Genomic DNA, 144,179 nt, shown 5'->3' on the forward strand with positions numbered 1-144,179 from the left:
AATGGGAAAGTGTTAAAGGGAAACTGTCAGCAGGTTTTTACTATGCAAGAGATAGAGGCTGAAACACAGAATTCAGGGATGTGTCACTTGACAAAGTGCGTGCTGTTGTCTACTAACTGTGAAGGATTTATCACTAAGGGATTAACATTGGGACTACACTAGTCCGGCAATGCCCCCTCCTGTGATAAGCAGCTCTCTGTCTATGGACTTTGTACACAGAGAGCGCACGAGTACAACATTTATAACCAAACGTTTTGCATCTATATAAATCAAATCTTGTGTTTTACGCCTTAAGTAATTTTCCCAGCTTTTGCTTATCCAGGTATTTACAGGGTGGGTGGTGGGTAAAGACGGAGAGATGGTTCTCTGAAGCCGAGCACCGTCATCACGTTAGTCCTGAACAGCATGGACGCCTTGTTTTATTGTCTGACAAGATGAAATGAAATGTCGAGCTCTGGTCTTGCAGGGATTGGTTTTGAAAGGGTGGCTGGATCTGACCTGCGGGAGGGAAGCCAATGCTAAAAAGGCTCTGAAGTACTTTGAGGACGGACAGAGCGATGACGCGGACGTGTTCGCAATGATGGAAAGGGTAAGATCATCAAAAATGGTGGCGTGAATGCCGAGTTCATTGTTCTAGTAAATGTCTTGCTATCGATGCAGTTTTACTTAACCCCTTAATAACATCTGACGTACTAATACGCGTCTGTGCCCTGGGACTTAAGAGCCAGACCCGTATTAGTATGTCATCGCGATCGCGCGCGCACACAGGCTGTGCGGGCGCGATCGCCGTCGGGTGTCAGCTGATTGTCACAGCTGACACCCGGTACTATGTGCAGATACTCACCTCCTCTTCCGGCTTCCAGCGCTGTCTGCAAAGGCTTCCCGGGTGTTGCCATGACGACCCGATGTCGTCATGACAGCATCCGGGTCACCAGACAGCAGGAAGATTGTTTGGACATGCGCAGTGCATCTCCAAACAATCTTCTCACTGTGCAGCGCTGATAGCCTGTATGACACAGGGATGGTGCTGCATTCCTGTGCCATGCAGGCGATCAGAGAAAAAAAAGTGAAAGTCCCAGAGTGGGACAAAGTAATAAAGTATAAAAACTGTCAGTAAGTGAAAAAAAAAAAAAAATTGCAAAAATATATAAAAAAAAACTATAAAATAATCCACCAAAAATAAAAATATAATGTACCCATCAATAAATATTATTATAAAAAAACCCAAAAAAAACAATAAAAGTACATATATTTGGTATCGCCGCGTCCGTAACAACCTGACCTATAAAACTGTCCCACAAGTTAACCCCTTCAGTGAACACGGTAAAAAAAAAAAAAAAACGAAGCAAAAAACAATGCTTTATCACCATACCGCCAAATAAAAAATGGAATAACACGCGATCAAAAAGACAAATATAAATAAAAATGGTACCGCTGAAAACGTCATCTCGTCCCGCAAAAAACAAGCCGACATACAGCTCCATCAGCCGAAAAATAAAAAAGTTATAGCTCTCAGAATAAAGCTATGCTAAAAAATATTTTTTTCTATAAAATTGCTCTTATTATGTAAAATTGCAAAACATAGAAAAACGATATAAATGTGGTACCGCTGTAAACGTACTGACTCAAAGAATAAAGCTGCCTTATCACTTTTACCACACGCGGAACAGAATAAAAAAAAAAAAACAATTCCTGAATTGTTGGTTTTTGTTTATTCTGCCTCCCAAAAATCGGAATAGAAAGCGATCAAAAAATGTCACGTGCCTGAAAATGGCACCAATAACAACGTCAACTCATCCCGCAAAAAACGAGCCGTCACATGACTGTCTGCCAAAATCTGGAAAAATTATAGCTCTCAAAATATGGCGATGCAAAAACTAGATTTTACAAAAAATGCGTCTTTTTGTGTGTGACAGCTGTCGGTCATAAAAACCCGATATGATTCTGGTATCACTGTAATCGCACCGACCCGAAGAATAAAGTCATCTAATCACTTATACCGCACGAGGAAAGGCGCAAAAAATAAACTCTTGGGTTAGGATTGGGCTAGGGTTAGGGCTGGGTTTGGGGTTAGGGTTGTGCTAGGGTTAGGGTTGTGCTACGGTTAGGGTTGTGCTACGGTTAGGGTTGTGCTACGGTTAGGGTTGTGCTACGGTTAGGGCTGGGGTTGGGGTTAGGGTTGGGGTTAGGGTTGTGATGGGGTTGGGATTTTTTTCAAAAGTAAGAAAAAAGATGACGATATGGCGACTAGTGTTGAGCGCAAGTGCTCGCTACTTGAGTTTGCATCGGGTGCTCTGGTATGCATTGAGTATCGTGGGTATTTGAGTGACATGCTCGCGGCCAAAAAAACTTTACGGGGATTGCCTGCCATGCACGAGCGATCCCCGCATGTTTTTTTTTGGGTGTCTAATAACCGTGAAACATGCGGAGCAGGGACTCGAGCATGTCACTCGAGCACACGCTGTACATGGTGCATACCTGAGTACCCGATGCAAACTCAAGTAGCGAGCACTTGCGCTCAAGACTAATGACAACTTATTCAATATGATGACCTAATGTAAACAAATTCTGTGTCGTACCTCTGGGTTCAAAATGTTCACTATACACCTTAATAAAATCCTTGAGGGGTATAGTTTCCAAAATGGGGTCACTTGTGGGGGAGCTCCACTGTTTAGGCACATCACGGGCTCTCCAAACGCGACATGGTGTCCGCTAACAAATTGAATGGAAAATCGGCTCAAATTGTTAGCGGACGCCATGTTGCGTTTGGAGAGCTACTGCGTGTAACATGGTATCCGCTAACAAATTGTCGGCTCAAATTGTTAGCGGACATCATGTTGCGTTTGGAGAGACCCTGTGTGCCCAAACATTGGAGCTCCCCCACAAGTGACCCCATTTTGGAAACTAGACCCCCCAAGGCACCTATCTAGATGCATAGTGAGCACTTGGAACCCCCAGGTGTTTCACAAATTGATTCATAAATATGAAAAAGTGTTTTTTTTTTCACTTTTTCATTTTTACGAATCAATTTGTGAAGCACCTGGGGGTTCCAAGTGCTCACTATGCATCTAGATAGGTGCCTTTGGGGGTCTAGTTTCCAAAATGGGGTCACTTGTGGGGGAGCTCCAAAGTTTGGGCACACAGGGGCTCTCCAAATACAACCTGGCATCCGCTAATTATTCAAGCAAATTTTACAATCAAAAAGTCAAATGGCGCTCCGTCCCTTCCGAGCCCTGCCGTGCGCCCAAACAGTGTTTTTTCCCCACATATTGGGTATCTGCGTGCCCAGGGAAAATTGCACAACAAATTTTGGGGTCCATTTTTTCTTGTTACCTCTGTGAAAATAAAAAAAATTGGGTCTAAAGTAACATTTTTGTGAAAAAAGTTAAATGTTCATTTTTTTCTTCCACATTCCAAAAATTCCTGTGAAGCACCTGAAGGGTTAATAAAGTTCTTGAATGTGGTTTTGAGCACCTCGAGGGGTGCAGTTTTTAGAATGGTGTCACTTTTGGGTATTTTCTGTCATAAAGACCCCTCAAAATGACTTCAAATGTGATGTGGTCCCTAAAAAAATGGTTTTGTAAATTTTGTTGGAAAAATTAGAAATCGCTGGTCAACTTTTAACCCTTATAGCTCCCTAACAAAAAAAAAATTTGATTCGAAAATTGTGCTGATGTAAAGTAGACATGTGGGAAATGTTATTTATTAACTCTTTTGTGTGACATATCGCTCTGATTTAAGGGCATGAAAATTCAAATTTTGAAAATTGCAAAATTTTCTAAATTTTCGCCAAATTTCCGTTTTTTTCACAAATAAACGCAAGTGATATCGAAGAAATTTTACCACAATCATGAAGTACAATATGTCACGAAAAAACAGTCTCAGAATCAGGGGGATCCGTTGAAGTGTTCCAGAGTAATTACCTCATAAAGTGACAGTGGTCAGAATTGTAAAAATTGGCCTGGTCATTAACGTGCAAACCACCCTCGGGGTTTAAGGGGTTAAAGGGGTTTTTCCACAAACAAAGTTGTATACAGACATTACAGCAGGGGATCACAGCTGATTCTTTCTGTGAGATAAAACATTTTTTAAAAAGATGCAGAGAAATATTTTATCTCACAGAAAGAATCAGGTGTGATCCCGTGCTGTAATGTCTGTATACTCTTTTCCTTCCTCCCCTGCCCAGGAGCTGTGGTATGATCAGACCATGTTCCTGTATGGTCAGACACAGCCATTACACAGTACACAGCAGGGGCACATTTATAAGATTATCTCAGCACAGGAACATTTTATTTAAACACATCCAATTGTGGAAATTATTGTTATTCCAAGATTTATTGATTAAAATCAACTTTAAAATTAACTTTGTTAGTGGGAAAACCCCTTTAACTTACATCTGGATAATCTTGTAGATAATCTGGTCATAAAGGTAAAGTTTATTAGGAGCATCCAGAAAGGAGGGGAGTTAAGGGGGGCTTGTATATTGATGACCTATCGATCAATATTGGATGTGTGGGGGTCTGTTCCTCAGTGCACCCTTCGATCAGTTGTTGTCCTCTTCACTGACAGATGTGCACAGTGTAGTGACCATCTTTGGATGCTGCAGCTCCGCTTCTATTCACTTCTATAGGAGCTTCCGCACCCGAGAGTGGTCATAAAGCAGCGCATAGAGCTGTGCTCCTCTGCTCCTATACAGCTGGCTGCAGCTACAAACAGCTGACCGACGGATCCTCACCGATGTAGGTGCATTACTGAATATTGGGCAGCAGCATTCATATTGGGGATGCTGAAAGGCCCCATCAGTCCTTCTACATAAATGAGTACCAGTACTATAAATGTAGGCTTCTCTGACGCTTCACATAGGATCTACTTACAGCGTAGGTGGTTTCACACGTCCGACATTAACGGTCTGAGCACCAACCGCAGTACCCGGGCTGGACGCAGTCTCCATGTATGAACTTAAGAGCCTTATATATGTCTAGGAGTCTGTAAAGTGGCGTCAGGAGACCCACAGCAGGTCCAGACATAGCGGTCCATACTCAGACCGTGAATGCTGGACATGTGAAACCGTCTAAGTTATAAGTAGATCCTTATGAAACGTCATTAAATCCTACTTAAAGAGGCTTTCCCATGCTCATAGGACGGCCCATAAATGTCTCATAGATGTGGTCCCACTTATCCCTAGAACAATGATCCCTGGCCACGTCCTGCCGCAAGAGTGAACGGAGATGAGCTTTACTATTGTAGTTCCAGAACTCTCATAGAAGTAAACGGGAGTCAGGGAATGATATAGCCCAGTGACCCCCCTCCCCTGGTATAACCCAGTGACTCCCCCCCCCTCTTGGTATATCCCATTGACCCCCTCCCCCCTGTATAGCCCAGTGGCTTACCCCTCGGTTTAGCCCAGTGACCCCCCCCATCCCGGTGTAGTCCAGTGACCCCTGCACCTCCTGGTATAACCCGGTGACTTCCTCTCCGGTATATCCCGGTGACTCCCTCTCCGGTATAGCCCGGTGACTTCCTCCCCGGTATAGCCCGGTGACTTCCTCCCCGGCATAGCCCAGTGACCTTCCTCCCCGGTATAGCCCAGTGACTTCCTCCCCGGTATAGCCCGGTGACTTCCTCCCCGGTATAGCCCGGTGACTTCCTCCCCGGTATAGCCCAGTGATCTTCCTCCCCGGTATAGCCCAGTGATCTTCCTCCCCGGTATAGCCCAGTGACTTCCTCCCCAGAATAACCCATTGACTTCCTCCCCGGTATAGCCCAGTGACCTTCCTCCCCGGTATAGCCCAGTGACCTTCTCCCCCCTGGTATAGCCCAGTGACCTTCCTCCCCGGTATAGCCCAGTGACTTCCTCCCCCCTGGTATAGCCCAGTGACCTTCCTCCCCGGTATAGCCCAGTGACCTTCTCCCCCCCGGTATAGCCCAGTGACCTTCTCCCCCCCGGTATAGCCCAGTGACCTTCCTCCCCGGTATAGCCCAGTGACCTTCCTCCCCGGTATAGCCCAGTGACGTTCCTCCCCGGTATAGCCCAGTGACTTCCTCCCCGGTATAGCCCAATGACTTCCTCCCCAACCCCCAGTGACCCCCCGCCGGTACAGCCCAGTGACCCCCTCCCCCTCCTGGTATAGCCCAGTGACCCCCTCCCCCTCCTGGTATAGCCCAGTGACTACCTCCCCGGTATAGCCCAGTGACCCCCCCCGCCCTCCTGGTATAGCCCAGTGACACCCCCCCCCCCACCGGTATAGCCCAGTGACTGATTGTGAGCCCCAATGGGGACAGTGATGATGTCTGTGAAGCGCTGTGGAATTAATGGCGCCATATAAGTGAGTAAAATAAATAAAAAATAAATTCAGGAGCATTGCAGGATTGACACCAGGATAAAATATCACATATACATTTATTGCAGTTGACTGGTCGTCTCTGGGGAATATTCCCACAAACCTAATTCTTTGTGCAGTTAAACGTTTTGCCATTTTAGAATTGACTTTCTGTAGGAATTCTTCATGCTTCTTGAGATCTCTGCTTGCTGTCACGGTGTATTTCAAGGGAATGTGATCTGTTCTGTTCATGACGTGATCACACCGGTCCAGTTATCAGATCTAGATCTTGTTGTCAGCTGGAAAACCTCCCTTGAAAAATATACACAGATAGCAATGTAAAAAGACTCATTATTGTCCATGAGAAGAATCGTTCATAACATGGAAAATGCCGCTATTAGCACTGACTGTTCAGTCTATCTAATACTTGAGAACCTTTATGACCAGGTAAATGGGAGCAGTTGTCCAGGACTTGTATATTGATGACGTATCATACCGGAGGTGGTCTGTCACCCGTGGATCCCACAGTGGCTCTGTGGAGTGGCTGTTCTTGGGTGAAGCAGCTCACTTCAATAGTGCCCGAGGTGCAGTACCAAGTACGGCCACTACACGTGTACGGCGCTGCACTGATCACACTGCAAATCTGACCTCCATGGGAGCCGCATGCAGCTGATCGGTGGGATGCCGGGTGTCAGACCCCACTGATTACATATTCACGGCCTTTCCTTAGGATAGGCGATCAATATCTAATTTCCTGCCCCTGTAAGAGACCATAAGTGCTCGTCCAATGTATGCTTTTCTCACAATTACTATTCAGAAGCAGTATACGGCTTTTGCTACATAGAGCATTTAATGCATGCACTTGGCTTTATTTTAGGCTCACTATTACGAGTTACGACAGAATTATTCCGGAGCCTTGGAAGTCGTGAACAAAATCCTGGCCAGCCATCCGGGCTTCACCCCGGCTCTCATTAACGAAATGAGTCTCCAGCTCGCTCTGCAGGACTGGGACCAGACAGTGGAGACGGCACTAAGGTTCAGTACGCAGCGCTCGCACCGCCAGCAGAGCGTTACAGATATTGGGAATTGTGTGGGCTGCCGGCATTTCAGCTGCTAGGAAAACAGAGAAGAAGCAATTATGGAAGTAAATGGCTGAATCTGACAGTCATCAGTAGTTTAAACATTTTTTTTCCCGGAAACCTTGTAGATTGTGTGCGAGTTGCATATAAAAACATCGCTATCTATTGTCACCGTCTCCTTAAGAGCACTTGCTCCTGTCAGTGTACTACATTTAAAGCAGATCTGTCACCAGAATTCACAATGCAAACTGCATACATTATTATTGGCCCTGAGACTGATGTGGCTGGTGTGCTTCTTTTGTATATCTATAGCTGAATAGCAGTATAATCTTTCATGAAATTTTATCTCAATGTGCCTGATTGACAACTCCTCACTGTCCCTCTCCCCTGCTGAGATCTCACCCTGCTCAGAACAAGTTGCAGCTGTTAGTCAAGTTGGGTGGGTAGTGACTGAATTTACTTGGATCCATGAGGTTTCACATTATATCTGGAACAATAAACTTTTCATCTCAATATCAGAACCAGGACGTCCTATGTCAGGTGAGGTTGTATGGGTGTCCTATGTCAGGTGAGGTTGTATGGGTGTCCTATGTCAGGTGAGGTTGTATGGGCGTCCTATGTCAGGTGAGGTTGTATGGGCTTCCTATGTCAAGTGAGGTTGTATGGGCGTCCTATGTCAGGTGAGGTTGTATGGGCGTCCTATGGCAGGTGAGGTTGTATGGGCGTCCTATGTCAGGTGAGGTTGTATGGGCGTCCTATGGCAGGTGAGGTTGTATGCGCGTCCTATGGCGGGTGAGGTTGTATGGGCGTCCTATGGCAGGTGAGGTTGTATGGGCGTCCTTTGGCGGGTGAGGTTGTATGGGCGTCCTATGGCGGGTGAGGTTGTATGCGCGTCCTATGGCGGGTGAGGTTGTATGGGCGTCCTATGGCAGGTGAGGTTGTATGGGTGTCCTTTGGCGGGTGAGGTTGTATGGGCGTCCTATGGCGGGTGAGGTTGTATGGGTGGTCTCCGGAGCTGATCCTGCTCCATATACTGTTTTTTTCAGCCAATACTTGCTTTTAAAGCAACGACCAGAGAACGCTGCAGTCGCTGCTGTTTCACTATTTGGATGCAACTGTTCATCTCTAGTAGCTGAATGATCAGTTGGGTCGTCAGTGTAGCCACTGGGCTAACAAGGAACCTATCGCCTCCATCTTGTTGCGCCTATGATGTCGATTATTGTAGTAGTTCCTCACGGATTCAAGTTTTCTAGGGAAAATTAATTAAAAATGTATTTGAAAAACATAACATTTATACCATCCCGTCCCCAATTCAACACAAAGAATCGGCAGAGAGAAAAAATATCGAAAGCTGATCTACTTTGATAGCTGCATGGCAATGCTTGTCCACTGGGTGGCAGTGTTGTATGTTCTGTTGACTCCTTCCATCCCTATAAACAATGCAGACACTGCGATATATAGATCCAGCGTCATAGTATATACAGTGCACAGGATGAGATGGGCAGCACACTCTATACCTTCCTGGATGATAACATGCAAACATCACTATTTATCTCCCGCCTGCTAATATCTATAGAACAACCCCATATTAAATGATAGGATCTACCTGTCACTGTGACAGATGTGGCAGTATTGAGAGTCAATGTGAATCTAATTACCCTGTGCTATTTTTTATACCTCTGTGGGAGGAATCAGGTTCATTCTTTCCTTTATTTGGACAGTTATGCTGTGAAGAAGGTCACAGTTGCAGTGTTGGGGTGACCCAGACCATCTTATTCTTATGATGCTCATGCAATGTGTCATGGGAAGATGGAGTAACGTAAAGCATTTTCCACCCAACAGTAATATTATACATTTTCAGAATTTTTATTCTATTGAAAGTTTTTTTTTTAGTTACAGTGCATTGTGAAAGTATTTGCCCCCTTGAACTTTTCTACCTTTTGCCACATTTCTGGCTTCAAACATGAAGATATAAAATTCTATTTTTTTTTGGGAAGAATCAACAACAAGTGGGACACAATCGTGAAGTGGAGCGAAATTTATTGGATATTTTTAACTTTTTTAACAAATTAAAAGCTGAATAGTGGGGCGTGCAATATTATTCGGCCCCCTTGAGTTAATACTTTGTAGCGCCACTTTTTGTTGCGATTACAGCTGCAAGTCGCTTGGGGTATGTCTCTATCAGTTTTGCACATCGAGAGGCTGATATTCTTGCAAATTCTTCCTTGCAAAACAGATCGAGCTCATTGAGGTTGGATGGAGGGCGATTGTGAACAGCAGTTTTCAGCTCTTTCCACAGATTCTCGATTGGATTCAGGTCTGGACTTTGACTTGGCCATTCTAACACCTGGATGCGTTTATTTTTGAGCCAGTCCATTGTAGATTTTGCTTTATGTTTGGGATCATTGTCTTGTTGGAATATAAATCTCCGTCCCAGTCTCAGGTCTTTTGCAGACTCCAACAGTATTTCTTCCAGAATGGTCCTGTATTTGGCTCCGTCCATCTTCCCATCAATTTTAACCATCTTCCCTGTCCCTGCTGAAGAAAAGCAGGCCCAAACCATGATGCTGCCACCACCATGTTTGACTGTGGGGATGGTGTTTTGAGGGTGATGAGCTGTGTTGCTTTTACACCAAACATATAGTTTTGCATTGTGGCCAAAAAGTTCGATTTGGGTTTCATCTGACCAGAGCACCTTATTCCACATGTTTGGTGTCTCCCAGGTGGCTTGTGTCAAACTTCAAACGAGACTTTTTATGGATATCTTTGAGAAATGGCTTTCTTCTTGCCATTCTTCCATAAAGGCCAGATTTGTGCAGTGTATGACTGATTGTTGTCCTATGGACAGACTCTCCCACCTCAGCTGTAGATCTCTGCAGTTCATCCAGAGTGATCATGGGCCTTTTGGCTGCATCTCTGATCAGTCTTCTCCTTGTTTGAGATGAAAGTTTAGAGGGACGGCCGGGTCTTGGTAGATTTGCAGTGGTCTGATACTCCTTCCATTTCAATATGATCGCTTGCACACTGCTCCTTGAGATGTTTAAAACTTGGGAAATCTTTTTGTATCCAAATCCGGCTTTAAACTTCGGCACAACAGTATCTCGGCGCTGCCTGGTGTGTTCCTTGGTCTTCATGATGCTCTCTGCACTTGAAACAGACCCCTGAGACTATCACAGAGCAGGTGCATTTATACCGAGACCTGATTACACACAGGTGGATTCTACTTATCATTACCAGTCATTTAGGACGACATTGGATCCTTCAGAGATCCTCACTGAACTTCTGCACTGAAAGTAAAGGGGCGGAATAATATTGCACGCCCCACTTTTCAGTTTTTAATTTGTTAAAAAAGTTTAAAATATCTAATAAATTTCGTTCCACTTCACGATTGTGTCCCACTTGTTGTTGATTCTTCCCCCCCCAAAAAAATAGAATTTTATATCTTTATGCTTGAAGCCATAAATGTGGCAAAAGGTAGAAAAGTTCAAGGGGGCCAAATACTTTCACAATGCACTGTATATCTTAACTTATGTTCATCCAAGAAACCCCTGATCACCAATCCGTAGGTAAGGTGATAACTTATTGATCAATGGGGTCCTACCGCTGGGACCGTTAACTCCTCTCTGGGGCTGACAAGCGCTTTGCTCGGCTTTTTCCGCCAACCCCATAGAGAGTAAATTGATCGTCAGTTGGGTGTCCGACCTGCTGCTCCATTTTGTAAAGGGGGTAAAATGCCCCATTAGGGATAAAATTCCCTGTTTTGCTGATCAGTGACGGTATAAGTTGTCGGACCCTCACCGAACAGTAAGTTGGATGTAGCTGTCCTGTAGCTACATCACACGCTATCTGAGATATTTGTGAAGCATTGGCTGACAGGACATTGCTTATTTGTTTTTTTTTTACATAAAATGTAATCAGTCACCGGCTTTAACAGTACAAGTTGCACACATTTTTTCAATAGATCTTAAACCCGATGAGGCTGGTGTACTTACTTTGAGAATCATCGTCAGAATGGTATACAATACTTTTTGAAAGTCTAAACTCAATCTCTGCCCAACTGGTCTGATTGACAGCTCCTCAGTGTCCCTCCTGCATGCTGCTGCTGAATTCTTACACTGCTCAGTACAATCTGCAGTTCTCAGGCTGACTGAGTGGTTGGGCAGAGACAGAAAACACTTGGACTCATGAGTTCTTTTTGTGGCTGGACTCATAAACTACTGATTTTGTACTCAGGACTATACAGCCATTCTGATGTGGCTTTTCAAAGTAAGTACATCAGCCTCATCAGGACGAAGATTAAATAATGTGTGCAGTTTATATTGTGAAATCTGGTGACAGATCTGTTTACTGTTCTCCGCTGCTTTCATCTGATCACATGCACAGTTCTTCTAATATATCTGTCTCTGTACATGGATGGTAAAAAAATATAAACTATTCCCAGACAGATAATGTATAAAAATCTGACATTGTCTTTTTTCTCCCATAGGTTACTACACAAGGACAGCCATAACCTGGAAGCCATCAGGATGTTGGGGATTCATTACTTGTGCAGAGAAGGAAATATTCTCGAGGTAAGAGAAGAAACCGCTCTGCACTGTTTCTGGTGTCGGTGCTCAGACCGGCCGGCTGTATACTGGCTGCTCTTTCCTTTAAATTCAACTTATATATTTTTTTTATTTTTGCTAGAGTCATTTTCAAGAGCCACAATAAACTGAAAAACCTGATTTTGTGTTATTTCTGTGTTAAAAAAGCAATTTTTTTTCCCTCCATCAAATTTTCTATGTTGCTAATTTCTACGTTTAAAAAAACTTCTTTCAATTTTCACATTGGCCGCTAAACCTAAAAGCAGACTCATCCTTTCTGTTCTGTAATACTTCACAGCAGTCTCATTATCATCACAGACAGGGTTACATGACAAATGTCACCTTGATGCAAGATAAATAACTCAGAACCCACCATTTAAATAGGTGATATTACAGCTCACCTACTCCTCCTCCCTCCGCAATGACCTTTGCCTAGGTCAGAGCATGCATAGAAAGCTTTCCTATACAGGTCAATAGGGTCAGTCAGTCTATTCCTGCTGAAAAGAAAGGAAATATGAGTCTAATATTAAGCCTCGTTGCCAGTGTGAAAATTACAAGATTTCTATTTATTTTTTTTTCAAATGTAGAAAGTAATTTGCAAAAAAAAATTATAAAAAATTATTTATGTTCTGGGCTGTCGGGGGTCAGGGTCGCACTTTATTCATAGTCCAGGGTCTGTGGTCCTTAGCCGTTGGTTCTGCTCCGTATTTTTTTTCTTTGCCACCGTATGTGACTCCCATCTCTTATCTCTCATTACCCCCCTGTTATTCCCCATCGCCCCCTGTCACCTCTGGTTATTTCCTACAACCCCATCTTACCCTCTGATACCTTTTTCTCTTGCTCTCTCCTCCTGCCGGAGTTAGTGTAAGAGCTTTGTTATGTTGTGTTGAGAGCAGCGCAGGGAAGCAACAATAGAGATCAGAATCAGTAGGGATCGGCAGGATTATTAATTTCTGTGGAAAACCACTATCGGTGTATGGGGCCACACTGCACAAATTGTGTAATGCATCGTGGCACACGACATTAATAGCCTAACCTGTCAGCCGTCGTGTTAACAATGGGAACAAGTTTTAGGCAAGTAAAGGATCATCAATTCATCATCTCTTAGAACAGAGAATTTTTGTAGACGAATAAAGAACACAATCGACACCAGGGCTTTGGTATAAAAATATATATCTCTTATTTACAATATTTACACTATGTACAAAATATAAAAAAATATATCAATAGAGTAAAAATATAAAAGTAAATATAAAACTCAGTAAAAATAACAATAGGTGGTGAAAATGATGCATAGATGGTACTGGCAGGCGCAAGATAGGCTTAAATGGTACAGGCTGGTGGTAGTTAGACATTGATGGTACTTGCAGGTGGTAGTTAGGCATTGATGGTACTGGCAGGTGGTAGTTAGCCGATGGTACTGGCAGGTGGTAGTTAGGCATTGATGGTACTGGCAGGTGGTAGTTAGCCGATGGTACTGGCAGGTGGTAGTTAGACATTGATGGTACTGGCAGGTGGTAGTTAGACATTGATGGTACTGGCAGGTGGTAGTTAGGCGTTGATGGTACTGGCAGGTGGTAGTTAGCCGATGGTACTGGCAGGTGGTAGTTAGACATTGATGGTACTTGCAGGTGGTAGTTAGGCATTGATGGTACTGGCAGGTGGTAGTTAGCCGATGGTACTGGCAGGTGGTAGTTAGGCATTGATGGTACTGGCAGGTGGTAGTTAGCCGATGGTACTGGCAGGTGGTAGTTAGACATTGATGGTACTGGCAGGTGGTAGTTAGACATTGATGGTACTGGCAGGTGGTAGTTAGGCGTTGATGGTACTGGCAGGTGGTAGTTAGCCGATGGTACTGGCAGGTGATAGTTAGGCGTTGATGATACTGGCAGGTGGTAGTTAGGCGTTCATGGTTCTGGCAAGTGGTAATTAGGCATTGATGGTACTGACTGGTGGTAATTAGGCGTTGATGGTACTGGCTAGTGGTAGTTCGGCATAGATGGTACTGGCTGGTTGTTGGTGGCAGATGGATGTTAGCCACTTTGGTATAAAAAATATAGATCTCTTATTTATAATAAATATAATATACAAAAATAGAAATAGAATAAAAAATATAAAAATCATTAACTATTAAAATAAATGCTCAAACATTAATTAAATCTAAAAATATCAATGGATGAATAAGAAAAAACTAGTCCTATAAATAAAATAGATAATAGAAATATCCTAAATGATGGTGGCAGCTGGCGGTTGATCTTGGCATTTAGTGGCAGCTTTTCTTGTATGGTTGGAGTGGCTGGTGGTCATAGCTGGTGATGCAGTCACCACCTAGAACAAGAAACAAAAAGAAAACCAAAGTTTAGTGAAATCTTCATTCGCAGCAAACATATAATTATGGTTCTTTTCACCATTCCTGGCCACTGTGATGTGTCGGACTTTGTTACAATATGTTGCATGTCATTATGTTATGTGTTTCCCAATCGCTCGGTCCTCCTCTCCCTTCCCCCACAGAGAAATGAAGGCAGCGGCGCTCTGCCTTACCTCATCACTATTCTTTTTTGCTCTTTTCTTGGGGGGCGGCTTGCTGGTCTTATTAGCTCTTTTCCTTGAGTTTTGAGTTTTTTGCTCTTTTCCTTGAGTTTTCCTTGAGCTCTTTTCCTCTTTTGTATTTTTAGCTCTGAAAATGAATATAAGGTCCTGACGTTCTACATGTGTAACGGAGAAGAAATAAGCTCTTGAGATGAGGTTATAGAGTGAGGCCGGGGCCATCGCTGTAACTCACTGCTCAGTTGCTCTGCGCTCCTCCCAATTCCTTGATAAATCCATAAGAGCGACCGCTGCATCAATCTCTTCTCTGTTTAGATTAGACAATGAATACATTAGGGTTAGCCGTGCATTTGGCTCAGGTGCAGCCAGTCGCACTCAGTCATGGGTCTGATGGGAGAGAGTTGTTGCTTTGACGTACACCAGCTATGAGGCTTAAGAGACGTCGGGTATTTGTATGTATTTTGTATATTTATGTCTCAGTCATCTCCTGAGTGACATATTGGGGAATCGGGACTCTATTGGGGTTGTTTAATGCTATGATGATTATAAGTTACATTTTATCCCTTTCTCAGTGAGTCTGTGTAACGAACAAGAAATAAGAAGTTCAGATGAAGTTATAGAGTGAGGCCGGGGCCATCGCTGAGTGTAACTCACTGGTTAGGGATTCTCTTCTTCTCAAATTGTCTTGACATTTCCACAAGAGCGAGCGATGCGTCAATCTCCTCTCTATTTAGAGAAGACAATGAATGCATTTAGAACTGTGAGATTTTGCACTTAATGTATAAAGAAACAAGACCCCTTCTACCCCTGATACATGGACATAAAAGTTAATGACCCTCTGACACGGCAGGTACAGTACTATACAAATGGTGACTTACGTTGTGTACAGTCTGCCGTCTGCTTCTGTATCGGGATCTCCGATCTCAGGGAGTACGGCGGTCTGTTCCAAGATGTGTTTTAATGTTCTTCCCTTTCTTGGGTATACTGTTTCAAGACGACGAACATCTACTATTGGAGAAAATGGGGATTATTAGGAGAATTATCTCCTTAGGAAATGATAGCAGCCGATTTGGGGGTTAAATTTTACGTTGAACTTCCTTCCTGAAGGTTTTCTCCCCTTATCAATAATTTAGATCTATTTTACTATGGATATTGGTGATAATAAATATCAGCAAATATCTGTTAATCCAGCACTTGTCAGGCTGCTCTAATACCATATTAAAGGGGACCTGTGACTCAATTCATCCTGCCCAATCCACGGACAGCATAAATCAGAGCCTGGTTACACGATTTCAGCCAGGTATGTTTTTCTCTAAAAATGCTGTTGTGTTTCAGAGAAAACATAATTTAAGGAGTCGTCCGTCTCCCTGCCACCGTCCAGTGACCATCCTGGGTTATCCCTGCTGTTGATTGACCGATCGCTCCCTATATTCACACTTGAGAGACCTATCAATCAACTAGAGTGGTGCGGGGAAAAGCCACTGGAGCATTTCAGAAAAAAACATACCTGGCTGCAGTCGTGCACCAAGCTCAGACTCATGCTGCCCATAGTTCGGGAAGTATTTATCTAATGACCGGGGTTCCTGTTAAAGGAACTTTATTGTACAGCTATTTTAGGTCTTCATTTTACACTTACATGGTTTTTCCTTTTCCCAGAAAAAGTTGAGCAGGCCATCAGCTACAAATTCCTTGTATCTGGTCCCTTTATTTGCTCTGGTAGACCTTCTTTCAGTCATAATTGGGGATAACAATCTCGATTTTGGTTCTCACTTCACAGAAAGCGAATATGAAATGTCGCGTTTTCACTGTGTCAGTAAAGCGGTTACTGGCGGAATGTCCGGTTGCCATAGAGATGGAATGTTTGGATTGTTGCATCATGAGGCAGTTTGTGATGCCATCGCTCACTGGTCACCACTACTTGCTGCAGGGTCGTATTCACCTCTTATTTAAAGTGCCCCTGTCTTCTAAATACTGTTTTTGCATGCAGTCACATATAATAATGATATATTGTATAATTTGATGAAGAATGTATTGACTTTCACATGTTTCTTCATCAAAGTATTACATAATTAAATAAATAGAAGACATTCTCCTCCCCCTATGATGTAAAATATGGTATCTTCCACTAAATGCTGGTAGCTGATTGGCTGGTAATTTGATTATCTTGGCAACATGGAGCGCAATTATTTAAAGGCCTCCCCTGAAGTTATTTCCACCCCATAGACTCATCATAGAGAGACACTTTTATTCTAATTTATTTTATTCATTTTTTTTAAGTAAAACATAACTCCAATAAAAAGTGGTTTGAGAGTTATCTTTTTTTAGTCTGATGCAAATGTATTGCCATAAGCTGTGCCAGAAAACAAGCTGTTTTGTTAAAGTATAAGAATGTGTCCCTTGGTATTTTTACATAGGACTGCAGAGTTATATTAACTCATTGGTTATCATGGTACACAAAAGAAACAGTTAAAGAGGCTCCCATGAAAGAGTCAGCGGCACTCACCCAGTACAGGTTCAGGTCCCCCCTTTCATTATTGCCTCCTGATAGCGGCCTCCGCTCATTACACTGATACACCTAGAAATGTAGCGAGCGGCTTCAGAGCGGAGGAGAGGATCCTGTCTTCAGTGCATCACAGAATAGGTCAGGATCACCGCTGACATTGACCAATTGTGTGATGCACTGAAGACAGGAGGAGGAGCTCGTAACTGACCCTCTCCTCCTCTCTGAAGCCGCTGTCTACACTTCTGGGTGCATCAGTGTATGGAGTGGTGGCTGCTGTGTGCCCTCCGCTGACTCCTGCATAGTCTGTGTGCACACACAGCACTGATGTGGGGGTTCAGGCAGCGTTCTCTATGGGCAGGCGAGTGATGCCAATCAGAGTCAGGGGAGCTGCTCAAAATGGAAATTGAGGGGTGTAAAAGTGAGCTCTTGGCCACTGAAAGGGTCCAGTCAATCCCCCTCATTTGCTTATGGAGTAAAACGAGTTTTAAAAGTAATTACAGCAATGAAATATACACTCCTCATATGATTTTTATAAGGGCTAAGTCTTCTACTTAATTGTTTAATTTTCATTTTTGGGGTGACAGACTCCTTTTAACGGGTCAAGGGCCCCCAGTCTTTTGAAATGGTGGCCACAGTGTATGTCATTAGTACTTGCGTCTCCTTGCTTCTGCAGTGTGTTATTACTCTGCTCTTTGACATGAAAAATATATATGTTGGCAGCCATCAGTCACCGTGTTTGTATGCGATGCCGTGAAGAATGGAGGATGCCAATCCAGTAGTAAGTGGTTTATGGGTCCTAATTAATCCTTAGACTAATAAACCTCTTACTACTGGATTGGCATCCTCCACTCTTTCATTGTAGCGCAGAACAACCAATTTTCTCCTTTTTATGCATTCTTCTTAAATTAAGCCCACTGTTGGCATTGTCCGGCCTAAATCGATAAGTCTGCAGTCATTCTGTGTGACTGCAGACTTATGAATCCCCCCAGTGCAATCACTGTGCGTAGTGAGGATTCGCCAGTTTCTGTGCCGAGACAGGCGGGTACGTATGGTTATGTATACACTTGTATGGAGCGAGGCTGCTCCCTGTCTAGTGACGTGGTTGTCCACTAGTCGGGCTCTGGCTGGGAGTGTGCATAACGCATCCATACCCTCCTGTCCCAGCTCAGAAACCGGCGAATCCCCGCAGTGCACAGTGCATGCACTGGGGGGATTCATGATACTGCAGTCACACAGAGTGACTGTAGACTTATCGATTTAGACCAGACAACCCCTTTAAAGGGGTTATTCACTGATGTACATCTCCTTTTGAATGCCATCACTGGACTTAATTTAATGAGAATGCATAAAAAGAAGGAGCAAATGGGTTGTTCTGCTCTGCCATGAAAGAGTGGAGGATGCCAATCCAGTAGTAAGAGGTTTATTAGTCTAAGGACTAATTAGGACTAATAAACCACTTATACTGGATTGGCATCCTCCATTCTTTCACAGCAGTGCAGAAAAACCCATTTGCTCCTTCTTTTCTGCATTCATCTCCTCGTGGGTCTGCAGCAGCCTTAAGCGCTATAAGTGGTTGTGTGCACACAAGCAAATCAGCTGAGCACATTTTGTGCATTTCTATTTATTTTGTTACCCAGATAAGACCCTATTTGTGCTTTTGTTTTTTCCAGTGTTTTTCCTTTTCGTAATTTAAAGGAGAAAAAGCGCATACAAGTCTACTGGATAGGTGACTCTTTTCCGCTCCGAGGTCTGTGTCCCCCCGTGATCTTATGGTATTATTATGTCACACAAGTGCTGTAACCCTTCAAAGTTCACATTTTTGCAGATGGAGCAGTTACGTCTGACTAACTGTGAGCACTGCAGTCCATCAACGGCTGCTGATTGACTGCATCGCTCACGTGACATAAACAATGTCATGAGATCGGTGTAGCACACAGGGCTTGGAGCAGAGAAGCAGTGCTGGTTTGTGAGGTAAGTATACTTATGAATATAAAGTGGTCACCTGGCAGCTATAAAAATGGCTTCCTCGGATATGCCTACCACTCCATTTACCAGATACCAGTGGTTGTCCTTCACCCTTTAACCAATGCGTAGGAATCTGGATTTACACAGGGGCCACTGGGCTGGAGCAACGTGGTTATCTGCTGGCCGGTGGTGCAGGCTGGCAGAAGTGGTCAGATCCCCTAGCACCAAGCTGTGTAGATTCTGCAAGTGTGGTCCAGGGCTCCACTTCCACTGGGATTGAATCAAGCACTCAAATAAATTAAGCTCAAATAGGGTGATGTTAAAATGGCCTTTCATTGCGTCTCCACCTAAAAGTACATAAAGTGCGATAATGGCGACGTTTCAGCCGGCTACTGACCTTTTTCCTGCCATAACCACTATCGTCCACATGTCGGATTTGCGCATCATATCGTAAGAACCACAGTTCACAATTTGAACAGCCGCAGGTCAATCAATGGGGTAATTTGTGTCAGGTTTTTCAAGTTGCTTTTCCTGTGCAGATTCTGTAGAAATGCTGCTTTATCTAACTAATATTTTCCATCCCATATGAATTTCACTGCCAAAGACTCCTTCACATACATAGTTTGCAGATTGTCATCTGTGCTAACAAGGTTTTCAGTTTGGAATCTGTAGTAAAATTTGTGTCATAACCTTGAATTTGAGCATGAAACTATATAAACTCCTTGGCTGGCGGGGTCAGGGTCACACGTTCTTCACAGCACAGGGCCATGATCCTTAGCTGTCGGTTCTGCTCTGTCTTCCTCTCTCTGCTACAGACTGTCACTCCCCTTCATCCATCTGGAATATCTCATTACCCCCTGTTATTTCTTATCGCCCCATTATTATCCTTTCTATTTAACCTCTTCTCCGCCGTGTGATTTTTCCATTTTTTTAGTTTTTTTCCTCCCTTCTTCAAAGAGACATAACTTTTTTATTTTTCCGTCCACATAGCCGTATGAGGGCTTGTTTTTTGCTGGCGAGTTGTACTTTTCAATGACATCATTCATTTTACCACATAGTGTACTGGAAAATGGGAAAAATAATCCAAGTGCTTTGAAATTGAAAAAAAAGTGTAAATCCACAATTGTTTTTTTGTTTACCATATTCGCTATATGTTGAAACTGACCGGTCAGTATGATTCTGCAGGTCAGTGTGAGTACGAGTAAGTGCTGAAAAAAATTCGGAAACTTGTAAAGAAAAAAAAATTGCTTTTGTCCCCATTTTTCAAGACCTGCAACGTTTTCATTTTTAGGGATATAGTGCTGTGAAATGGCTACTGTATTTTTCGGACCATAAGGCACACCCCAAATATTGAGGTGGAAAATAGAAAAAAAATATTTTCTATAAGATGGGGACCCGTCTTATAGTCTGAATAGGTACGTTATCTAACCTGGGGGGCGGTGGAGCGAGGTTCACAGGAGGCAGAGTCCCTCAGAAAGCCGACGGCTTCAGCAGAAGAGGTGAGAAGCTTTGGAGCCTGTGCCGGGCCGGGGCCTGTGCCTGGCTGGGCCCTTAGCCTGGCCGGTTCTGTGCTGGGGCTTGTGGCTGGGGCCGGGGCCTCTGGCTGGGGCTGAGGCCGGGGCATCTGGCTGGGGCTGGGGCCGGGCCGAGGCCTCAGGATGGGGCTGAGGCCGGGGCATCTGGCTGGGGCCGGGCCGAGGCCTCTGGCTGCTGCTGAAAAGAAAGGAAGTATGAGTCTAATACTAAGCCTCTTTGTCAGCGTGAAAATTACAAGATTTCTATTTTTTTTTTTCAAATGTAGAAAGTAATTTGAAAAAAAATATATATATATTATAGGGATTTGTACTCACTGAGCAGCGTTGAAGGTAGGCTCAGGTTCCCACAGTGATGCAGTCCACGGGTTCAAACAAACTGGTGGTTTATTTAGTGTCCATACACCAGTGAAGAAACAAAAGTATCAGCCTTTTACTGGCACAAAAAGGAATAACAGAACAAAGCTCAAAATAACAAGTCCATGCAGCACGGCCTCAGCCGTTTAAACAGAGTGCCTTCCTCTGCCTCCTGCAGAGTCTGAGAAACACATGCAAGGTCTGCTCACCTTGCCCAACACACACAAACTGCCAGAGACAGGCGTATATGTCTTAAATCAGCCTTCCAAGACCTGGACTGGAGGTAAGTGAGCAGCTGTCCTCACCCCCCCCCCCCAGCTTTTTCAGGTGCTCGTAAAACCCGGCCCTATAATCCGAGGCCCTTAAATTCCTCTCAGCACTATGTGTGCTGGAGCCTGCTTCTCCGAGACCTACATCACCGAAGCTTGGCACTTTGGGGACATGTGTGGCGCCCTGCTGCGCTTGGTGCCACAGATCCTAGAGGGGTGCATGGACGGATTCCTCCACAAGAGGCCCTCATAGCACACACACACCTCCACCTTCCACCTCAGCCCACCAGAGGGAGCCCGTTAGGGATATAAATAGGGAAGGTGGAGCTAGGCAGTTGAGTCTGGTCTGGAGTCTGAGAAGAGTTCCGCAGTGGAGCACGAGGCTCCTGCCAGCTAGACTCATTGAGCTCAGGTTAGTGAGCCAAAGGCGTGCCCACGCCATAAGAGTGGTGAAGCGTGGCAACCTGCCGCTAGTGTGTATAGCCTAGTGAGGGCCTCGAGCGAGGCCGAAGGCTAGAGGAGTGAGTAGCGTTGGGGGCAGAGGAGCTGTACAAGCTCACCCCAGAAAGCATATACCGGACACCGGGTCCGTGTCTACAGAGTCGTATACCCCCTGTAGAGACAACCGGAGACCCCTGGAAGACTTCAGGTCCCAGGATCACCCAAGAGCTGATACGTTCCAGAGCCAGGAGTCACAGAGGCCCCGCAAGCTGGGAGCGTGTACTCCAAGAGAAGGCCCTACCACAAAGTCAGCCGGTGCAGGATAGCGACAAAGTTAGGCCTAGCTCCAGGCAGGTCAGAAACTTATAAACCTATAAAAGGCATCACTCAAGGTGACCACAACCCAAATCAATGAGTATACCAAGAAAAAATTGTCATTCCCAAATCTCTAATATAAACAGCAATATGTCTCAAAACACAGAGAATTAACTAAACTGTGGAGTCAGTTTATGCAAAGGTGATACATTTTATTTTTAATAATACATAATAACAAAAACAGAAAAACAGGTCAGAAACTTACTACACAAAGGCAAGAAACAGGAGGCCCTATACCCGCTCCTTGGGGAGGATCCTGATATGCACCCTTCACCCTACAGTGCTCCGGGATGTGCCTGAGCTTCCATCAATAAAAGGTACTGAAGTGAACTGTGCGTGTGCCTATCCTTCTGCAGACCCAGCTGGGTCTCCTCCGTCCTGCATCCCTTTTCCTATGCTGCCCTGAGGCCTAGCTCCGCCTGTGGGGTGCTATACCACCCAAGCTGCCTTAACACCGGCCTCAATGGTCTGCCGCAGCGCTGGTGGTCCTCACCAGACACCACAGGTGGCGTCACGAACTTCCACATCATTTCCATCCCTTTTAAAAGAGAGGCCCATGGTACGGGCCCGGGAGCCGACAACCGCGACATCCCCTACAAAACTAACAACAAGGCCTGGGCGCCGAGTCCTCCCCATCCCATGGGCGCGACACGTGCCTCCCGTCAACGAACTGTCCAGCAGCCACCTTACATATCCCCCCCCTCTGCCCAAAGCCTGGGGGCTTGGCACCTTATGTCACCATACAATAAACCCTTGACAAGGCATCAGCATTCCCATGTTGTTTCCCAGGCCTATGCTCTACCCGGAAATTAAAATCTTGTAGAGCCAGGAACCACCTAGTCACTCTGGCATTGTTCCCCTTCTTTTCTCGCATCCGCCTCAGTGGGGCATGGTCCGACACTAACCTGAACCTTCTACCTAACAGGTAATACCTCAGAGTGTCTAACGCCCCCTTAATGGCCAAACATTCTTTTTCTACAATGGAGTAGTTCTTCTTACAAGTGGAGAGCTTCCAACTGAGGTATATTACAGGGTGTTCTTCTCCGTTAATCTCCTGGAACAAGACTGCTCCCAGCCCGACATCCGATGCATCCGTCAGGACCACAAACTCCTTGGAGAAGTTGGGCGCCACCAAGACTGGCTGTTTACAGAGGACCAGTTTCAATTCCTGGAAGGATGCTTCTGCTTCCGGGGACCACTTGGCCATAGCCGACTTTGTCCCTTTCAGAAGATCCGTCAGTGGGGCTGCTATCAGGGCAAAGTTAAGGACAAATCTTCGATAGTAGCCAACAATGCCTAGAAACGCCCTGACCTGCTTCTTCGAGAGGGGCTGTGGCCAGTTCAAGATCGCCTCGACCTGTTTTATTTGTGGTTTTATTTCCCCCCTACCAACCACATACCCTAGGTACTTGACTTCCTCCATCCCCATGGCACATTTTTTCAGGTTGATAGTAAAGCCCGCCTTCCTGAGGGCATCAAGTATCGCTTGAACTTTGTCCAGATGACTTTCCCAGTCCTGGCTGAACATGACGATGTCCTCTAGGTAGGCCGCTGCATACTTTTTGTGGGGTGCTAAGATCCGGTCCATGGCTCTCTGGAAGGTGGCCGGAGCTCCCTGCAACCCAGACGACATCCTGACGTATTGATAACATCCGTCTGGCGTCGAGAAGGCTGTCTTCTCCTTGGCCTCTTTGGACAGGGGAATTTGCCAATATCCTTTGGTGAGGTCCAGAGTGGTGATGTACCGAGTGGGTCCTAGCCTTTCGATAAGCTCATCTACCCTAGGCATTGGGTAGGCATCGAACTTCGAGACCTCGTTCATCTTCCTATAGTCGTTGCAAAACCGCCATTCCCCATCTGGTTTCGGCACTAAGACTAAAGGACTGGACCATCCACTTTTGGACTCTTCAATGACTCCCAGGTTAAGCATCCGCCTCACTTCTTTTGAGATCACCTCTTTCCGGGCCTCGGGGATCCGTTATGGTTTTAGATTGACGCGAACATGAGGCTCTGTGAGAACCTCATGCTCTATGACCTGAGTGAGTCCTGGCAACTCCGAAAACAGGTCTTTATTTCGCTGTAGCAACTCTTTGCACTGTTGCTTTTGGGCACGTGACAGTGACTCTGCCACCTTGACCTCTTTCACATCAGCCTCAGCCACTAAACAGGGAGCTTCCTCAGTGTCTCGCTGTGACGGCATCCAGATGAGCCGAGTTCAGGTCCAATGAACTCAGCTCACCTCTTGCACGTCACTGACAGCGTGGGAGAATCCTCCTGCCCATGCCGTAAGCGCAGGAGAATTCTCCCACACTGGGATGGCATTGAGATGACAGGCTGGATCGCAGCTGAGCGCTGCCATCCAGCTTGTCATCCTTCAGACACACTGCAGAGCGCAAGCAGGCCTGCGCTCTGCAGTGTCTATGAAGGATGGCATGCTGGATGGCAGCGCTCAGCTGCCATCCAGCCTGTCATCTCAATGCCATCCCAGCGTGGGAGAATTCCCCTGCGCTCACCGCATGCGCAGGAGAATTCTCCCACGCTGTCAGTGACGTGCATGAGGTGAGCTGAGTTCATTGGACATGAACTCGGCTCATCTGGATGCCATCACAGCCAGACACTGAGGAGCGCAAGCATGCCTGCGCTTCTCAGTGTCTGCGGCATGGCAAACTGGATGGCAGCGTTCTGCTGCGATCCAGCCTGTCATGTGAATGTTGCAGAGCTGGAGCTGTCCTGGGAACCATGGAAAGGTAAGGATGATGTTGGTTTATTATTTTACTTGTATTGCAGAAGACATTGGCTTCAGCTGGAATGGGCGTGATGGTAAGTATGGTTTAATTTAGAACAATAAAGAATTGTGTGTTTATTTCAATTAAAGGACTTTATTCTGGGTGTTTGTGTTTTTTTGTTAATTTTGACTATGGGGTTAGTAATGGGGATGTCTTATAGAAGCCTCTCCATTATTAACCTGGGCTTGAAGTCAGCTGGCATTATAAGCTGACATCAACCCCAGCCCTATTACCCCACTGCCACCGCTACAGGGCAGTGGAAGAGCGAGGCTAAGTGCCAGAATTGGCGCATCCTATGGATGCGCTATTTGTGGGGTGGCTGGCGGCTGGTGTTTCTAGCCTGGGAGGGGGCTAATATTCATGGCACCCTTCCTGGGCTATTAATATCAGCCCCCAGCTGTTTGCCTAGCCTTTGCTAGCTATTAAAATAGCGGGGACCCCATGTCATTTTTTTTGGGTCCCCCATTTTAATATCTAGTAAAGGCTAGGTATTCAGCTGGGGGCTGATATTAGTAGCCTTGGAAGCTCCGTGGGTATTACCCCCTTCCCAGGCTTCAAACATCTGCCCCAGCCGTCTGCTTAACCTCCGCTAGAGACTAAAATTACTGGGAACCACACGCCAATTTTTTTTTTTAATAAATCCTTTATTTTAACACTAAATGACAAGTACAGTAGCCAACACTGTCACTGTACTTATTATACACTCCCTGACAGAAGTTATGTCGCTTATCCATGTTATGTAAATAAAAGCTTATAACCTTACATTAAATTCATCCATTGGTTTTATAAATTACTCTTTTGAAAGCTGAAACCCTCCCAAATTTGGTTTAGGTTAAGAAAATAAATTGCCATCAATGCTGAAATATTGATCATTTAATGAACACGGAATGGTCAGATTTTGGCAAGACAAAAGTTTTGTCGCCTGGTCATATAATGCACCCAATCCTAGTTTACATCCTCACCAGTGCTCAGTAAAGGATCGGTTAATTAGTGGGAGTGTATAAAAAGAAACCCAGCACCCCAGACCTTCACTTGAACTGCAACCTCTGTCCTGTGTCCTTGTGTGTACCACATTGAGCATGGAGAAAAGAAAGAAGACCAAAGAACTGTCTGAGGACTTGAGAAACCAAATTGTGAGGAAGCATGAGCAATCTCAAGGCTACAAGTCCATCTCCAAAGACCTGAATGTTCCTGTGTCTACCGTGCGCAGTGTCATCAAGAAGTTTAAAGCCCATGGCACTGTGGCTAACCTCCCTAGATGTGGACGGAAAAGAAAAATTGACGAGAGATTTCAACACAAGATTGTGCGGATGGTGGATAAAGAACCTCGACTAACATCCAAACAAGTTCAAGCTGCCCTGCAGTCCGAGGATACAACAGTGTCAACCCGTACTATCCGTCGGCGTCTGAATGAAAAGGGACTGTATGGTAGGATACCCAGGAAGACCCCACTTCTTACCCCGAGACATAAAAAAGCCAGGCTGGAGTTTGCCAAATCTTACCTGAGAAAGCCTAAAACGTTTTGGAAGAATGTTCTCTGGTCAGATGAGACAAAAATAGAGCTTTTTGGGAAAAAGCATCAACATAGAGTGTACAGGAAAAAAAAGAGGCATTCAAAGAAAAGAACACGGTCCCTTCAGTCAAACATGACAGAGGTTCCCTGATGTTTTGGGGTTGTTTTGCTGCCTCTGGCACTGGACTGCTTGACCGTGTGCATGGCATTATGAAGTCTGAAGACTACCAACAAATTTTGCAGCATAATGTAGGGCCCAGTGTAAGAAAGCTGGGTCTCCCTCAGAGGTCATGGGTCTTCCAGCAGGACAATGACCCAAAACACACTTCCAAAAGCACTGTAAAATGGTTTGAGAGAAAGCACTGGAGACTTCTAAGGTGGCCAGCAATGAGTCCAGACCTGAATCCCATAGAACACCTGTGGAGAGATCTCAAAATGGCAGTTTGGAGAAAGCAGTTCTTTGGGCTAAAGGTTGTGCAACCAAGTATTAGGCTGAGGGTGCCAATACTTTTGTCTGGCCCATTTTTGGAGTTTTGTGTGAAATGATCAATGATTTGATTTTTGCTTCATTCTCTTTTGTGTTTTTTTCTTGCAAGCAAATTAAATGAAGATAATAAGACCAAAGAATTTGTGATTGCAATCATTTTCAGGAAGAAACTGAGTATTATCTGACAGAATTGCAGGGGTGCCAATACTTTTGGCCACCACTGTATATGTGACTGACATGTTTCTATCTATCTAATCTATGTGTGATGCTCTATTCTTTCTGTTGTAAATTGTCTGGTACCGATGCTGAATTGCTTTTTTAAAGAGACGGTGCATGAAAACACTTATTTTTTGTAATAAATCCTTTAACACTAAATGACAAGTACAGTAACCAATACTGTCACTGTACTTCTTATATATGTGACTGACATATTTCTATCTATCTAATCTATGTGTGATGCTCTATTCTTTCTGTTCTAAATTGTTGGGTACCGGTGTATGCCGCTGATGAATTGCTGGCCGGCTTCTTTAAAGAGACGGGTGCATGAAAATCGGAGGGCACTAGTGTGTTCCAAGTGCCCTACTATGTTTTTCATGCACCCTCCTATATACCCTGCTTGCCTGTCTGCCTATATATTCTGCCTGCCTGATGTTTAATTGAGCACCGTTCCCATCGATTTGAGCAATTTTGGCCTTCTGCAGACCGCCGGGGGGGGGACCACCAGAAAAATGCTTGAGTTTCCCATAGACTTACAAATGTGCTCGACCCGAGCTTCGAGCACCCGAGCATTTTAGTGCTCGCTCATCACTACTTACTCCCCTTCTCTCTGCCATCAATAACATAACTACCTGATTGGTGTCACCATTACCTAAAAACGCATTAAATACCAATATTACTGTTATACACAAAGAAGGAAAAGGCCCTGCTCAATGCTCTAGTTATTGCAAAATCTCTCTACTTAATGTATATCTTAAACTTAATACCAGGATCCTGGCAACTAGATTGGCACCTCCGCTAGGAGGCATCATTCACCATGACCAGGCTGGCTTCATGGCTGACAAAGAGGCGAGAGATAACACTACCAAAGCCCTGAACCTTATTCCTAGAGCCAAATCAGATGATACCGCTTTGATGCTGCACTCCTCGGATGTTGAAAAAGTATTTGATAGAGTTAATTGGGTATCATGGAAGAATTACTAAAGATAATTGGATTACAGAGTTCCGTGTTAAAATGGATAAGGGTCCCTTTATAATTCACCTACAGCCTGTGTACGGGTAAATGGTTTCCTTTCCGATGGCTTTCCTATTATTATTATTATTATTTATTTATATAGCGCCATTGATTCCATGGCACAGTACATAAGGAGGGGTTACATACCAAATATAGATATCACTTACAGCAATCAAACTAACAATGATAGACTGGTACAGAGGGAAGGTGACCCTGCCCTTGCGGGCTTACATTCTGCAGTAACGGGGAAGGAGACAGAAGGTTGGGGGTTGCGATAGCTCCGGTGTTGTTGAGGTGGCAGAGGGCAAGGTCATGGCAGGCTGTAAGCTTGTTTGAAGAGATGGGTTTTCAGGTTCGGTCTGAAGGATCCAAGTGTGGCAGATAATCGGACTGGTTGAGGCACAGAATTCCAGAGGATGGGGGATATTCGGGAGAAATCTTGGAGGCAATTGGGCGAGGAACGAATAAGTGTGGAGGAGAAAAGTAGGTCTTGGAAGGACCGGGGATTACGGAAGGGAATGTATCGGGAGATTAGTTCAGAGATGTATGGAGTAGAGAGGTTATGGATGGCTTCGTAGGTCAGTGTTCGTAGTTTGAACTGGATACGCTGGGCAATTGGGAGTCAGTGAAGGGATTTGCAAAGGGGTTAGCAGAGGAGTAGTGAGGCGAGAGATAGACCAGTCGCGCAGCAGAGTTAAGGATGGACTGGAGGGGTGCGAGAGTGTTAGCAGGAAGGCCACAGAGGAGGATGTTGCATTAGTCGAGGCAGGAGATGATGAGGGAATGCACAAGCAGTTTACTAGATTCAGGGTTGAGGAAAGGATGGATTCTGGAAATATTTTTGAGCTGCAGGCGACAGGAGGTGGCGAGGGCTTGGATGTGGGGCTTGAAGGACAGGGCAGAGTCAAGAGCTACTCCAAAGCAGTGGATTTCCAGTACAGGGGAAAGTGTGATGCCATTTATTGTGATAGAAAGATCAGATGGAGAAGATATGTGAGATGGGGGAAAGATGATGAGTTCAGTTTTGTCCACATTGAGCTTGAGGAAGCGGGAGGAGAAGAAGGAGGATATAGCTGCTAGGCATGCTGGGATTCTGGACAGCAGAGAGGTGACATCTGGGCCAGAGAGGTAGATCTGGGTGTCATCAGCATACAGATGGTACTGGAAGCCATGGGATTTTATGAGCTGTCCCAGGCCAAGGGTATAGATTGAGAAGAGTAGGGGTCCTAGTACAGAGCTTTGAGGGACTCCAACAGAGAGGGGGCGGGGTGAGGAGGTCATGTGGTAGTGGGAAAATATAAATGTGTGGTTAGAAAGGTATGAGGAGATCCAAGATAGGGCAACGTCTTTGACGCCAAAGGAAGAGAGGATCTGTAGTAGGAGGCAGTGGTCAACTGTATCGAAAGCAGAGGACAGGTCAAGAAGAAGGAGTACAGAGAATTGTCTGTTAGCTTTGGCTGTAAGTCATTGGTGATTTTGGTAAGGGCAGTTTCGGTGGAATGGTGGGGGTGGAAACCGGATTGTCAGCTGTCGAAGAGATAGTTAGATGAGAAATGGGAGGAAAGTTCAGTGTGAACATGTTGCTCAAGTAGTTTGGAGGCAAATGGGAGCAGCGATATGGGGCAGTGGGAAATGGCACGCGCCAAGGTCGTGCCCTTTGCCCTCTTATCTTTATTCTTACCCTCGAACCCTTCATCTGTCCCATTAGAGCTAATCTTGACATTTCGAGTTTAAAGATCCAAGATTAATCATATAAAATCGCTGCTTATGCTGGCAATTTGCTATTTTATTTATATCACTAATCCGATCATCTGCCTTCCTAATCTAATGTTGGAATTCAAAAGATATGCATCTTTGAATATTTTAAGATTAATTTATCCAAATCCGAAGTTCTGAATATTAAGCTCCTAAATAAGACCGTTTCCTCATTACAACATACGTTTACATTTTGGTGGTCATCACAGTCTTTAAAATACCTGGGCATTTTCCTCCTTGCAGATCTACGCTCCACTTTTAGACTTAACTTTTTACCTCTACTCCAGGCTATTAGAGAAGATTGTGCAAAATAGTCTAAACATTTCTTTACTTGGTTTGGGAGATGTAAAATATTCAAAATAAATACCCTCCCTTGCGTTTTATATCTTCTCCAAACTCGCCCTTTTAAAATCCCTTAATTCTTTTTTAAAATACATTGATTCTCTGCAGATAGGATTTATTGGCTTTATGTAGGCAAACAAACCAGCCAGATTACAGATTATACATTTTTTTTGTAGACCTAAAAAAGGGGACGGGTTGGGTCTTCTGGAATTAAGGGGCTAAAATCTGTCTACCCATGCGTCAAGAGTATTAGATTGGTGTAGACATGCTTCCTTGAAGCTGTGGGTGCAAATAGAGCACAGTTTTTCAGAAGTCTCTTTATCAGCTTTGTCTTGGCCAGCCAACATTAACTTTCCCTCATTGAAGTCTCATCTTACTATTAGTACCACCTTCCATTGCTGCTCCAATTCAGAGATATGAAAACTTCTCTTACCCATCCATCACCTCTTTCTCCTATTGTTGGTTCTCTTGAGTTTCCTCCAAGCTTAACAGAGCCATTCTCTTCCAAATTAGGCTCAATATGTACGTAAAACAACTGCATTTGAAAACATCTTTGTGGGAGAAGGTATAATCCGCCATACATTATCTATTGTCTGTTCCTTGCTTGTTAATCCAATGGATCAGCCACCTCTTGGATTCTTGCCCCAGTGGGAGGATGATTTGGGCACTTCTTTTACCTGATCAAAGGGTTAAGGTACTGTCCTCCTTGGCTCAAAAATCTTCAGTAAGCACACATCTTCAAGAATTGAATGATAAAATTTTGTTCCGATGGTATAAGGTTCTAACTAAATAAAATTAAACGTTCCCCTCGATCGATCCTGTGTGTTGGAGATGTAGACTTCATGGGGCAATTTTTGCTATATCTTTTGGTCCTACCCAGTTCTACAACCCTTCTCGACTGATTTTAAAAGCATAATTAGGCTAGTCACTGGTTACACTTCAGAGATGGGTCCTAAACTGTTTCTCCTTCAGCTCTGCGAGACTCCTGCTTCCTCCTTTAAACGTCCATTCTTAAGATTCTTGGTGATGGCTGCCACAGCCTGCATTCTTCTACTTTCAAAGACTGCAAATCCACCTAATATGTCCCTCTGGATTTCCAAGGACAGTGGCTTAATGTATATGGAGGACCTGACGGCTTCTCTTTACAACAGATATGATGCCTTTTGCAAAACATGGTACAAGTGGATTTAGTTTCAACGCTCCACAGAATATGGAAACCTAGCGCTCTCAGGCACCTCTCCCTGACTTAACCTCTTAATTGTTATTGATTGGTTGCATATTACAGTCCCTTACCACTCCTTCCCTTCGCTTTGTTTTTTTCTCCTTCCTCTCTCATCTCTCTCTCTTGCTTCTAATTTTTATTTTAGATTTTTACTCTCCCTAAAAAAGAGAAAATAAGCGAGACTAATCAGTTTGTTAAAGAACCTCACTTATATTATAAATCCCTCATCATATTTTTGAGGGACAAATGTAGTTCCAATTGCTTGATGCCATATAATGTTACTGAACTCCCCAGAGTACTATTCAAAGGTGACACATGACTGTAGAAAGGGGGGAACCCTCAACTTCTGGATCTTCTATTATCTATATTTACATTGAGTCCGGTTGTGTGCCTGGTTTCTTATTACTGTTGGGGGGTAGGAGATTAGGAAAAATATAACTTCTTGTCTCACTGTCTCCTCCTCTTTTTCCTACCAGAAGAGATGGCAGAAGAATTTCCCACCCACCCCTTTGTTTGTTTGACACCCAAAAAAATAACGTGTTTTGTTTTCTATTAGGCCATGTAGTTTTGGTTCATGTGCTAATAATGAGGGTCCATGCCATATCCAGAAGTGATATAATATGATGTTTTATTTCATTGCTGTAAGTGATGGCTGCAATAGTTTTTTAATAATAAAAAATAAAAAAAGGATAGAAGGATGAGGGCCAGATACCAGGTGATAGTAAAAGTCACATCAGGCGAGCAGTATGAATACCGCGGAGCCTGGTGACAGAGGTGATACATGTCCGGGTAGAGATGTAACAGTCTGAAGGCCACAGTTAGTTGGTGAAGGTCCTTCTATACTGGTCCAGCAGTGATGGTGGATCTGCTGGACTTCAGGGCGCTGGATGCGGAGGTGTCCTGTCTTTTAGATGGTTTTAGGGCAACAGTGACAACATGCAAAAGCACGAGCAGCCCTGGATAATCCACGCCGGCAGGATGATAAGATCCGGTGGAAGATGGAACCTATGAGAAGAGAAGTAAATATAATGTAAGTGATGGGACTCCATATTACATGATGCTACTGTGCGGTCACTGTGGTCGGACGGCAGAGGAATCTTATCATACGGAGGTCAGGGATCATTGTCAGCCATCATACATGTGACAATCACATCACTGACAGATGACATCTGCTCCACATGAATTATTCTCACTGACATCACACAACATGGAGCTGATTCTCACACTTACCTCGTCTCTTTTTCCCCTTTTCTACATTTCCTGATTTTTTTTGCTCTTTACTCAGATTTATTGCAGATTTTCCTTCTTCCTGAGCTGGAAATTCTGATCAGAAAGTGAAAAAAAAACCTCATTAATGATATATTCTTATGGGATCTGCTTTGTATCTTTCCTGTATATAGTAAAATTGCTCTAGTCCTGTCTCCTATAGTCCTGGTATTCTGGTATTACATCATAATAGGGCATAATAAGTCCTATATACCACACAAGACCTCATCTGAGGGGCATTAGATGTGTCACTAATATAGAGCAGTGAGCTCTTTGTGTGCCGCCATGTGGTGCATCCCTAATGAGCGATATTCTACTATAGGAGATTATGTTACATTATGATAACGTAGGTAACTGGATACTACAAAGAAATTGACAGAATCTATGAACAAAAAACTGCTGTACAAAATTAGGGAAATAGGGACACAGTACGGGTTCATGGTCAACATAATTGGGATCCATGAAACATGGATGACATAGGAGACCTATTGCAGAAAACCATATGGAAATGTTGGAGCCTTGAAGTCAGCACTCACATTGTTGGTGCTGTAGACATGTACATACCTAATAATGGGGACGAGGGTGGCAAGATGGTAATATCATCGTCTGTATTAGATACAGGAACCGATTCTTCCTCCCTGTTCAGAAAAAGAAAAACGTGTAAATCACAAGTAATCACAGTAAAAAAAGGGGTTGTCTCACAATAAGAACAACGACTAAAAGGTCTAATAGGACATATGACTGTCGTGGTGGGGAAGGTCTTCTGCTCCAAACTACCTTTTATAGAGCGAAGTGGAAAATAACTATCAAGAATATCTGGCATGTAATACTACATCTCTACTATAGCGTGGGCAGCAGTAAAAAATTAATGACCAGTCACAATTGTGGGCTGTTATCACCAGCGGTTTCTAAAGCCAAAAGCACAATGGCCGCTAACCATGGGGCAGTGGATGCTGCATTTGATATTATGGTTTTTATGTCCTTTGTTTGGTGTTGTGCACATGTATCAGTCTGGAGCTCCCAGTAATGACCCCATAATCTACTCACATTTTTGAGGTGTTTGTGTTGGAGGCCGGGGTAAACTCTGGAGGGGACGTGGGATCCTCATCGCTCATCATCCCGGTAGTGTTGGTACAGAGCTAAATGAGGGCAATAATAAGGTTTGAATTATTTATTTTTCCTTTTAGAGGTCTTTTTTTTTACATATTTTAGATTTATTGATCACATACTTACTTTACAAACCTGTTCAGAAGATGGTGTAATTTTTAGGGAGAAAAAGCTCTCATTGTTCTCCCTTGTGCCCTCCTCATCCTCTGAGACCTGATGGTTGATTTTATCAGAGTGATCTACAAGACATAGGTAATGAAGTATTATTAGAGGTTGTCAGTATAATAAAATCACCATTTATCACTAGATTACTGGATGCTGCAACATAAATCACAGAATACTATAACAAAAACTCCTGTATAAAATTAGGGAAATAGGGATAGAGGATGGGCCCCTGGTCAACATAATTGGGATCCATGAATCATTGATAACATAGGAGACCTATTGCAGAAAAACCATGTGGAAATGTTTGAGCCTTGAATTCAACATTCACATTGTTGGTGCTGAAGACTTGTACATACCTGATAATGAGGACGAGGTTGGCAAGATGGTAATATCATCGTCTGTATTAGTTACAGGAATAGATTCTTCCTGCCTGTTTCAAAGAAGAAAAACTTGTAAATCACAAGTAAACGCAGTATAAAAGGGGCTATCTCACTATAATAACACTGACTATAAGGGCTAATAGGACATATGACTGTCGTGGTGGGGAAGGTCTTCTGCTCAAAACTACCTTTTATAGAGCGGAGCAGAAAACAACCACCAAGAATATCTGGCATTCAATACTACATCTCTCCTACACCGTGGGCAGAATTAAAAATGCATGACCGGCCATATTTATGGTCTGTAAGCAACAGTGATTTCTAAAGCCAAAAGCAAAATAGCCGATAATCATGGGGCAGTGAATGCTGCATTTAAAATTATGGTATTTATGTCCTATATTTGGTCTGGTGCACATCTATAAGCCTAGAGCGCCAAGTAATGACCCCTTAATCTACTCACATTTCTGAGATGTTTGTGCTTGACGCTGGGGTAGACTCTGGAGGGGACTTGGCATCCTCATTGTTCATCATCCCGGTTGTGATGGTACAGAGCTAAATGCAGACAACAACAAGTTATTATTTTTTTTTTACTTTTAGAGGGGTTATTTCTGAATATCTTGGGTTTATTGATCACATACATACTTTAGGAAGCCTTTCAGAAGATGATGTGAAATTTAGGAAGTCAAAGCTCTCACTGTCCTCACTTGTGCCCTCCTTATCCTCTGAGACCAGATGGTTATTTATATCAGAGTGATCTGCAAGACATACGTAATGAAGGATTATTAGAGGTTGTCAGTATAATACAGTCACCATTTATCACTAATATTAATGGGAACCAATGATCACATATTGGGGAAGACGAGACAAACAGTCGCTTAGTCTAGATGACGTCTCATTTTACTTACTGATAAGAAAGCTGGTGTCCACGTTTGACTCAAGCTGAGGAATGTACTCCGGCTTCTGACTTAGAATGTTGTCAAAGTCCAAGTCACTAAGGAATGGATGACCCTTGATCTGAAATGCTCCTCCTGGAAAAATAAAAATAAAAGTGAGGTGGATATTTTCAGAGATTTCTCCATATCTGACGAGTATATCTTAATCTGAACTCAAGATATAACTGAGCCGACATGAAGAAAATAGACTGAAAGTCTTAGTATGGAGAACTAGAAATGGACAAGCTGATCGAGAAGTGCTGGTCCTCATGGACATGAGTGATATGTCCTTGGTGTTATAAGGGAATATTAATACTACTAGATGGTGGTCCGATTCTAACGCATCGGGTATTCTAGAACATGTATGCGGCCGACCAGGCGCAATCAGCAAAGCGGTGTTTAAATTTGGCGCCAAGATCGCTGATTGGTCGCGGCCAATCAGCGTCGTATTAGTGAGGACCGGGGAGCGGCGCTCGATGGGATAAGACAATTATATATATTAGATTATATATGTTACCTGTCCCAAGTCTATGCACAGGATTTGTTCTTAGCAGCTCAGTGATGAGATTCTGAGCATCCTGGGGAGGAGCGGGATCACTATCCCAAATTATGTCTCCTGTTGTATAGAAAATAACATATTTTTAATGGACTGTACTATAAAGCAAAAGAAATAACTAAACCAATGTAACTAGTCAAAGTAAAGATCAAATAATTCTACTTACTAATGACAACATTTTTGTAAAGCCTATTAAGGGAATCCCCATCAAAAGGTACACATCCCACAAGAAATTCATATAGGATTATGCCCATTGACCACCAGTCAACAGGTCTTCCATAGCCTTGCTTCAGGAGGACCTCTGGGGCTGTGTAATACAAGGTGCCACAGACCTGGAAACCAATAGAAAAAGGATGAGATTGATGAAACTATAATTATGACAAGTTCTTCTTATAAAATCGCAATTTAAAGAAAATGAAATCAGAGGAAAAGTTCTCTAGAAATAAAGAACGTAGAGAGAAGACAATACAATGACATTTGTAAAGAACAAGCTGAGTTCTTGTAAGTGTTACCAACCTCTCGATCCTGGAACTCTCTGCTGATGTCCTGTGCTAATTCCTTATAGGTGTTGGTTTTTGGTATCATTAGACCAAGCTTTGAAAGCCCAAAATCGGTGACTTTAATGTGTCCCGAAGATGTTATCAGGAGACTGTGAAAGAGAAGATGGTTTTAGCCTCACACACAATGTGATATTAAGTGATAACTTTACTCCCTTTATTATAATACAGGGGGCACTTACTTCTCCGGCTTCAGGTCTCTGTGCACCACACCGTAACTATGCAGGTATTCCAAAGCAAGAACCGCTTCTGCAAAGTACAAACGGGCCAAGGGGACAGATAAATGATCCCTGGTGCTTAGAAGGGTCCCACAGTCTCCACCTAAAGAAGAAAGGAAATATGACCGGTGAGGGGTTAATACAGCAGATCACCATGATGTATAATGAGAAGTGAGCAGAGACATTGGGGCAGGAGAGAATATAGAAAGATATAATGTATAGTGTCATAATATTAGTCTGAAGTGATGGTGAAATGTCCTCCATGTAACTAATAACATAAAGTGATGTGACGTCTACAGCTGGAGATATGGACATACTCAGTGCGGACATACAGAGGAGATCACACAGATCAATGACTTTCCGGCCATCTTGGTATTAGATCACCTATAGTAAATGCTCTGTGGGGATGTAACCGTTCACATGGACAAGTCCTAATGATATGAGGTGATAAGAAGAAAGCAGACATGGGCTGAATATAATACAATGTAGGTGTCTTACCTCCTGCATACTCCATGACCATACACAGGTGAGATCTAGTAGGGAATGAGCAGAGCATGGAGACCACGAAGGGACAATCTGCGAATGTTAAGATGTCCCTCTCCTGAAAGGCCCATTCCACTTTCTGTGGAGTATCCAGATTTTGCTTAGCCAATTTCTTCATAGCAAAGATCTGTTGGGAGTCTTTATGGCGCACTAAGTAGACGGCACTGGAGAGAAGGAGAATCCATGGGTTATAATAAATCCTTATTAACAGTCCGTCTATAGAAGTCATTATATGATCTTCTGTCCTAATGTTTAATACTTTAATACTAGAAGTCCGGCCGTCACTAGAAATCCACATCTAGAAATCCATGAAATATCACTATACAGATCACCTATGGGTCGTGGGCACAATGCCACGTCTGCCGGGACCCTCACCCCAGCCAATCAGTCTTATCAGCTTCATAATGGAGCCCCGAAAAAAGTGCAGATCGGCCAGAGGAGTGGGAAGCTCTGATGGAGGGGGCAGCATAAGGACAGATGAGGGTCTCGGACAGCCGAGGGTAATATATTATTGTCATCTCTTTCCTTAACAGTTTGATTTGTTACAGATCAGTTTGGTCATCTCTATATAAAAGATCTGCATAGTGACATTTAGATGTGGACAGTGATGTGGACTCATATCGTTTCCCTATGATAACACTGAATGGCCGAGCACAGAGGCAGAAGCATTGTCATAGGGAACCCTGAGAAATGTGGATTATGGTAGCAGAAATCTCACCCAAAAGCTCCACTGCTGATCAGTTTAGATGTCTCATAGTCGCTCATGTGCGGCTCTCCTGCCGGGACCAATGATTTGATCAAGTCCTAAAAAAGAATAAGAAATAACACTAAGATATAGAAGCTGCAGGAAAACATCTCAGGACGTAAAATCTTCTCTCTCCTATATTATGTCCCGGCTGATTTACACTGATCCGATGTAGGTTACGATACAAGCAGGACGCTCCGCATGGATGTAATATAAAGGGGATCCTCTATACACCGGTATCATTGTATAGTGCTGGATAATACGCAAGATCACACAGGGGAGAACTTAAAAGGAATCTGTCAGCAGGTTTTTGCTATGTAATCTAAGAGCTGCATGATGTAGGGGCAGAGACCCTGAGTCCAGAGATGTGTCACTTACTAGGCTGTGAGCTGTTGTTTCAATAAAATCAGTGTTTTATCAGCAGAAGAATGTCACTAAAGGACTAGCTGTCTTGTGCCATATAGTCCTATTGTTCTGTGTAACCCCGCCCCCACCACTGATTAGCTGGTTTGTGTCTATGCACAGTTTACACAGAAAGCAGCCAATCAGTGGTGTAGGCGGAGTAATACAGAGGTCAGCATTCAGAGCACTGCTAGATCTGCAGCAGAGAAAACTGTGATTTTATCACAATTGTTGCAACCAGTAGTAAGTAAGTGACACATTGCTGGAAACAGGGTCTCTGCCCCTACTACATAATAATGCTCTCACATTGGGAAGCAAAATCCTGGTGACAGATTCCCTTTAATATAAAACCTAATTTGTAATTTGTAACACAGTAGTGTCATCTACCCTTAGGATAGAGATATCTCATGGTGATATGGGGGATAATGCTGGACGGGACATTTACACCCAGGGGCGTAATGATTGCGGTTGCAGAGGATGCCTATATAGTTGAAAACAATGATGGAAGAGGGAGCTATCAACTGACGATCTCTCCGCCATCATTCTCCCTCTGCGTCTGAGCTCTGACATCTCAGCGCAGAAGGTGCTATGTCGTCATTACATTTCGGGGGACACACACGCTGAGGAGACCGGAGCAGCGGCGGTACAAGGAGCGGTGAGTATTTTCGTTTTCTTTTATTTGTAAACCAATGGGGACATTATACTGTTTGGAGAGCAGTGTGGGGGCCCTAAAAGTGTTTGGAGGGCTATATGGAGCCATTATAATGTTTGAATGGATGGGAGTGGGCCATTATACTATTTGGAGGGCAATGTTGACGCCATTATGCAGTTTGCATGCAAGACTATGTGGGGGCCATTATAGTATTTGGAGGGCTATGTGGGGGCCATTAGACTGTTTGGAAGGCTTGGTGGGAGTTAATATACTGTTTGGAGCTATGTGGGGGCAATTATACTGTTTGCAGGGCTATGTGGGGTGACTATACAGTTTGGAGAGCCAGTGTGGTTCATTATACAGTGTGGGGGCCATTTTACATTGTGGAGGGTTGTGTTGGGCTACCATACTGTGTATAGGATTGTGTAGGGGCCACCATACTGTGTGGAGGAGAGTAAGGGTCATAAAACTGTATGGAGGATTTTATACTGTATCGTGGGCTGTGTCGGGGCCATCATACTGTGTTGGGGTCACTGTGGGGGTATCATACTTTGCGGGATTCGGGGTAATGTAGGGTCATCAAACTATGCGTCTAGAGGCTGCTGTGAAACATCTCACTGTGCGGGGTATAACACTGTGTTTGGAGGGCACTTTTGTTGGCATCATACTTTATGGGGGCCATGAAAGTGGTATCTTAATGCATAGGAACACTAAGGGGCTTCAACTGGAGGAAAATAATTATGTAAGGGCTACACCGTTGTGGGTTGTGCTCTTCTGTGACCCTTCTGATTATTCCGTTTTTTAAATTTTTGGGGGGCCAATTGGGATTTCTGCTATGGGGCCCCATGATTGCTATGCATGCCCCTGGATGGGTACTTACCGGGCATTCCAATGAGGGGGCCGTACATTCCAGTACAGACAGGACTTCTTGGGCCAGCTCTTTTATAAAAGCCAAATCACCATTTTGAGATTTTTCTTCAGCCTATAAAGAAAAAAAGAAAAAGTAAAATCCTGAGTTTATGAGAAAGGGCACAATGGAGGCGGCCATTGTATGTGACATCTGCTCCTGTGTCTGCAGATACAATGTCTACATATCTGGGGATTCATCATAATTTACACTGGAGGAAAGAAAAAGCTTCTATCCCACCATTATTATCTATTATTATCGAGAAGTTTTGTGCGGAGTGTCCGCCATTTACCTGGTGTAGTAATGTCCTGATGTTGTATTGTAAATCCGTCAGATAGTCTGAGGTCAGACGACGTTGTCGGTGTTTGGACAGGCAGTCCCTTACTAGCTCCACCATCAGCTGGTGAGTGAAGCTAAGGACGCCATCGGGTGGTAGAAGCTCAATGTCAGGGCGATTATTGATAACAATCCCCCATAGGGCTTGTACCTGAAGATTGTCCAGAAGTAATTCAGCCATAGCTATAAATTGCAAGTGCGATCAGTCACTATGGAATAGCGAGAAACTGCAAGTGCGCTCAATCACTATGGAATAGCTAGAAACTGCAAGTGCGATCAGTCACTATGAAATAGCGAGAAACTGCAAGTGCGCTCAATCACTATGAAGCCAACAAAGGCACCCGTGACCCAGCGTACATTGTATAAGTAGGGACTGTGAGCCGTGATGTCATAATGGGTGACCATCATCAGTGATGTCATCACGGAATTTTGTGATAGAATCTTAATGCTGAAAAAGCGACAATGTTGAACATACACTAATGATATACTCTGTCATATTATGGGGAATATTGTATATATTGAGTATCTCATGTATTTTTTTTTCACCATAGAACATTTAACTCACTGGTTGCAGAGTTTACTATTAAAAACTATAGAAGAATTAATGATATGTGACCTAAGTGATAAATCATTTACATCATTAATATTAATCGTTGTGTCTCTGGAAAGTTCCATCCTTTACCATGTGGGGTTTAGGTGGTGATCGTGCAGCTGCCGGAGCGGAGAGCCGCTGTCAGAGCCGGCCAGACTCCCTATAAAGATGGTTTATTACAGAGGACTGACAATCAAATCAGAAAAAGACGAAAAATGCATGACACAAAGTGATATATTTATTATAATATACTAAACCCACGGCACAGATCAGCTCTGCAGCGGAGGCAGAAGCCTGAAAATGCTAATATCCAGCCCTAGTTACTGGGGAAATCAGCAATAAGAAACGTGTATTATAGTAGTGAAATGTCCCACTCTTATGTCTTTATGGTGAAATAAATGAAAGAGAAAGAAAGAAAAAGCAAGTTTGAAAAATTAAAGTCCCTTCCAGTACAAATTGCTGGTTCATACCCCACCATATATCAACCTATATCAGTCCTATATATGTAATGCAATGATATCATAAGTAAGGCTGTGTGCCCACGTAGCGTTTTACAAGCGTTTTTGATGCGGAATTTCCGCAGCGGAAACGCTTGTAAAACGCTTGGTAACCCGCACCCCATGATCCCCAATGGGTTTACGCAACTTCTATGCACATGCTGCGGATTTTTCCGCAGCGTTTATGCTGCGTTCAAAAATCCGCAGCATGTCATTTAATTTTGCGTTTCCGCAAGCGGAATTGCCTTTGTCCAATGCAAAAAAAACGCAAGGCAATTCCGCATGTGGAAAACGCGTGATAAACGCGCGTAAAATGCGCGATAAACGCGTGCGGAATTCCGCATGCGTTTTTCCGGGAGAGGACTTGCATTTATGCAGCAGAAATTTTCTGCTTCATAAATGCAACGTGGGCACATAGCCTAAATGACAAATCTTCTGCACGTTCTCATTTATAGCCATTTAGCTGATCTGGCCTTGAATATGTATAACACATCCATATAAAGATAAAATGTAGCATAAATGATTTATCATACGGGGTCCCATGACCCTTGTAAAGATGAAAAGCAGGAAGGACGGATTGGGAGAAATTGCAATAAATAAAAGATCCCTCTCCCAAACCGCGGGCAGCATGAATCAGAGTCCAGCTTCAAAATTGCTGCCAGGTATATTTTTCTCTGAAATTCTCCAGTGTTTATAGATGCGGCCGGGGACCATAGCCAGAGACCAGACTAGTGCCACCTAGGTCCAGCTTTCTCCAGCGCTTCTGCAGGTGATTGACAGGTCTTTCCCTCGTGTGTACATAGGGAGAGACCTGTCCCTTATCTCTAGTAGTGCTGGGAAGAGTCTCATCTGTGGCTATGTTCCCCGGCCGAACCTCCAGACCATATTTGCCCTGAAATGCTGGAGAATTTCAGAGAATAGTAGACATGTTGAATTATGCAGCCAGGCTCTGATCCATGCTGCCTGCGGACTGGGCAGCATGAATCAGAAGACAGGTTCCCATTAAGAAAGGGTCTGGCACCAGCATCGGTGTATTATAAGGGATAGAAATCTTACTGCTTTATGTAACAGATAAGAATCTCACAATTTGAAATAGACATTTTGTGAGTCTACGTCAATGCATTTTAGCATCATGGGTCATATTTACAACAATTGTACAGATTGGGGAGACGTTAGGTGCAATTGGTGCCCGACAAACCTTCCAAAGACACTTGACAGTAAGCCCTAGTGGAGGTGTAATCAGTCACACTCTTACAATTAGTGGATATGGAACTTAAAATCTTTATAAAACTTTGCAGTATTCATTCTTATTGTTTATTTTCTTGCTAAATGCAATATAAAGCATTTTTTAAGACAGTTTTCATAATAAAACATTCTACTGTTTTGCTTCTGCAGACTGTTTGTAAATCTTTTACCTGGCTGAGTGATCTACAAAAATGATACAAATCCATCAGAGACTGCTCATTCCTGACGGCTGTCTCTGCTGTCGTCTTCCGTTCTCTCCGTGGTGGGGATAGCAGCTTAGAATGGTTCGTACACATATCTCCACACATTTTGGGGAAGTGGCAAAGCATCTAACGTCTTAAGGAGGGCAGAGAAACAGGCTGTGGACAAAGAGGAAAGCACTTGTATAAACAATAAGTTCAGGATAGAAGCTGGACACCTGGGACAAAATTGTAGACCTGCACAAAGCTGGGATGGGCAACAGGACAATAGGCAAGCAGCTTGATGTGAAGGCAACAACCAGAGGCGGACACACTGCCGGCGCAGTCGGTGCAGCTGCACCGGGGCCCAGAGGCAAGGGGGCCCATGGAGGTAGGGGCGTACTGCTCATGACAGTAGACCACGCAACCGCTATGGGGCCTCTCAGTCAAGGGGCCCTATTTTGATTGACCCAATGTCACGCATACTGTAGGAAAGACAAAGTGCAACACGAAGGGATGAGGGGAAGGGAGCCCAGACACTAAGGAAAGGGGAGATAACACCCTGTCTCCCCTACCATCCCTATATTGGTTCCTCACAAATCGCCGAACAGGAATCCTGAGTCCTGTATATCCCTAGAGCTTGGCCCTGGATAGGTAAGGGTGGGGATGAGCACTGGTCAGTCCCAACTAAACAACTAAAGACAACAAGGAAAACAAACACAGGTGGAAGCAACTTAGCTTGAGCCGACTACAGAGAGATTTAAGAAGTTGTCTGTAATGTCAAACAAAGTAACCTTCTGCAACCAGCTGCGGAACGACTGTCTGCTGCATCTGACACACCCGTGACACCCATCCACTCCCACCTGCCATACAGTGGTTTCAACATCCACTGTTAAAAAAAAATGTCAATCTTTTAAGTACGAGTTTTACAGGATACTATTGTATGGAATAATGCAGTGTACTACAATATTCCATACTTTAATTTGTAGAATTCGACCAGATACAAGATGGTATCGATACCAGACATATAATGTAATATAATATAATATATACTTGATTAGGCTCTGCCAGTTCCATCATTAATCACGTAACCACGAGGATGCACTTTGCACACTTGCTGTCATGTGCCAACTAGAGAGTCAGCCACGTCCTACAGTGTTCTAGTCACTGACACTAGCTGTCACTTGACTGCAAGTATGATTGTGCTGGAACCAGCAGAACCGAATCCTAACGGAGATATACACTGCTCAAAAAAATAAAGGGAACACTCAAATAACACATCCTAGATCTGAATGAATGAAATATTCTCATTGAATATTTTATTCTGTACAGAGTTGAATGTGCTGACAACAAAATCACACAAAAATCATCAATGGAAATCAAGTTAATTAACCAATGGAGGCCTGGATTTGGAGTCACCCCCAAAATTAAAGTGGAAAACACACTACAGGCTGATCCAACTTTGATGTAATGTCCTTAAAACAATTGAGGCTCAGTATTGTGTGTGGCCACCACGCGCCTGTATGACCTCCCTACAACGCCTGGGCATGCTCCTGATGAGGTTGCGGATGGTCTCCTGTGGGATCTCCTCCCAGACCTGGACTAAAGCGTCTGCCAACTCCTGGACAGTCTGTGATGCAACGTGACGTTGGTGGATGGAGCGAGATATGATGTCCCAGATGTGCTCAATCGGACTCAGGTCTGGGGAATGGGCGGGCCAGTGCATAGCTTCAATGCCTTCAGGAACTGCTGACTCACTCCAACCACATGAGGTCTGGCATTGTCCTGCATTAGGAGGAACCCAGGGCCAACCGCACCAGCATATGGTCTCACAAGGGGTCTGAGGATCTCATCTTGGTACCTAATGGCAGTCAGGCTACCTCTGGCGAGCACATGGAGGGCTGTGCGGCCCTCCAAAGAAATGCCACCCCACACCATTACTGACCCACTGCCAAACCGATCATGCTGAAGAATGTTGCAGGCAGCAGATCGCTCTCCATGGCGTCTCCAGACTCTGTCATGTCTGTCACATGTGCTCTGCTCAGTGTGAACCTGCTTTCATCTGTGAAGAGCACAGGGCGCTAGTGGCAACTTTGCCAATCCTGGTGTTCCATGGCAAATGCCAAGCGTCCTGCATGGTGTTGGGCTGTGAGCACAACCCCCATCTGTGAACGTCGGGCCCTCATACCACCCTCATGGAGTCGGTTTCTAACCGTTTGTGCAGACACATGCACATTTGTGGCCTGCTAGAGGTCATTTTGCAGGGCTCTGGCAGTGCTCCTCCTGTTCCTCCTTGCACAAAGGAGGAGGTAACGGTCCTGCTGCTGGGTTGTTGTCCTCCTATGGCTCCTTCCACATCTCCTGGTATCTGCTCCATGCTCTGGACACTGTGCTGACAGACACAGCTACCCTTCTTGCCACAGCTCGCACTGATGTGCCATCCTGGATGAACTGCACTACCTGAGCAACTTCTGTGGGTTGTACTGTAGACACCGCCTCATGCTACTGTACGTCTAGGGGTGAGAGCAATGGCAGAATGAAAAAGTGACCAAAACAGCAGCCAAAAAGGATGAGAACAGAGAAATGGTCTGTGGTCACCACCTGCAGAACCACTCCTTTATAGGTGGTATCTTGCTAATTGCCTATCATTTCTACCAGTTGTCTGTTCCATTTGCACAACAGCAGGAGTAATTGATTCACAATCAGTGTTGCTTCATAACTGGACAGGTAGATTTCACAGAAGTGTTATTGACTTGGAGTTACATTGTGTTACATAGTTACATAGTTTATAAGGCCGAAAAAAGACAAGCGTCCATCCAGTTCAGCCTATTTCTTGTGCACTGCAGCTATTCCGCAGCATTGATCCAGGGGAAGGCAAAAAAAAACCATACGGTATAGGCCAATTTACATCATTGAGGAAAAATTCACTTGCCGACTCCAATCTGGCAGTCAGATTAAATCCCTGGATTAATTAACTATCACTAAGCATAAGATGTAATCTTATTGCTCTCAAGAAAGGCGTCCAGGCCTCTCTTGAACTCATTAAGTGAGTTGGACATCACCACTTCCTCTCCCAGAGAGTTCCAGAGTCTCACAGCTCTGACCGTAAAGAATCCCCTTCTATGCTGGTGCAGGAACCTCCTTTCCTCCAGACGCATAGTGTGCCCCCTCGTCTTTGTCACCATCCTTGGTATAAACAGGTCATGGGCGAGATCTCTGTACTGCCCCCTGATGTATTTATACATGTTTATGAGGTCTCCCCTAAGCCTTCTCTTTTCCAACGTAAATAGGCCTAATTTTGACAACCTCTCTGGGTATTCTAGTCCCTCCATTCCCTTTATTACCTTAGTCGCCCTCCTTTGTACCCTCTCTAGCTCCAATATGTCTTTCCTGAGCCCCGGAGCCCAGAACTGTGCACAATATTCTAAGTGCGGCCTTACCAGCGCTTTATACAGAGGAAGAACAATGTTCTCATCATATGCCCCTATTCCTCTTCTGATGCATGCCATGACTCTATTTGCCTTCGCAGCTGCTGCCTGACACTGGGCACTCCAATTTAATTTGCTGTTAACCAAGACGCCCAGGTCCTTCTCCATGTCAGATTTCCCCAACGGTTTCCCATTTAATATGTATGGGTGACTGCTGTTTTTCTTTCCCATGTGCATGACCTTACATTTATCGGCATTGAACCTCATTTGCCATTTTTTGGCCCAACTCCCCAATTTATCTAAATCCTCCTGTAGCTGTGCCCTATCCTCATCTGTATTAACTACTTTACAAAGTTTAGTATCATCTGCAAATATTGCTATTTTACTATGCAACCCTTCCACTAGATCATTAATAAATATATTAAATAATATAGTGCCCAAGACAGACCCTTGAGGCACCCCGCTAGTAACGCTGACACCCCCTGAGCTTACTCCATTGATAACCACCCTCTGCTTTCTATCACTCAGCCAGCTATTTACCCACTTGCACACATTATCCCCCAGACCAAGCATTCTCATTTTATATACCAACCTTTTGTGTGGCACGGTATCAAACGCTTTGGAGAAGTCAAGGTATACAACATCCACTGACTCTCCCCGGTCCAGCAGTGAGCTCACCTCCTCGTAGAAGGCGATCAGGTTTGTTTGGCAGGAGCGATCCCTCATGAATCCATGTTGATATGGAGTTAGACAGTTATTATCATTAAGATATTCTACAATAGCATCTCTAAGAAATCCTTCAAACAATTTACCCACAACAGACGTTAAGCTGACTGGTCTATAGTTCCCAGGGTCACTTTTAGACCCCTTTTTGAATATTGGTACCACATTTGCTGGGCGCCAGTCTAGTGGGACAGTCCCTGTTCATAAAGAGTGCTTGAATATAAGATACAGCGGTCTGTCTATCACATTACTTAATTCTTTTAGTACCCGGGGGTGTATGCCATCTGGGCCTGGTGACTTGTCTATTTTGATATTATTTAGGCGTTTCTGAACTTCCTCCTGGGTTAGGTGGGTGATATTTAGCGGAGGGTTTACTTTATCACTCTGCATTTCCTCCGATAAATTGTTTTCTTTTGTGAAAACAGTGGAGAAGAAGCTATTGAGTAGGTTTGCTTTACCCTCATCGCCCTCTATGATTTTACCCAGGTTATTTTTCAATGGGCCAACTCCATCAGTTTTAGTCCTTTTACTGTTTATATAGTTAAAGAACAGTTTGGGATTCGTTTTACTTTCCTTGGCAATTAGTCTCTCTGTCTCCTCTTTTGCTATTCTTATTTGTTTCTTACAGATTTTGTTTTTTTCCCTATAAGATATTAGCGCTTCCTCGCTGCCTTCTTGTTTAAGTTTACCGAAAGCCCTTTTTTTGTTTTTCATTGCCCTCTTGACTTCCTTATTTAGCCACATTGGCTTCCTCCTATTCCTAGCCCTGTTATTCCCATAAGGTATGTACCTTCTACAGTGACTATGTAGGACTGTTTTGAAAATTTCCCATTTTCTATCCGTGCTCCTATTACTGAAGATACTATCCCAGCCTATAAGGTGAAGGGCATCTCTTAGCTGATCAAACTTTGCCCTCCTGAAGTTCAGTGTTTTTGTGACTCCCTTGCTGGGCACCCTACTGAAGCACATGTGGAATTGTATAATGTTGTGGTCACTATTTCCCAGGTGCCCCCCGACCTGCACCCCAGTTATTCTGTCTGGCCTGTTAGTTAATATTAAGTCTAAAAGGGACGTCCCTCTAGTTGGTTCCTGCACAAGTTGTGACAAATAATTGTCTTTGATAATTGACAGAAACCTGTTTCCTTTCTGAGATCTACTGCTTTCGGTTTCCCAGTCTATATCGGGGTAGTTGAAATCCCCCATAATAATCACCTCGTTATTTTTTGCTACTTCGTCTATTGATGTGTTAAGTGTTCCCTTTATTTTTTTGAGCAGTGTATATATATCTATCTCCATCTCATTAAAAAAAAAAAATACATATTTTTGTAGAGGTTTATGGAGCTCAAATAGAACTTTTGCTATGTGGCCCTATGATTTCGATGTATGCCCCTGCTTTTGGGCGGTAATTATGAGGGCAATCTGACGTTTTGCTCGGAGCCCGAGGCTCCAGGCGTCCCGTCACCAGATTGCCCTCATCATAAGCGGCATGCAGGACAAGAAGGGGGTCCCAGACACATTTCTTTCATAGGGGCCCCAAGCAGTCAGCGTCTGCCCCTGGCAACAACTGTTGGCACAATTATTAGAAAATGGAAGAAACACAAGATGACTGTCAATCTTCCTCATCCTGCGGCTCCAAGCAAGATCTCGTCTCGTGGGGTGAGGAAAATTCTGAGAAAGTTCAGGAATCAGCCCAGAACTACATGGGAGGACCTGGTCAATGACCTGAATAGAGCTGGGACCACTCTCTCAAACATTACCATCAATAACACACTACGCCGTCATGGATTATAATCCTGCAGGGCACGCAAGGACCCTTTGCTCATGTAGCAAAGGCGAGAGAGCTTGTAAGGGAATTCCTACATGATGTTTCAAAGATGGAGAGAGGCTGCCATCTGCTGGCCAGACACAGTCAAGCGAAACCAAGATATGCAAGGGAAGTTGAAGGGAGAGCAGATTTAGACGCTGGACCCGATCAGGTGACTTCCAGGAAGGAGTTCCGGGAGATAAGAGGCCAGCGTGCCAAACCTGAGGGGTCTTTGGCGCCAAGCAGCAGAAAGGAGCAGACGTGTTCCCTGCGTGCTGAGAAGCCCCGCGTGACAGGCCTATGCCAGAGGCCTGTGAGGTGCCACAGCCGGCCACCAGTAGAAGGGCTCCGGATCCCTCACAGATGTGACCCGAGTGCTGTGCCTGCTGAGGAGCCTCGGAACCTGCTTGCGGTGCTGAGTGAGTTCGTGGAACCCGACGTCGCCCGCCGACAGACGAGGTCTGAACCCCCCTACCCAAGGCTTGAGAGACTGCCTCCAACGGCCAAGCAGAGAGGACTTGAGAGATGGCTGCCCCAGGAAAGTCACGCCAGCGAAAGCAGAGGAGCTGCATATTTGAACAGGGCCGTCACTTCTACTGTTCACTCACGGTACCGGGGACAATTGGGTTTAGGTACTCAGGTTGGGAGGGGAACGGTTGGGGCTAAAGAAGCTCAACGTGATCTAATTGAATTTATCCGGAAAAAGACTCACAGCCTAGCGGGAATGACCGGTGACCCCCGCTAGAGCCATATGCACAGTTAAGGAACTCACGTGGTGTCTCCCATGATCTAGGGCACCATATTACCTTGAGAGACTTCGCATTTTGCTAATACTTCAAATTACTGTTTATTACCCTTGTTGCAATCCCTTGTTCAGCGTACCTGTTAAATATATATATATAAACTGTTTATATTCAACTCTTACTGTTCTCGCCTTGTGTCTCTGTGCGTTGCATCCCGGCACCTGCATTACATTTGGCGTAGTCGGCAGGATGCAACATTCAGACGCAGAGATGGCGGAGCAGCCTGTGACTGGGTCCGGCCGGAGCCATATACCTTTGGGGGCTATGCTCAGCCACCTACCCAAGTTTACGGGGGATGGCATGTCACTGTGGGACTGGGTAAAAAGACTGAGAAGTATGCTATGTATGTATCTCCTCGATCCCCTAGCCCAGGCGGAGCTGGCCCTCCTAACCCTTGATGTAGAGGCCCGGCAGACTGTGATGTACCGCCCACCTGGGGACCGTGACACCGTAGACAAAGTGATAAAAATTCTAGAGGACATGCACGGTGACACTACAGATTTGGGACACTTGCGCTTACGGTTGTTTCAGCGGGTCCAAGGGGAAAATGAGACAGTAAATCAGTATGTTAATGCATTACAGAAAGTGACGGCCCATATCACTAAGAAGGCTCGAGACGGGAACCGAGGACTTGGACCATTGGATGAGGTGTTGCGTGACCAACTGATTCCTGGCTTGAAAGACCCTTCCCTGAGGCAGATCCTGAAGGAGCGGCTGTGATTGAGCCCTGATCTGGGCTTCCTGGAGGTAGGGGCTGAAGCTAGAGTCCTGGAGAGAGAAGTTCCTGTTCTCAAAGCCACAGATAGAAGTCATGAGGCAATTGCCCCTGAATTCACCAACAAAGAGCCTGATTGGGTACGGGAAATATGTCAGGAAATTTGAGACATTCGGGGTGAGTTGAATGCTATTAGAAAGACCCCTACTGCCCCCTTGCCAAAGGACCGTACTGCCCAACGCGGACGGAGACCAGAGCGAGAAAGACGTTCCTACACGGCCCCAGCACGGCATGTACCCGACCTATCGGTAGAACGTGGACCAGAGTGCTGGAGGTAGGGGGCATATCTCCAAAGACTGTCCCAACCGAGAAAGGAGGAGGAGGGGACAGCCGTTAAACTAAAATGCCCCACGGTTGTGGAGCATACCGTGGGGTCTCGAGCTTCAGAGAGTGGAAGAGGGAGCTCTGAAGACATTGTCTCCGAGAGGCCCATTATCTGGGCTGAATTCAATGGGCAGCGGATCCGCTGTTTAATGGACACCGGGTCTCAAGTGACCACTATGCCTGAGACGTATTTCCAAAGTCACTTTCCTGAAGTCGCTCGTTCCTGCCGGGAACCCACTGTCAAACTGGTGGTGACTAATCAACTACCTATCCCAGTAGCGGGAGTAGTATGGATGTCCGTTCGGGCATGTGGAAAGGACCTCGGTCGGAAAGGGATCGTACTGACCACAGGGCCCGGAGGCGATGGGCCCATTGTAACCCGGGGCATGAATGTGCTGAAAGAGGTCGGACAATTCCTGGCTGAGGGCTGTAACAAAAGCAACTGGACCCATGCCACTCGAGATTCAGCTAACAAGAGAGTATTCCAGCATCTCGTGCGGGTCAGTCAGATTCAAAAATTGCCCGTTACCTCTCAGTACCTTGGTAAGGTATCGATACCACCCAAAGCCACAATGACACTGCCAGTGGGACAGCCTGTACTCACTCTACCGATGCTGGCACATGTGTCCTTAGAGGGCGTTGACATTCAAATTGAACCAATGGAGGGAGAGGAAGCGCCCTCTGGACTCCTGGTTGCTCGGACCCTGACCACCGTGCGGCACGGTCGAGTACCCGTGCGTTGCATCAATTTAAGTGGCACAAGTTTACAGCTGTTGCCCAGACAAGAGGTGGCGCGAGTGTGTATAATGCCAGAAGCCCTTACTAGAGCTGACGCTATAGGGCTGGCACCTGTGGAAGGAAAGCCATGGACCCTGGAGATGTCTCTCAATATCCAAGAGAATGGAAGAGAACCGTTGGCTGGGAGCCACCTCTTGGAGGAAATGGAGACTAATCTGACTGAGTTTTCTGCTGGACAAGTAAGGCAGATCGAACAACTTCTACAGCGATATCAGGGAGTGTTTGCACAGCATGAAGATGATTTCGGGTGCACTCGGGACATTCAGCACGAAATACCCACTGGAAATACTGCTCCCATCAGAGAGAGATATCGGCAGATCCCGCCTCAAATGTACCAGGAGGTGAAAGAGCTGTTGGCCCACATGTTGCGGAACGGTGTGATCCGTGAAAGTCAGAGTCCTTGGGTGGCTCCGATCGTGCTGGTCCGGAAGAAGGATGGTACCCTGAGATTCTGCGTAGAATATCGAAAGCTGAATGCCTGTACAGTAAGGGACTCCTATCCACTCCCCCGAATTGAAGAGTCTCTATCTGCACTAGGGAGTGCCAAATTCTTCTCTTCCCTCGACCTGGCCAGTGGCTATTGGCAGGTCCCAGTAGCTGAGAAGGATCGTCCGAAGACAGCTTTTGTCCTCCCTATGGGCCTGTTTGAGTTCAATCGGATGCCGTTCGGGCTAACAAATGCGCCAGGAACCTTCCAACGGCTGATGGAGAGATGCTTGGGGGACCTCAACTTTGAAGCCACTTTAATATATCTGGACGATATAATTATCTACTCCGCTGCGTTTGAAGATCATCTCCGCCGATTGGAACAAGTGTTAGAATGGCTTCAAAGGCACGGCCTGAAAATTAAGCCTCGTAAGTGTCGTCTCTTCAAACGAGAAATTTCATATCTGGGGCACACTGTGTCCAGTGCAGGAGTGCACCCCACTGCGGAGAAAGTAGCTGCCGCGCAGAAGTGGCCCACGCCCGCCAATCTAAGGGAACTGAGGGCGTTTCTGGGGCTTGCTGGATACTACCGCAGATTCATTAAAGACTTCGCTAAGATTGCGATCCCACTCAATGAATTGCTGAGAGGAACGGCTGGGGGAGCCAAACGGCAGCCCATTCAGTGGGGCCCATGCCAAGAAGAGGCATTCCGAGCATTGAAAATGGCGCTAACGGATGCCCCAATTCTGGCCTACGCTGACTTTTCGCAGCCTTTTATGTTATACACTGATGGAAGCTTGCATGGACTGGGAGCAGTGCTGGCTCAAGTACAAGGAGGAAAAGAGCGAGTGATCGCGTATGCCAGCAGGTCACTCCGAGACACGGAGAAGAATCCGGACAACTACAGTTCGTTTAAGCTGGAGCACTGGTGTGGGCCATGACCGAGAAATTTGCTGAGTACCTGTCAGGGTCAGAAGTGCAAGTGCGGACAGATAACTACCCTTTGGCCCACTTGGAGAACGCCAAACTGGGCGCGTTAGAACAGCGGTGGGTCGCAAGGATGTCCAAATACCAATATAAAATTGCCTATCGGTCAAAGGCCCTGAACACTCATGCAGATGCCCTGTCCCGGGTCACTCAGGCGGGGCCGAAGAGGGACAGAGATGAGGAGCTCGAAGGCGACGAGATCCCGGATTTCAGCCAGTTCGCCGCTGCTGTGGTCGACGCCCAGGAGACCAGAGAGGAGCCGAGGCCCACTCAAATTCTGGGCCGTTCAAGAGACGAATGGATACATCTGCAGCAATCCGACCCAGAGTTAGCAAAGCTGAGAGAATGGGTCACCCTTAGGCAAAGACCTGATCAGGAAGCCAGAGCCGCTTCACTTCCAACTACCCTACAAATCCTAGGCCAGTGGGAGAGACTCTTCCTGAAGGACGGCTTGCTATGCCGAAGAATCCAGCTGCCTCGAGAGTTTGATGTTACCTGGCAGGTGGTAGTTCCAGGAGCGCTAGTAACGCAGCTAGCCCAAGAAGCTCATAGAAGAGGTGCTCACTTCGGTGTAGAAAAGACCCTTCGGTGGTTGCAACGGCTGGTGTATTGGCCTCAACTGCGGCAAGAAGTCGAGGGGGTCTGCCAAACATGTCGTCAGTGTGAGTTGAACAAGCCCCCGGAGCAAAGAGCTCCCATTCAGACCATCCGAACTTCTGCCCCCTTGGAAGTCTTGATGATTGACTACCTGATGATAGGAACATCATACAATGGTTATGGACACTGTTTAGTCATGACTGATCACTTCACCAAGTTCGCAGTAGTGATGCCTACTAAAGACCAGACAGCAGAAGCCGCAGCTAAGGCCATCTGTCAGGATTTCATCCGGATTTATGGGTGCCCAAAGCGAATACATTCTGATCAGGGGGCCTGCTTCCAAGGAAGAGTGATGGATGAGCTATACCGCATCTATGGGATCGACCGATCCCGAACAACGCCCTACCACCCTCAAGGGAACGGCGCATACGAGCGCTTCAACCGAACCGTGTTGCAAATGTTGCGAATGCTGGAAGCGGACAAAAAGATGAAGTGGCCCGAATTTGTGTCCGAGCTGGTGTGGGTGTATAATAATCGAGTTCATGCGACTACCGGCTACACCCCTTACATGTTGCTGTTTGGAAGAAGTGGGCGAGAAATTACTGAACTGGAGCTAGATTCAGAAGACTCCGGCCCGGGCAGTAGCCCAAGTACCTGGAATCGAGAACACCAGCGTCGGTTCCATACAGTGAAAAGACTGGTTGCTCAGAAGTTTCAGGAAGTAGAGCATGCAGATCGTCCCCCGACCGCAAGCGGGTCACTTCAGCCAGGAGACCGAGTACTGGTAAGGGCCAAACGATTTGGGAGTAAACTGGACCATCTTTGGGAGGCGATACCATATCGGGTAGTGAAGAAGGTTCACCCAGACAACCCCATCTACGAGGTTAGGCCCGAAGGGGATGACGCCGCGACACCCAGGGTGTTGCACCGCAATATGCTGCGGCCTTGCTCCTCTGAAGCAGAAGTCTGTAACGAAGTTGGGGCTTCAAACGTATTGGCTGAAGTGCCACATGCAGAAGTGCCACATGCAGGAACCTTGGGGGATGAAGAAGGATGGGCCACAATGCAGTTGGGCCCGTCAGAACCGTTGAGGCCAACCCCGAGTGGAACCCAGAATGAGTTGAGAAATGACTTGCAATCCCCAGTAGTTGATTCATCGGATCTCCCGGAGTCACCTCCGCAAGAGGAGCCCCGCAGAACTGAGAGGGCTAATGCCGGAATTCCTCCTAACTGGTATACTCAAGAAGAGTTTATCTGGTCTCAAATCCAACAGAAAACGCAGGAGTGTGCCCAACTCCTGTCTGAACTTGCACTGCCTGAAAAGAAGCATCAATTCTGCGAGAAGTCCACTCGCCCGAGGACTGGCGTGCAAAAAGGAGGGAGGAATGTAGCAAAGGCGAGAGAGCTTGTAAGGGAATTCCTACATGATGTTTCAAAGATGGAGAAAGGCTGCCATCTGCTGGCCAGACACAGTCAAGCGGAACCAAGATATGCAAGGGAAGTTGAAGGGAGAGCAGATTTAGACGCTGGACCCGATCAGGTGACTTCCAGGAAGGAGTTCCGGGAGATAAGAGGCCAGCGTGCCAAACCTGAGGGGTCTTTGGTGCCAAGCAGCAGAAAGGAGCAGACGTGTTCCCTGCGTGCTGAGAAGCCCCGAATGACAGGCCTAAGCCAGAGGCCTGTGAGGTGCCACAGCCGGCCACCAGTAGAAGAGCTCCGGATCCCTCACAGATGTGACCCGAGTGCTGTGCCTGCTGAGGAGACTCGGAACCTGCTTGCGGTGCTGAGTGAGTTCGCAGAACCTGACGTCACCCGCCGACAGACGAGGTCTGGACCCCCCTACCCAAGGCTTGAGAGACTGCCTCCAACGGCCAAGCAGAGAGGACTTGAGAGACGGCTGCCCCAGGAAAGTCACGCCAGCGAAAGCAGAGGAGCTGCATACGTGAACAGGGCTGTCACTTCTACTGTTCACTCACGGTACCGGAGACAATTGGGTTTAGGTACTCAGATTGGGAGGGGAATGGTTGGGGCTAAAGAAGCTCAACGTGACCTACTTGAATTTATCCGGAAAAAGACTCATGGCCTAGCGGGAATAACCGGTGACCCCCGCTAGAGCCATATGCACAGTTAAGGAACTCACGTGGTGTCTCCCATGATCTAGGGCACCACATTACCTTGAGAGACTTCGCATTTTGCTAATACTACAAATTACTGTTTATTACCCTTGTTGCAATCCCTTGTTCAGCGTACCTGTTAAATATATATATATAAACTGTTTATATTCAACTCTTACTGTTCTCACCTTGTGTCTCTGTGCGTTGCATCCCGGCACCTGCATTACACTCACACCAGCACATGTCCAGGCCCGTTGGAAGTTCGCCAATGAACATCTGGATGATCAAGAGGAGGCATGGGATAAGGTCATGTGGTTAGATGAGTCCAAAATAGAACTTTTCAGTATCAACTGCACTCACCATGTTATGATGAGGAAGAAGAAGGATGAGTACAACCCCAAGAACACGTCCCAACCGTGAAGCATGGTGGGGGAAACATCACACTTTGGGGGTGCTTTTCTGCAAAGGGAATAGGATGACTGCACTGTATTTAAAGGAGGATGGATGGGGTCATGTATCGCAAGATTTTAACCAACAACCTCTGTCACGCCAGGTGTGAGTGCAACACAAAGAGTAACGCCGGGTGTGAGTGCAACACAGAGGGGAAAGCGAAAGGGAGCCCAGACACTAGGGAAAGGGGGTAGAGGTGACCTCCTAATCTGGACTAACATCACTCTGTCTCCCCCTAACGTTCCTATACAGCCTCCACAGCTGTCACCGATCATGTGACTCGTCCTACTATCCCTGGTGTAAGGCTATAGCTGGGGTTGGAAGGAGATGAGCACTGGTCAACCTCCACTAGCATTCAAAAGACAAAAGGGGAAGACAACACAGGGCAACAAAACTTAGCTTTAGAAGAACTCCAACAGGGCACACGGCCTCAAGACTCCAGAGAGGATGTGATGCTGCTTCAGCCAAGTTCCAAGTAGAAATGAGTATAACCGCCGACGCCCACCTAGACACACCAGGTATATATACACCCAGACTAAAGGGAGGTAGTCGCTGGGTCCTAAAAACAGCCTCCTATCTCGGCAGGTGTCTGCATTGACAAACGTGGAAATCTCATGCAAACCACTGCAGGACGACTGTCTTTCACCTCTGACACACCCGTGACAGTACTCCCTCCCCCCCTCTACGAGTGGCCTCTGGACACTCAGGACCGGGTTTCTCGGGAAAAGAAGTGTGAAAAGAGCGAAACAATCTGGTAGCATTCACCTCTGACGCTGAAATCCGCGTCCTCTCCTCTGGACCATAGCCTTTCCAGTGCACCAAGTATTGCAGAGAACGATGTTGGAGATGAGAATCTACTATCCTCGAAATCTCAAACTCCAAATTACCATCAACCATTAATTGGGGTGATGGTAGAGGTGAGGGCTCAATAGGTTCTACGTACCTTTTGAGTAAGGGCCTGTGGAACACATTGTGAACCTTAAAGGCTCGAGGAAGTTCAAGACGAAACGCTGCTGGGTTAATGACGGCAGTAATTTTGTAGGGACCAATAAACCTAGGTCCCAGCTTCCAAGAAGGAACTTTCAACTTTATATTCTTGGTAGACAACCACACAAAGTCATTCACATTCAGGTCCGGACCTGGCAAGCGTTTTCTGTCAGCCATACATTTATACCTGTCAACCATGGTCTTCAAATTACACAGAACATCCTGCCACACCGAGGAGAGCAATGAAGCAAACCGCTCCTCTTCAGGAACTCCTGAAGCTCCTCTCCCACTGAAAGTACCAAACTGTGGCTGTGTGGCACCCCAGGGGTCTGGTTGCCACAGTAATAGAAATATTACGTCTGAGAGCAAGTGGGAGGTTTCTCTGGTCAGGAGCCCTTAAGCATGCAACACTTCCTGCCCAGACCTGGGAGGGGAGGAATCTGCCCTTATAAACTGGGTCTGGGGTGGGATTAGTAGAGTCAGAGCCTGGAGACAGTTCCAGACACAGGGAGAGTTACAGCTAGGAGCTCTGTAGGAGCAGGAGCTGAAGACCAGGGGCTGGAGCTGAGCAGAGCTCGCCCTGGCAGAAGAATCCAAGTACCGGACACCGGAGTCCGAGGCTGTGGGGACGTATATTCACCCAGCAGCAGAAACCAGCCGGCAGGGGATTCCAGGTCCTCTGGCCATAGAAGCCCGGAGGCTCAGTCACAAAGAAGGAACCAGCACCGCCATCAAGGAGTGGAGGCTATCAGAAGGCCCCAAGTTACCAGCCATACGGGTGAGCACCACACGGTATACTCAGGGACGTGGGCTACTTCCACTCGCTTACAGCAAGGTAGCCAGGAAGAGTGCAGATAGACAGGGAGGCCTACAACTCCACCTGGCCAGGGGAACTCCTGTTTGCTCGCAGACTGACCAGGCCCCTTATGCTAGCCAGTACTCCCGGGAGGGTCTGCCTTAATATCATCAGTAAAGACCCTGCACTGCACTGCAAAGACTCTGAGTCGTTCCTGCTTTCTCACCGCATACTGCACTACTAGTACTGGGACGCCCGTGCACCATCACTCCCATCATCCACATTCCCTGCCCTGAGGCCATACTCTTCCCGTGGGGAGTTATCCCATCTTTTGCTGCGCACACCACACCAGCCTCAGCGGACTGCCTCGCAGCGGCGGTACATCCTGACCGCAATCCACGGGTGGCGTAGTCGGACAATTAACCTAAAACCCATAAAAGACTGCCACTGGTTTGACCACCCTGAGCCACGGGACCGGGTCGCCGCCACGGAGACTACAACCCCCAGAGACCCGGCTCCGGGTAATCCACACGCGTCCACACTAGGCCCAGGGGGTGCGTCAGATGATAACCGTATGCACCGAAAAACGGTGACCTGCCAGTGGATTCTTGACGATGATTATTGATGACAAATTCTGCCAGCGGTAAGTAGGATGCCCAATCCTCCTGATTTTCGGAGACGAAGCACCTGAGGTATGTCTCCAAGTTCTGATTGACCCACTCGGTCTAACCATTCGACTAAGGGTGGAAGGCAGAGGAAAAGAACAGTTGCACCCCCAGTCGAGAACAGAATGCCTTCCAGAACTTGGAAACAAACTGTGTCCCCCGATCAGACACCACATCGGAGGGAACCCCGTGAAGCTTCACAATCTCATTTATGAACACCTGAGCAAGTGTCTTAGCTTTGGGAAATGCAGGTAAAGCGACGAAGTGAACCATTTTACTGAACCTATCTAGTACTACCAAAACCACCGTTTTGCCTGCAGAAACCTGTAGGTCAGTAATAAAATCTATGGACAAGTGTGTCCATGGCCTGCTAGGGATAGGTAGCGGAAGAAGAGTACCAGACGGACGGGTGTGTGAAACATTAGAACGCGCGCAAATACTACAAGCAGCTATGTGTTCAATTACATCCCGATGCAACCCCGGCCACCAAAAACAAAGAGAGAAGAGGTCCGCGGTTGCCTTAACACCTGGATGCCCAGCAAGCACAGAGTTATGATGTTCCTTGATTACGGTGCCGATCAGGTGGTACAAATAACTTTCCTGAAGTTCAGGAGGCAGGGGCGTCCCGCTGAGCCTCCAGCACCTCACCCTCCAGTTCAAGAAAAAGAGCCAAAATAACTACCCCTTTCTGTAATATTGGGGCAGGGTTCTCATGGTCACCACCACCAGGGAAGCTCCGGGACAAAGCATCAGCCTTGACGTTTTTGACCCCTGGACGAAAAGTGACAGCAAAATTGAACCTAGTAAAAAACAGGGACCATCTGGCTTGCCTAGGGTTGAGATGTTTAGCTGACTGGAGATATAACAGGTTCTTATATTCAGTAATAGCAGTAATAGGCTGGATAGCTCCCTCCAACCAGTGTCGCCATTCCTCGAACGCCAATTTGATTGCCAAAAGTTCCTTACTACCCACGTTATAATTTCTCTCAGCCGAAGACAATTTTTTAGAAAAGAAGGCGCATGGGCGCCATTTACCAGGGGACGATCCCTGAGACAACACAGCCCAAACCCCAACATCCGAAGCATCGACCTCCACAATAAAGGGTTGAGAAACATCGAGTTGACTGAGAATAGGTGCAGTGGCAAAATGAATCTTTAAGGAAGAAACAGCCTGGAGGGAAGCCTCTGATCAGTTGGAAAAATCAGACCCCTCCTTAGTCATGTCAGTAAGGGGTTTCACTACCACCGAGTAATTTTGGATGAATTTCCTGTAAAAATTAGTAAAGCCCAGAAAACGTTGTAGGGCATTCAGGTTCTCGGGACGTTCCCAGTCAAGGACTGCAGGGATATTCTCCGGATCCATCCGAAAACCTGAAGATGACAACAAGTAACCCAAAAACTGCACCTCCTGAACAGCAAAAACACATTTTTCTAGTTTGTCATAAAGTTTGCTATCCTTTAATATCTGGAGCACCTGCTTAACATGCCCCCGATGGGTCTCAAAATCAGGTGAATAAACCAATATATCGTCCAGATAGACCACCACAAACCTCCCCACCAAATGATGAAAAATATCATTTATGAAATGCTGACATACCGCAGGAGCATTGGTCAAACCAAAAGGCATAACCAGACTCTCAAAATGACCTTCCAGGGTATTGAACGCTGTCTTCCATTCATCCCCTTATCTGATTCTTACCAGATTGTAGGCTCCCCTTAAATCCAACTTGGAGAATACCTTAGCTCCCACAACCTGGCTGAACAAATCAGGAATCAGAGGAAGAGGGTATGGATCACAGATGGTAATTTGATTTAATTCCCGGAAATTTAAACAGGGACATAGACCGCCATCTTTTTTCTTCACAAAGAAGAACCCTGCCGCCACGGGCGAAGATGAGGGTCTGATATTTCCCTTCTCCAGACTTTCCGCAATGAAATCCTTCATGACTTGTCTCTCAGGGCCAGAAAGATTATATAGTCTGGACTTGGGTAGTTTAGCTCCTGGGGTCAGGTTAATAGGACAGTCATAAGCAAGATGAGGATGTGACGCCTCGCAAGCCCTGCCCTGGGAAGATGGGGTACTCGGAGCCGGGTCAGATGTTGAGAACGGGGATGCAGTCGTGGACTTGACCCGTTCCGTGCTCAGGGCCGTCACATTGAAAATGATGTTAGGGCTTTCCAAGATGAGTGGTAATTGTCGACTACGCCACCTGTGGTGTCTGGTGATGCACCACCAGCGCCGCTAGCAGTCCGCTGAGGCCCGGTGTCATGGCGGCTAAAGTTCTCGCTGCTCCCCACAGGCGGAGCGCGGCCTCAGGACAGGCAAGGCAGGATGAAGGGGGTAGTAGTAGTAGCGCGGGGAGTGCGGGCACCGCGTAGCGTGGTATGGCGCGTCTGCAACCTACCTCTCGTCCCATAGCTCGGGGTACGAGGGCTGTGTCCCATGCCGGTGCAGGCCCACACAGGATCTGCGCTCCCGGAGGGAAGTCACTTTACACACAGTATTTTGACAGCACACAGCAGCCGAAAGGACTGGACAGGTCCACACAGGACCAGCTTTGAACCCACCAAGGGCTGAACGACCAAAACATCAAAGGACTGAAGGACCAAGATCAAAGATGGCATACTATTAAATATGAAATTAGAAGTGTCACAAACTAACTGTTCCTCCACCCACACCCACTAACTGGTTCCTACCACTTTGTGTTCCCCAGTCTCCCTGTAACCAGGGGAGCAGCACTAGTGCATACTAGCTCCCTCTGGTGGAAATGTGGTGTTGGATGTAAGAGGCTAGGTCACTACCATCGCACCGGACTTACCTCAGAGGAGGAACACCACACTCCATTAAAGAAGTGGAGCATTCCTGTGGCGGTCGAACCCTCAGGGGCTCCACATTCCCCCCTGGTAAAACACAGCACGTCCGTGGGCTGCGAAGGAATAGCACCCAGGAAAATTCTTTTTAATATAAACAAGTAGAACTATCATCCCTTTATGGGAGGCACATTTCTTGTAACGTTGCATAACAGTTATAAAAGTACAAAAAGTGCAAACGTATAAAATTATAAAAATACAGAGATATAAAAGTGCAAAATTATAAATTAGGACAAGAGACTTTTCGATTAAGGCAGCGGACTGGTTAAAAGTAGCGACAGTCAGTTCAGTAGCAAGAGGGACCTGCCCTAAACCCTCTACGTGGGCCCTGGGGTGGCTGCAGGGCATGAAGATCCGGAGTTGGACCCCCACACATGCCACTCCAGACAGGTTTTGCTTCTGAAGTCTGAGGTAGAAAGTAGGCACGGTTTTGTATAAAACCAATAGGGAGCACCTAAATAGGTGCATAACTATTTACATTACAGTCTGCCGCCTGCCATAGTCCGCAGGGACCAAAGTCTCTATAAAAAAAGGTAAACACAAGAATAGCAGCATAGAACTTAAACTTCAACAACAACAGCAGCAGCTGGGGGCTGCTTTAGACTTGGGGCACACGTGGAGGGAAGGGCTCATTCCTCCCGACAGAGGCCGGTCACCTGAGGCTGAGGAGGTGGTGGCGTCACTCCCGGACACTTTGTGGACGTCCAGGGCGTACCACCCACGCTCCCCCTGGTGGCGAGCGAAAGTCACAGTATCGCCCGGGAAGAGGTTCCGGCCGGGGTGTCCCTTCTTAAGGCGCAGCTCGACGTCCCGCCTGCTGACGAACACATCGTCTCGGAAGAGGGGACACCTGATAAACCCCCACCCCTCCTCGTGGTGAAACCGCACGACCTTGCCTTCGTATCGGGGACTGGGACGGGTGGCCTCCTCCTGACGCGCCCGAGTCTTCGCAGCCTTGGTCCTGACCTCGAGGCGCTCGCAGCTTTGCTCTCGCCGACGTTGCTCCCGTGCTAGCTGGAAGATTTGGTCGCTGCACCATTGACTCCTCCTTCGCGCTTCCGCTCGGGTCTCCCGCGGGAAGCCCATTAGGTCGCCCCCCTGGTTTTCCCAGGCCCACTCTTCGTCCTCGGGCCAGGTTACCGCCGGGGCAGGTAGCAGGGTCAGGACGGGTTGCTGAAAGTCCTCAAGTAGTGCGGACCAATCCGGGTTGGAGTCGGTAGTCTCCTCCGCAACTACAGGTACCTCCGTCACGGAGCTCCCATGGCAGTACAAATCCCCACCGATACCTGCCGCTTGCAGCTCGGGAGCTAACGTTTGCTCCCAGGTGACAGCTTGGGGATGTACATACTCCGCCATGAGGTCCAGGATCAGCCCCAATGGCTCCGCAGCCGGGGCAGGGGTTGCATCCTCACCTGCTGTCAGGTCGGTTTCCACTTCGACCTCCAGGCCGACTGCTTCCGGAGCCTCTACTCCTCAGCGGTGGTCTCGGATTCGCTGCAGCATCTCCGCTTTCCATGCAGCCGTCGCCGCCTCCTGGGCCTCTCTCTGCCTCCTAGAAGTTCTGGAGCCTCCTGGTTTAGAAACTCGAAGTCTCCCGGTGTCAACACACTGCCGCTAGACTCTCCGCCAGATGAAGGGCCTGGATTGGGTGCAGCAGTCGCATGGCCTCGTTCCCCAGAGGCATCCATGACCGCCTCTGTTCACTGCCAAGCTCCGACTGCAATGGCCGCACCTTGTTGCTTTGCTTCTTCTTCCTCCTCTTTTCGGGGCGGTTCCTGGGCGGAATGCTGACAGGCCCGCCTTCGTTCAGCCCATCCAGTTTGACGGGCATTACCCCGCGGACAGTCTCTGATGGAAGGGGCAGTCCACATTTTTGGCGCCAAGCGGGAGCCCAGCCCACGATGGGAGGTGTACAAAGTCAGTCTTTTCACTGAGTGATGGCACCTGTTCTTCTTGGGCGGGTGCCATTTTAAGTGTAAAACAACAGTCCAAGGTGTAAGGCACACAGTACCCGATAGCAATGGGCACTTTTCTCCGTTGCTGCGGGCACGATATCCTGCCGACTACGCCAGTGATGTGACGCCTCGCAAGCCCTGCCCTGGGAAGATGGGGTACTCGGAGCCGGGTCAGATGTTGAGAACGGGGATGCAGTCGTGGCCTTGACCCGTTCCGTGCCCAGGGCCGTCACATTGAAAATGATATTAGGGCTTTCCGGGTTGAGTGGTAATTGTCGACTACGCCACCTGTGGTGTCTGGTGATGCACCACCAGCGCCGATAGCAGTCCGCTGAGGCCCGGTGTCATGGCGGCTAAAGTTCTCGCTGCTCCCCACAGGCGGAGCGCGGCCTCAGGGCAGGCAAGGCAGGATGAAGGGGGTAGTAGTAGTAGCGCGGGGAGTGCGGGCACCGCGTCGCGTGGTATGGCGCGTAATGAACAGTCCGGAGGCCATAGGGATGAATTTCCGAGGATTTACTCACAGTTCTCTTAAGCAGCGCAAGGCTTCTCCCTGCTCCTCGCGGAGTCCTGCGATCACCAGGGACGGGGGTCAAACTACCTCCGAGGAAGTCCAGTGTTCGGTAGCGTCCCTACACCAGAGTGTTCCTGCACTACAGACTTTCCCCTTTCCCGTCTGTGCGTGTGTAGATAGGCCAGGTCTCCCTCTGAGCTCCTCTCAGGTATATGGCTCGGGTGGCAATTCCTCTCCATCCCAAGCCCGGCGGGATCCTCAGGGCCTAACCGGGCTTTCCCATCCTTTAAATAGAGTACGAGGTCGGGTGTCGGGGGCCGGTACCCCTCTTGCAGCCGGAATCCCTCTGAATAGATCAGGTAGGCGAGGACAGGTGGCGTACTGCGCTCCGTCTGCATCCTCCCCGGGACCCATTTGCTAGGGAGCCACACTCTAAAGCTCCCGGGCCTTCTTGATCCTGGTCCTTGGCCGGGTTGAGACATTCCTTGTCTGCAACCTAATTCTCGTCCCATAGCTCGGGGTATGAGGGCTGTGTCCCATACCCGTGCAGGCCCACACAGGATCTGCGCTCCCGGAGGGAAGTCACTTTACACACAGTATTTTGACAGCACACAGCAGCCGAAAGGACTGGACAGGTCCACACAGGACCAGCTTTGAACCCACCAAGGGCTGAATGACCAAAACATCAAAGGACTGAAGGACCAAGATCAAAGATGGCATACTATTAAATATGAAATTAGAAGTGTCACAAACTAACTGTTCCACCACCCACACCCACTAACTGGTTCCTACCACTTTGTGTTCCCCAGTCTCCCTGTAACCAGGGGAGCAGCACTAGTGCATACTAGCTCCCTCTGGTGGAAATGTGGTGTTGGATGTAAGAGGCTAGGTCACTACCATCGCACCGGACTTACCTCAGAGGAGGAACACCACACTCCATTAGAGAAGTGCAGCATTCCTGTGGCGGTCGAACCCTCAGGGGCGCCACAAGGAGGCAAATCCTGACACCCCTTTTCAGAAAAAACATCCTCAAAACCAGACAGAAAGCAAGGCAGAATATCCGTAGAGACAGCAGTAATAGAAACATTCAGACAGTTCTCATGACAGTAATCTCCCCATTCAGTAATCTCTCCGGTTTGCCAATCCACCAACGGATTATGTTTAACAAGCCAGGGGATACCTAAAACAATCGGAGTAGGGAGATTTTCCAAAGCATAGCAAGGGATGATTTCACAATGAACTGACCCCACCCTCAGTTTTACAATATGTACAATCTGAGTAAATGCTTTCTGTGCCAGTGGCGCCGAGTCAATGGCAAAGATGGGAATAGGTTCAGCTAAAGCACAGCAAGCAAGACCATGAGTTTTCACAAACTCAGCATCAACCATGCTGACCCTGGCTCCACTGTCAACAAACACAGAATTTTTTGGGGTTTTGCTCACTAGCACCACCTCTGCTGTCAGGACAAAGCGGGAACTGCAGTTTGCCCACAAATGCATCCCTTGTTTATCCAACTCCAGACTACCGAGAGTTAAACAAGTCTCCTTTTGTTTAGAAATTGAAGGACATGTCCCGACAAAGTGTCCCTTTTTCCCACAAAAAAAACGTACGCCTCTTTTCTTGTGAATCTCCGGAGAGATGCATACTGTAGAGACACCCCCTAACTGCATAGGTTCCTCCACCTCCCCCAGTACTGGTTCACCCCTAGACCACTCCCTTGGCAAAGGTACACAACCCCGACAAGAAGGCCCCGGACAAGAAGGTTGCACCCGTCTATCCCGAAGGCGCCTATCCAGACATATGGCCAAAGATATGGCAACCTCCAAGGACTGAGGGCATCATATACAGCCAAGGCATCTTTCAACCTTTCAGTAAGCCCCTCACAAAATTGACTTTTAAGGGCTGAGTGATTCCATTTGGAATCCGTTGCCCATCCACGGAATTCCAAACTGTTTGTTTCCACTGACCGAATCCCCTGCTGAAGGCGACGCAGCTTAGACTCAGCCAAGGCGACTCGGTCAGGGTCATCATAGATGAGGGCAAGAGCTCCAAAAAACCCTCCACAGACTGGAGACAAACTGAGTCCTGCGGTAACGAAAACGCCCATGACTGAGAATCGACCTGCAGTAGAGAGATCACAACACCAACCTGTTGCTCCTCATTACCGGAGGAGTAGGGAAGAGGTTTGAAGTACAATTTGCAAACCTTCTTAAGCACAAAAAACTTGTTCTACCTCTTGAAAACCTCTCCGGGAGGGCAACCTTGGGTTCAGACTGGACAGGTCTACCAGCAGAAACCCCTACATTGGCGGCCTGTAACCAGTGATACAGCTGCTGAACCTCACCGCGGAGGTCATCCACCTCCAGAAACAGACAGTGGAACTGCTCTGCAAGCTCTGCAACTGATCCCATACTAAAGGGAGTAAGGAAAAAAAAGGTGCACGCCCAAAAACACACAAGGAAAAAAAAACAAAATGTCAATCTTGTGTAGTTTTTTTTTTTTTTCCAAAACGGGCTCGGCCGGTTATAATGTCACGCCAGGTGTGAGTGCAACACAGAGAGTCATGCCAGGCGTGAAAGCAACACAGAAGGGAAAGGGAAAGTGAGCCCAGGCACTAGGGAAAGGGGGTAGGGGTGACCTTCTAATCTGGACTAGCGTCACTCTGTCTCCCCCTAACATCCCTATACAGCGTCCACAGCAGTCGCCGATCACATGCCTCGCCCTACTATCCCTGGCGTAGGTTATAGCTGGGGGTGGAAGGAGATGAGCACTAGTCAATCTCCGCTAGACCTCTAAAGACAAAAGGGGAAGACAACACAGGGGAACAAAACTTAGCATTAGAAGAACTCTAACAGGGCACATGGCCTCAAGACTCCAGAGAGGACGTGATGCTGCTTCAGCCAAGTTCCAAGTAGAAATGAGTATAATCGGCGATGCCCACCTAGCCCCTTTACGACATAGGGCGTATTAATACGTATCTGTGCCCTGGGCTTTATGGACCAGATATGTATTAATACGCCCTGGCGATTTCGCCCGCACACAAGCGGTGCGGGCGCGATCGCCGCCGGGTGTCAGCTGATTGTCACAGCTGACACCCGGGGCTATGTGCAGGGAGTGGTCCCGCACCACTCCCGGCACATTAACCCCCACAATGCTGCGATCGAAGTCAATCGCAGCATTGCGGTGGCTAAGGGGAGGTCATCGTATACTCACCTCCTCTTCCGGCCTCCAGCGCTGTCTGCCGCGGCTTCCAGGATGTTGCCATGACGACCCGATGTCGTCATGACAACATCCGGTTCACCAGACAGCAGGAAGATTTTTGGACATGCGCAGAGCATTTCCAAACTATCTTCTCCCTGTCCAGCGCTGACTGCCTGCATGGCACAGGGATGGTGCTCCATCCCTATGCTATGCAGGCGATCAGAGTAAAAAAAGTGAAAGTCCCATAGTGAGACAATGTAAAAAAGTAAAAACACTGTTAGAAAGTGAAAAAAAAAAATAAAAAATTTGTAAAAATATAAAAAAAATATAAAAAAAATAATCCACCAAAAATAAAAATATAATGTACCCATCAATAAATATTATTATGAAAAAAAAACAAAAAAAGCAATAAAATTACACATATTTGGTATCGCCGCGTCCGGAACGACCTGACCTATAAAAATGTTCCACTAGTTAACCCCTTCAGTGAACACGGTAAAAAATAAAAATAAAAAACTAAGCAAAAAACAATGCTTTATCACCATACCGCCAAACAAAAAATGGAATAACACGCGATCAAAAAGATGAATATAAATAAAAATGGTACAGCTGAAAAAGTCATCTCGTCCCGCAAAAAAAAAGCCACCATACTGCTCCATCATCTGAAAAATAAAAAAGTAATAGTTCTCAGAATAAAGCGATGCTAAAAAATAATTTTTTCTATAAAATTGCTTTTATTATGTAAAAGTGCAAAACATAGAAAAATGATATAAATGTGGTACCGCTGTAAACGTACTGACCCAAAGAATAAAGCTGCATCGGGTTCTCTGGTATGCGTTGAGTATCGTGGGTATTTGAGTGACATGCTCGAGTCTCCGCCCCATATGCTTCGCGGCCAAAAAATCTTTGCGGGGATTGCCTGCCATGCACGAGCGATCCCCGCATGTTTTTTTTGGGGTGTCTAATAACCGTGAAACATGCGGGGCAGGGACTCAAGCATGTCACTCGAGCACAAGCAGTACATGGTGCATACCTGAGTACCCGATGCAAACTTAAGTAGCGAGCACTTGAGCTCAAGAGTAATGACAACTTATTCAATATGACGACCTAATGTTATCAAATTCTGTGTCGTACCTCTGGGTTCAAAATGTTCACTATACCCCTTGATAAAATCCTTGAGGGGTCTAGTTTCCAAAATGGGGTCACTTGTGGGGGGTTTCGACTGTTTAGGCACACAGGGGCTCTCCAAACGCAACATGGTGTCCGCTAACAAATTGAATGGAAAATCGACTCAAGTGTGAGCCTAAACATTGGAACTCCCCCACAAGTGACCCCATTTTGGAAACTAGACCCCCCAAGGCACCTATCTAGATGCATAGTGAGCATTTGGAACCCCCAAGTGATATCGAAGAAATTTTACCACTAACATGAAGTACAATATGTCACGAAAAAACAATCTCAGAATCAGGGGGATCCGCTGAAGCGTTCCAGAGTAATAACCTCAGAAAAGTGACAGTGGTCAGAATTGTAAAAATTGGCCTGGTCATTAACGTGCAAACCACCCTCGGGGGTAAAGGGGCTAGACACATCAGGTATATATACACCCAGACTAAAGTGAGGTAGTCGCTGGGTCCTAAACACAGCCTCCTATCTAGGCAGCTGTCTGCATTGCCAAACGTGGAGATCTCCTGCAAACCACTGCAGGACGACTGTCTGTCACCTCTGACACACGCATGACAACCTCATTCCCTCAGTAACAGCTTAGAAGATGGGTCGTGGCTGGGTCTTTCAGCATGACAATGACCCGAAACACACAGCCAGGGCAACTAAGGAGTGACTTCGTAAGAAGCATTTCTAGGTCCTGGAGTGGCCTAGCCAGTCTCCAGACCTGAACCCAATAGAAAATCTTTGGAGGGAGCTGAAACTCAATGATGCACAGTGTCAGAAAAATATTAAGAAAATATTAACAATTTCTCCCAAACCCCTCTTCCATCCTCCCCTATAGTAATTGTCAAAAGAGAAGAGCTGACACTTGGCCAGTGTTGTCTATGCAAATTAACACACACATGAGAAGTGCCTTGTAAGCAAATGCTATCACCAAGGGTGCTACCAAACCCAATTAACACAGGCTTGCGATAAATTTACATCTAGGTGAGAGGGTTGTATTCCCATGACGTCAAAAGGAATTTAACAGAAGGGCTGCAGACAGGCCAGAGCCGACACGAAATATGGAATAACTAAAGTTCCATACGTCCAATAATAATGGGGTCCATATTTTTAGTGACAGGGTCAGCTAAGGAACAATATGCTTATTTTATCGTAGCCCGTAGCCGTAAGCCTCTCTGGTGATCTGTGGCACAAAAGGAACAACATAACAGACTGCAGCTATATCGTATGTGGTCTCTAAAGGAAGGTAAATTCATAACGGAAAATATGGTATCACTTTGGAGCTTCTGCAATCAACTAGCGATAAGTTATCGCAAAAGCCAGATATTTTAATAAAAATTTGAAGGCTGGAGACCAGCCCACGTGATATCATCCCAGGGGGTGTGTGGGCAGTTCCTCCCCTTCGGCATAAAATACCCCTCTGAGTATGGATCAGTATTCATTGCCGGGAGTATATATTTATTATAGCAAAGGATCATATTCGATAACGGTCAAATCTGGAGTGCCTCTCCTCCACCTATATTGAATCATCTCAGCGATCTTTATAGTAAGTCTTTTTTAATCCTTATTATTTTGTGTAACTGCATAAGTATTGTATTGTCCCCTTTTGTAAAATCCTTGTATATTTTTCATAACACTTTTTCCCTTTTGAATTAAATATAAAATGTAATTGTTCTGTTTCTTTTGCTCTGTAATTGTTCCCTCCCTGGAAGCCCTATACGCTACGAGAAATCAGGCGTCAGACCAGGCCTGTATAATAGTTCAAATCTGGCCGGTGGTGGCAGCGAATAATAATAATTTGGGCTATTGTGAAGCTGGCAGTAACCGTATGGGGAGTATACACATATTCCATGAGTTGAAATCCGGAGTTGTGACGCCATACGCTTTCTCGTCTCTTGCCGATAGCTATGCAGGGAGTAGTCGGGATCATGTACCTGACGAAATCCTGACAGAGTGATGGCAATGGTGAGATATTGTGCGATTTTCCCAGTGTCGTCCCTGACGGTCCTTATTAGTGTTGAGCGAGCACTAAAATGGTTTTCCTGTGAAATATGTTAAGGAATTTCCTTTCTAGGGTAAAGACTTGTGTATAAGGTAAAATAAATAACCAAAAACAAAAATACTCCTCCACACCTTGGGCTATGTTCACAAGTAGGATTTTTCATGCGTTTTTGCACTTTTGTATTGCTTTCAACCGTGACAAATGCATTCACCGGGAAATGTCATTTTAACATTTTACAACCTTATCTGGCCATGTGCTGTGTGATACATGCATACAGTGCTGAAAAGACATGGGAACAGCATGGGGAAGACCCCTGGAAGCATCTCTGACTCCCAGGTCACTGCCTAAAAGTGTGCACATCAGAAGTGATCCTTGCCGCATCAGAAGATGCAGACTTGCAACTATCCCCTTGCAAGTCCTTGTCCCAGGGCAGTGTTCAATTGTACCTCCCCCATTCCTGGCAATGCAAGCGCAAATGTGCAGCCAACCACCCACCCCCAGGCTGCAATGCCATACTGCTAGCTTGCACTTGAAATGGGGCCTTTTAGTTTGGAGAAGGCCGAAGCTGGCCACTACCTCATGGCTGCTTCGGCAGCCAGGTATCCATACTCGGTCCCCAGCCGCCCCTATTTGTCCGGTGCGCCTTATACATAAGATTAAGCGCGCATACCAAAACATTACCTGTGCCCTCCCCAGTGCATTTAGTGGGAAGGACAGCCTATTCCGCTGTAGTGTGTGCATGCCAACCCCCTGTTCATGGCACATGCGAAGATGCTTCCCACCCTGCACATGTCGTTGCAGACTTGCAACTATCCCCGTTCAAGTCCTTGTCCCAGGGCAGTGTTCTATTGTACCTCTCCCATTCCTTGCAATGCAAGCGCAAGTATGCAGCCTGCCACCCACCCACCCCCAGGCTGCAATACCATACTGCTTGCTTGCTTGCACTTTAAATTGGGCTTTTTAGGCATGTGGAGTCGGAATCTGGCCACCACGTCATGGCTGAGTTGGTGGCCTGGTATCCATACTCAGTCCCCAGCCGCCCGGCGGCCGGGTGTACATACTCGGTCCCCAGCCGCCCCGAGGCCGGGTGTCCATACACGTTCCTCAGCCGCCTGGGGGTGGCCAGGTGTCCATAAACGGTCCCCAGCCGCCTCTATTTCTCCTGTCACCTTCCCACACACTTTTCTTAGCCTGGCCTGCTTTAGGGCAGCATTGGACGAGCCCACCAGAGAAAGAAGACTCCTCCGGTGGGCCCTCGCTTCTCCATCAGGGGAGTTGAGAGTGCCAAGGTGAGGAGCATGATGATGATGATAGAAGTCCTCCTCCTCCTCCGAGGATTGCTGGATGTTTTCCTGCTACTATCCCAGTTCTATGACTCCCGTTAAAACAAAGCTTCAGGTGATAAATGATGGATGAGGTGGTGGCAAAGGAGAAAAAGCAGGAGGAACAGGGAGCATTCACATCAATATCAGGCCAGTCAACCACATATGTCTTGTAGGATATGTTTCTGTAACAAAAGGAGCGGTTCGGCTACACAGTTATAGGTCATACAGTGAGTGCAATGCCTACCAAAAATTTCGAGGCACTCCAATGCCCCTTAGAAATGACATGGAGGTCAGAGGGCCTTAACTAAACCGTTTTTTCCATTTATAGCAACTGGGTTTCCTCTACACTGTTGGCCTAAGCAGTGAATGGAAGGCTTTCCAAAAATTATGAGGAACTGCAATGCCCCTTGAAACAGACATGGATTACAGCGTACTAAAAACCTTCTACCCATTATTGGGGAGTGGGTCTCCCTTAGTTTTTGCCTTTGCATTGAAAAGCAAAAGCTGACTAAAATTAGGAGGAAATGCAATGACCGTTGGAAGAGTCGTGGAGGTTAGAGGTAATTAAAAACAACATTTCAATGTCCCTTGGAAGAGCTGTGGAGTTCAGAGTTGTTTAAGAAGATGCTTTTAATGCCCCTTTGAAGAGACATGGAGGTGACAGTAGCTTAACAAGACGGTTTTAATGCCCCTTGGAAAAGTGGTGGAGGTCACAGTAGCTTAGCAAGACGGTTTTAATGCCCCTTGGAAAAGTGGTGGAGGTCGCAGTAGCTTAACAAGACGGTTTTAATGCCCCTTGGAAAAGTGGTGGAGGTCACAGTAGCTTAACAAGACGGTTTTAATGCCCCTTGGAAACGTGGTGGAGGTCACAGTAGCTTAACAAGACGGTTTTAATGCCCCTTTGTAGAGACGTGGAGGTCGCAGTAGCTTAACAAGACGGTTTTAATGCCCCTTGGAAAAGTGGTGGAGGTCGCAGTAGCTTAACAAGACGGTTTTAATGCCCCATGGAAAAGTGGTGGAGGTCATAGTAGCTTAACAAGACGGTTTTAATGCCCCTTGGAAAAGTGGTGGAGGTCACAGTAGCTTAAGAAGACGGTTTGAATGCCCCTTGGAAAAGTGGTGGAGGTCGCAGTAGCTTAACAAGACGGTCTTAATGCCCCTTACAAGAGCCATACTGTACCGCATCTTAAAAACATTATTCCCATTATTGGGGAGTGGGTCTCCCATAGTCTTTGCTTATGACTTCCAAGCAAAAGCTGCCAAAAATTAGGACGGAGGAACTTGCAATGCCCCTTACAAGAGCCATGCAGTACAGCATATTACAAAAATTATTCCCATTATTGGGGAGTGGGTCTCCCATAGTTTTTGCTTATGCCTTCCAAGCAAAAGCTGCCAAAAATTAGGAGGAAATGCCATGCCCGTTTGAAGAGTCGTGGAAGTTAGAGTTAATTAAATACAACATTTCAATGCCCCTTGAAGTGCTGTGGAGTTCAGAGTCATTTAACAAGACTCTTTTAATGCCCCTCGGAAGAGACGTGGAGGTCGCAGTAGCTTAACAAGACCGTTTTAATGCCCCTTGGAAAAGTGGTGGAGGTCACAGTAGCTTCACAAGACGGTTTTAATGCCCCTCGGAAGAGACGTGGAGGTCCCAGTAGCTTAACAAGACAGTTTTAATGCCCCTCGGAAGAGATGTGGAGGTCGCTGTAGCTTAACAAAATGGTTTTAATGCCCCTTGGAGAAGTTTTGTAGGTCGCAGTAGCTTAACAAGACGGTTTTAATTCCCCTTGGAAGAGACGTGGAGGTCGTAGTAGCTTAACTAGATGGTTTTAATGCCCCTCGGAAGAGACGTGGAGGTCGCAGTAGTTTAACAAGACGGTTTTAATGCCCCTTGGAAAAGTGGTGGAGGTCGCAGTAGCTTAACAAGACGGTTTTAATGCCCCTTGGAAAAGTGGTGGAGGTCACAGTAGCTTAACAAGACAGTTTTAATGCCCCTCGGAAGAGACGTGGAGGTCGCAGTTTCTTAACAAGACGGTTTTAATGCCCCTCGGAAGAGACGTGGAGGTCGCCGTAGCTTAACAAGACGGTTTTAATGCCCCTTACAGGAGCCATACAGTACAGCATTTTAAAAATATTATTCCCATTATTGGGGAGTGGGTCTCCCACAGTCTTTGCTTATGCCTTCCAAGCAAAAGCTGACAAAAATAAGGACGGAGGAACTTTCAATAATGGCAACACGGACCACGGTCACCCTGGTGGTATAGTGGTGGTGGAGGCTGAGGATAAAGAGAAGAACATAAAACAGCCGAAATGAGGAAGTGTATATGACGCGCCCCCTGGGCCAGTGTTGTTGGGGATACCCGGAGCCGGATCAGATGGGGGTTGTAGTCTCCGAGTGGCTGTGACCCGGTCCGTGCCCAGGGTGTCAAGCTCAGTGTGTGGCAGTCCTTATGATGTTACTAGATGTTCTTTTGTGTCGACTACGCCACCCGTTGAATTGCGGTCAATATGGCCGCCGCTGCAGCAGGGTCCGCTGAGGCTGGTGATGTATGTGCAGCTCAGGTAGTATAACCCCCAACGGGAGGGGTATAGCCTCAGGGGGTCAGTTGCAGAGGATGGGGGTTGTGGTGGTGCAGCGAGGATGGAAATGAGACGCAGAGTCGGGCTGTGCAGTTCAGGGTTTGTTTACTTACTGCAGTTGTTCTGGTCACTCCGGCCTTAAGTGACCACCCGAGCCGCGCTGCGTCCACCAGGTCCTGGACTCGGCCAACCCCCAGGTGATTCTGGAGCGTGGTCCTGAGCTCCCTTTCTGTCCTGTCCTCTTCTCTGGCCTTCCCCACCAGGGATCCACCTATGTCCGGCTCCCTCGGGCCTCTTGGTGGTAAACCCTTGTCTCTGGGTTCCCTGACCCTATTCCTGGTCTGCCTTCCGGGTGGATTTAGTGGGTGATCGTGGCAGATCGATCCTGCCCACGACCTCCGGTTCCTGGCTAAGGTGTGCTGTAGCCTCTGCCAGCTTGGGATCCGGTACCCTGTTGCCAACTCTTCACCCTCTGGTCTAATTTGGGCTCTTGGAGTTCCTTCTTTCTCCCCCTCTGGGTCTTTCTTTCTCCTCTCTCTCTCTTGGCCTTGGAGCTGCTCTTCTCCTCTGCTCTCTTCCTCTGACTCTACTCTGACAAAAGACTGACAGACTGACCGACCTCACTCTGCAAAAGACCCTGTCCTAAGATGGTGCCCACCTTATATACTCCCTCTATGTGTGAGCTCAGGTGACCAGCACCCAATGAGCTCCTAGCATTACCCAGACTGCTCCCCCTATCTGCCCCTACACTACTGGGATGTTCCACCCCCCTCCCACTCCAGCCAGGAACAGACACTGTCGTACCTGCACATTTCTCTAGTGGGAGTACCATCGGTCTGTTCCTCGGAAATGGGATGTGTGTAGTGCATGCAGCTAACTGAGCTCAGTTCCACACTCCATCCTTACCCGGGAGTGGAATACCACACCTCTGGCTTGAGGTGTAATACCCCTGTAGCACCCGAATCCTCAGGGTGCTACATTCCCCCCTGGTAAATCACAGCACGTCCTCGGGCTGTAAGATATAAACATCCACAAACATACAAATTTTTTCATAACATAAACATATAAAACATATAAACATTATCAGCAGCATAAACTTTTCATATAAATAACATTCTTGTTTCTGGTTCCTCCGGCCACGGTGCAACTTGTGACCGGGTAAGGTGCGACAGTCTCTCTTGGAAACACGGTTTCCTATAAAACCGGTAAGGGGGCGCTTTAGGAAGCGCAACTATATACAAGGGGATATGGCCGCTCTCAGTCCTCGGCCAGGTATTAGGGAGGATTGACCGCTCTCAGTCCTCGGTCAGTGGGAATAGGGACACACGGGATTCACAGTTCACTCTTGGCTGGTCCCAACGGGGACTATATTTTAACTAGAACAGTTCTTGGTACCCCGACGGGCAACTTTATACAGTCTCTCTCTACCGTACTTCAACGACAGCGTCCTCCTGCTCTTTCTTGTTGGTTGGTTTCAGTTTCAGACCCGTCCGGGTCCTCTTGCTCCTCCTCACACCGCAGCTCCTCCTCCGTCAGGCGATGCACATGGAGGGCGTAGGGTCCTTTGGCACACTTGTGCCAGGTGAAGGTGACCTCGTCCCCTACGTACAGGTCACGACCTCTGTGTCCCTCCGGCAGATGGCTTTCTACGTCTCTGCGGGTTACAAAGACGTCGCCGGGGGTCTGATGGTCTCTGATAAAGCCCCATCCGTGCTGCATATTGAACTTTATCACAGTCCCGGTGGAAGGGGGACCATGTGCTGCACGGGGATTCCTCCTGGTCCGGCTCTTCTGCTCCGCGCTCCTTATCTGCGCTTGCTGTTCCCGGACCCGCCTCTCTCTCCGCTCCCTCTCGAAGACCTCGAGCTGCTGCCGGCAGCACTCTGCACGCTCTGCTGCGGCCGCCCGAGTCTCCTGAGTGAACCCCATGAGGTCTTCTCCGGTGGGGTCCCACTCGAACTGTGCCTCCTCTAGCGGGGGCGAGATCCTCTTTATGGGCTTTGGAGCCGGGATCAGGGGTTCGCACATGGCCCTTGCTTTTTGCAGCTCCAGCTGGATGTATTCCTGGGGCCATACGAAGGGCTGCCCATCCGGGCACGTATGTTGGGCGAACAGGTCTTCACCCAGGTGCGGCACTCTTGTTTTTATGGGCGCAGTGGTGGTAGCGGCGCCCGGGTTGCCCAGGCCTTGCGACCAGGCTTGGGGCACCTTGAAAGTAAAGGGCACCGTAAGAACGGCGGCGCCCTGTGTTACTTGGCCCTGCGACCAGGCCGGGGGCTCCGCGGAGGTAGGGGGCGCTGTTGGTATTGCGTCGCCCGGGGGTACTAGGCCTTGCGACCAGGCCGATGGTACTTCCTGCTTGGCCACGCTCGGGGTCGAGGCGTGTGACGTCACAGGGGTCGCGGCTTCCGTTTGAGGCCTAGTCTGCGGCGGTGACGTTGCAGCGACGGGCACGGCAGGGGGTACTTCGGGCTCTGCGACAGGGAGCTGGGGCAGGCACGCGGTTTCCCGGCTCGGGGTAGTGACGTCCCCTTTACCTGCCTCCATTCGTTCGGCTCCCTTCTCGGCGCCGTCTCCGGCCTTCAGTCCTCCTGCGCCATCCTCAGAGGCGGTCTGTCTCCTCGTCTCGGGTGGCGTGCTCCGCTGACGAGTCTCGGTCTGCTGGGCCATCTCTCGGCTCCACTCCGCCAACGTCTCTCGTTGCACCCGGGCCAACCTCTGTGCGAGGCCCTCCAGCGCAGTCTGTGCACACTCCCGATCTCGGGGGAGCTGTGCTAGGATCTCCAGCAGGCCTTCTGGAGTGGCGACCTGCAACAGGCTCCTGACCACTGGGTCGGTGCTGCCTGGAGTGGCGGCCCGCATCAGGCTCCTGACCACTGGGTCGGTGCTGACTGGCTCTCCCTCCATCTCCGGGTGTGCTTTCTCTGGACTCTCTTCCAGACGTCTTGTCTCCGGGTGCGCTCTCTCCAGACTGCTCCAGGCGACACCCATCTTTGTTCTCTTGTTCTGTCTCCGCCCACATCGAGGGTGGTCCCAGGGCAACTTCAGTTCCAGGGGCAGTTCTCTTACGCTGATGGACACTTCCTGCATCACAGTCTCTGTTGGTGGGCGCGGTTTCCGCTTTTGGCGCCATTCTTCGACCTGGCCCACGATGGGAGGTGGCCTCTTGCCACCCTCTGGCACGCCCATAATGGCGTCCGCTCTTCCAAGGCGGGAAATCTTTGGAAATGGCGGGAATCATCTCCCAGTGGCGGGAAACTCCATGGATGGCGGGAAAAAGCTGCAAATGGCGGACAACCGGCGGGAAACGACCTGTGATGGGGCCCGATGGCGGGGACCCTCCGGAACCGGCAGGAGACTTCTTTTTGAGGTAACGGTGTACTTTTCTTCAGGCACGCAGTACCCGGTTGTTGCGGGCACGTTATCCTGCCGACTACGCCAAAGTTGACGCGCCCCCTGGGCCAGTGTTGTTGGGGATACCCGGAGCCGGATCAGATGGGGGTTGTAGTCTCCGAGTGGCTGTGACCCGGTCCGTGCCCAGGGTGTCAAGCTCAGTGTGTGGCAGTCCTTATGATGTTACTAGATGTTCTTTTGTGTCGACTACGCCACCCGTTGAATTGCGGTCAATACGGCCGCCGCTGCAGCAGGGTCCGCTGAGGCTGGTGATGTATGTGCAGCTCAGGTAGTATAACCCCCAACGGGAAGGGTATAGCCTCAGGGGGTCAGTTGCAGAGGATGGGGGTTGTGGTGGTGCAGCGAGGATGGAAATGAGACGCAGAGTCGGGCTGTGCAGTTCAGGGTTTGTTTACTTACTGCAGTTGTTCTGGTCACTCCGGCCTTAAGTGACCACCCGAGCCACGCTGCGTCCACCAGGTCCTGGACTCGGCCAACCCCCAGGTGATTCTGGAGCGTGGTCCTGAGCTCCCTTTCTGTCCTGTCCTCTTCTCTGGCCTTCCCCACCAGGGATCCACCTATGTCCGGCTCCCTCGGGCCTCTTGGTGGTAAACCCTTGTCTCTGGGTTCCCTGACCCTATTCCTGGTCTGCCTTCCGGGTGGATTTAGTGGGTGATCGTGGCAGATCGATCCTGCCCACGACCTCCGGTTCCTGGCTAAGGTGTGCTGTAGCCTCTGCCAGCTTGGGATCCGGTACCCTGTTGCCAACTCTTCACCCTCTGGTCTAATTTGGGCTCTTGGAGTTCCTTCTTTCTCCCCCTCTGGGTCTTTCTTTCTCCTCTCTCTCTCTTGGCCTTGGAGCTGCTCTTCTCCTCTGCTCTCTTCCTCTGACTCTACTCTGACAAAAGACTGACAGACTGACCGACCTCACTCTGCAAAAGACCCTGTCCTAAGATGGTGCCCACCTTATATACTCCCTCTATGTGTGAGCTCAGGTGACCAGCACCCAATGAGCTCCTAGCATTACCCAGACTGCTCCCCCTATCTGCCCCTACACTACTGGGATGTTCCACCCCCCTCCCACTCCAGCCAGGAACAGACACTGTCGTACCTGCACATTTCTCTAGTGGGAGTACCATCGGTCTGTTCCTCGGAAATGGGATGTGTGTAGTGCATGCAGCTAACTGAGCTCAGTTCCACACTCCATCCTTACCCGGGAGTGGAATACCACACCTCTGGCTTGAGGTGTAATACCCCTGTAGCAGCCGAATCCTCAGGGTGCTACATATACCCATGTGTGGGTGTGAAGCGGTGCATGTGAATACACCTCCCGAAATAACACAGTGGATTTGTCTTTATCTTACTCTGCTGTCATTTGGTGGTGATGAGAAGTCTGGCCCAATCCAGCCCTTGTTCATTTTGATAAGGGTCAGCTTGTCAGCATTGTCAGTTGACAGGCGAGTGCACTTATCAGTTATAATTCCCCCCAGCGGCACTAAAAACACTCTCCGATAACACGCTAGCGGCAGGGCAGGCCAGGACCTCCAAGGTGTACAGAGCGAGTTCATTCCAAGTGTCCAGCTTGGATACCCAATAATTAAAAGGCACAGAGGAATCACGGAGGATGCTGGTACGGTCGGCAAGGTACTCCCTCCCATCTTTTGAAACTTTCCACTGTACTGACTGTCACCCAACATTTTGACAACGCGAGGGTCACGGTTAAGGCAGCGTAACATAAAGTCAGCCATGCGTACCAGACTGGTAACGGGCAAGACTTCCGTGTCCTCACCAAGATGACGACTTACCATGCTCTCCTCCTCCCACCTGTCCTCAGGCCACCCACGCTGAACCGACGGTATGACAGTTGTACAGGTACTACTGTCTACAGTGCATGCCACAAGCTCCTGTTATTCCTCCTCCTCCTTCTCCTCTCTCTCAGTATCCCGCAATGCACATTGGGATGAGATGAGGCTGGGCTGTGTGTTATCGCCCTCTACGGCTTCTTGATCCATCTCATCATACTCTGGCTGCAATGCCTCCTCTTTAATTGTCTGCAGAGAGCGTTGCAAAAGACAGACAAGTGGAATGCTGATGCTAATGATGGCGTCATCGCCACTCACCATCTTGGTGGACTCCTCAAAGTTTGTCAGGATGGTACATATGTCAGACATCCAGGTCCACTCCTGAGGTCTTATGTGTGGAGTTTGAACTGAATATCGACGGCATTGTCGATGCTGGTACTCCACAATGCTCTCTTCTGCTCACAAATCCTTTGTAACATGTGGAGGGTAGATTTCCAATGTGTGGGGACATCACATACAAGTCGGTGTGCCGGAAGCTGCAAACGCTGCTGCAACACAGCAAGGGCGGCGGAAGCTGTAGCCGACTTCCGAAAATGAGCTGACAGGCGGCGTACTTTGACGAGCAGATCTGGCAACTCGGGGTACGATTTAAGAAACCGCTGAACCACGAGGTTAAGCACATGAGCCAGGCATGGTACGTATGTGATCTCGCCTCGCCTCAGAGCCGTCACCAGGTTACTGCGATTGTCACACACGACCATGCCTGGATATAGTTTCAGCGGTCTCAGCCACAGATCTGCCTGCTCTTTCACAGCTGTCCACAACTCACAAGCAGTGTGAGGTTTATCACCTAAGCTTATGAGTTTCAGCACAGCCTGTTGCCGCTTGGCGGAGGCAGTACTGTAGTGCTTCCAGCTTGTAACTGATGTGGTGATATCTGAGATGGAGGCTGAACATGAGGAGGAGGATGATGCGCAGGAGCTGTACACTGTGGGGGCAACTCTGACTGACATAGGGCCCGCAATCCTCGGTGTGGGGAGGATGTGTTCCGTCCCAAGGTCCGACTGGGTCCCGGCTTCCACTATGTTTACCCAGTGTGCCGTCAGGGAGATGTACCGTCCCTGGCCACAAGCACTTGTCCACGTGTCCGTTGTCAGGTGGACTCTCCATGTAACTGCGTTGTTGAGGGCACGGCAGATGTTTTGGGACACGTGCTTGTGTAGTGCGGGGATGGCACACTGGGCAAAATAGTGTCGGCTAGGGACCGAGTACCGAGGGACGGCCACCGCCATAAGGTTGCGGAAGGATTCCGTCTCCACCAGCCTAAAAGGCAGCATTTCCAAAGCAAGCAGTCGTGAAATGTGCGAATTTAGGACTGTGGCCTGTGGGGCGTTGGCTGCGAATTTGCGCTTTCATTCAAAGGTCTGCAATATGGACAATTGAATGCTGCGTTGAAACGTGGACGTTGATGCTGCTTCTTGAGAAACTGCCATAACAAGTGAAGACTGAGAGGAGGGGGCATCTTTGCATGCAGTATGGACAAGGGATTGCCTTGCACGCACAACAGGGGTTTCTCTTACACGCACAACAGCGGAAGAAGCAGTGGTGACACACGCTGACACTGGTCGTGGACCCTGGGTTTTGCCCCACAAAGTCGGGTGCATTGCTGACATGTGCCTGATCATGCTGGTGGTGGTCAGGCTGGTAGTTTTGTAACTCCTGCTGATGCTGGCCTGGCAGGTGGTACAAATGGCCTTTTTGGGGTTATCAGCAGAGTCTTTAAAAAAATTCCAGACTCTGGAAGACCTACCGGTTGTACTGGCAACGTCCCTCATGTTGGTGTTACGGGGAACGGTTGCCCGCCTTCTGTCTGCGGCCACCACACTGCTTCTTCCTGCCTGTTGGGGTACTCTGCCTCCCTCCCCCTGTGTGCTGCTGGCCTCGCTCTGCGTGTCCTCCTGCCACGTTGGGTCAGTTACTAGATCATCCACCACCTCCTCCTTTTCCGCACCACGGTCCTCCTCCTTACTTCGTGGCAATTGTGTCTTGTCATCGTCCACTTCTTGTGACAAATTGCCAGTGTCGCCTTCCTGTGGCCGTGGCTGTTCAAATATTTGGCCATCGCTACATGGGATCTCCTCTTCCACCACTTCAAGCGGAGCAGGCGAGGGGCCCAAATATGGAAATGGACCACTGAATAGCTCTTCAGAGTGTCCAAGTGTGGGATCAGTTGCTGTCTGACGACACTCGGCATTGTGGGAGAAAGGAGGATCAGGGTGAGGAGGAGTAGGCGGTCGAGACTCACGGCTACTAAGAGTTGACCGTGTGGAAGACAGACCGGAGGTAGTGGTGCCCAGGTAACTGGAAGTATTATCTGCTATCCAATTAATAACCTGTTCACACTGATCAGTTCGCAATAGTGGTGTTGTTGTGTGCTTCCCTAGTAATTACGGTCAAAAACTGGGAGCGAGAAGATGTGGCTTTTGGTTGTGGCACATTTGCACCTTGGCCACGGCCTCGTCCTCTGCACGCACCATCACCAGAACGTCCAGTTCCACGTCCCTTGCCATGCGCCTTGCCCATTGTAAATGAAGTAAAATAGCATACACTAGCACTATCAATGGCAAAAGGGTAATAAAAAGGAGATTAGAACCGTAGAAGAGGAAAACCACAGTTCTAATTCTCTGGTCTACACCAGAATCTTTTAAACAGATATATTTGTGTCTGAACAGTCAGCGAGACACTCAAACTGTTTTTTTTTTATGTAAAAAAGGCAAAAAGGTGGATTACACCCTGATTTGAACAGTGGAAAAGGAAAACCACAGTTCTATTTCTCTGGCCTACACCAGAATCTTTTAAACAGATATATTTGTGTCTGAAAAGTCAGCGAGACACTCAAACTGTTTTTTTTTAGGAAAAAGGGCAAAAAGGTGGATAACACCCCGATTTGAACCGTGGAAAAGGAAAACCACAGTTCTATTTCTCTGGCCTACACCAGAATCTTTTAAACAGATATATTTGTGTCTGAACAGTCAGCAAGACACTCAAACTGTTTTTTTTATGTGAAAAAGGCAAAAAGATGGATTACACCCAGATTTGAATCGTGGAAGAGGAAAACCACAGTTCTATTTCTCTGGCCTACACCAGAATCTTTTAAACAGATAAATTTGTGTCTGAAGAGTGAGCGAGACACTCAAACTGTTTTTATTCATGGAAAAAAGGTGGATAACACCCAGATTTGAACCGTGGAAAAGGAAAACCACACTTCTAATTTCCTGGCATATACCAGACTTTTTTAAATAGATATATTTGTGTCTGAACAGTCACCAAGACACTCAAACTGTTTTTTTTTATGTAAAAAAGGCAAAAAGGTGGATTACACCCAGATTTGAACCGTGGAAGAGGAAAACCACAGTTCTATTTCTCTTGCCTACACCAGAATCTTTTAAACAGATATATTTGTGTCTGAACAGTCAGCGAGACACTCAAACTGTTTTTATTTATGGAAAAAAGGCAAAAAGGTGGATAACACCCACATTTGAACCGTGGAAGAGGAAAACCACACTTCTAATTTCCTGGCATATACCAGACTTTTTTAAATAGATATATTTGTGTCTGAACAGTCACCGAGACACTCAAACTGTTTGTTTTTTTATGTAAAAAAGGCAAAAAGGTGGATAACACCCAGATTTGAACCGTGGAAGAGAAAAACCACAGTTCTAGTTCTCTGGCCTACACTAGAATCGTTTAAACAGATATATTTGTGTCTGAACAGTCAGCGAGACACTCAAACTGTTTTTTCTATGTAAAAAAGGCAAATAGGTGGATTACACCCAGATTTGAACCGTGGAAGAGGAAAACCACAGTTCTATTTCTCTGGCCTACACCAGAATCTTTTAAACAGATATATTTGTGTCTGAACAGTCAGCAAGACACTCAAACTGTTTTTTTTATGTAAAAAAGGAAAAAAGGTGGATTACACCCAGGTTTGAACCGTGGAAGAGAAAAACCACAGTTCTAGTTCTCTGGCCTACACTAGAATCGTGTAAACAGATATATTTGTGTCTGAACAGTCAGCGAGACACTCAAACTGTTTTTTCTATGTAAAAATGGCAAAAAGGTGGATTACATCCAGATTTGAACCGTGAAAGAGGAAAACCACAGTTCTAGCTCTCTGGCCTACACCAGAATCTTTTAAACAGATATATTTTTTAAATAGATATATTTGTTTCTGAACAGTCACCGAGACACTCAAACAGTTTTTTTTTATGGAAAAAAGGCAAAAAGGTAGATAACACCCAGATTTGAACCGTGGAAGAAGAAAACCACAGTTCTAATTTCCTGACGTGTACCAGACTTTTTCAAATAGATATATTTGTGTCTGAACAGTCACCGAGACACTCAAACTGTTTTTTTTTTTATGGAAAAAAGGCAAAAAGGTAGATAACACCCAGATTTGAACCGTGGAAGAGGAAAACCACAGTTCTAATTTCCTGACGTATACCAGACTTTTTTAAATAGATATATTTGTGTCTGAACAGTCAGCGAGACACTCAAACTGTTTTTTTTTATGGAAAAAAGGCAAAAAAGTGGATAATACAGAGACTTGAACCGTGGAACTGCAAAACCACAGTTCTAGTGGTTTTTTTTTGGGGGGGGGGGAAATACCAAAAGGTTAATAGCACGGGTATTTGTACAGTGTGACTGAGGGAAAAAAAAAAAAAAAGAGGATTTAGATGAAAAAAAAAGGATTTTTCCTGGCCCCTGAGACCTGGGGCTAAGTCTAGCAATTTGAGCAGCAGCAGCACACAGGACTGTAATGCAGTGTTTGTTGGTATAACCACTGCGTCTCCTATACAGCCTGCATGCCTGCCTGCCTGATATCTGGGATGGATATCAGTCCTCAGAAGAACTGTTTGTTTGATTTTGCAGGTTTTAGAGACCCTACACTACCTATTTCGCAGAATAAATCTCTCCCTAGCTCAGCAGCACTCTCCCTACACTGTCTGATCCGGTGCGACTATGTCCAAGATTGCGGCGCCCGGTTTTAAATACTCGAGGTGACGCTGTGCGGCCAGCCAATCACTGTAATGCCCACAATCAACATGGCTGCGGCTTTACAGTGACTGGCTGGCAGTCCCTGCATGTTCATTGGCTCTGTAAAGAGCGCCAAACATGCAGGGCGGAGACCCGAGCTCCCGCCCGAGTAACCCGAAAATGCTCGGTGCTCGCCGAACATCCTGAGTAGTGAGATGCTCGGGCGAGTACCGAGCAGTGTCGAGCATGCTCGCTCAACACTAATGAACATCAATTGATACTTGGCGGCGTCTACATTTTGAAGACAGAGATTAGATGTACTGTTCATCTCTTCACAACACATATTCCCATTTGGGTTACTTCTTTATCAGGCACAGTGATCGACATTATCTAATAGATATCCTGTTCTCAGACCAAGCTCTGGTGATTTTGTCTCTCTTTCTCCATTCCCAGACAATGGCAATGAAAATTGAATTCAATACTATTAAATGACCTGATAGTTGTCCAAGAGGTTTAAAATACTCTGTTTGACTATTTTACTACTAACTCTACATAGGGTATGTCCCCCAATATAATCCGGAAGGGCCACAGATGTGTAATTATGAGGTTCTTTATTAATCATGGGTCACACATAAAACGAAAACGGGTCTCAACAAGCAATGCTCTGTTGTCAGATACGATGGTGCTTGAAACATAAGGGCCTCCATGATTACAGCACTAAGACATCTGACATTCAAAAGTCCTTCCGTCACACAAAGCTAAGGGTGCACTGGCCAAATTCAGAAGACATTTTTCTGAATTTGGAAATAAAATCAGCAGAACACTTGCTAGAGCACTTAGGATCCAAAGATCCATAGGTTTCATATCGTTGATCTGCACTTCTCGGGGAGTAAAGTTAATATGCCTGGAAGCATTGCTTCCTCCTCCAAGGAGTATTATACCTCATTGATTTTCCATTGATAAAACAAACTCTGAAACCTCGAGTGTTGATTTCTAAAACTGTATACAAGAATATATTAGGAACTCAGGCCTTCCATCTTTGAAGGGTGATAATTTTACAGACCTAAAAAGACATATATCTCAATTGGAGCTTAAGAATTCCCCAACAGGCAAAGCCCCCGGCCGTGATGGCTTACCTCTTATGTAGTATAAAAAATGTAGTGACTCATTGCTTATGTGGCGCCCAGCTATGCTTGGTACCACAGATCCTATAAGTGTGCATTGATGGAATCCTCCACAAGAGGCCCCCATAAACATTCACACATCTCCACCTTCCACCTCAGACCAGCAGAGGGAGCCCGTTAGGGATATAAATAGGGAAGGTGGAGCTAGGCAGTTCAGTTCCTCTGAAGAGTTCCTGCAGTAGAGAAACCTGTGAGCGGTCAGTCTGCAGTGGAGCTCAATCTAGTCTAGAGAACTCAGTTAATAGTTCAGCAGTGGAGCACGAGGCTCCACTGCTGAACTATTAACTGAGTTCTCTAGACTAGAGAACTCAGTTAATAGTTCAGCAGTGGAGCACGAGGCTCCAGCTAGCTAGATTCAGGGGAGCTCAGTTAGAGCTTAAGGTGTGCCGGCGCCATAATATCGGTGAAGCGCGGCAAGCTGCCGTTAGTGTGTATAGCATTGTGTGGGCCCGAGTAGGCCGAAGGCGAGTGGAGAGTTAGTAACATAGGGGGCAGAGGAGCTTAACTAGCTCACCCCGAAGAATTTACCGGACACGGGTTCCGAGCTTACCGGGATCTCCAAGACCCAGTAAGGCATAACCGGAATCCCTGGAAGACTACAGGTCCCAGGTTCATCAGAGAGCGGATACGTAACAGAGCCAGGAGACACATAGACCCCGTAAGCTGGGAGCATGCACTCCAAGAGAAGGCCCTACCACAACCTCAGCCGGTGCAGGACAGAGACAAAGTTAGGCCTAGCTCCAGGCAGGTCAGAAACTTACTACGCAGAGGCAAGAAGCAGGAGGCCCTAAACCCTCTCATTGGGGAGGATCCTGATATGCACCCTTCACCCTACAGTGCTCCGGGATGTGCCTGAGTTTCCACCAGTAAAAGGTACTGAAGTTACTACCGTGTCCGTCCCCGTTCTTGCTGTGACCCGACTGGGTCTCGTCTGCCCTGCATCCCCCAGTCCGTACGCTGCCCTGAAGCCTAGCTCCTCCTGTGGGGAGCTATACCATCGAGCTGCCTTGTCACCGGTCTCAGTGGACTGCCGCAGCGCTGGTGATTCTCACCAAAAACCACAGATGGCATCACGAACTTTCATAAAATTTACAAACAATCCCCTTTTAAAAGCTGATCCCAGGGTACAGGCCCAGGAGCCGACCACTGCGACATCCCCAAAGGCCAGGCAAAGGCCCGGGTACCGAGTCATCCCCATCCCCTGCGCTAGTCATCCTTTTCTGGCGTCACGAACAGTATCCCGTGCCCGCTGTAACGCCGCAGTGTTCTGCCAGTTGCCACCGGGTACTGTGCGCCTTTATTGAAGTGAACTGTATATTTGACTGTGGTGAAGACGGCCGCCATTGCTGGGCCGCCGAGCAAGAAGAAGGGCGTAACTGCTTGAAATTAAAGGGCGTAACTGCAAAAGAGCGCGAAGCCCCGGACATGCCCCACGCCTCGACGTCAGAACAGGAAGCGCCAGGTCCTGGAAGAAGCCGCGGTGAGCGCTCTGACGTAGGACGCAAGGTCCTGAATACGGCCGTCACCTGCGGAGCTGCGGCCTACTGGAAGAAAAGAAAAGAAGGTAGGCCACGGTTCGCTAGGGGGGTGCCAGAATGTCCGAGGAACAGCACAACGCCGGGATACCGGTTAACGGCCCTGATGTTCAACCCGCGCCCGACGCCGAGCAGGCCGAAGCGGCCGCTCCACCAGCAGCGCCTGTAACCCCTGTCATTCCCATAACTTTACCGTACATTCCTGGAGCAAAGTGGCTCCCCCAGTACAACGGCAAACCAGATACCCTGTTTGGATTCAAACTGAAGATATGCGGTATTTCGGACATGTACTCTATGACAGGCAAGCAAAGAGCCGCTGTAGTATTAGGACAATTGACTGGTGCTGCGGAGCGAGAAGTGGAAACATGGTCAGCCGCAGACCAGGAGTCAGTGTCCTCAATCTTTAAAAATCTACAGACTGTTTTTGAGGACCATATTGAGGCGGACCTCTGGATGAGGTTCTACAACTGTTCTCAACAGCCGGAGGACAATGTTTGGGACTATGCCTGGCGTCTACAAGGGGCCCTGCGGGCTCTGAAACAGGTTAGCCCAACCAGCATCGAAAATGAAAACAAAATGCTGAAGGAACAGTTTGTCCGGGGACTGAGGTCTCCAGAGGAGAGCAGGACTGTACGTTGGTGGTCCTTGAATCATCCAGATGCCACCTTTGACAATCTTAAGGACATGGCTATAAAAGGACTGCAGCCCCTGGAAACAAATGCCATCCAATGTTACCAGGGTGGGGCCACCCCAGTGCCTGCAACACCCACCTTTTCCCCAGTGGCTGCTGAAGCCAAGGTTCCAGCAACGTCCCCTAGAGAGCTGGACAGTCTGCGCTCTGAAGTGCGTCAGTTGAGCAAAACCCTGACCACTGTGCTGAGTGCCCTGCAGCTGCGGACGGAGCCCGAGGAAGGAGGGAAAATCCTGTTAGCCGATAGCCCTGAGGATGTCCCCTGGATGCGAAGGAGGAGGAGGACAACACCACCCTCTACGAGGATCACTGACCAGCGCCGTCCACAGAAGGACCCTACCTGCTACCGCTGCCGCAAGACCGGACACACCGCCCAGAATTGTCCTTTAAACGAGAAAACCCTGGGGCCGAGGGCCGACACCCAGGAGTAAATTCCCCAGGCCCTTCAGACTGGTACAACAGGTTCGTCGGAGGAAGACCTTTCCTGTCCATTGTGCTGGACGGCATCCCGACGCATGCCCTGCTGGACACAGAATCTCAGGTAACCATCATGCCTGACGTCCTCTACAAGAGGTTCTGGTCCATGGACGACCTAAGGCCGCCAGCTCCAAATCTTTCTGTTTATGCCTCAAATGGACTCCCCCTTAACCTAATCGGGGTTAAGAATGTGACTGTAAAGGTGGGGAGAGTGGAGCTGAAGGACCAGGGGCTAATTGTAGTAGAGACTAATCCTGATGACACCAATCCATATATGGTACTAGGCACTAACATTGTTGGTAACTGTTTGGGAGAAGTTGTGTTCTTGCTCCAACAGATAACTGACACTGCCAGACCAGGACAGAGGAGGGTGCTGCAGAAGGAAATCCGGGTAATGATGTACCAACAGCAAGTAAGGTTAACAGACGGTGAAATCGGTAATGTGCGGGTGACGGACCCCATACCCATTGTGATCCCCCCAATGAGTGAAATGCTTATCTGGTGTAGAGCTGCTATAGGTCTTAGAGGACAGAGCTACCAGGCGGTAGTAGAACCCCTTTGCTCCGAGCACAGACCCACGCTCTTAACCGCCAGAGGAGTGGTAGATGTACGCAATGGGAGGGTGCCCGTCCGTCTTCTCAACTGTGGGGAAGATGAGGTCAGATTGCCACATTATGCCACTGTTGCCAAATTACATGCTGTAAATAACAACTGCATTCACAAGGCGGAGTCCTTAACCTCACCAGATGAAGTGGAGGATAATGACCCTGCAACCCAGGTGGAGGATTGGTGTCAACTGCTCCATGTTGGGACAGACATCACTCTGGCCCATCAGAAACAGGGTGTATACCGGGTGGTTCAAGAATACACGCAGGTGTTCAGTAAACATCCACTTGACTTCGGGAGGATTAAGGGGGTTCAACACCATATCCCCACAGACGACCATCCCCCAATAAAAGAACGTTACAGGCCTATATCACCAGCTCACTACCAGAAGGCAAAGGAAATGCTGCAGGACATGAGAAAGGCGGGGGTAATAAGGGATAGTTATAGTCCCTGGGCAGCTCCCCTAGTGCTATTTAGGAAAAAGGACGGGAGCATGAGAATGTGTGTAGATTACCGACAAGTAAATCGCATTACACATAAAGATGCATACCCTTTACCACGCAGAGAGGAGTCCCTAGCTGCCTTAAAGTCTGCAAATTACTTTTCCACCCTTGACCTCACTAGTGGGTACTGGCAAGTAGCTGTGGCTGAGGAGGATCGGGAGAAGACGGCCTTCACTACCCCGATGGGACTCTGCGAGTTCAATAGTATGCCGTTTGGACTCTGCAATGCCCCCGGAACGTTCCAGAGATTGATGGAGTCCTGCCCGGGACACCGCAACTTCGAGACTGTGTTACTTTACCTGGACGATGTAATAGTGTACTCCAAAACGTACGAGGACCACTTGAAGCACCTGGCGGAGGTATTTGAGTCACTGTCCCGGTACGGGATGAAGTTGAAGCCCTCAAAGTGCCACCTGCTCAAGAGAAAGGTACAGTATCTGGGGCATATTGTCAGTCCGGAAGGAGTAGCACCAGACCCGGAGAAAATCACTGCGATCCAGAAGTGTCCGAAGCCGAAGAACCTCAAGGAGGTGCGTCAGTTCCTGGGACTAGTAGGATACTACAGCAGGTTTGTAAAAGACTACACTAAGAAAGCAGCCCCTCTGCAAGACCTCCTGGTAGGACAGTCCCCCAAAGGCAAGAATCCACCATTCCACTGGGGTAAGGAGCAAGCCGAGTCGTTTCAGGAGATGAAGGAGATCCTGACAGGTGATGAGATCCTAACTACAGCCAACCGTTCCTGCTGTATACAGATGCCAGCAACGAAGGACTGGAAGCTGTCTTAAGTCAGAAGCAGAATGGCCAAGAGAAAGTGATCGCATACACAAGCAGGAAGCGCCGCCCAACCGAGAGAAACCCAGAGAACTATAGCAGCTTTAAGTTGGAGTTCCTGGCCTTGGTCTGGGCCATCACTACCTAGCCTCCAGTAAGTTCACTGCCTTCACTGATAACAACCCCTTGACCCATCTTGAAACAGCTAAGCTAGGGGCACTGGAACAACGATGGATGGCTCGGCTGTCAAACTAGCAATTTACAATTAAATACTGTGCGGGCCGCAAGAACGCCAACGCCGATGCCCTGTCTAGGATGCCTCACCAGTCAGACACAGAAGAAGAAGTGGATGACCTGGAGGAGATTGAACTACCTGCCTTTCACCGGAATGGGATGATCCAGGAGCACCGATCCTCCAGGAGGCAGCATGGAAAGACGTTAAACCCCCTGCCTCACCACAGCTGGAAAGAGACACAGGACAGTGACCCGGTTGTCAGCCGCATCAAGGAGCTGATTACCCAAGAAGGTTCCTCCCTGGAGAAGGAAGCGTCTCTCCAAGCAAACCAGCTGTGGAACAAGAGAAGCCGGCTGTTTATCTACCGTGAGAAGCTGTGCCGGAGGTACGTCAGTCCAAAAACCCATGAGATGGTATGGCAGATAGTGGTCCCCAAGACAGACATCCAAATGGTGTTGGAGGCCTACCACGATCAGGCGGGGCACTTTGGCTGGAAAAAGCTAGAGACCCTGCTGAAGTGTCGATTCTACTGGGTAGGAATGCGCAGCTCCATCGAGCGGTGGTGCCGGGACTGTGGACCCTGTGGCCTCAGAAGAAAGGACTACAGCAGCCAGAAGGCACCCCTGCAACCCATCAAGACGACTCGACCCCTGGAGATCGTGGCCCTGGACCATGTCAAGTTGTCACCCAGCTGGTCAGGGTACTCCTTCTCACTGACCATGGTGGATCACTACTCCAGGTTCCTGGTGGTCGCCCCCCGTCAAAGACCTGACGGCAGAGACAGCAGCAAAGATGTTCCAGGCGTATTTCTGTAGACCCCATGGTTATCCTGAGCAGGTGTTGACGGACCAAGGTCCGGCCTTTCAGGCTGAGTTGTTCAAGGAGTTCTGCCATCTATACAGGTGTAAGAAGATAAGAACTACACCGTACCACCCACAAACCAATGGTCTCTGTGAAAAGATGAACAACATCATCATCGACCTGCTAAAGACCATACCACTTGAGGAGAGAAATCAGTGGCCAGACCTACTACCCGACTTAGTGGATCTGTACAACTATATACCAGTAAGTTCCACCAACTGCATTCCGGCATATCTCATGCGAGCAAGACCTGGGAAGCTGCCCATGGATCTGGAGCTTGGTGTTGTCGAGCCTGAAGCTGATATGACCACTGAGGATTGGGACACGACCACACATGAACAATACAGAAGGGTACAAGCCTGTGTCGAGGACAGTCTCACTCGGGTGAGGGACAAGCAGGAAGCTCAATACAACAGAGGTGCCCAAGCAGAACCTTTCACACCTGGTGAAACAGTATTGAAAAGAAAGAGAAGAAACCATAAACTTGATGACCAGTGGGAAAAAGAACCCTACACTGTGTTGAATTCAAGATTTGATAATAAAAAGACCTGCATAATTAGTAGAGATGGAGGTAGGACGACTGCAACAGTGTCCAGGGATCACCTAAAGTTGTGTCCAGATCTACTGAAACCCCAAAAAGAAGTGCCTCTCACCGTACCGGAGGAACCTAAAGAAGCAGTGATACACACTGAGTTAGGAGATTTCCCGGCAGATTGGCCCCAACTAGGAGGATCAGTAATCATCACTGTAATCACCTTCTACCCACAGCAAGAAGAACCTGTGAGTGCTGCAGAAGAGCCTGCTCAAGCAGAATCCCCGGAAGAAGGATCCCCGGTTGGAACAGAGCAAGAAGGCCCAGCCAATGGTATGCTTCCTAGTCCAGTAGGGAGGTCAATACAGTCATGTAGCCCCTCCACACCTAGTACTGACACATTGGGAGGTAGTGCACCTACTAGTACTTCACGGTACTACGCAGATCAACACGTAGCAGTCTCTGGGTGAACGGGCAGATGGTCACGGCAAGTGACCGGGGCAGTCTCTGGGTGAACGGGCAGATGGTCACGGCAAGTGACCGGGGCAGTCTCTGGGTAAAGGGTTGGTACGACCTGTGGCGGCTGATGGTAGACGTGAGCTCCCAGGAGAGCAGGCGAGAGTCTCTGGATAAACGGGTGGTCACAGCATGTGACGGCGGAGCCTCCAGGAAGACCAACAGACAGGCGGCAGATGAGCGCTCCCAGGTGAGCGGGCAGAAGTCTCTGGACAGGCGGGTGGTCACAGCACGTGACGGCAGAGCCTCCAGGTAGGCTAGCAGACAGGCAGCAGATGAGCGCTCCCAGGTGAGCGGGCAGGAGTCACTGGACAGGCAGGTGGTCACAGCACGTGACGGCAGAGCCTCCAGGTAGGCTAGCAGACAGGCAGCAGATGAGCGCTCCCAGGTGAGCGGGCAGGAGTCACTGGACAGGCAGGTGGTCACAGCACGAGACGGCAGAGCCTCCAGGTAGGCTAGCAGGCAGGTAGCAGATGTGCGCTCCCAGGTGAGCGGGCAAGCTGGTCCTTAGACAGACTGACAGGAGTAGTAAGGCAGACCGTCGGACTTCAGGCTAGCAGGCAGGTAGCAGAATATCAGGCAGGAATAAGACAGCAAACTGGCAGGAATCTGGCAGGTATCTGGCAGGTAACTGGCAACGGGACCTGAGGGCTGAAGCAGAGTAGTGAACAGTGCAACAACATTGCTCGGGCACCTCCATTTTGGAGGAGGTGCCTTATATATGGTGAAGTCCTCCGGCCATTGGCCGGGGACTCCTTAGGACGGCGCGCGCGGCCCCTTTAAGAGGGAGGGAGAGCGCGCGCGCGCGCCCTAAGCACAGTGGCCGGGAAGGAGCGCGCGCTGCCAGCAGAGCGGGAGGAGGACGCCGGGCACGGAGCAGAGAGGTGAGGGGAACAGCGTCCCTGCCTAGCAGAGGGCAGGGACGCCGGCGCTACACTTAATACCAGGATCCTGGCAATCAGATTGGCACCTCCGCTCGGAGGCATCATTCACCATGACCAGGCTGGCTTCATGGCTGGCAAAGAGGCGAGAGATAACACTACCAAAGCCCTGAACCTTATTCCTAGAGCCAAATCAGATGATACCGCTTTGATGCTGCACTCCATGGATGTTGAAAAAGTATTTGATAGAGTTAATTGGGTATCATGGAAGAATTACTGAAGATAATTGGATTGCAGAGTTCTGTGTTAAAATGGATAAGGGTCCCTTTATAATTCACCTACAGCCTGTGTCCGGGTAAATGGTTTCCTTTCCAATGGCTTTTCTATTATTATTATTATTTATTTATATAGCGCCATTGATTCCATGGCGCTGTACATAAGGAGGGGTTACATACCAAATATAGATATCACTTACAGTAAACAAACTAACAATGATAGACTGGTACAGAGGGAAGGTGACCCTGCCCTTGCGGCCTTACATTCTGCAGGAACAGGGAAGGAGACAGTAGGTTGGGGGTTGCATTAGCTCCGGTGTTGTTGAGGTGGCAGAGGGCAAGGTCATGGCAGGCTGTAAGCTTGTTTGAAGAAATGGGTTTTCAGGTTCCGTCTGAAGGATCCAAGTGTGGCAGATAATCGGACTGGTTGAGGCACAGAATTCCAGAGGATGGGGGATATTCAGGAGAAATACTGGAGGCAATTGGGCGAGGAACGAATAAGTGTGGAGGAGAAAAGTAGGTCTTGGAAGAACCGGGGATTACGTAAGGAAATGTATCGGGAGATTAGTTCAGAGATGTATGGAGTAGAGAGGTTATGGATGGCTTCGTAGGTCAGTGTTAGTTGTTTGAACTGGATACGCTGGGCAATTGGGAGCCAGTGAAGGGATTTGCAAAGGGGTTAGCAGAGGAGTAGTGAGGCGAGAGATAGACCAGTCGCGCAGCAGAGTTAAGGATGGACTGGAGGGGTGTGAGAGTGTTAGCAGGAAGGCCACAGAGGAGGATGTTGCATTAGTCGAGGCGGGAGATGATGAGGGCATGCACAAGTAGTTTAGTAGATTGAGGGTTGAGGAAAGGATGGATTCTGGAAGTATTTTTGAGCTGCAGGTGACAGGAGGTGGCGAGAGCTTGGATGTGGGGTTTGAAGGACAGGGCAGAGTCAAGAGCTACTCCGAGGCAGCGGATTGCCAGTACAGGGGAAAGTGTGATGTCATTTATTGTGATAGAAAGATCAGGTGGAGAAGATATGCGAGATGGGGGAAAGAAGATGAGTTCAGTTTTGTTCACATTGAGCTTGAGTAAGCGGGAGGAGAAGAAGGAGGATATAGCTGCTAGACATGCTGGGATTCTGGACAGCAGAGAGGTGACATCTGGGCCAGAGAGGTAGATCTGGGTGTTATCAGCATACAGATGGTACTGGAAGCCATGGGATTTTATGAGCTGTCCCAGGCCAAGGGTATAGATTGAGAAGAGTAGGGGTCCTAGTACAGAGCTTTGAGGGACTCCAACAGAGAGGGGGTGGGGTGAGGAGGTCATGTGGTAGTGGGAAAGGATAAATGTGTGGTTAGAAAGGTATGAGGAGATCCAAGATAGGGCAAGGTCTTTGACGCCGAAGGAAGAGAGGATCTGTAGTAGGAGGCAGTGGTCAACTGTATCGAAAGCAGAGGAGAGGTCAAGAAGAAGGAGTACAGAGAATTGTCTGTTAGCTTTGGCTGTAAGTCATTGGTGATTTTGGTAAGGGCAGTTTCGGTGGAATGGTGGGGGTGGAAACCGGATTGTCAGTTGTCGAAGAGATAGTTAGATGAGAAGTGGGAGGAAAGTTCAGTGTGAACGTGTTGCTCAAGTAGTTTGGAGGAAAATGGGAGCAGCGATATGGGGCAGTGGGAAATGGCACCCGCCAAGGTCGTGCCCTTTGCCCTCTTATCTTTAATCTTACCCTCGAACCCTTCATCTGTCCCATTAGAGCTAATCTTGACATTTCGGGTTTAAAGATCCAAGATTAATCATATAAAATCGCTGCTTATGCTGGCAATTTGCTATTTTATTTATATCACTAATACGATCATCTGCCTTCCTAATCTAATGTTGGAATTCAAAAGATATGCATCTTTGAATATTTTAAGATTAATTTATCCAAATCCGAAGCTCTGAATATCAATCTCCCAAATAAGACCGTTTCCTCATTACAACGTACTTTTACATTTTGGTGGTCATCACAGTCTTTAAAATACCTGGGCATTTTCCTCCTTGCAGATCTACGCTCCACTTTTAGACTTAACTTTTTACCTCTACTCCAGGCTATTAGAGAAGATTGTGCAAAATAGTCTAAACATTTCTTCACTTGGTTTGGGAGATGTGAAATATTCAAAATAAATACCCTCCCTTGCGTTTTATATCTTCTCCAAACTCTCCCTTTTAAAATCCCTAAATTCTTTTTTAAAATACATTGATTCTCTGCAGATAGGATTTATTGGCTTTATTTAGGCAAACAAACCAGCCAGATTACAGATTATACATTTTTTTTGTAGACCTAAAAAAGGGGACGGGTTGGGTCTTCTGGAATTAAGGGGCTAAAATCTGTCTACCCATGCGTCAAGAGTATTAGATTGGTGTAGACATGCTTCCTTGAAGCCGTGGGTGCAAATAGAGCACAGTTTTTCAGAAGTCTCTTTATCAGCTTTGTCTTGGCCAGCCAACATTAACTTTCCCTCATTGAAGTCTCATCTTACTATTAGTATCACCTTCCATTGCTGCTCCAATTCAGAGATATGAAAACTTCTCTTACCCATCCCATCACCTCTTTCTCCTATTGTTGGTTCTCTTGAGTTTCCTCCAAGCTTAACAGAGCCATTCTCTTCCAAATTAGGCTCAATATGTACGTAAAACAACTGCATTTGAAAACATCTTTGTGGGAGAAGGTATAATCCGCCATACATTATCTATTGTCTGTTCCTTGCTTGTTAATCCAATGGATCAGCCACCTCTTGGATTCTTGCCCCAGTGGGAGGATGATTTGGGCACTTCTTTTACCTGATCAAAGGGTTAAGGTACTGTCCTCCTTGGCTCAAAAATCTTCAATAAGCTCACACCTTCAAGAATCGAATGATAAAATTTTGTTCCGATGGTATAAGGTTCTAACTAAATAAAATTAAACGTTCCCCTCGATCGATCCTGTGTGTTGGAGATGTAGACTTCATGGGGCAATTTTTGCTATATCTTTTGGTCCTGCCCAGTTCTACAACCCTTCTCGACTGATTTTAAAAGCATAATTAGGCTAGTCACTGGTTACACTTCAGAGATGGGTCCTAAACTGTTTCTCCTTCAGCTCTGTGAGACTCCTGCTTCCTCCTTTAAACGTCCATTCTTAAGATTCTTGGTGATGGCTGCCAGAGCCTGCATTCTTCTACTTTCAAAGACTGCAAATCCACCTAATATGTCCCTCTGGATTTCCAAGGACAGTGGCTTAATGTATATGGAGGACCTGACGGCTTCTCTTTACAACAGATATGATGCCTTTTGCAAAACATGGTACAAGTGGATTTAGTTTCACCGCTCCACAGAATATGGAAACCTAGCGCTCTCAGGCACCTCTCCCTGACTTAACCTCTTAATTGTTATTGATTGGTTGCATATTACAGTCCCCTACCACTCCTTCCCTTCGCTTTGTTTTTTTCTCCTTCCTCTCTCATCTCTCTCTCTTGCTTCTAATTTTTATTTTAGATTTTTACTCTCCCTAAAAAAGAGAAAATAAGCGAGACTAATCAGTTTGTTAAAGAACCTCACTTATATTATAAATCCCTCATCATATTTTTGAGGGACAAATGTACTTCCAATTGCTTGATGCCATATAATGTTACTGAACTGTTGGGGGGCAGGAGATTAGGAAAATATAACTTCTTGTCTCACTGTCTCCTCTTTTTCCTACCAGAAGAGATGGCAGAAGAATTTCCCACCCACCCCTTTGTTTGTTTGACACCCAAAAAATAACGTGTTGTGTTTTCTATTAGGCCATGTAGTTTTGGTTCATGCGCTAATAATGAGGGTCCATGCCATATCCAGAAGTGATGTAATATGATGTTTTATTTCCTTGCTGTAAGTGATGGTTGCAATAGTTTTTTAATAATAAAAAATAAAAAAAGGATAGAAGGATGAGGGCCAGATACCAGGTGATAGTAAAAGTCACATCAGGCGAGCAGTATGAATACCGCGGAGCCTGGTGACAGAGGTGATACATGTCCGGGTAGAGATGTAACAGTCTGAAGGCCACAGTTAGTTGGTGAAGGTCCTTCTATACTGGTCCAGCAGTGATGGTGGATCTGCTGGACTTCAGGGCGCTGGATGCGGAGGTGTCCTGTCTTTTAGATGGTTTTAGGGCAACAGTGACAACATGCAAAAGCACGAGCAGCCCTGGATAATCCACGCCGGCAGGATGATAAGATCCGGTGGAAGATGGAGCCTATGAGAAGAGAAGTAAATATAATGTAAGTGATGGGACTCCATATTACATGATGCTACTGTGCGGTCACTGTGGTCGGACGGCAGAGGAATCTTATCATACGGAGGTCAGGGATCATTGTCAGCCATCATACATGTGACAATCACATCACTGACAGATGACATCTGCTCCACATGAATTATTCTCACTGACATCACACAACATGGAGCTGATTCTCACACTTACCTCGTCTCTTTTTCCCCTTTTCTACATTTTCTGATTTTTTTTGCTCTTTACTCAGATTTATTGCAGATTTTCCTTCTTCCTGAGCTGGAAATTCTGATCAGAAAGTGAAAAAAAACCTCATTAATGATATATTCTTATGGGATCTGCTTTGTATCTTTCCTGTATATAGTAAAATTGCTCTAGTCCTGTCTCCTATAGTCCTGGTATTCTGGTATTACATCATAATAGGGCATAATAAGTCCTATATACCACACAAGACCTCATCTGAGGGGCATTAGATGTGTCACTAATATAGAGCAGTGAGCTCTTTGTGTGCCGCCATGTGGTGCATCCCTAATGAGCGATATTCTACTATAGGAGATTATGTTACATTATGATAACGTAGGTAACTGGATACTACAAAGAAATTGACAGAATCCATGAACAAAAAACTGCTGTACAAAATTAGGGAAATAGGGACACAGTACGGGTTCATGGTCAACATAATTGGGATCCATGAAACATGGATGACATAGGAGACCTATTGCAGAAAACCATGTGGAAATGTTGGAGCCTTGAAGTCAACACTCACATTGTTGGTGCTGTAGACATGTACATACCTAATAATGGGGACGAGGGTGGCAAGATGGTAATATCATCGTCTGTATTAGATACAGGAACCGATTCTTCCTCCCTGTTCAGAAAAAGAAAAATGTGTAAATCACAAGTAATCACAGTAAAAAAAGGGGTTGTCTCACAATAAGAACAACGACTAAAAGGTCTAATAGGACATATGACTGTCGTGGTGGGGAAGGTCTTCTGCTCCAAACTACCTTTTATAGAGCGAAGTGGAAAATAACTATCAAGAATATCTGGCATGTAATACTACATCTCTACTATAGCGTGGGCAGCAGTAAAAAATTCATGACCGGTCACAATTGTGGGCTGTTATCACCAGCGGTTTCTAAAGCCAAAAGCACAATGGCCGCTAACCATGGGGCAGTGGATGCTGCATTTGATATTATGGTTTTTATGTCCTTTGTTTGGTGTTGTGCACATGTATCAGTCTGGAGCTCCCAGTAATGACCCCATAATCTACTCACATTTTTGAGGTGTTTGTGTTTGAGGCCGGGGTAAACTCTGGAGGGGACGTGGGATCCTCATCGCTCATCATCCCGGTAGTGTTGGTACAGAGCTAAATGAGGGCAATAATAAGGTTTGAATTATTTATTTTTCCTTTTAGAGGTCTTTTTTTTTACATATTTTAAATTTATTGATCACATACTTACTTTACAAACCTGTTCAGAAGATGGTGTAATTTTTAGGGAGAAAATGCTCTCATTGTTCTCCCTTGTGCCCTCCTCATCCTCTGAGACCTGATGGTTGATTTTATCAGAGTGATCTACAAGACATAGGTAATGAAGTATTATTAGAGGTTGTCAGTATAACAAAATCACCATTTATCACTAGATTACTGGATGTTACAACATAAATCACAGAATACTATAACAAAAACTCCTGTATAAAATTAGGGAAATAGGGATAGAGTATGGGCCCATGGTCAACATAATTGGGATCCATGAATCATTGATAACATAGGAGACCTATTGCAGAAAAACCATGTGGAAATGTTTGAGCCTTAAATTCAACATTCACATTGTTGGTGCTGAAGACATGTACATACCTGATAATGGGGACGAGGTTGGCAAGATGGTAATATCATCGTCTGTATTAGATACAGGAATAGATTCTTCCTGCCTATTTCAAAGAAGAAAAACGTGTCAATCACAAGTAAACGCAGTATAAAAGGGGCTGTCTCACTATAATAACACTGACTATAAGGCCTAATAGGACATATGACTGTCATGGTGGGGAAGGTCTTCTGCTCAAAACTACCTTTTATAGAGCGGAGCAGAAAACAACCACCAAGAATATCTGGCATTCAATACTACATCTCTCCTACACCGTGGGCAGAATTAAAAATGCATGACCGGCCATATTTATGGTCTGTAAGCACCAGCGATTTCTAAAGCCAAAAGCAAAATAGCCGATAATCATGGGGCAGTGAATGCTGCATTTAAAATTATGGTATTTATGTCCTATATTTGGTCTGGTATACATCTATCAGCCTAGAGCACCAAGTAATGACCCCTTAATCTACTCACATGTCTGAGATGTTTGTGCTTGATGCTGGGGTAGACTCTGGAGGGGACTTGGCATCCTCATTGTTCATCATCCCGGTTGTGATGGTACAGAGCTAAATGCAGACAACAAGTTATTATTTTTTTTTTACTTTTTTTACTTTTAGAGGGGTTATTTCTGAATATATTGGGTTTATTGATCACATACGTACTTTAGGAAGCCTTTCAGAAGATGATGTGAAATTTAGGAAGTCAAAGCTCTCACTGTCCTCACTTGTGCCCTCCTTATCCTCTGAGACCAGATGGTTATTTATATCAGAGTGATCTGCAAGACATACGTAATGAAGGATTATTAGAGTTTGTCAGTATAATATAGTCACCATTTATCACTAATATTAATGGGAACCAATGATCACATATTGGGGAAGATGAGACAAACAGTCGCTTAGTCTAGATGACGACTCATTTTACTTACTGATAAGAAAGCTGGTGTCCACGTTTGACTCAAGCTGAGGAATGTATTCCGGCTTCTGACTTAGAATGTTGTCAAAGTCCAAGTCACTAAGGAATGGATGACCCTTGATCTCAAATGCTCCTCCTGGAAAAATAAAAATAAAAGTGATGTGGATATTTTCAGAGATTTCTCCATATCTGACAAGTTTATCTTAATCTGAACACATGATATAACTGAGCCGACATGAAGGAAATAGACTGAAAGTCTTAGTATGGAGAACTAGAAATGGACAAGCTGATAGAGAAGTGCTGGTCCTCATGGACATGAGTGATATGTCCTTGGTGTTATAAAGGAATATTAATACTATTATATATGTTACCTGTCCCAAGTCTATTCACAGGATTTGTTCTTAGCAGCTCAGTGATGAGATTCTGAGCATCCGGGGGAGGAGCGGGATCACTATCCCAAATTATGTCTCCTGTTGTATAGAAAATAACATGTTTTTAATGGACTGTACTATAAAGCAAAAGAAATAACTAAACCAATGTAACCATTCAAAGTAAAGATCAAATAATTCTACTTACTAATGACAACATTTTTGTAAAGAATCCCCATCAGAATCCCCATCAAAAGGTACACATCCCACAAGAAATTCATATAGGATTATGCCCATTGACCACCAGTCAACAGGTCTTCCATAGCCTTGCTTCAGGAGGACCTCTGGGGCTGTGTAATACAGGGTGCCACAGACCTGGAAACCAATAGAAAAAGGATGAGATTGATGAAACTATAATTATGACAAGTTCTTGCCATAAAATCGCAATTTAAAGAAAATGAAATCAGAGGAAAAGTTCTCTAGAAATAAAGAACGTAGAGAGAAGACAATACAATGACATTTGTAAAGAACAAGCTGAGTTCTTGTAAGTGTTACCAACCTCTCGATCCTGGAACTCTCTGCTGATGTCCTGTGCTAATTCCTTATAGGTGTTGGTTTTTGGTATCATTAGACCAAGCTTTGAAAGCCCAAAATCGGTGACTTTAATGTGTCCCGAAGATGTTATCAGGAGGCTGTGAAAGAGAAGATGGTTTTAGCCTCACACACAATGTGATATTAAGTGATAACTTTACTCCCTTTATTATAATACAGGGGGCACTTACTTCTCCGGCTTCAGGTCTCTGTGCACCACACCGTAACTATGCAGGTATTCCAAAGCAAGAACCGCTTCTGCAAAGTACAAACGGGCCAAGGGGACAGATAAATGACCCCTGGTGCTTAGAAGGGTCCCACAGTCTCCACCTATAGAAGAAAGGAAATATGACCGGTGAGGGGTTAATACAGCAGATCACCATGATGTATAATGAGAAGTGAGCGGAGACATTGGGGCAGGAGAGAATATAGAAAGATATAATGTATAGTGTCATAATATTAGTCTGAAGTGATGGTGAAATGTCCTCCATGTAACTAATAACATAAAGTGATGTGACGTCTACAGCTGGAGATATGGACATACTCAGTGCGGACATACAGAGGAGATCACACAGATCAATGACTTTCCGGCCATCTTGGTATTAGATCACCTATAGTAAATGCTCTGTGGGGATGTAACCGTTCACATGGACAAGTCTTAATGATATGAGGTGATAAGAAGAAAGCAGACATGGGCTGAATATAATACAATGTAGGTGTCTTACCTCCTGCATACTCCATGACCATACACAGGTGAGATCTAGTAGGGAATGAGCAGAGCATGGAGACCACGAAGGGACAATCTGCGAATGTTAAGATGTCCCTCTCCTGAAAGGCCCATTCCACTTTCTGTGGAGTATCCAGATTCTGCTTAGCCAATTTCTTCATAGCAAAGATCTGTTGGGAGTCTTTATGGCGCACTAAGTAGACGGCACTGGAGAGAAGGAGAATCCATGGGTTATAATAAATCCTTATTAACAGTCCGTCTATAGAAGTCATTATATGATCTTCTGTCCTAATGTTTAATACTTTAATACTAGAAGTCCGGCCGTCACTAGAAATCCACATCTAGAAATCCATGAAATATCACTATATAGATCACCTATGGGAGGTGGGCACAATGCCACGTCTGCCGGGACCCTCACCCCAGCCAATCAGTCTTATCAGCTTCATAATGGAGCCCCGAAAAAAGTGCAGATCAGCCAGAGGAGCGAGAAGCTCTGATGGAGGGGGCTGCATAAGGACAGATGAGGGTCTCGGACAGGCGAGGGTAATGTATTATTGTCATCTCTTTCCTTAACAGTTTGATTTGTTACAGATCAGTTTGGTCATCTCTATATAGAAGACCTGCATAGTGACATTTAGATGTGGGCAGTGATGTGGACTCATATCGTTTCCCTATGATAACACTGAATGGCCGAGCACAGAGGCAGAAGCATTGTCATAGGGAACCCTGAGAAATGTGGATTATGGTAGCAGAAATCTCACCCAAAAGCTCCACTGCTGATCAGTTTAGATGTCTCATAGTCACTCATGTGCGGCTCTCCTGCCGGGACCAATGATTTGATCAAGTCCTAAAAAAGAATAAGAAATAACACTAAGATATAGAAGCTGAAGGAAAACATCTCAGGACGTAAAATCTTCTCTCTCCTATATTATGTCCCGGCTGATTTACACTGATCCGATGTAGGTGACGATACAAGCAGGACGCTCCGCATGGATGTAATATAAAGGGGATCCTCTATACACCGGTATCATTGTATAGTGCTGGATAATACGCAAGATCACACAGGGGAGAACTTAAAAGGAATCTGTCAGCAGGTTTTTGCTATGTAATCTAAGAGCTGCATGATGTAGCGGCAGAGACCCTCAGTCCAGAGATGTGTCACTTACTAGGCTGTGAGCTGTTGTTTCAATAAAATCAGTGTTTTATCAGCAGAAGAATGTCACTAAAGGACTAGCTGTCTTATGCCATATAGTTCTATTGTTCTGTGCAACCCCGTCCCCACCACTGATTAGCAGGTTTGTGTCTATGCACAGTTTACACAGAAAGCAGCCAATCAGTGGTGTGGGCGGAGTTATACAGAGGTCAGCATTCAGAGCACTGCTAGATCTGCTGCAGAGAAAACTGTGATTTTATCACAATTGTTGCAACCAGTAGTAAGTAAGTAAGTGACACATTGCTGGAAACAGGGTCTCTGCCCCTACTACGTAATAATGCTCTCACATTGAGAAGCAAAATCCTGGTGACAGATTCCCTTTAATATAAAACCTAATTTGTAATTTGTAACACAGTAGTGTCATCTACCCTTAGGATAGAGATATCTCATGGTCATATGGGGGATAATGCTGGACGGGACATTTACACCCAGGGGCGTAACGATTGCGGTTGCAGAGGATGCCAATATAGTTGAAAACAATGATGGAAGAGGGAGCTATCAGCTGACGATCTTTCCGCCATCATACTCCCTCTGCTTCTGAGCTCTGACATCTCAGCGCAGCAGGTGCTATGTCGTCATTACATTGCGGGGGACACACACGCTGAGGAGACCGGAGCAGCGGCGGTACAAAGAGCGGTGAGTATTTTTGTTTTCTTTTTTTGTAAATCAATGGGGACATTATACTGTTTGGAGAGCAGTGTGGGGGCCCTAAAAGAGTTTGCAGGGCTATATGGAGCCATTATAATATTTGCATGGATGGGAGTGGGCCATTATACTATTTGGAGATTTGGAGGGCAATGTTGGGGCCATTAAGCAGTTTGCATGCAAGACTATGTGGGGGCCATTATAGTATTTGGAGGGCTATGTGGGGGCCATTAGACTGTTTGGAGGGCTTGGTGGGAGTTAATATAATGTTTGGAGCTATGTGGGGGTTATTATACTGTTTGCAGGGTTATGTGGGGGCAATATTACAGTTTGAAGGGCTATGTGGGGGCCATGATAAAGTTTGCAGGGCTAGGTGTGGGCCATTATACTATTTGGTGAGCTATGTTGGGGCCATTATGCAGTTCACAGGATTATATGGGGGCCATTATAGTATTCGGGGGGCTATATGGGGGCCATTAGACTATTTGGAGGGCTATGTGGGAGTTAATATACTATTTGGAGGGCTATATAGATAGGGTCATTACACTCTTTGGGCGCTATGTGGGGCCATTATACTGTTTGCAGGGATATGTGGGGGCAATTATAGTGTTTTGAGGGCTATGTGGGAGTAAATATACTGTTTGGGCACTATGTGGGAGCCAATACACTGTTTGGAGCTATGTGGGGGCAATTATACTGTTTGCAGGGCTATGTGGGGTGACTATACAGTTTGGAGAGCCAGTGTGGTTCATTATACAGTGTGGGGGCCATTTTACATTGTGGAGGGTTGTGTTGGGCTACCATACTGTGTATAGGATTGTGTAGGGGCCACCATACTGTGTGGAGGGGAGTAAGGGTCATAAAACTGTATGGAGGATTTTATACTGTATCGAGGGCTGTGTCGGGGCCATCATACTGTGTTGGGGTCACTGTGGGGGTATTATACTTTGCGGGATTCGGGGTAATGTAGGGTCATCAAACTATGCGTCTAGAGGCTGCTGTGAAATATCTCACTGTGCGGAGTATAACACTGTGTTTGAAGGGCACTTTTGTTGGCATCATACTTTATGGGGGCCATGAAAGTGGTATCTTAATGCATAGGAACACTAAGGGGCTTCAACTGGAGGAAAATCATTATGTAAGGGCTACACCGTTGTGGGTTGTGCTCTTCTGTGACCCTTCGGATTATTCAGTTTTTTTAATTTTTGGGAGGCCAATTGGGATTTCTGCTATGGGGCCCCATGATTGCTATGCATGCCCCTGGATGGGTACTTACCGGGCATTCCAATGAGGGGGCCGTACATTCCAGTACAGACAGGACTTCTTGGGCCAGCTCTTTTATAAAAGCCAAATCTCCATTTTGAGATTTTTCTTCAGCCTATAAAGAAAAAAAGAAAAAGTAAAATCCTGAGTTTATGAGAAAGGGCACAATGGAGGCGGCCATTGTATGTGACATCTGCTCCTGTGTCTGCAGATACAATGTCTACATATCTGGGGATTCATCATAATTTACACTGGAGGAAAGAAAAAGCTTCTCTCCCACCATTATTATCTATTATTATAGAGAAGTTTTGTGCGGAGTGTCCGCCATTTACCTGGTGTAGTAATGTCCTGATGTTGTAATGTAAATCCGTCAGATAGTCTGAGGTAAGACGACGTTGTCGGTGTTTGGACAGGCAGTCCCTTACTAGCTCCACCATCAGCTGGTGAGTGAAGCTAAGGACGCCATCGGGTGGTAGAAGCTCAATGTCAGGGCGATTATTGATAACAATCCCCCATAGGGCTTGTACCTGAAGATTGTCCAGAAGTAATTCAGCCATAGCTAGAAATTGCAAGTGCGATCAGTCACTATGGAATAGCGAGAAACTGCAAGTGCGCTCAATCACTATGGAATAGCTAGAAACTGCAAGTGCGATCAGTCACTATGAAATAGCGAGAAACTGCAAGTGTGCTCAATCACTATGAAGCCAACAAAGGCACCCGTGACCCAGCGTACATTGTATAAGTAGGGACTGTGAGCCGTGATGTCATAATGGGTGACCATCATCAGTGATGTCATCACGGAATCTTGTGATAGAATCTTAATGCTGAAAAAGCGACAATGTTGAACATACACTAATGATATACTCTGTCATATTATGGGGAATATTGTATATATTTAGTATCTCATGTATTTCTTTTTCGCCATAGAACATTTAACTCACTGGTTGCAGAGTTTACTATTAAAAACTATAGAAGAATTAATGATATGTGACCTAAGTGATAAATCATTTACATCATTAATATTAATCGTTGTGTCTCTGGAAAGTTCCATCCTTTACCATGTGGGGTTTAGGTGGTGATCGTGCAGCTGCCGGAGCAGAGAGCCGCTGTCAGAGCCGGCCAGACTCCCTATAAAGATGGTTTATTACAGAGGACTGACAATCAAATCAGAAAAAGACGAAAAATGCACGACACAAAGTGATATATTTATTATAATATACTAAACCCACGGCACAGATCAGCTCTGCAGCGGAGGCAGAAGCCTGAAAATGCTAATATCCAGCCCTAGTTACTGGGGAATTCAGCAATAAGAAACGCGTATTATAGTAGTGAAATGTCCCACTCTTATGTCTTTATTATGAAATAAATGAAAGAGAAAGAAAGAAAAAGCAAGTTTGAAAAATGAAAGTCCCTTCCAGCACAAATTGCTGGTTCATACCCCACCATATATCAACCTATATCAGTCCTATATATGTAATGCAATGATATCATAAATAAATGACAAATCTTCTGCACGTTCTCATTTATAGCCATTTAGCTGATCTGGCCTTGAATATGTATAACACATCCATATAAAGATAAAATGTAGCATAAATGATTTATCATACGGGGTCCCATGACCCTTGTAAAGATGAAAAGCAGGAAGGACGGATTGGGAGAAATTGCAATAAATAAAAGATCCCTCTCCCAAACCGCGGGCAGCATGAATCAGAGTCCAGCTTCAAAATTGCTGCCAGGTATATTTTTCTCTGAAATTCTCCAGTGTTTATAGATGCGGCCGGGGACCATAGCCAGAGACCAGACTAGTGCCACCTAGGTCCAGCTTTCTCCAGCGCTTCTGCAGGTGATTGACAGGTCTTTCCCTCGTGTGTACATAGGGAGAGACCTGTCCCTTATCTCTAGCAGTGCTGGGAAGAGTCTCATCTGTGGGAAATGTTATTTATTAACTCTTTTGTGTGACATATCGCTCTGATTTAAGGGCATGAAAATTCAAATTTTGAAAATTGCAAAATTTTCTAAATTTTCGCCAAATTTCCGTTTTTTTCACAAATAAACGCAAGTGATATCGAAGAAATTTTACCACAATCATGAAGTACAATATGTCACGAAAAAACAGTCTCAGAATCAGGGGGATCCGTTGAAGTGTTCCAGAGTAATTATCTCATAAAGTGACAGTGGTCAGAATTGTAAAAATTGGCCTGGTCATTAACGTGCAAACCACCCTCGGGGTTTAAGGGGTTAAAGGGGTTTTTCCACAAACAAAGTTGTATACAGACATTACAGCAGGGGATCACAGCTGATTCTTTCTGTGAGATAAAACATTTTTTAAAAAGATGCAGAGAAATATTTTATCTCACAGAAAGAATCAGGTGTGATCCCGTGCTGTAATGTCTGTATACTCTTTTGCTTCCTCCCCTGCCCAGGAGCTGTGGTATGATCAGACCATGTTCCCGCATGGTCAGACACAGCCATTACACAGTACACAGCAGGGGCACATTTATAAGATTATCTCAGCACAGGAACATTTTATTTAAACACATCCAATTGTGGAAATTATTGTTATTCCAAGATTTATTGATTAAAATCAACTTTAAAATTAACTTTGTTAGTGGGAAAACCCCTTTAACTTACATCTGGATAATCTTGTAGATAATCTGGTCATAAAGGTAAAGTTTATTAGGAGCATCCAGAAAGGAGGGGAGTTAAGGGGGGCTTGTATATTGATGACCTATCGATTAATATTGGATGTGTGGGGGTCTGTTCCTCAGTGCACCCTTCGATCAGTTGTTGTCCTCTTCACTGACAGATGTGCACAGTGTAGTGACCATCTTTGGATGCTGCAGCTCCGCTCCTATTCACTTCTATAGGAGCTTCCGCACCCGAGAGTGGTCATAAAGCAGCGCATAGAGCTGTGCTCCTCTGCTCCTATACAGCTGGCTGCAGCTACAAACAGCTGACTGACGGATCCTCACCGATGTAGGTGCATTACTGAATATTGGGCAGCAGTATTCATATTGGCGATGCTGAAAGGCCCCATCAGTCCTTCTACATAAATGAGTACCAGTACTATAAATGTAGGCTTCTTTGACGCTTCACATAGGATCTACTTACAACGTAGGTGGTTTCACACGTCCGACATTAACGGTCCGAGCACCAAGCGCAGTACCCGGGCTGGACGCAGTCTCCATGTATGAACTTAAGAGCCTTATATATGTCTAGGAGTCTGTAAAGTGGAGTCAGGAGACCCGCGGCCGGTCCAGACATAGCGGTCCATACTCAGACCGTGAATGCTGGACATGTGAAACCGTCTAAGTTATAAGTAGATCCTTATGAAACGTCATTAAATCCTACTTAAAGAGGCTTTCCCATGCTCATAGGACGGCCCATAAATGTCTCATAGATGTGGTCCCACTTATCCCTAGAACAATGATCCCTGGCCACGTCCTGCCGCAAGAGTGAACGGAGATGAGCTTTACTATTGTAGTTCCAGAACTCCCATAGAAGTAAACGGGAGTCAGGGAATGATATAGCCCAGCGACTTCCCCCCCGGTGTAGCCCAGTGGACCCCCTGTATAGCCCAGTGACCCCCCTCCCCTGGTATAACCCAGTGACTCCCCCCCCCCCTTGGTATAACCCAGTGACTCCCCCCTGTATAGCCCAGTGGCTTACCCCTTGGTTTAGCCCAGTGACCCCCCCCCCCATCCCGGTGTAGTCCAGTGACCCCTGCACCTCCTGGTATAGCCCGGTGACTTCCTCTCCAGTATAGCCCGGTGACTTCCTCTCCGGTATAGCCCAGTGACCTTCCTCCCCGGTATAGCCCAGTGACCTTCCTCCCCGGTATAGCCCAGTGACCTTCCTCCCCGGTATAGCCCAGTGACCTTCCTCCCCGGTATAGCCCAGTGACCTTCTCCCCCCTGGTATAGCCCAGTGACCTTCCTACCTGGTATAGCCCAGTGACCTTCCTCCCCGGTATAGCCCGGTGACTTCCTCCCCGGTATAGCCCAGTGACCTTCCTCCCCGGTATAGCCCAGTGACCTTCCTCCCCGGTATAGACCGGTGACTTCCTCCCCGGTATAGCCCGGTGACTTCCTCCCCGGTATAGCCCAGTGACCTTCCTCCCCGGTATAGCCCAGTGACCTTCCTCCCCGGTATAGCCCAGTGACCTTCCTCCCCGGTATAGCCCAGTGACCTTCTCCCCCCTGGTATAGCCCAGTGACCTTCCTCCCTGGTATAGCCCAGTGACTTCCTCCCCCCTGGTATAGCCCAGTGACCTTCCTCCCCGGTATAGCCCAGTGACCTTCTCCCCCCCGGTATAGCCCAGTGACCTTCCTCCCCGGTATAGCCCAGTGACTTCCTCCCCCCTGGTATAGCCCAGTGACCTTCCTCCCCGGTATAGCCCAGTGACCTTCCTCCCCGGTATAGCCCAGTGACCTTCTCCCCCCCGGTATAGCCCAGTGACCTTCCTCCCCCCCGGTATAGCCCAGTGACCTTCCTCCCCCCCGGTATAGCCCAGTGACCTTCCTCCCCCCCGGTATAGCCCAGTGACCTTCCTCCCCGGCATAGCCCAGTGACTTCCTCACCGGTATAGCCCAGTGACCTTCTCCCCCCCGGTATAGCCCAGTGACTGATTGTGAGCCCCAATGGGGACAGTGATGATGTCTGTGAAGCGCTGTGGAATTAATGGCGCCATATAAGTGAGTAAAATAAATAAAAAATAAATTCAGGAGCATTGCAGGATTGACACCAGGATAAAATATCACATATACATTTATTGCAATTGACTGGTCGTCTCTGGGGAATATTCCCACAAACCTAATTCTTTGTGCAGTTAAACGTTTTGCCATTTTAGAATTGACTTTCTGTAGGAATTCTTCATGCTTCTTGAGATCTCTGCTTGCTGTCACGGTGTATTTCAAGGGAATGTGATCTGTTCTGTTCATGACGTGATCACACCGGTCCAGTTATCAGATCTAGATCTTGTTGTCAGCTGGAAAACCTCCCTTGAAAAATATACACAGATAGCAATGTAAAAAGACTCATTATTGTCCATGAGAAGAATCGTTCATAACATGGAAAATGCCGCTATTAGCACTGACTGTTCAGTCTATCTAATACTTGAGAACCTTTATGACCAGGTAAATGGGAGCAGTTGTCCAGGACTTGTATATTGATGACGTATCATACCGGAGGTGGTCTGTCACCCGTGGATCCCACAGTGGCTCTGTGGAGTGGCTGTTCTTGGGTGAAGCAGCTCACTTCAATAGTGCCCGAGGTGCAGTACCAAGTACGGCCACTACACGTGTACGGCGCTGCACTGATCACACTGCAAATCTGACCTCCATGGGAGCCGCATGCAGCTGATCGGTGGGACGCCGGGTGTCAGACCCCACTGATTACATATTCACGGCCTTTCCTTAGGATAGGCGATCAATATCTAATTTCCTGCCCCTGTAAGAGACCATAAGTGCTCGTCCAATGTATGCTTTTCTCACAATTACTATTCAGAAGCAGTATACGGCTTTTGCTACATAGAGCATTTAATGCATGCACTTGGCTTTATTTTAGGCTCACTATTACGAGTTACGACAGAATTATTCCGGAGCCTTGGAAGTCGTGAACAAAATCCTGGCCAGCCATCCGGGCTTCACCCCGGCTCTCATTAACGAAATGAGTCTCCAGCTCGCTCTGCAGGACTGGGACCAGACAGTGGAGACGGCACTAAGGTTCAGTACGCAGCGCTCGCACCGCCAGCAGAGCGTTACAGATATTGGGAATTGTGTGGGCTGCCGGCATTTCAGCTGCTAGGAAAACAGAGAAGAAGCAATTATGGAAGTAAATGGCTGAATCTGACAGTCATCAGTAGTTTAAACATTTTTTTTACCGGAAACCTTGTAGATTGTGTGCGAGTTGCATATAAAAACATCGCTATCTATTGTCACCGTCTCCTTAAGAGCACTTGCTCCTGTCAGTGTACTACATTTAAAGCAGATCTGTCACCAGAATTCACAATGCAAACTGCATACATTATTATTGGCCCTGAGACTGATGTGGCTGGTGTGCTTCTTTTGTATATCTATAGCTGAATAGCAGTATAATCTTTCATGAAATTTTATCTCAATGTGCCTGATTGACAACTCCTCACTGTCCCTCTCCCCTGCTGAGATCTCACCCTGCTCAGAACAAGTTGCAGCTGTTAGTCAAGTTGGGTGGGTAGTGACTGAATTTACTTGGATCCATGAGGTTTCACATTATATCTGGACCAAAAAACTTTTCATCTCAATATCAGAACCAGGACGTCCTATGTCAGGTGAGGTTGCATCGGCGTCCTATGTCAGGTGAGGTTGCATTGGCGTCCTATGGCAGGTGAGGTTGTATCGGTGTCCTATGGCAGGTGAGGTTGTATCTGCGTCCTATAGCAGGTGAGGTTGTATCGGCGTCCTATGGCAGGTGAGGTTGTATGGGCGTCCTGTGTCAGGTGAGGATGTATGGGCGTCCTATGGCAGGTGAGGTTGTATGGGCGTCCTCTGTCAGGTGAGGATGTATGGGCGTCCTATGGTAGGTGAGGTTGTATGGGCGTCCTGTGTCAGGTGAGGTTGTATGGGCGTCCTATGGCAGGTGAGGTTGTATGGGCTTCCTATGGCAGGTGAGGTTGTATGGGCTTCCTATGGCATGTGAGGTTGTATGGGCTTCCTATGTCAGGTGAGGTTGTATCTGCGTCCTATAGCAGGTGAGGTTGTATCGGCGTCCTATGGCAGGTGAGGTTGTATGGGCGTCCTGTGTCAGGTGAGGTTGTATCGGCGTCCTATGGCAGGTGAGGTTGTATCGGTGTCCTATGTCAGGTGAGGTTGTATCTGCGTCCTATAGCAGGTGAGGTTGTATCGGCGTCCTATGGCAGGTGAGGTTGTATGGGCGTCCTCTGTCAGGTGAGGATGTATGGGCGTCCTATGGCAGGTGAGGTTGTATGGGCGTCCTCTGTCAGGTGAGGATGTATGGGCGTCCTATGGTAGGTGAGGTTGTATGGGCGTCCTGTGTCAGGTGAGGTTGTATGGGCGTCCTATAGCAGGTGAGGTTGTATGGGCGTCCTATGGCAGGTGAGGTTGTATGGGCTTCCTATGGCAGGTGAGGTTGTATCGGCGTCCTATGGCATGTGAGGTTGTATGGGCTTCCTATGTCAGGTGAGGTTGTATCTGCGTCCTATAGCAGGTGAGGTTGTATCGGCGTCCTATGGCAGGTGAGGTTGTATGGGCGTCCTGTGTCAGGTGAGGTTGTATCGGCGTCCTATGGCAGGTGAGGTTGTATGGGCGTCCTGTGTCAGGTGAGGTTGTATCTGCGTCCTATAGCAGGTGATGTTTTATCGGCGTCCTATGGCAGGTGAGGTTGTATCGGCGTCCTATGGCACGTGAGGTTGTATGGGCGTCCTGTGTCAGGTGAGGATGTATGGGCGTCCTATGGCAGGTGAGGTTGTATGGGCGTCCTGTGTCAGGTGAGGTTGTATGGGCGTCCTATGGCAGCTGAGGTTGTATGGGCGTCCTGTGTCAGGTGAGGATGTATGGGCGTCCTATGGCAGGTGAGGTTGTATGGACGTCGTATGGCAGGTGAGGTTGTATCGGCGTCCTATGGCAGGTGAGGTTGTATGGGCGTCCTATGGCAGGTAAGGTTGTATCGGCGTCCTATGTCAGGTGAGGTTGTATCAGCATCCTATAGCAGGTGAGGTTGTATGGGCGTCCTATGGCAGGTGAGGTTGTATGGGCGTCCTGTGTCAGGTGAGGTTGTATGGGCGTCCTGTGTCAGGTGAGGTTGTATCGGCATCCTATAGCAGGTGAGGTTGTATGGGCGTCCTATGGCAGGTGAGGTTGTATCTGCGTCCTATGTCAGGTGAGGTTGCATCGGCATCCTATGTCAGGTGAGGTTGTATCTGCGTCCTATAGCAGGTGAGGTTGTATCGGCATCCTATGGCAGGTGAGGTTGTATCTGCGTCCTATAGCAGGTGAGGTTGTATCGGCGTCCTATGGCAGCTGAGGTTGTATCGGCGTCCTATGGCAGGTGAGGTTGTATGGGTGTCCTGTGTCAGGTGAGGTTGTATCGTCGTCCTATGGCAGGTGAGGTTGTATGGGCGTCCTATGGCAGGTGAGGTTGTATGGGCGTCCTATGGCAGGTGAGGTTGTATCTGCGTCCTATAGCAGGTGAGGTTGTATCTGCGTCCTAAAGCAGGTGAGGTTGTATGGGCGTCCTATGGCAGGTGAGGTTGTATGGGCGTCCTATGGCGGGTGAGGTTGTATCGGCATCCTATGGCAGGTGAGGTTGTATGGGCGTCCTATGTCAGGTGAGGTTGTATGGGCGTCCTATGGCAGGTGAGGTTGTATGGGCGTCCTATGTCAGGTCAGGTTGTATGGGCGTCCTATATCAGGTGAGGTTGTATCTGCGTCCTATAGCAGGTGAGGTTGTATCGGCGTCCTATGGCAGTTGAGGTTGTATCGGAGTCCTATGGCAGGTGAGGTTGTATGGGCGTCCTATATCAGGTGAGGTTGTATCGGTGTCCTATGGCAGGTGAGGTTGTATGGGCGTCCTATAGCAGGTGAGGTTGTATCGGAGTCCTATGGCAGGTGAGGTTGTATGGGCGTCCTATAGCAGGTGAGGTTGTATCGGCGTCCTATGGCAGGTGAGGTTGTATGGGCGTCCTATGGCAGGTGAGGTTGTATGGGCGTCCTATAGCAGGTGAGGTTGTATGGGCGTCCTATAGCAGGTGAGGTTGTATGGGCGTCCTATAGCAGGTGAGGTTGTATCGGAGTCATATGGCGGGTGAGGTTGTATGGGCATCCTGTGTCAGGTGAGGTTGTATCGGCATCCTATAGCAGGTGAGGTTGTATCGGAGTCCTATGGTAGGTGAGGTTGTATGGGCATCCTGTGTCAGGTGAGGTTGTATCGGCGTCCTATGGCAGGTGAGGTTGTATCGGCGTCCTATGGCAGGTGAGGTTGTATGGGTGTCCTGTGTCAGGTGAGGTTGTATCGGCGTCCTATGGCAGGTGAGGTTGTATGGGCGTCCTATGGCAGGTGAGGTTGTATCTGCGTCCTATAGCAGGTGAGGTTGTATCTGCGTCCTATAGCAGGTGAGGTTGTATGGGCGTCCTATGGCAGGTGAGGTTGTATGGGCGTCCTATGGCGGGTGAGGTTGTATCGGCATCCTATGGCAGGTGAGGTTGTATGGGTGTCCTATGTCAGGTGAGGTTGTATGGGCGTCCTATGGCAGGTGAGGTTGTATGGGCGTCCTATGTCAGGTGAGGTTGTATGGGCGTCCTATATCAGGTGAGGTTGTATCTGCGTCCTATAGCAGGTGAGGTTGTATCGGCGTCCTATGGCAGTTGAGGTTGTATAGGAGTCCTATGGCAGGTGAGGTTGTATGGGCGTCCTATATCAGGTGAGGTTGTATCGGCATCCTATGGCAGGTGAGGTTGTATCGGAGTCCTATGGCAGGTGAGGTTGTATGGGCGTCCTATAGCAGGTGAGGTTGTATCGGCGTCCTATGGCAGGTGAGGTTGTATGGGCGTCCTATGGCAGGTGAGGTTGTATGGGCGTCCTATAGCATGTGAGGTTGTATGGGCGTCCTATAGCAGGTGAGGTTGTATGGGCGTCCTATAGCAGGTGAGGTTGTATCGGAGTCATATGGCGGGTGAGGTTGTATGGGCATCCTGTGTCAGGTGAGGTTGTATCGGCATCCTATAGCATGTGAGGTTGTATCGGAGTCCTATGGCAGGTGAGGTTGTATGGGCATCCTGTGTCAGGTGAGGTTGTATCGGCGTCCTATGTCAGGTGAGGTTGTATCGGTGTCCTATGTCAGGTGAGGTTGTATCTGCGTCCTATAGCAGGTGAGGTTGTATCGGCGTCCTATGGCAGGTGAGGTTGTATGGGCGTCCTGTGTCAGGTGAGGATGTATGGGCGTCCTATGGCAGGTGAGGTTGTATGGGCGTCCTCTGTCAGGTGAGGATGTATGGGCGTCCTATGGTAGGTGAGGTTGTATGGGCGTCCTGTGTCAGGTGAGGTTGTATGGGCGTCCTATAGCAGGTGAGGTTGTATGGGCGTCCTATGGCAGGTGAGGTTGTATGGGCTTCCTATGGCAGGTGAGGTTGTATGGGCTTCCTATGGCATGTGAGGTTGTATGGGCTTCCTATGTCAGGTGAGGTTGTATCTGCGTCCTATAGCAGGTGAGGTTGTATGGGCGTCCTATGGCAGGTGAGGTTGTATCGGTGTCCTATGTCAGGTGAGGTTGTATCTGCGTCCTATGGCAGGTGATGTTTTATCGGCGTCCTATGGCAGGTGAGGTTGTATCGGCGTCCTATGGCACGTGAGGTTGTATGGGCGTCCTGTATCAGGTGAGGATGTATGGGCGTCCTATGGCAGGTGAGGTTGTATGGGCGTCCTATGGCAGGTGAGGTTGTATGGGCGTCCTATGGCAGGTGAGGTTGCATGGGCGTCCTATGGCAGGTGAGGTTGTATGGGCGTCCTATGGCAGATGAGGTTGTATGGGCGTCCTATGGCAGGTGAGGTTGTATGGGCGTCCTGTGTCAGGTGAGGTTGTATGGGCGTCCTATGGCAGGTGAGGTTGTATGGGCGTCCTGTGTCAGGTGAGGTTGTATGGGCGTCCTATGGCAGGTGAGTTTGTATGGGCGTCCTGTGTCAGGTGAGGTTGTATGGACGTCCTATGGCAGGTGAGGTTGTATGGGCGTACTATGGCAGGTGAGGGTGTATGGGAGTCCTTTGGCAGGTGAGGTTATATGGGCGTCCTATGGCAGGTGAGGTTGTATGGGCGTCCTGTGTCAGGTGAGGTTGTATGGGCGTCCTATGGCAGGTGAGGTTGTATGGGCGTCCTATGGCAGGTGAGGTTGTATGGGCGTCCTGTGTCAGGTGAGGATGTATGGGCGTCTTATGGCAGGTGAGGTTGTATGGGCGTCGTATGGCAGGTGAGGTTGTATCGGCGTCCTATGGCAGGTGAGGTTGTATGGGCGTCCTATATCAGATGAGGTTGTATCGGCGTCCTATGGCAGGTGAGGTTGTGTGGGCGTCCTATAGCAGGTGAGGTTGTATCGGAGTCCTATGGCAGGTGAGGTTGTATGGGCGTCCTATAGCAGGTGAGGTTGTATCGGCGTCCTATGGCAGGTGAGGTTGTATGGGCGTCCTATGGCAGGTGAGGTTCTATGGGCGTCCTATAGCAGGTGAGGTTGTATGGGCGTCCTATAGCAGGTGAGGTTGTATGGGCATCCTATAGCAGGTGAGGTTGTATCGGAGTCATATGGCGGGTGAGGTTGTATGGGCATCCTGTGTCAGGTGAGGTTGTATCGGCATCCTATAGCAGGTGAGGTTGTATCGGAGTCCTATGGCAGGTGAGGTTGTATGGGCATCCTGTGTCAGGTGAGGTTGTATGAGCGTCCTATGTCAGGTGAGGTTGTATGGGCGTCCTATGGCAGGTGAGGTTGTATGGGCGTCCTATGTCAGGTGAGGTTGTATGGGCGTCCTATATCAGGTGAGGTTGTATCTGCGTCCTATAGCAGGTGAGGTTGTATCGGCGTCCTATGGCAGTTGAGGTTGTATCGGAGTCCTATGGCAGGTGAGGTTGTATGGGCGTCCTATATCAGGTGAGGTTGTATCGGCGTCCTATGGCAGGTGAGGTTGTATGGGCATCCTATAGCAGGTGAGGTTGTAACGGAGTCCTATGGCAGGTGAGGTTGTATGGGCGTCCTATAGCAGGTGAGGTTGTATCGGGGTCCTATGGCAGGTGAGGTTGTATGGGCGTCCTATGGCAGGTGAGGTTGTATGGGCGTCCTATAGCAGGTGAGGTTGTATGGGCGTCCTATAGCAGGTGAGGTTGTATGGGCGTCCTATAGCAGGTGAGGTTGTATCGGAGTCATATGGCGGGTGAGGTTGTATGGGCATCCTGTGTCAGGTGAGGTTGTATCGGCATCCTATAGCAGGTGAGGTTGTATCGGAGTCCTATGGCAGGTGAGGTTGTATGGGCATCCTGTGTCAGGTGAGGTTGTATTGGCGTCCTATGGCAGGTGAGGTTGTATCGGCGTCCTATGGCAGGTGAGGTTGTATGGGCGTCCTATGGCAGGTGAGGTTGTATGGGCGTCCTATAGCAGGTGAGGTTGTATGGGCGTCCTATAGCAGGTGAGGTTGTATGGGCGTCCTATAGCAGGTGAGGTTGTATCGGAGTCATATGGCGGGTGAGGTTGTATGGGCATCCTGTGTCAGGTGAGGTTGTATCGGCATCCTATAGCAGGTGAGGTTGTATCGGAGTCCTATGGCAGGTGAGGTTGTATGGGCATCCTGTGTCAGGTGAGGTTGTATGGGCGTCCTATGTCAGGTGAGGTTGTATGGGCGTCCTATGGCAGGTGAGGTTGTATGGGCGTCCTATGTCAGGTGAGGTTGTATGGGCGTCCTATATCAGGTGAGGTTGTATCTGCGTCCTATAGCAGGTGAGGTTGTATCGGCGTCCTATGGCATTTGAGGTTGTATCGGAGTCCTATGGCAGGTGAGGTTGTATGGGCGTCCTATGGCAGGTGAGGTTGTATGGGCGTTCTATGGGAGGTGAGGTTGTATGGGCGTCCTATGGCGGGTGAGGTTGTATGGGCGTCCTATGGCGGGTGAGGTTGTATGGGCGTACTATGGCAGGTGAGGGTGTATGGGCGTCCTATGGCGGGTGAGGTTGTATGGGCGTCCTATGGTGGGTGAGGTTGTATAGGCGTCCTATGGCGGGTGAGGTTGTATCGGCGTCCTATGGCGGGTGAGGTTGTATCGGCGTCCTATGGCGGGTGAGGTTGTATGGGCGTCCTATGGCGGGTGAGGTTGTATGGGCGTACTATGGCAGGTGAGGGTGTATGGGCGTCCTATGGCGGGTGAGGTTGTATGGGCGTCCTATGGTGGGTGAGGTTGTATAGGCGTTCTATGGCGGGTGAGGTTGTATGGGCGTCCTATGGCAGGTGAGGTTGTATCGGCGTCCTATAGCAGGTGAGGTTGTATCGGAGTCATATGGCGGGTGAGGTTGTATGGGCATCCTGTGTCAGGTGAGGTTGTATCGGCATCCTATAGCAGGTGAGGTTGTATCGGAGTCCTATGGCAGGTGAGGTTGTATGGACATCCTGTGTCAGGTGAGGTTGTATTGGCGTCCTATGGCAGGTGAGGTTGTATGGGCGTCCTATGGCAGGTGAGGTTGTATGGGCGTCCTATGGCTGGTGAGGTTGTATGGGCGTTCTATGGCAGGTGAGGTTGTATGGGCGTTCTATGGCAGGTGAGGTTGTATGGGCGTTCTATGGCAGGTGAAGTTGTATGGGCGTCCTATGGCAGGTGAGGTTGTATGGGCGTCCTATGGCAGGTGAGGTTGTATGGGCGTCCTATGACAGGTGAGGTTGTATGGGCGTCCTATGTCAGGTCAGGTTGTATGGGCGTCCTATGGCAGGTGAGGTTGTATGGGCGTCCTATGGCAGGTGAGGTTGTATGGGCGTCCTATGGCAGGTGAGGTTGTATGGGCGTTCTATGGCAGGTGAGGTTGTATCGGAGTCCTATGGCAGGTGAGGTTGTATCGGCGTCCTATGGCACGTGAGGTTGTATGGGCGTCCTCTGTCAGGTGAGGATGTATCGGCATCCTATAGCAGGTGAGGTTGTATCGGAGTCCTATGGCAGGTGAGGTTGTATGGGCGTCCTATGGCAGGTGAGGTTGTATGGGCGTCCTATGGCAGGTGAGGTTGTATGGGCGTCCTATGGCGGGTGAGGTTGTATGGGCGTCCTATGGCGGGTGAAGTTGTATGGGCGTCCTATGGCGGGTGAGGGTGTATGGGCGTCCTATGGCGGGTGAGGTTGTATGGGCGTCCTATGGCGGGTGAGGTTGTATGGGCGTCCTATGGCAGGTGAGGTTGTATGGGCGTCCTATGTCAGGTGAGGTTGTATGGGCGTCCTATGTCAGGTCAGGTTGTATGGGCGTCCTATGGCAGGTGAGGTTGTATGGGCGTCCTATGGCAGGTGAGGTTGTATGGGCGTCCTATGGCAGGTGAGGTTGTATGGGCGTTCTATGGCAGGTGAGGTTGTATGGGCGTCCTATGGCAGGTGAGGTTGTATGGGCGTACTATGGCAGGTGAGGGTGTATGGGCGTCCTATGGCGGGTGAGGTTGTATGGGCGTCCTATGGCGGGTGAGGTTGTATGGGCGTCCTATGGCGGGTGAGGTTGTATGGGCGTCCTATGGCGGGTGAGGTTGTATGGGCGTCCTATGGCGGGTGAGGTTGTATAGGCGTCCTATGGCGGGTGAGGTTGTATCGGCGTCCTATGGCAGGTGAGGTTGTATGGGCGTCCTATGGCGGGTGAGGTTGTATGGGCGTCCTATGGCGGGTGAGGTTGTATGGGCGTCCTATGGCGGGTGAGGTTGTATGGGCGTCCTATGGCGGGTGAGGTTGTATGGGTGTCCTATGGCGGGTGAGGTTGTATGGGCGTCCTATGGCGGGTGAGGTTGTATGGGCGTCCTATGGCGGGTGAGGTTGTATGGGCGTCCTATTGCGGGTGAGGTTGTATGGGCGTCCTATGGCGGGTGAGGTTGTATGGGCGTCCTATGGCAGGTGAGGTTGTATGGGCGTCCTATGGCAGGTGAGGGTGTATGGGCGTCCTATGGCGGGTGAGGTTGTATGGGCGTCCTATGGCGGGTGAGGTTGTATGGGCGTCCTATGGCAGGTGAGGTTGTATGGGCGTCCTATGGCAGGTGAGGTTGTATGGGCGTTCTATGGCAGGTGAGGTTGTATGGGCGTTCTATGGCAGGTGAGGTTGTATGGGCGTTCTATGGCAGGTGAGGTTGTATGGGCGTCCTATGGCATGTGAGGTTGTATGGGCGTCCTATGGCAGGTGAGGTTGTATGGGCGTCCTATGTCAGGTCAGGTTGTATGGGCGTCCTATGGCAGGTGAGGTTGTATGGGCGTCCTATAGCAGGTGAGGTTATATGGGCGTCCTATGGCAGGTGAGGTTGTATGGGCGTCCTATAGCAGGTGAGGTTGTAACGGAGTCCTAAGGCAGGTGAGGTTGTATGGGCGTCCTATAGCAGGTGAGGTTGTATCGGTGTCCTATGGGAGGTGAGGTTGTATGGGCGTCCTATGGCAGGTGAGGTTGTATGGGCGTCCTATAGCAGGTGAGGTTGTATGGGCGTCCTATAGCAGGTGAGGTTGTATGGGCGTCCTATAGCAGGTGAGGTTGTATCGGAGTCATATGGCAAGTGAGGTTGTATGGGCATCCTGTGTCAGGTGAGGTTGTATCGGCATCCTATAGCAGGTGAGGTTGTATCGGAGTCCTATGGCAGGTGAGGTTGTATGGGCATCCTGTGTCAGGTGAGGTTGTATTGGCGTCCTATGGCAGGTGAGGTTGTATGGGCGTCCTATGGCAGGTGAGGTTGTATGGGCGTCCTATGGCTGGTGAGGTTGTATGGGCGTCCTATGGCTGGTGAGGTTGTATGGGCGTTCTATGGCAGGTGAGGTTGTATGGGCGTTCTATGGCAGGTGAGGTTGTATGGGCGTCCTATGACAGGTGAGGTTGTATGGGCGTCCTATGGCAGGTGAGGTTGTATGGGCGTCCTATGTCAGGTCAGGTTGTATGGGCGTCCTATGGCAGGTGAGGTTGTATGGGCGTCCTATGGCAGGTGAGGTTGTATGGGCGTCCTATGGCATGTGAGGTTGTATGGGCGTTCTATGGCAGGTGAGGTTGTATGGGCGTCCTATGGCGGGTGAGGTTGTATGGGCGTCCTATGGCGGGTGAGGTTGTATGGGCGTACTATGGCAGGTGAGGGTGTATGGGCGTCCTATGGCGGGTGAGGTTGTATGGGCGTCCTATGGTGGGTGAGGTTGTATAGGCGTCCTATGGCGGGTGAGGTTGTATCGGCGTCCTATGGCGGGTGAGGTTGTATCGGCGTCCTATGGCGGGTGAGGTTGTATGGGCGTCCTATGGCGGGTGAGGTTGTATGGGCGTACTATGGCAGGTGAGGGTGTATGGGCGTCCTATGGCGGGTGAGGTTGTATGGGCGTCCTATGGTGGGTGAGGTTGTATAGGCGTCCTATGGCGGGTGAGGTTGTATGGGCGTCCTATGGCAGGTGAGGTTGTATCGGCCTCCTATAGCAGGTGAGGTTGTATCGGAGTCATATGGCGGGTGAGGTTGTATGGGCATCCTGTGTCAGGTGAGGTTGTATCGGCATCCTATAGCAGGTGAGGTTGTATCGGAGTCCTATGGCAGGTGAGGTTGTATGGACATCCTGTGTCAGGTGAGGTTGTATTGGCGTCCTATGGCAGGTGAGGTTGTATGGGCGTCCTATGGCAGGTGAGGTTGTATGGGCGTCCTATGGCTAGTGAGGTTGTATGGGCGTTCTATGGCAGGTGAGGTTGTATGGGCGTTCTATGGCAGGTGAGGTTGTATGGGCGTTCTATGGCAGGTGAAGTTGTATGGGCGTCCTATGGCAGGTGAGGTTGTATGGGCGTCCTATGGCAGGTGAGGTTGTATGGGCGTCCTATGGCAGGTGAGGTTGTATGGGCGTCCTATGTCAGGTCAGGTTGTATGGGCGTCCTATGGCAGGTGAGGTTGTATGGGCGTCCTATGGCAGGTGAGGTTGTATGGGCGTCCTATGGCAGGTGAGGTTGTATGGGCGTTCTATGGCAGGTGAGGTTGTATCGGAGTCCTATGGCAGGTGAGGTTGTATCGGCGTCCTATGGCACGTGAGGTTGTATGGGCGTCCTGTGTCAGGTGAGGATGTATCGGCATCCTATAGCAGGTGAGGTTGTATCGGAGTCCTATGGCAGGTGAGGTTGTATGGGCGTCCTATGGCAGGTGAGGTTGTATGGGCGTCCTATGGCAGGTGAGGTTGTATGGGCGTCCTATGGCGGGTGAGGTTGTATGGGCGTCCTATGGCGGGTGAAGTTGTATGGGCGTCCTATGGCGGGTGAGGGTGTATGGGCGTCCAATGGCGGGTGAGGTTGTATGGGCGTCCTATGGCGGGTGAGGTTGTATGGGCGTCCTATGGCAGGTGAGGTTGTATGGGCGTCCTATGTCAGGTGAGGTTGTATGGGCGTCCTATGTCAGGTCAGGTTGTATGGGCGTCCTATGGCAGGTGAGGTTGTATGGGCGTCCTATGGCAGGTGAGGTTGTATGGGCGTCCTATGGCAGGTGAGGTTGTATGGGCGTTCTATGGCAGGTGAGGTTGTATGGGCGTCCTATGGCAGGTGAGGTTGTATGGGCGTCCTATGGCAGGTGAGGTTGTATGGGCGTACTATGGCAGGTGAGGGTGTATGGGCGTCCTATGGCGGGTGAGGTTGTATGGGCGTCCTATGGCGGGTGAGGTTGTATGGGCGTCCTATGGCGGGTGAGGTTGTATGGGCGTCCTATGGCGGGTGAGGTTGTATGGGCGTCCTATGGCGGGTGAGGTTGTATAGGCGTCCTATGGCGGGTGAGGTTGTATCGGCGTCCTATGGCAGGTGAGGTTGTATGGGCGTCCTATGGCGGGTGAGGATGTATGGGCGTCCTATGGCGGGTGAGGTTGTATGGGCGTCCTATGGCGGGTGACGTTGTATGGGCGTCCTATGGCGGGTGAGGTTGTATGGGCGTCCTATGGCGGGTGAGGTTGCATGGGCGTCCTATGGCGGGTGAGGTTGTATGGGCGTCCTATGGCGGGTGAGGTTGTATGGGCGTCCTATTGCGGGTGAGGTTGTATGGGCGTCCTATGGCGGGTGAGGTTGTATGGGCGTCCTATGGCAGGTGAGGTTGTATGGGCGTCCTATGGCAGGTGAGGGTGTATGGGCGTCCTATGGCGGGTGAGGTTGTATGGACGTCCTATGGCGGGTGAGGTTGTATGGGCGTCCTATGGCAGGTGAGGTTGTATGGGCGTCCTATGGCAGGTGAGGTTGTATGGGCGTTCCATGGCAGGTGAGGTTGTATGGGCATTCTATGGCAGGTGAGGTTGTATGGGCGTTCTATGGCAGGTGAGGTTGTATGGGCGTCCTATGGCATGTGAGGTTGTATGGGCGTCCTATGGCAGGTGAGGTTGTATGGGCGTCCTATGTCCGGTCAGGTTGTATGGGCGTCCTATGGCAGGTGAGGTTGTATGGGCGTCCTATAGCAGGTGAGGTTGTATGGGCGTCCTATGGCAGGTGAGGTTGTATGGGCGTCCTATAGCAGGTGAGGTTGTAACGGAGTCCTATGGCAGGTGAGGTTGTATGGGCGTCCTATAGCAGGTGAGGTTGTATCGGTGTCCTATGGCAGGTGAGGTTGTATGGGCGTCCTATGGCAGGTGAGGTTGTATGGGCATCCTATAGCAGGTGAGGTTGTATGGGCGTCCTATAGCAGGTGAGGTTGTATGGGCGTCCTATAGCAGGTGAGGTTGTATCGGAGTCATATGGCAAGTGAGGTTGTATGGGCATCCTGTGTCAGGTGAGGTTGTATCGGCATCCTATAGCAGGTGAGGTTGTATCGGAGTCCTATGGCAGGTGAGGTTGTATGGGCATCCTGTGTTAGGTGAGGTTGTATTGGCGTCCTATGGCAGGTGAGGTTGTATGGGCGTCCTATGGCAGGTGAGGTTGTATGGGCGTCCTATGGCTGGTGAGGTTGTATGGGCGTCCTATGGCTGGTGAGGTTGTATGGGCGTTCTATGGCAGGTGAGGTTGTATGGGCGTTCTATGGCAGGTGAGGTTGTATGGGCGTCCTATGACAGGTGAGGTTGTATGGGCGTCCTATGGCAGGTGAGGTTGTATGGGCGTCCTATGTCAGGTCAGGTTGTATGGGCGTCCTATGGCAGGTGAGGTTGTATGGGCGTCCTATGGCAGGTGAGGTTGTATGGGCGTCCTATGGCATGTGAGGTTGTATGGGCGTTCTATGGCAGGTGAGGTTGTATGGGCGTCCTATGGCGGGTGAGGTTGTATGGGCGTCCTATGGCGGGTGAGGTTGTATGGGCGTACTATGGCAGGTGAGGGTGTATGGGCGTCCTATAGCGGGTGAGGTTGTATGGGCGTCCTATGGTGGGTGAGGTTGTATAGGCGTCCTATGGCGGGTGAGGTTGTATCGGCGTCCTATGGCGGGTGAGGTTGTATCGGCGTCCTATGGCGGGTGAGGTTGTATGGGCGTCCTATGGCGGGTGAGGTTGTATGGGCGTACTATGGCAGGTGAGGGTGTATGGGCGTCCTATGGCGGGTGAGGTTGTATGGGCGTCCTATGGTGGGTGAGGTTGTATAGGCGTCCTATGGCGGGTGAGGTTGTATGGGCGTCCTATGGCAGGTGAGGTTGTATCGGCGTCCTATAGCAGGTGAGGTTGTATCGGAGTCATATGGCGGGTGAGGTTGTATGGGCATCCTGTGTCAGGTGAGGTTGTATCGGCATCCTATAGCAGGTGAGGTTGTATCGGAGTCCTATGGCAGGTGAGGTTGTATGGACATCCTGTGTCAGGTGAGGTTGTATTGGCGTCCTATGGCAGGTGAGGTTGTATGGGCGTCCTATGGCAGGTGAGGTTGTATGGGCGTCCTATGGCTGGTGAGGTTGTATGGGCGTTCTATGGCAGGTGAGGTTGTATGGGCGTTCTATGGCAGGTGAGGTTGTATGGGCGTTCTATGGCAGGTGAAGTTGTATGGGCGTCCTATGGCAGGTGAGGTTGTATGGGCGTCCTATGGCAGGTGAGGTTGTATGGGCGTCCTATGGCAGGTGAGGTTGTATGGGCGTCCTATGTCAGGTCAGGTTGTATGGGCGTCCTATGGCAGGTGAGGTTGTATGGGCGTCCTATGGCAGGTGAGGTTGTATGGGCGTCCTATGGCAGGTGAGGTTGTATGGGCGTTCTATGGCAGGTGAGGTTGTATCGGAGTCCTATGGCAGGTGAGGTTGTATCGGCGTCCTATGGCACGTGAGGTTGTATGGGCGTCCTGTGTCAGGTGAGGATGTATCGGCATCCTATAGCAGGTGAGGTTGTATCGGAGTCCTATGGCAGGTGAGGTTGTATGGGCGTCCTATGGCAGGTGAGGTTGTATGGGCGTCCTATGGCAGGTGAGGTTGTATGGGCGTCCTATGGCGGGTGAGGTTGTATGGGCGTCCTATGGCGGGTGAGGTTGTATGGGCGTCCTATGGCGGGTGAGGGTGTATGGGCGTCCTATGGCGGGTGAGGTTGTATGGGCGTCCTATGGCGGGTGAGGTTGTATGGGCGTCCTATGGCAGGTGAGGTTGTATGGGCGTCCTATGTCAGGTGAGGTTGTATGGGCGTCCTATGTCAGGTCAGGTTGTATGGGCGTCCTATGGCAGGTGAGGTTGTATGGGCGTCCTATGGCAGGTGAGGTTGTATGGGCGTCCTATGGCAGGTGAGGTTGTATGGGCGTTCTATGGCAGGTGAGGTTGTATGGGAGTCCTATGGCAGGTGAGGTTGTATGGGCGTCCTATGGCAGGTGAGGTTGTATGGGCGTACTATGGCAGGTGAGGGTGTATGGGCGTCCTATGGCGGGTGAGGTTGTATGGGCGTCCTATGGCGGGTGAGGTTGTATGGGCGTCCTATGGCGGGTGAGGTTGTATGGGCGTCCTATGGCGGGTGAGGTTGTATGGGCGTCCTATGGCGGGTGAGGTTGTATAGGCGTCCTATGGCGAGTGAGGTTGTATCGGCGTCCTATGGCAGGTGAGGTTGTATGGGCGTCCTATGGCGGGTGAGGTTGTATGGGCGTCCTATGGCGGGTGAGGTTGTATGGGCGTCCTATGGCGGGTGAGGTTGTATGGGCGTCCTATGGCGGGTGAGGTTGTATGGGCGTCCTATGGCGGGTGAGGTTGTATGGGCGTCCTATGGCGGGTGAGGTTGTATGGGCGTCCTATGGCGGGTGAGGTTGTATGGGCGTCCTATGGCGGGTGAGGTTGTATGGGCGTCCTATTGCGGGTGAGGTTGTATGGGCGTCCTATGGCGGGTGAGGTTGTATGGGCGTCCTATGGCAGGTGAGGTTGTATGGGCGTCCTATGGCAGGTGAGGGTGTATGGGCGTCCTATGGCGGGTGAGGTTGTATGGGCGTCCTATGGCGGGTGAGGTTGTATGGGCGTCCTATGGCAGGTGAGGTTGTATGGGCGTCCTATGGCAGGTGAGGTTGTATGGGCGTTCTATGGCAGGTGAGGTTGTATGGGCGTTCTATGGCAGGTGAGGTTGTATGGGCGTTCTATGGCAGGTGAGGTTGTATGGGCGTCCTATGGCATGTGAGGTTGTATGGGCGTCCTATGGCAGGTGAGGTTGTATGGGCGTCCTATGTCAGGTCAGGTTGTATGGGCGTCCTATGGCAGGTGAGGTTGTATGGGCGTCCTATAGCAGGTGAGGTTGTATGGGCGTCCTATGGCAGGTGAGGTTGTATGGGCTTCCTATGGCAGGTGAGGTTGTATGGGCTTCCTATGGCATGTGAGGTTGTATGGGCTTCCTATGTCAGGTGAGGTTGTATCTGCGTCCTATAGCAGGTGAGGTTGTATCGGCGTCCTATGGCAGGTGAGGTTGTATGGGCGTCCTGTGTCAGGTGAGGTTGTATCGGCGTCCTATGGCAGGTGAGGTTGTATCGGCGTCCTATGTCAGGTGAGGTTGTATCGGCGTCCTATGGCACGTGAGGTTGTATGGGCGTCCTGTGTCAGGTGAGGATGTATGGGCGTCCTATGGCAGGTGAGGTTGTATGGGCGTCCTGTGTCAGGTGAGGATGTATGGGCGACCTATGGCGGGTGAGGTTGTATGGGCGTCCTATGGCGGGTGAGGTTGTATGGGCGTCCTATGGCGGGTGAGGTTGTATGGGCGTCCTATGGCGGGTGAGGTTGTATGGGCGTCCTATGGCGGGTGAGGTTGTATGGGCGTCCTATTGCGGGTGAGGTTGTATGGGCGTCCTATGGCGGGTGAGGTTGTATGGGCGTCCTATGGCAGGTGAGGTTGTATGGGCGTCCTATGGCAGGTGAGGGTGTATGGGCGTCCTATGGCGGGTGAGGTTGTATGGGCGTCCTATGGCGGGTGAGGTTGTATGGGCGTCCTATGGCAGGTGAGGTTGTATGGGCGTCCTATGGCAGGTGAGGTTGTATGGGCGTTCTATGGCAGGTGAGGTTGTATGGGCGTTCTATGGCAGGTGAGGTTGTATGGGCGTTCTATGGCAGGTGAGGTTGTATGGGCGTCCTATGGCATGTGAGGTTGTATAGGCGTCCTATGGCGGGTGAGGTTGTATCGGCGTCCTATGGCGGGTGAGGTTGTATCGGCGTCCTATGGCGGGTGAGGTTGTATGGGCGTCCTATGGCGGGTGAGGTTGTATGGGCGTACTATGGCAGGTGAGGGTGTATGGGCGTCCTATGGCGGGTGAGGTTGTATGGGCGTCCTATGGTGGGTGAGGTTGTATAGGCGTCCTATGGCGGGTGAGGTTGTATGGGCGTCCTATGGCAGGTGAGGTTGTATCGGCGTCCTATAGCAGGTGAGGTTGTATCGGAGTCATATGGCGGGTGAGGTTGTATGGGCATCCTGTGTCAGGTGAGGTTGTATCGGCATCCTATAGCAGGTGAGGTTGTATCGGAGTCCTATGGCAGGTGAGGTTGTATGGACATCCTGTGTCAGGTGAGGTTGTATTGGCGTCCTATGGCAGGTGAGGTTGTATGGTCGTCCTATGGCAGGTGAGGTTGTATGGGCGTCCTATGGCTGGTGAGGTTGTATGGGCGTTCTATGGCAGGTGAGGTTGTATGGGCGTTCTATGGCAGGTGAGGTTGTATGGGCGTTCTATGGCAGGTGAAGTTGTATGGGCGTCCTATGGCAGGTGAGGTTGTATGGGCGTCCTATGGCAGGTGAGGTTGTATGGGCGTCCTATGGCAGGTGAGGTTGTATGGGCGTCCTATGTCAGGTCAGGTTGTATGGGCGTCCTATGGCAGGTGAGGTTGTATGGGCGTCCTATGGCAGGTGAGGTTGTATGGGCGTTCTATGGCAGGTGAGGTTGTATCGGAGTCCTATGGCAGGTGAGGTTGTATCGGCGTCCTATGGCACGTGAGGTTGTATGGGCGTCCTGTGTCAGGTGAGGATGTATCGGCATCCTATAGCAGGTGAGGTTGTATCGGAGTCCTATGGCAGGTGAGGTTGTATGGGCGTCCTATGGCAGGTGAGGTTGTATGGGCGTCCTATGGCAGGTGAGGTTGTATGGGCTTCCTATGGCGGGTGAGGTTGTATGGGCGTCCTATGGCGGGTGAGGTTGTATGGGCGTCCTATGGCGGGTGAGGGTGTATGGGCGTCCTATGGCGGGTGAGGTTGTATGGGCGTCCTATGGCGGGTGAGGTTGTATGGGCGTCCTATGGCAGGTGAGGTTGTATGGGCGTCCTATGTCAGGTGAGGTTGTATGGGCGTCCTATGTCAGGTCAGGTTGTATGGGCGTCCTATGGCAGGTGAGGTTGTATGGGCGTCCTATGGCAGGTGAGGTTGTATGGGCGTCCTATGGCAGGTGAGGTTGTATGGGCGTTCTATGGCAGGTGAGGTTGTATGGGCGTCCTATGGCAGGTGAGGTTGTATGGGCGTCCTATGGCAGGTGAGGTTGTATGGGCGTACTATGGCAGGTGAGGGTGTATGGGCGTCCTATGGCGGGTGAGGTTGTATGGGCGTCCTATGGCGGGTGAGGTTGTATGGGCGTCCTATGGCGGGTGAGGTTGTATGGGCGTCCTATGGCGGGTGAGGTTGTATGGGCGTCCTATGGCGGGTGAGGTTGTATAGGCATCCTATGGCGGGTGAGGTTGTATCGGCGTCCTATGGCAGGTGAGGTTGTATGGGCGTCCTATGGCGGGTGAGGTTGTATGGGCGTCCTATGGCGGGTGAGGTTGTATGGGCGTCCTATGGCGGGTGAGGTTGTATGGGCGTCCTATGGCGGGTGAGGTTGTATGGGCGTCCTATGGCGGGTGAGGTTGTATGGGCGTCCTATGGCGGGTGAGGTTGTATGGGCGTCCTATGGCGGGTGAGGTTGTATGGGCGTCCTATGGCGGGTGAGGTTGTATGGGCGTCCTATTGCGGGTGAGGTTGTATGGGCGTCCTATGGCGGGTGAGGTTGTATGGGCGTCCTATGGCAGGTGAGGTTGTATGGGCGTCCTATGGCAGGTGAGGGTGTATGGGCGTCCTATGGCGGGTGAGGTTGTATGGGCGTCCTATGGCGGGTGAGGTTGTATGGGCGTCCTATGGCAGGTGAGGTTGTATGGGCGTCCTATGGCAGGTGAGGTTGTATGGGCGTTCTATGGCAGGTGAGGTTGTATGGGCGTTCTATGGCAGGTGAGGTTGTATGGGCGTTCTATGGCAGGTGAGGTTGTATGGGCGTCCTATGGCATGTGAGGTTGTATGGGCGTCCTATGGCAGGTGAGGTTGTATGGGCGTCCTATGTCAGGTCAGGTTGTATGGGCGTCCTATGGCAGGTGAGGTTGTATGGGCGTCCTATAGCAGGTGAGGTTGTATGGGCGTCCTATGGCAGGTGAGGTTGTATGGGCTTCCTATGGCAGGTGAGGTTGTATGGGCTTCCTATGGCATGTGAGGTTGTATGGGCTTCCTATGTCAGGTGAGGTTGTATCTGCATCCTATAGCAGGTGAGGTTGTATCGGCGTCCTATGGCAGGTGAGGTTGTATGGGCGTCCTGTGTCAGGTGAGGTTGTATCGGCGTCCTATGGCAGGTGAGGTTGTATCGGCGTCCTATGTCAGGTGAGGTTGTATCGGCGTCCTATGGCACGTGAGGTTGTATGGGCGTCCTGTGTCAGGTGAGGATGTATGGGCGTCCTATGGCAGGTGAGGTTGTATGGGCGTCCTGTGTCAGGTGAGGATGTATGGGCGACCTATGGCGGGTGAGGTTGTATGGGCGTCCTATGGCGGGTGAGGTTGTATGGGCGTCCTATGGCGGGTGAGGTTGTATGGGCGTCCTATGGCGGGTGAGGTTGTATGGGCGTCCTATGGCGGGTGAGGTTGTATGGGCGTCCTATTGCGGGTGAGGTTGTATGGGCGTCCTATGGCGGGTGAGGTTGTATGGGCGTCCTATGGCAGGTGAGGTTGTATGGGCGTCCTATGGCAGGTGAGGGTGTATGGGCGTCCTATGGCGGGTGAGGTTGTATGGGCGTCCTATGGCGGGTGAGGTTGTATGGGCGTCCTATGGCAGGTGAGGTTGTATGGGCGTCCTATGGCAGGTGAGGTTGTATGGGCGTTCTATGGCAGGTGAGGTTGTATGGGCGTTCTATGGCAGGTGAGGTTGTATGGGCGTTCTATGGCAGGTGAGGTTGTATGGGCGTCCTATGGCATGTGAGGTTGTATGGGCGTCCTATGGCAGGTGAGGTTGTATGGGCGTCCTATGTCATGTCAGGTTGTATGGGCGTCCTATGGCAGGTGAGGTTGTATGGGCGTCCTATAGCAGGTGAGGTTGTATGGGCGTCCTATGGCAGGTGAGGTTGTATGGGCGTCCTATAGCAGGTGAGGTTGTAACGGAGTCCTATGGCAGGTGAGGTTGTATGGGCGTCCTATAGCAGGTGAGGTTGTATCGGTGTCCTATGGCAGGTGAGGTTGTATGGGCGTCCTATGGCAGGTGAGGTTGTATGGGCGTCCTATAGCAGGTGAGGTTGTATGGGCGTCCTATAGCAGGTGAGGTTGTATGGGCGTCCTATAGCAGGTGAGGTTGTATCGGAGTCATATGGCAAGTGAGGTTGTATGGGCATCCTGTGTCAGGTGAGGTTGTATCGGCATCCTATAGCAGGTGAGGTTGTATCGGAGTCCTATGGCAGGTGAGGTTGTATGGGCATCCTGTGTCAGGTGAGGTTGTATTGGCGTCCTATGGCAGGTGAGGTTGTATGGGCGTCCTATGGCAGGTGAGGTTGTATGGGCGTCCTATGGCTGGTGAGGTTGTATGGGCGTCCTATGGCTGGTGAGGTTGTATGGGCGTTCTATGGCAGGTGAGGTTGTATGGGCGTTCTATGGCAGGTGAGGTTGTATGGGCGTCCTATGACAGGTGAGGTTGTATGGGCGTCCTATGGCAGGTGAGGTTGTATGGGCGTCCTATGTCAGGTCAGGTTGTATGGGCGTCCTATGGCAGGTGAGGTTGTATGGGCGTCCTATGGCAGGTGAGGTTGTATGGGCGTCCTATGGCATGTGAGGTTGTATGAGCGTTCTATGGCAGGTGAGGTTGTATGGGCGTCCTATGGCGGGTGAGGTTGTATGGGCGTCCTATGGCGGGTGAGGTTGTATGGGCGTACTATGGTAGGTGAGGGTGTATGGGCGTCCTATGGCGGGTGAGGTTGTATGGGCGTCCTATGGTGGCTGAGGTTGTATAGGCGTCCTATGGCGGGTGAGGTTGTATCGGCGTCCTATGGCGGGTGAGGTTGTATCGGCGTCCTATGGCGGGTGAGGTTGTATGGGCGTCCTATGGCGGGTGAGGTTGTATGGGCGTACTATGGCAGGTGAGGGTGTATGGGCGTCCTATGGCGGGTGAGGTTGTATGGGCGTCCTATGGTGGGTGAGGTTGTATAGGCGTCCTATGGCGGGTGAGGTTGTATGGGCGTCCTATGGCAGGTGAGGTTGTATCGGCGTCCTATAGCAGGTGAGGTTGTATCGGAGTCATATGGCGGGTGAGGTTGTATGGGCATCCTGTGTCAGGTGAGGTTGTATCGGCATCCTATAGCAGGTGAGGTTGTATCGGAGTCCTATGGCAGGTGAGGTTGTATGGACATCCTGTCTCAGGTGAGGTTGTATTGGCGTCCTACGGCAGGTGAGGTTGTATGGGCGTCCTATGGCAGGTGAGGTTGTATGGGCGTCCTATGGCTGGTGAGGTTGTATGGGCGTTCTATGGCAGGTGAGGTTGTATGGGCGTTCTATGGCAGGTGAGGTTGTATGGGCGTTCTATGGCAGGTGAAGTTGTATGGGCGTCCTATGGCAGGTGAGGTTGTATGGGCGTCCTATGGCAGGTGAGGTTGTATGGGCGTCCTATGGCAGGTGAGGTTGTATGGGCGTCCTATGTCAGGTCAGGTGTATGGGCGTCCTATGGCAGGTGAGGTTGTATGGGCGTCCTATGGCAGGTGAGGTTGTATGGGCGTCCTATGGCAGGTGAGGTTGTATGGGCGTTCTATGGCAGGTGAGGTTGTATCGGAGTCCTATGGCAGGTGAGGTTGTATCGGCGTCCTATGGCACGTGAGGTTGTATGGGCGTCCTGTGTCAGGTGAGGATGTATCGGCATCCTATAGCAGGTGAGGTTGTATCGGAGTCCTATGGCAGGTGAGGTTGTATGGGCGTCCTATGGCAGGTGAGGTTGTATGGGCGTCCTATGGCAGGTGAGGTTGTATGGGCGTCCTATGGCGGGTGAGGTTGTATGGGTGTCCTATGGCGGGTGAGGTTGTATGGGCGTCCTATGGCGGGTGAGGGTGTATGGGCGTCCTATGGCGGGTGAGGTTGTATGGGCGTCCTATGGCGGGTGAGGTTGTATGGGCGTCCTATGGCAGGTGAGGTTGTATGGGCGTCCTATGTCAGGTGAGGTTGTTGGGGCGTCCTATGTCAGGTCAGGTTGTATAGGCGTCCTATGGCAGGTGAGGTTGTATGGGCGTCCTATGGCAGGTGAGGTTGTATGGGCGTCCTATGGCAGGTGAGGTTGTATGGGCGTTCTATGGCAGGTGAGGTTGTATGGGCGTCCTATGGCAGGTGAGTTTGTATGGGCGTCCTATGGCAGGTGAGGTTGTATGGGCGTACTATGGCAGGTGAGGGTGTATGGGCGTCCTATGGCGGGTGAGGTTGTATGGGCGTCCTATGGCGGGTGAGGTTGTATGGGCGTCCTATGGCGGGTGAGGTTGTATGGGCGTCCTATGGCGGGTGAGGTTGTATGGGCGTCCTATGGCGGGTGAGGTTGTATAGGCGTCCTATGGCGGGTGAGGTTGTATCGGCGTCCTATGGCAGGTGAGGTTGTATGGGCGTCCTATGGCGGGTGAGGTTGTATGGGCGTCCTATGGCGGGTGAGGTTGTATGGGCGTCCTATGGCGGGTGAGGTTGTATGGGCGTCCTATGGCGGGTGAGGTTGTATGGGCGTCCTATGGCGGGTGAGGTTGTATGGGCGTCCTATGGCGGGTGAGGTTGTATGGGCGTCCTATGGCGGGTGAGGTTGTATGGGCGTCCTATAGCAGGTGAGGTTGTATCGGAGTCATATGGCGGGTGAGGTTGTATGGGCATCCTGTGTCAGGTGAGGTTGTATCGGCATCCTATAGCAGGTGAGGTTGTATCGGAGTCCTATGGCAGGTGAGGTTGTATGGGCATCCTGTGTCAGATGAGGTTGTATTGGCGTCCTATGGCAGGTGAGGTTGTATGGGCGTCCTATGGCAGGTGAGGTTGTATGGGCGTCCTATGGCTGGTGAGGTTGTATGGGCGTCCTATGGCTGGTGAGGTTGTATGGGCGTTCTATGGCAGGTGAGGTTGTATGGGCGTTCTATGGCAGGTGAGGTTGTATGGGCGTCCTATGGCAGGTGAGGTTGTATGGGCGTCCTATGGCAGGTGAGGTTGTATGGGCGTCCTATGTCAGGTCAGGTTGTATGGGCGTCCTATGGCAGGTGAGGTTGTATGGGCGTCCTATGTCAGGTGAGGTTGTATTGGCGTCCTATGGCAGGTGAGGTTGTATGGGCGTCCTATGTCAGGTGAGGTTGTATGGGCGTCCTATATCAGGTGAGGTTGTATCTGCGTCCTATAGCAGGTGAGGTTGTATCGGCGTCCTATGGCAGTTGAGGTTGTATCGGAGTACTATGGCAGGTGAGGTTGTATGGGCGTCCTATATCAGGTGAGGTTGTATCGGCGTCCTATGGCAGGTGAGGTTGTATGGGCGTCCTATAGCAGGTGAGGTTGTAACGGAGTCCTATGGCAGGTGAGGTTGTATGGGCGTCCTATAGCAGGTGAGGTTGTATCGGTGTCCTATGGCAGGTGAGGTTCTATGGGCGTCCTATGGCAGGTGAGGTTGTATGGGCGTCCTATAGCAGGTGAGGTTGTATGGGCGTCCTATAGCAGGTGAGGTTGTATGGGCGTCCTATAGCAGGTGAGGTTGTATCGGAGTCATATGGCGAGTGAGGTTGTATGGGCATCCTGTGTCAGGTGAGGTTGTATCGGCATCCTATAGCAGGTGAGGTTGTATCGGAGTCCTATGGCAGGTGAGGTTGTATGGGCATCCTGTGTCAGGTGAGGTTGTATTGGCGTCCTATGGCAGGTGAGGTTGTATGGGCGTCCTATGGCAGGTGAGGTTGTATGGGCGTCCTATGGCTGGTGAGGTTGTATGGGCGTCCTATGGCTGGTGAGGTTGTATGGGCGTTCTATGGCAGGTGAGGTTGTATGGGCGTTCTATGGCAGGTGAGGTTGTATGGGCGTCCTATGACAGGTGAGGTTGTATGGGCGTCCTATGGCAGGTGAGGTTGTATGGGCGTCCTATGTCAGGTCAGGTTGTATGGGCGTCCTATGGCAGGTGAGGTTGTATGGGCGTCCTATGGCAGGTGAGGTTGTATGGGCGTCCTATGGCAGGTGAGGTTGTATGGGCGTTCTATGGGAGGTGAGGTTGTATGGGCGTCCTATGGCGGGTGAGGTTGTATGGGCGTCCTATGGCGGGTGAGGTTGTATGGGCGTACTATGGCAGGTGAGGGTGTATGGGCGTCCTATAGCGGGTGAGGTTGTATGGGCGTCCTATGGTGGGTGAGGTTGTATAGGCGTCCTATGGCGGGTGAGGTTGTATCGGCGTCCTATGGCGGGTGAGGTTGTATCGGCGTCCTATGGCGGGTGAGGTTGTATGGGCGTCCTATGGCGGGTGAGGTTGTATGGGCGTACTATGGCAGGTGAGGGTGTATGGGCGTCCTATGGCGGGTGAGGTTGTATGGGCGTCCTATGGTGGGTGAGGTTGTATAGGCGTCCTATGGCGGGTGAGGTTGTATGGGCGTCCTATGGCAGGTGAGGTTGTATCGGCGTCCTATAGCAGGTGAGGTTGTATCGGAGTCATATGGCGGGTGAGGTTGTATGGGCATCCTGTGTCAGGTGAGGTTGTATCGGCATCCTATAGCAGGTGAGGTTGTATGGGAGTCCTATGGCAGGTGAGGTTGTATGGACATCCTGTGTCAGGTGAGGTTGTATTGGCGTCCTATGGCAGGTGAGGTTGTATGGGCGTCCTATGGCTGGTGAGGTTGTATGGGCGTTCTATGGCAGGTGAGGTTGTATGGGCGTTCTATGGCAGGTGAGGTTGTATGGGCGTTCTATGGCAGGTGAAGTTGTATGGGCATCCTATGGCAGGTGAGGTTGTATGGGCGTCCTATGGCAGGTGAGGTTGTATGGGCGTCCTATGGCAGGTGAGGTTGTATGGGCGTCCTATGTCAGGTCAGGTTGTATGGGCGTCCTATGGCAGGTGAGGTTGTATGGGCGTCCTATGGCAGGTGAGGTTGTATGGGCGTCCTATGGCAGGTGAGGTTGTATGGGCGTTCTATGGCAGGTGAGGTTGTATCGGAGTCCTATGGCAGGTGAGGTTGTATCGGCGTCCTATGGCACGTGAGGTTGTATGGGCTTCCTGTGTCAGGTGAGGATGTATCGGCATCCTATAGCAGGTGAGGTTGTATCGGAGTCCTATGGCAGGTGAGGTTGTATGGGCGTCCTATGGCAGGTGAGGTTGTATGGGCGTCCTATGGCAGGTGAGGTTGTATGGGCGTCCTATGGCGGGTGAGGTTGTATGGGCGTCCTATGGCGGGTGAAGTTGTATGGGCGTCCTATGGCGGGTGAGGGTGTATGGGCGTCCTATGGCGGGTGAGGTTGTATGGCCGTCCTATGGCGGGTGAGGTTGTATGGGCGTCCTATGGCAGGTGAGGTTGTATGGGCGTCCTATGTCAGGTGAGGTTGTATGGGCGTCCTATGTCAGGTCAGGTTGTATGGGCGTCCTATGGCAGGTGAGGTTGTATGGGCGTCCTATGGCAGGTGAGGTTGTATGGGCGTTCTATGGCAGGTGAGGTTGTATGGGCGTCCTATGGCAGGTGAGGTTGTATGGGCGTCCTATGGCAGGTGAGGTTGTATGGGCGTACTATGGCAGGTGAGGGTGTATGGGCGTCCTATGGCGGGTGAGGTTGTATGGGCGTCCTATGGCGGGTGAGGTTGTATGGGCGTCCTATGGCGGGTGAGGTTGTATGGGCGTCCTATGGCGGGTGAGGTTGTATGGGCGTCCTATGGCGGGTGAGGTTGTATAGGCGTCCTATGGCGGGTGAGGTTGTATCGGCGTCCTATGGCAGGTGAGGTTGTATGGGCGTCCTATGGCGGGTGAGGTTGTATGGGCGTCCTATGGCGGGTGAGGTTGTATGGGCGTCCTATGGCGGGTGAGGTTGTATGGGCGTCCTATGGCGGGTGAGGTTGTATGGGCGTCCTATGGCGGGTGAGGTTGTATGGGCGTCCTATGGCGGGTGAGGTTGTATGGGCGTCCTATGGCGGGTGAGGTTGTATGGGCGTCCTATGGCGGGTGAGGTTGTATGGGCGTCCTATTGCGGGTGAGGTTGTATGGGCGTCCTATGGCGGGTGAGGTTGTATGGGCGTCCTATGGCAGGTGAGGTTGTATGGGCGTCCTATGGCAGGTGAGGGTGTATGGGCGTCCTTTGGCGGGTGAGGTTGTATGGGCGTCCTATGGCGGGTGAGGTTGTATGGGCGTCCTATGGCAGGTGAGGTTGTATGGGCGTCCTATGGCAGGTGAGGTTGTATGGGCGTTCTATGGCAGGTGAGGTTGTATGGGCGTTCTATGGCAGGTGAGGTTATATGGGCGTTCTATGGCAGGTGAGGTTGTATGGGCGTCCTATGGCATGTGAGGTTGTATGGGCGTCCTATGGCAGGTGAGGTTGTATGGGCGTCCTATGTCAGGTCAGGTTGTATGGGCGTCCTATGGCAGGTGAGGTTGTATGGGCGTCCTATAGCAGGTGAGGTTGTATGGGCGTCCTATGGCAGGTGAGGTTGTATGGGCGTCCTATAGCAGGTGAGGTTGTAACGGAGTCCTATGGCAGGTGAGGTTGTATGGGCGTCCTATAGCAGGTGAGGTTGTATCGGTGTCCTATGGCAGGTGAGGTTGTATGGGCGTCCTATGGCAGGTGAGGTTGTATGGGCGTCCTATAGCAGGTGAGGTTGTATGGGCGTCCTATAGCAGGTGAGGTTGTATGGGCGTCCTATAGCAGGTGAGGTTGTATCGGAGTCATATGGCAAGTGAGGTTGTATGGGCATCCTGTGTCAGGTGAGGTTGTATCGGCATCCTATAGCAGGTGAGGTTGTATCGGAGTCCTATGGCAGGTGAGGTTGTATGGGCATCCTGTGTCAGGTGAGGTTGTATTGGCGTCCTATGGCAGGTGAGGTTGTATGGGCGTCCTATGGCAGGTGAGGTTGTATGGGCGTCCTATGGCTGGTGAGGTTGTATGGGCGTCCTATGGCTGGTGAGGTTGTATGGGCGTTCTATGGCAGGTGAGGTTGTATGGGCGTTCTATGGCAGGTGAGGTTGTATGGGCGTCCTATGACAGGTGAGGTTGTATGGGCGTCCTATGGCAGGTGAGGTTGTATGGGCGTCCTATGTCAGGTCAGGTTGTATGGGCGTCCTATGGCAGGTGAGGTTGTATGGGCGTCCTATGGCAGGTGAGGTTGTATGGGCGTCCTATGGCATGTGAGGTTGTATGGGCGTTCTATGGCAGGTGAGGTTGTATGGGCGTCCTATGGCGGGTGAGGTTGTATGGGCGTCCTATGGCGGGTGAGGTTGTATGGGCGTACTATGGCAGGTGAGGGTGTATGGGCGTCCTATGGCGGGTGAGGTTGTATGGGCGTCCTATGGTGGGTGAGGTTGTATAGGCGTCCTATGGCGGGTGAGGTTGTATCGGCGTCCTATGGCGGGTGAGGTTGTATCGGCGTCCTATGGCGGGTGAGGTTGTATGGGCGTCCTATGGCGGGTGAGGTTGTATGGGCGTACTATGGCAGGTGAGGGTGCATGGGCGTCCTATGGCGGGTGAGGTTGTATGGGCGTCCTATGGTGGGTGAGGTTGTATAGGCGTCCTATGGCGGGTGAGGTTGTATGGGCGTCCTATGGCAGGTGAGGTTGTATCGGCGTCCTATAGCAGGTGAGGTTGTATCGGAGTCATATGGCGGGTGAGGTTGTATGGGCATCCTGTGTCAGGTGAGGTTGTATCGGCATCCTATAGCAGGTGAGGTTGTATCGGAGTCCTATGGCAGGTGAGGTTGTATGGACATCCTGTGTCAGGTGAGGTTGTATTGGCGTCCTATGGCAGGTGAGGTTGTATGGGCGTCCTATGGCAGGTGAGGTTGTATGGGCGTCCTATGGCTGGTGAGGTTGTATGGGCGTTCTATGGCAGGTGAGGTTGTATGGGCGTTCTATGGCAGGTGAGGTTGTATGGGCGTTCTATGGCAGGTGAAGTTGTATGGGCGTCCTATGGCAGGTGAGGTTGTATGGGCGTCCTATGGCAGGTGAGGTTGTATGGGCGTCCTATGGCAGGTGAGGTTGTATGGGCGTCCTATGTCAGGTCAGGTTGTATGGGCGTCCTATGGCAGGTGAGGTTGTATGGGCGTCCTATGGCAGGTGAGGTTGTATGGGCGTCCTATGGCAGGTGAGGTTGTATGGGCGTTCTATGGCAGGTGAGGTTGTATCGGAGTCCTATGGCAGGTGAGGTTGTATCGGCGTCCTATGGCACGTGAGGTTGTATGGGCGTCCTGTGTCAGGTGAGGATGTATCGGCATCCTATAGCAGGTGAGGTTGTATCGGAGTCCTATGGCAGGTGAGGTTGTATGGGCGTCCTATGGCAGGTGAGGTTGTATGGGCGTCCTATGGCAGGTGAGGTTGTATGGGCGTCCTATGGCGGGTGAGGTTGTATGGGCGTCCTATGGCGGGTGAGGTTGTATGGGCGTCCTATGGCGGGTGAGGGTGTATGGGCGTCCTATGGCGGGTGAGGTTGTATGGGCGTCCTATGGCGGGTGAGGTTGTATGGGCGTCCTATGGCAGGTGAGGTTGTATGGGCGTCCTATGTCAGGTGAGGTTGTATGGGCGTCCTATGTCAGGTCAGGTTGTATGGGCGTCCTATGGCAGGTGAGGTTGTATGGGCGTCCTATGGCAGGTGAGGTTGTATGGGCGTCCTATGGCAGGTGAGGTTGTATGGGCGTTCTATGGCAGGTGAGGTTGTATGGGCGTCCTATGGCAGGTGAGGTTGTATGGGCGTCCTATGGCAGGTGAGGTTGTATGGGCGTACTATGGCAGGTGAGGGTGTATGGGCGTCCTATGGCGGGTGAGGTTGTATGGGCGTCCTATGGCGGGTGAGGTTGTATGGGCGTCCTATGGCGGGTGAGGTTGTATGGGCGTCCTATGGCGGGTGAGGTTGTATGGGCGTCCTATGGCGGGTGAGGTTGTATAGGCGTCCTATGGCGGGTGAGGTTGTATCGGCGTCCTATGGCAGGTGAGGTTGTATGGGCGTCCTATGGCGGGTGAGGTTGTATGGGCGTCCTATGGCGGGTGAGGTTGTATGGGCGTCCTATGGCGGGTGAGGTTGTATGGGCGTCCTATGGCGGGTGAGGTTGTATGGGCGTCCTATGGCGGGTGAGGTTGTATGGGCGTCCTATGGCGGGTGAGGTTGTATGGGCGTCCTATGGCGGGTGAGGTTGTATGGGCGTCCTATTGCGGGTGAGGTTGTATGGGCGTCCTATGGCGGGTGAGGTTGTATGGGCGTCCTATGGCAGGTGAGGTTGTATGGGCGTCCTATGGCAGGTGAGGGTGTATGGGCGTCCTATGGCGGGTGAGGTTGTATGGGCGTCCTATGGCGGGTGAGGTTGTATGGGCGTCCTATGGCAGGTGAGGTTGTATGGGCGTCCTATGGCAGGTGAGGTTGTATGGGCGTTCTATGGCAGGTGAGGTTGTATGGGCGTTCTATGGCAGGTGAGGTTGTATGGGCGTTCTATGGCAGGTGAGGTTGTATGGGCGTTCTATGGCAGGTGAGGTTGTATGGGCGTCCTATGGCATGTGAGGTTGTATGGGCGTCCTATGGCAGGTGAGGTTGTATGGGCGTCCTATGTCAGGTCAGGTTGTATGGGCGTCCTATGGCAGGTGAGGTTGTATGGGCGTCCTATAGCAGGTGAGGTTGTATGGGCGTCCTATGGCGGGTGAGGTTGTATGGGCTTCCTATGGCAGGTGAGGTTGTATGGGCTTCCTATGGCATGTGAGGTTGTATGGGCTTCCTATGTCAGGTGAGGTTGTATCTGCGTCCTATAGCAGGTGAGGTTGTATCGGCGTCCTATGGCAGGTGAGGTTGTATGGGCGTCCTGTGTCAGGTGAGGTTGTATCGGCGTCCTATGGCAGGTGAGGTTGTATCGGCGTCCTATGTCAGGTGAGGTTGTATCGGCGTCCTATGGCGGGTGAGGTTGTATGGGCGTCCTATGGCAGGAGAGGTTGTATGGGCGTCCTATGGCAGGTGAGGGTGTATGAGCGTCCTATGGCGGGTGAGGTTGTATGCGCGTCCTATGGCGGGTGAGGTTGTATGGGCGTCCTATGGCAGGTGAGGTTGTATGGGCGTCCTATGGCAGGTGAGGTTGTATGGGCGTTCTATGGCAGGTGAGGTTGTATGGGCGTTCTATGGCAGGTGAGGTTGTATGGGCGTTGTATGGCAGGTGAGGTTGTATGGGCGTTCTATGGCAGGTGAGGTTGTATGGGCGTCCTATGGCATGTGAGGTTGTATGGGCGTCCTATGGCAGGTGAGGTTGTATGGGCGTCCTATGTCAGGTCAGGTTGTATGGGCGTCCTATGGCAGGTGAGGTTGTATGGGCGTCCTATAGCAGGTGAGGTTGTATGGGCGTCCTATGGCAGGTGAGGTTGTATGGGCTTCCTATGGCAGCTGAGGTTGTATGGGCTTCCTATGGCATGTGAGGTTGTATGGGCTTCCTATGTCAGGTGAGGTTGTATCTGCGTCCTATAGCAGGTGAGGTTGTATCGGCGTCCTATGGCACGTGAGGTTGTATGGGCGTCCTGTGTCAGGTGAGGATGTATGGGCGTCCTATGGCAGGTGAGGTTGTATGGGCGTCCTGTGTCAGGTGAGGATGTATGGGCGACCTATGGCAGGTGAGGTTGTATGGGCGTCCTGTGTCAGGTGAGGATGTATGGGCGTCCTATGTCAGGTGAGGTTGTATGGGCGTCCTATGGCAGGTGAGGTTGTATGGGCGTCCTATGGCAGGTGAGGTTGTATGGGCGTCCTATGGCAGGTGAGGTTGTATGGGCGTCCTATGGCAGGTGAGGTTGTATGGGCGTCCTATGGCAGGTGAGGTTGTATGGGCGTCCTATGGCAGGTAAGGTTGTATCGGCGTCCTATGTCAGGTGAGGTTGTATCGGCGTCCTATAGCAGGTGAGGTTGTATCGGCGTCCTATGGCAGGTGAGGTTGTATGGGCGTCCTGTGTCAGGTGAGGTTGTATGGGCGTCCTGTGTCAGGTGAGGTTGTATGGGCGTCCTATGGCAGGTGAGGTTGTATGGGCGTCCTATGGCAGGTGAGGTTGTATGGGCGTCCTGTGTCAGGTGAGGATGTATTGGCGTCCTATGGCAGGTGAGGTTGTATGGGCGTCGTATGGCAGGTGAGGTTGTATCGGCGTCCTATGGCAGGTGAGGTTGCATGGGCATCCTATAGCAGGTGAGGTTGTATGGGCGTCCTATGGCAGGTGAGGATGTATGGGCGTCCTGTGTCAGGTGAGGTTGTATGGGCGTCCTATGGCAGGTAAGGTTGTATCGGCGTCCTATGTCAGGTGAGGTTGTATGGGCGTCCTATGGCAGGTGAGGTTGTATGGGCGTCCTGTGTCAGGTGAGGTTGTATGGGCGTCCTGTGTCAGGTGAGGTTGTATGGGCGTCCTGTGTCAGGTGAGGTTGTATCGGCATCCTATAGCAGGTGAGGTTGTATGGGCGTCCTATGGCAGGTGAGGTTGTATCTGCGTCCTATGGCAGGTGAGGTTGCATCGGCGTCCTATGTCAGGTGAGGTTGCATCGGCATCCTATGTCAGGTGAGGTTGTATCTGCGTCCTATAGCAGGTGAGGTTGTATCGGCATCCTATGGCAGGTGAGGTTGTATCTGCGTCCTATAGCAGGTGAGGTTGTATCGGCGTCCTATGGCAGCTGAGGTTGTATCGGCGTCCTATGGCAGGTGAGGTTGTATGGGCGTCCTGTGTCAGGTGAGGTTGTATCGGCGTCCTATGGCAGGTGAGGTTGTATGGGCGTCCTATGGCAGGTGAGGTTGTATCTGCGTCCTATAGCAGGTGAGGTTGTATCTGCGTCCTATAGCAGGTGAGGTTGTATGGGCGTCCTATGGCAGGTGAGGTTGTATGGGCGTCCTATGGCGGGTGAGGTTGTATCGGCATCCTATGGCAGGTGAGGTTTTATATGCGTCCTATGTCAGGTGAGGTTGTATGGGCGTCCTATGGCAGGTGAGGTTGTATCGGCGTCCTATGTCAGGTCAGGTTGTATGGGCGTCCTATATCAGGTGAGGTTGTATCTGCGTCCTATAGCAGGTGAGGTTGTATCGGCGTCCTATGGCAGTTGAGGTTGTATCGGAGTCCTATGGCAGGTGAGGTTGTATGGGCGTCCTATATCAGGTGAGGTTGTATCGGCGTCCTATGGCAGGTGAGGTTGTATGGGCGTCCTATAGCAGGTGAGGTTGTATCGGCGTCCTATGTCAGGTGAGGTTGTATCTGCGTCCTATGGCAGGTGAGGTTGTATGGGCGTCCTATGGCAGGTGAGGTTGTATGGGTGTCCTATGGCAGGTAAGGTTGTATCGGCGTCCTATGTCAGGTGAGGTTGTATCGGCATCCTATAGCAGGTGAGGTTGTATGGGCGTCCTATGGCAGGTGAGGTTGTATGGGCGTCCTGTGTCAGGTGAGGATGTATTGGCGTCCTATGGCAGGTGAGGTTGTATGGGCGTCGTGAGGCAGGTGAGGTTGTATCGGCGTCCTATGGCAGGTGAGGTTGTATGGGCATCCTATAGCAGGTGAGGTTATATGGGCGTCCTATGGCAGGTGAGGATGTATGGGCGTCCTGTGTCAGGTGAGGTTGTATGGGCGTCCTATGGCAGGTAAGGTTGTATCGGCGTCCTCTGTCAGGTGAGGTTGTATGGGCGTCCTATGGCAGGTGAGGTTGTATGGGCGTCCTGTGTCAGGTGAGGTTGTATGGGCGTCCTGTGTCAGGTGAGGTTGTATGGGCGTCCTATGTCAGGTGAGGTTGTATGCACGTCCTATGGCAGGTGAGGTTGTATGGGCGTCCTGTGTCAGGTGAGGTTGTATGGGCGTCCTGTGTCAGGTGAGGTTGTATGGGCGTCCTGTGTCAGGTGAGGTTGTATCGGCATCCTATAGCAGGTGAGGTTGTATGGGCGTTCTATGGCAGGTGAGGTTGTATCTGCGTCCTATGGCAGGTGAGGTTGCATCGGCGTCCTATGTCAGGTGAGGTTGCATCGGCATCCTATGTCAGGTGAGGTTGTATCTGCGTCCTATAGCAGGTGAGGTTGTATCGGCATCCTATGGCAGGTGAGGTTGTATCTGCGTCCTATAGCAGGTGAGGTTGTATCGGCGTCCTATGGCAGCTGAGGTTGTATCGGCGTCCTATGGCAGGTGAGGTTGTATGGGCGTTCTGTGTCAGGTGAGGTTGTATCGGCGTCCTATGGCAGGTGAGGTTGTATGGGCGTCCTATGGCAGGTGAGGTTGTATCTGCGGTCCTATAGCAGGTGAGGTTGTATCTGCGTCCTATAGCAGGTGAGGTTGTATGGGCGTCCTATGGCAGGTGAGGTTGTATGGGCGTCCTATGGCGGGTGAGGTTGTATCGGCATCCTATGGCAGGTGAGGTTTTATATGCGTCGTATGTCAGGTGAGGTTGTATGGGCGTCCTATGGCAGGTGAGGTTGTATGGGCGTCCTATGTCAGGTCAGGTTGTATGGGCGTCCTATATCAGGTGAGGTTGTATCTGCGTCCTATAGCAGGTGAGGTTGTATCGGCGTCCTATGACAGTTGAGGTTGTATCGGAGTCCTATGGCAGGTGAGGTTGTATGGGCGTCCTATATCAGGTGAGGTTGTATCGGCGTCCTATGGCAGGTGAGGTTGTATGGGCGTCCTATAGCAGGTGAGGTTGTATCGGCGTCCTATGTCAGGTGAGGTTGTATCTGCGTCCTATGGCAGGTGAGGTTGTAT

The sequence above is a fragment of the Phyllobates terribilis genome, unplaced genomic scaffold (genome assembly GCF_046119375.1).
Source record: "Phyllobates terribilis strain yellow unplaced genomic scaffold, ASM4611937v1 Scaffold_9__5_contigs__length_417890890, whole genome shotgun sequence".
Lineage (NCBI taxonomy): Eukaryota > Metazoa > Chordata > Amphibia > Anura > Dendrobatidae > Phyllobates > Phyllobates terribilis.